At 47.7% G+C, this 129,647-nt stretch overlaps 8 protein-coding genes, 2 long non-coding RNA genes and 1 other non-coding gene across 17 annotated transcripts; 6 read left to right on the top strand and 5 right to left on the bottom strand.

The window, feature by feature from the left end:
* Positions 1-409: 409 nt before the first annotated feature.
* Positions 410-10,975, bottom strand: Rarg (retinoic acid receptor gamma). 2 transcript variants are annotated; one of them, XM_027949959.3, is made up of 8 exons: positions 10,549-10,975; positions 5,916-6,064; positions 5,591-5,732; positions 4,766-4,926; positions 4,394-4,570; positions 3,604-3,808; positions 2,983-3,141; positions 410-1,696 (listed from the first exon to the last, which is right to left on the bottom strand). In XM_027949959.3, the coding sequence occupies exons 1-8, from the start codon at positions 10,697-10,699 to the stop codon at positions 1,497-1,499; spliced, it is 1,344 nt and encodes a 447-aa protein (XP_027805760.1). In that variant the 5' UTR covers positions 10,700-10,975; the 3' UTR covers positions 410-1,496. The 2 variants fall into 2 exon arrangements, with proteins under 2 accessions (XP_027805760.1, XP_027805761.1); XM_027949960.2 differs by having other exon boundaries at positions 10,545-10,971.
* A 6,133-nt stretch (positions 10,976-17,108) lies between these two features.
* LOC139705200 (uncharacterized) lies at positions 17,109-23,080 on the bottom strand. The gene is made up of 3 exons (XR_011707079.1): positions 23,017-23,080; positions 22,260-22,326; positions 17,109-17,428 (listed from the first exon to the last, which is right to left on the bottom strand). It is a non-coding gene; the product is annotated as an uncharacterized lncRNA (long non-coding RNA).
* An 8,800-nt stretch (positions 23,081-31,880) lies between these two features.
* On the top strand, positions 31,881-32,405 carry LOC139705199 (keratin-associated protein 9-7). Its single transcript, XM_071609824.1, has one exon. The coding sequence runs from the start codon at positions 31,881-31,883 to the stop codon at positions 32,403-32,405; it is 525 nt and encodes a 174-aa protein (XP_071465925.1).
* Positions 32,406-42,459: 10,054 nt separating this feature from the next.
* LOC117794873 (uncharacterized) lies at positions 42,460-43,131 on the bottom strand. The gene is made up of 2 exons (XR_004618745.2): positions 43,038-43,131; positions 42,460-42,895 (listed from the first exon to the last, which is right to left on the bottom strand). It is a non-coding gene; the product is annotated as an uncharacterized lncRNA (long non-coding RNA).
* Positions 43,132-43,196: 65 nt separating this feature from the next.
* Mfsd5 (major facilitator superfamily domain containing 5) lies at positions 43,197-45,427 on the top strand. Of its 2 annotated transcripts, none has more exons than XM_027949929.2 (2): positions 43,197-43,291; positions 43,852-45,427. In XM_027949929.2, exon 2 carries the CDS (start codon positions 43,870-43,872, stop codon positions 45,220-45,222), a length of 1,353 nt encoding a protein of 450 aa, XP_027805730.1. In that variant the 5' UTR covers positions 43,197-43,291; positions 43,852-43,869; the 3' UTR covers positions 45,223-45,427. The 2 variants fall into 2 exon arrangements, with proteins under 2 accessions (XP_027805730.1, XP_027805731.1); XM_027949930.3 differs by lacking the exon at positions 43,197-43,291 and adding an exon at positions 43,359-43,502.
* Positions 45,428-53,377: 7,950 nt separating this feature from the next.
* On the top strand, positions 53,378-74,793 carry Espl1 (extra spindle pole bodies like 1, separase). The gene is made up of 31 exons (XM_027949692.2): positions 53,378-53,452; positions 54,052-54,143; positions 54,326-55,384; positions 55,653-55,757; positions 55,922-56,042; positions 57,874-58,010; positions 59,390-59,583; positions 60,866-61,105; positions 61,325-61,469; positions 61,568-61,706; positions 61,940-62,079; positions 62,651-62,785; positions 64,881-65,000; positions 66,163-66,334; positions 66,715-66,843; positions 66,969-67,125; positions 67,649-67,758; positions 68,087-69,078; positions 69,407-69,779; positions 69,976-70,137; positions 70,699-70,912; positions 71,011-71,201; positions 71,710-71,837; positions 71,946-72,068; positions 72,516-72,671; positions 72,784-72,954; positions 73,066-73,170; positions 73,322-73,437; positions 73,613-73,696; positions 74,031-74,195; positions 74,470-74,793. Exons 2-31 carry the CDS (start codon positions 54,063-54,065, stop codon positions 74,669-74,671), a joined length of 6,366 nt encoding a protein of 2,121 aa, XP_027805493.1. The 5' UTR covers positions 53,378-53,452; positions 54,052-54,062; the 3' UTR covers positions 74,672-74,793.
* A 3,175-nt stretch (positions 74,794-77,968) lies between these two features.
* Pfdn5 (prefoldin subunit 5) lies at positions 77,969-81,737 on the top strand. Its single transcript, XM_027949854.2, has 6 exons — positions 77,969-78,077; positions 78,277-78,379; positions 78,644-78,675; positions 80,014-80,088; positions 80,205-80,310; positions 81,533-81,737. The coding sequence occupies exons 1-6, from the start codon at positions 78,006-78,008 to the stop codon at positions 81,607-81,609; spliced, it is 465 nt and encodes a 154-aa protein (XP_027805655.1). The 5' UTR covers positions 77,969-78,005; the 3' UTR covers positions 81,610-81,737.
* A 91-nt stretch (positions 81,738-81,828) lies between these two features.
* Myg1 (MYG1 exonuclease) lies at positions 81,829-87,312 on the top strand. Of its 3 annotated transcripts, XM_027949851.2 has the most exons (7): positions 81,829-82,192; positions 82,360-82,472; positions 84,274-84,433; positions 86,045-86,197; positions 86,535-86,657; positions 86,764-86,945; positions 87,096-87,312. In XM_027949851.2, the coding sequence occupies exons 1-7, from the start codon at positions 81,980-81,982 to the stop codon at positions 87,292-87,294; spliced, it is 1,143 nt and encodes a 380-aa protein (XP_027805652.1). In that variant the 5' UTR covers positions 81,829-81,979; the 3' UTR covers positions 87,295-87,312. The 3 variants fall into 3 exon arrangements, with proteins under 3 accessions (XP_027805652.1, XP_027805654.1, XP_027805653.1); XM_027949853.2 differs by lacking the exon at positions 86,045-86,197; XM_027949852.2 differs by lacking the exon at positions 86,535-86,657.
* Positions 87,313-87,593: 281 nt separating this feature from the next.
* Positions 87,594-101,508, bottom strand: Aaas (aladin WD repeat nucleoporin). 3 transcript variants are annotated; one of them, XM_027949861.3, is made up of 17 exons: positions 101,278-101,508; positions 100,555-100,682; positions 97,344-97,409; positions 96,247-96,302; positions 95,847-95,938; positions 95,465-95,511; positions 95,123-95,221; positions 94,575-94,718; positions 89,904-90,024; positions 89,366-89,490; positions 89,168-89,228; positions 88,926-89,016; positions 88,638-88,731; positions 88,484-88,551; positions 88,171-88,252; positions 87,969-88,053; positions 87,594-87,837 (listed from the first exon to the last, which is right to left on the bottom strand). In XM_027949861.3, exons 1-17 carry the CDS (start codon positions 101,398-101,400, stop codon positions 87,616-87,618), a joined length of 1,704 nt encoding a protein of 567 aa, XP_027805662.1. In that variant the 5' UTR covers positions 101,401-101,508; the 3' UTR covers positions 87,594-87,615. The 3 variants fall into 3 exon arrangements, with proteins under 3 accessions (XP_027805662.1, XP_027805664.1, XP_027805663.1); XM_027949863.2 differs by having other exon boundaries at positions 101,348-101,449; XM_027949862.2 differs by lacking the exon at positions 97,344-97,409 and having other exon boundaries at positions 101,278-101,507.
* Positions 98,418-98,491, top strand: Trnav-cac (transfer RNA valine (anticodon CAC)). Its single transcript has one exon. It is a non-coding gene; the product is annotated as a tRNA-Val (tRNA).
* A 7,280-nt stretch (positions 101,509-108,788) lies between the features above and the next one.
* On the bottom strand, positions 108,789-116,255 carry Sp7 (Sp7 transcription factor). Its single transcript, XM_027950080.2, has 2 exons — positions 116,235-116,255; positions 108,789-110,054 (listed from the first exon to the last, which is right to left on the bottom strand). The coding sequence occupies exons 1-2, from the start codon at positions 116,253-116,255 to the stop codon at positions 108,789-108,791; spliced, it is 1,287 nt and encodes a 428-aa protein (XP_027805881.1).
* Positions 116,256-129,647: the final 13,392 nt, after the last annotated feature.

Raw genomic sequence — 129,647 nt, 5'->3', positions numbered from 1 at the left:
GAGGAAAAGTTGGCTCAGGAGGGGTGGAGGGAGTGATAAGGTGTCAGCCTGCCACAGAGGGTGGGAGAGCTCACTGACGGGCTGGTGTCAAACAGAAACACTGCAGCTTCAAGGTGGGGTTATGGTTCTCTTCTGAGGCCAGAGACAACCATGCAAATGAACCAGAGAAGGGCAAATAGGCACTTTTAAATATATAAAGTGAGGCCCATAGAGATAAGTAAGAGCATAAGTGGGGGTTTTGGGAGGCCTGTGCCTCAGGGTGGACCCTGTAAAAGCCCTCCCCCGCCTCACCAGTCCTATCCAGCATACTTCATCCTATTTCTTTTGCATCCCTAAGATAGTCGCAAAGTCCAGCAGATTAGGAGTTCTCTCTCACCACCCTGCTATACCTCCAGGGAGCAACATCCCATGAGTTTCCATCACTTTATTTTGCAAAAATAGAAAACTCAGCAATATGCGATACAGCGGGGTAGAGGGGAGATGTAAACAGAGGGGAGGGGACAGCACCCTGACCCCCCCGGAGTAAAAGGAGAGCCAGCGGGAATCTTATTTGGCAGCTAAATACAAACTGGGGATTGGAGGAAGAAGGGAGGGGTCACAGAGGCCCTGGGCTCCCCCTCCCAAGACCCCTGGAGGAAGGGGTCATACCAGGGTGTAAACAAAAGCTAATAAATAAATAGAGGCTTCCTCTGGGTCAGGGTGGGATCAGCTAAGCAGCATCTCCTCTCCCTGGGCCAAGCTGCTCTGGGGGTCAAGGGTGGAAGGCACTAGGAGAGGGATCCCTGGCTCCTCTGTAGTGTAGGAGGGCCCCTGCCCGATGGCTGAGATGGGGGCAGGAGGAGCCCAAGGCACATGATGGGGCTGGAGGAGGGGCTTATAACGGAGGACATGGGGTAAACATTGCACCCCAGCAAAGAGGTGCAGAATAGACCTGCATCTGTCCCTTTCACCCTCGGGTCCTGACTCAGAAATGCAGGGCCCAGCCTGCCCCCATCCTGACCTGGCAAAAGGATGGGGCATCAGCGTGCACCAGCAGGTGCATCACGCAGCATTAGGCACCAAGGGTAGGGGCGAGAAGGATGGGCTCAGCCCCTCCCCCCATTGCCCTTCTTTTGGTCTCTAGTGTTCCTTTTTTGCTCCCAGAACCCAAGCACCTGGCAGAGGAAGGGGCTATGGTATGGCAGGGTCTTCCTCCTGCCCTGGAGAGCCTAGGACACTGGCATCTGAGGGGCAGTGCTGAGATTTTAGAGTCCAGACCCAGGCTCACCCCCTCCGTCCTCTCTCCTGGTTGGGAGCAGGGCAGCCCCCCAGGATTGGAGAGGGAGCCAGTTAGAGCGGAAAAGGGATGAACACAGAGGCACCCCTGGAAACTTTGGCAAAACAAGGAGCTCATTGGAAGGGTGGGGAGATGGCAGAGCAGGTCCTCCCCCAGTCACTGGTGGCGTCTGGGAGATGGTCAGTCTGCTGCCTGGAGCCCAACCCCACAGGGGGGGAGGTCAGGGGCCCTGGTCAGGCTGGGGACTTTGGTCTCCTTTGCCCTGGCCCCTGGGAGTCTCATCCTCGCTGGAAGCCTTGGGCTGGGGACCAGGCTGCGAAGAATCGTCCTCAAACATTTCGGGGTTCTCCAGCATCTCTCGGATCAGTGGGGGCATCGGGCCTGGAATCTCCATCTTCAGGGTAATGGCCCTTTCTGCTCCTACAGGGAGAAACAAAGAGGCTCAGAGAGGTAGAAGTACATGGTGCTTGGGACTGCCTCCTTAAACTTTCTCAACTAGCCCATGACTCTCCTTTGGGCATGCGCAGCCCGGTCTGGGAACCCCTACCTGGTCTTCTCTGCCATACCTACTGCCCATTTGTCTCATTCTTTCAGGATGTCTTCTTTTTTTCTTCCTTCTTTTTTTCTTTCTCTCTCTCTCTCTCTCTCTCTCTCTCTCTCTCTCTCTCTCTCTCTCTCTCTCTCTCTCTCTCTCTCTCTTTGGCAGTACTGGGGATTGAACCCAAGGGCACACATCCCCAACCCTTTTTACTTTGGGACAGTTTCTGAGCCTGGCTTGGAATTTGTGATCCTCCTGTCTTAGCCTTTTGAGTTGCTGAGATTACAGGTTATGTAATGACCTTGACCCACTATAGAACTATATTTTTCTTTACTTTTTTTGTACTGGGAGCTAATTTTTTTTTTTTTTTTGGTATGGGGATTGAACTCATTGAACTCAACCACTGAGCCACATCCCCATCCCTATTTTGTATTTTATTTAGAGACAGGGTCTCACTGAATTGCTTGGTGCCTCACTGTTTCTGAGGCTGGCTTTGAACTCTCAATCCTCCTGCCTCAGTCTCCCGAGCCTCTGGGATTACATCCGGCTGTACTGGGAGCTATTGAACTGTATTTTTCTTTTCTTTCTTTTTTTCCCCTTGTTTTGTACTGGGGATAATCCCAGGGATACTTTACCATTGAACTACATTCCAATATATATTTTTTAAAATTTATTTCAAGTCAGGATCTTGCTAAATTGCTGAGGTTGACCTCAAACTTGTGATCCTCCTGCCTCAGCATCTGAAGTCAATGGGATTACAGGTGTGTGCCACTGTGCCCAGTTCAGTAGTGAATTTTTAGTTCACATTTTTAAACACATTGGGAACCAAATCATTTAGTCCTCACAGTTAGTTTATATAGTAAGCATAATCCAGTTTACAAACATCAAAACAAGGTACAAAAAGTAAAGGAGATGCTAGGGGTATAGCTCAGTGGTAAAACATTTGCCTAACATGCAAGAGACTGTGGGTCGATCCCCAGCACTGCAAAAACAATTTTTTTAAATTGCCTAAAGTCTTCTCACTAGGATGTATGTGGCCAAACTAAGACTCCAATGTAGGTCACCTGATTCTCAATCACTCTGTTCCTGTCTCTGCCTGTCCAGCTGTGTGACCTAGAAGACCAGCAGCTCTAGGAACACAGACAGGGAGGGCTCACTCATGACTAACCCTTGGTGCTGATGCCCCGGAGGTCGGTGATTTTCATAAGCATCCTTGGGAACATATAGGGCTGGCTGGGCCTCCGGCGCCGGGCATACAGCCTCAGGGCTTCCAGCAATGGCTCCTGCAGCTTGTCTACTTTTTCAGGTTCCTCCAGGTCCATGCGGTCTATGAAGACAAACACAATGGAGTGAGAGAGAAAGGAAGAGAGGATGAGTATACAGTGACACATTTCTAATCCCCAATCAGTCCTGCCCTGTTGCTTCTAGGTCCCAAACTGTCCCATCAGTCTTTCTCCTGTTGTTCCTGAGCCCTACCAGGATATCTCTCCTGCTCTAAGCCCTATGCCTTCTCCTGTTCAGCAAGGGGCTTTCTCTGGTAAATCCATCCAGCCAGATCACTATCTCAACACCAGTATTTAGGGGCTCCTCAGCTCCCTCTAGCTCTTCTCCCTTTTTATGTCCTATGTTCGAGGCTGCTAGGAAGTTTTACAGGATCTAAGTCTGTGTCTGGGGCCAAGGACAACAATTTCAAAAGAAGAGACCACCAAGACCTCCCACCTGGCCAGAGATCAGGTGTGGAATATGGTGGGAAAGGAGCCTGAGCAGACGCCAGGGGGCGCCTCCGCACCTCCACAGATGAGGCAGATTGCGCTAAGCAGTCCTGTCTCGGTGTCATCCATCTCCAGTGGCAGGAGCTGCCCAGCAAAGGCAAAGACGAGGTCTGTGAGGGGCCCAAAGCCAGCGTTGTGCATTTGGGTCCGGTTCAGGGTCAGCCCATCAGAGAAGGTCATGGTGTCCTGCTCCGGGGTGTACCTTGTGCAGATTCGTAGCATCTGCAGGTGGGGGCAGAAGGAGAGTTAGTGCTGTAGCAAAAGTGGATGGGTGGGGGCGGGGGGTTCATACAGGACAGGGAAAGAGGGAATGAATGGAAAATGAAGAAGTTAGATCCTCAACAAATGCAACCTGAAACAGGCATGGGAAGGAAAGCAGAGAGGAGGAGGATCTGAGGGAGCCCCCCAGAAGGCAGGAGAAGGCAGAGCATCCAGAAATCTAGGAATAGGTCCTAGGGGCAAGGCCTAAGACAAAAAGAGCTTGGGTTGCCAGGTATGGTGACACATGTCTGTAATTCCAGGGAATCAGGATACTGAGGCAGGGGGATCACAAGTTCAAGGCCAACAAGGCAATGTGACAAGATCGTATCTCAAAATAAAAATCTACTACTATAGTTCAGTAGTAGATTGCTTATGTAGCATGTGCAAGGCCCCAAGTCAAGTAAAGGAAAGCGTGAGCTTGGGTAGAGGAGATGTGGGGAGTCCCAAATGGTTTGGGGGGAGATAAAGTAATCTTTTTGAAGCAAGGAATCATTGAAAGTTACATATAAGGGTCAGGCTAAGGCAAGAACCATAGGCCTAAATTACCAGGATGTCCAGGCAGGCAGCCTTGAGCAGAGTGATCTGGTCAGCAATGCTGAGCCCTGTAAAGCCAGGCAACCTCTTGGCAAACTCCACTATCTTAATGATGCACTTGGTGGCCAGCTCACTGAACTTGTCCCACAGCCCCAGATCCAGCTGCACCCGGTGGTCTGCACTGGAGTTCTGCATGGGAAGAGAAGGTTAGGATGCAAAGGCCACCCTGAAAGTTTCCTTCTCTCTGCCAATACCCCAAGCTCTCTCCTCTGCATGCTGTAGCCCTCCTTGTCCCTAGTACCAGACCATGGCCTCCTACACATCCCTTAACCATTCCCAAAAGGCACAGTCCCTGCCCTCATTGGGGCTCTGCTCATTCCTCACCGTGGTGTACTTGCCCAGCTGGCAGAGTGAGGGGAAGGTCTCCTGATGGGCTTTGCTGACCTTGGTGATGAGCTCTTCTAACTGGGGGCTCAGCTCATAGCTGTCAGGAGACCCTTCTTCCTTGACCTCTTTCTTTTTCTTGTTCCGGTCATTCCGCACAGCTTAGGGGTGGAGGCACAAGGAGAGGGTCAGAACCATCAGGGACTCCTTTTAGATGTCCTCCCTCACCCTAACTTAATGTACTCAGTCCCTACCATGAATAGCTATTCCCTGGCACCCTAATTAGTGCCTCAGTTGCCCTATCTCATATGTTAGTTCCTATTCCCAGGCTGGCTCTCCCCAGCCCCACCCAGGGCCTGCAGCCCCTGCTCTCTCTCCAGGCCATTCGGCTCCATCCTGCCCTTCCTGTCACCCTGCAGGAGCTGGGGAGGGGGGGCAGGATATGCAGGCGGCAGGATATCCACTTATAGCCTTGGCAGCACAATGGGGGGGGATGGAAAGGAGGGGCCACCTCAGATCCATCTCAGGTTCAGTCCTGGGAACAGCAGAAAAGAGTGAACCATCAGAGGGAAGCCCACTCCCCTGCCCCAAGAAGCAGGGAGAATGTGAAACCCCAATACCCATTGACTAATTCAAAGGAAGGGTTAAGAAGAGAGGAGAATGGGAAAGGGTAGAACCTCTTGGGTAAATGGAGCTAATCAAATAGGACTGGTCTGAGAGGAGACAACAGAGGTCAGGGAAGTGGGGGTGGCCAGAGGGAAGACAAGAAACCAGAGGGCAGGACAGGACTGCTTCTGTCCAGACCAGTGAGTGATAGGAGCCTACCTTCCTTGGACATGCCCACTTCAAAGCACTTTTGTAGCCTACAGTACTGGCAGCGATTCCTGGTCACCTTGTTGATAATACAGTTTTTGTCACGGTGACATGTATACACCATGTTCTTCTGGATGCTGCGTCGAAAGAAGCCCTGGAGTTGGGGGGAAAGAAGACTGTCAATGAAGCAGGGTGCTGGGAATACCCCAGGCCTGCCCCAATCTATTAACCACCTATATGCAAAATAGCCCCTCTCCCAACACACGCTTACTCACATACAGCACTTGGGTCCCAGGTAACTAGGGATCCCCAATCAGCTCACCCCATATGTACACACCTTGCAGCCTTCACATGAGCTGACCCCATAGTGGTAGCCAGAGGACTTGTCATTGCACACGAAGCAGGGCTTGTAGACCCGAGGAGGTGGTGGGGGTGAGGGCGAGCTGGGCACCATCTCCTCTGAGCTAGTGCTCTGTGTCTCCACCGCTGTGGGGGCAGTGATGTGAGGGGTCAGGGGAGGCCCCCCAGACCTCCAAGCCTCCCTATCACCACCACCCCCATGCCCACTCCTCCTTCTGGCCCACTGGTGATAGCCATCACCAACCCACCCCTGCACAACTCCTCCACAATAATGCCAGCCCTAGCCCTACATGATGCTGTTCAATTCTCCAAATTGTGGGGAGCCATTCTCACACATGACTGGGCAACTCCCGGTTTGGGTCTGAGGCACTCTGGCTAAACTGTGTCGGAGCTTTCCCAACCCGTGTGGGGGTGTGACTTGACCACTGACCCTGGGGCCAATCACTGACCCTGACCTTGGAGTGCAGCCCCCCCTCAACCTTCATTGGATGGAATTCTCCCCTGAATTTCTTGTTCCCCAATAAAAGGCTACTCCCTGGCGTGCTCCCTCTCTCTCCTGCTAGCCCTGAGTAATCCCTGCTGCCCTACCGGGTGGTTCGGGTGATTCGAGGTGGGAGCCAGAGGGGGAGCCATCTCGGACCTGGTCATAGAAAAAGGTAACTGAGTCTGTGTGTTTATTAAGATCTCACTAGCTAACTTTTATGCCAAGAACCTCTTTAATGAAACCAGTGCGCTGGTCGCATGGTGGAACCAAATTCCAGACCAAGGCCGTCCTAGAAGTTAACTTCTTTGGGCCTCTGGTTCCCCCTATAATAATATGGGTGGGGTAGAAGAATTAGGGCCTTGCAACTCTGAATTCTCATGACTTTCTGTCACTCTGGAAGATCCTTTCAGGTAGCTGGCTTCCCACCACCCTCCCTCTGGAGGGGTGGGGGTGATGGCAATTGATGTGGGGGCAGGTAAGACAATAACAGGCCACCTACAGCTGGCACTGGCTGGATGACCTGCTGGGACACTCCGAAATGAGAACAGGACTTCATTTCTCTCAAGTAGTACAGGTGATTCTTGATCTTTCCCCTCAACCTCAGCCCCCCAAATAACTACCAAAGTCCTTTTCTCCAGAAGTCACTGAGACCATGGACCACGAGGGTACAGGTGTCAGGAGAGTAAGTCAGAGGACAGGCCTGATTTCACACCTAAACGAACTGAAGCCATGAGAGGCGACAGAATGGGCTCAGTGCCACAATGCCAGCTGATGGTGCAGGTAAGGCTCTCAGGTGCTCTGACTAGACTTAAGTGTCCATGAGCTGCAGAAGCTGAGGCAGGAGACTGAGGTATTTGCTCAAATTTCTCAGGTCTAGAAGCTGTTGGGGACAGTCTGGTGACAGTGGGTAAACAGAGCTAATGGGGGAGGGAAACTATCTCTGGACCCTCTCTCAAGCTGTCTTCATCCAGAACTGCCTCTGAAAGTACCCCACTGCAGTTCACAAGCTGGAGGATGCACTCTGTGCAGGAGGCTGCTGAGTAAATCCTGTTGAGTATGTGGCCGATTTGATCTGCAGAGGCTCAGGATATCTGTAATATTTTCAGTCTATAGAGCCTATTACCTAAACCTGGAGGGTCCAAATTATTTCAAGCCCCTCCCTAAGGAGTATCACATGAACCCACCTCATGAACACCTTCCTCCTAACAATCTGAGCCCAAATGGTCACAAGTTTGCCCCAGTGCAGCCAGAACAGAAGAATTGTCCTAAGCAGGGGTTCCAGGCCACCTACAACTGCCCCACAGGCAGGAAGCCCTCCCCACCCCCCAAAACATACACACACACACACACACACACACACACAATTAGCATAAGAATCCTGCTGGAGTGAGATTCCCCAAAGAAAAAGGGGAGGGGGAGAAGAGTGTCAGAAGACTATTCAAAACTGGGGGTGGGGGACTCTAGGAGAGACTGGTGCTGAGAGATGTGGGGAGGGATGGAATGCCTTTCGGGACCTCCCCTCACCCCCTACCCCACCCCTACCCCCACCCCCGCCCACCGGGGTGTCCTCCAGGGGTAAGTGTCCTGCCCACAAGCCTGTACGTGGGGTGGTGCTTTCTCCGGTGCTGCCGCCCTCCCTGCCCGCAGAGCGCTGCCTCATTTCCTCTTGCGCAAGGGCCTGGGTGCGGTCAGACTGGCATGGGGCAGCGCCAGCCAATTATAAGACTGGGGGCCCCAGGGACACCACCCCAGGGCAGCTTTTCCCATTTAAGTGGTCCTGTCACCCCTCTAGCTTATCATATCCCCCAACCCTAAAGTTCGGTCCAGTGGCTCTGAGGTCAGTCTGCAAGTGGAGAGCTGGGAAGCAAATGAGGTCTATCCTTTCTCTGCCCAGGGCTGAGACCCCACCAGGGATGCTGCTCTAAGGCTGGGCAGGGGCCCCTGCTGGGGAAGCAGGGGTGGGCTCTTGTGTTTTTCTCCTTTTAAAGCCCAAATTGCTGAAATTGAGGAAATTCCTGGCCAGGCTGAGCGGAGCTTCAAACAAACTCTTTATAACCGGCTGTAAACGCTCCCAGCTGCGAGGCCCAAAGTTGAGTAGCCTAGACTCCCAATCTAGCACACACCTCCTAGGAGACATACACATTCTCACAGGCCAACACCACACAGGGCACAGAAGCAGACATATTAACAAGGGCTCCTTTAATCCCACCCCAATCCTGGCACGGAGGAACTCACAAACCCGCATTCAGGCACTAACTCCAGTCACACCGTGGAGTGGATGACAAGTCACAAGGCTGACACACAACACCCAGCACTTGGCTACACATTTACAAGTGCACAGCTCTACCACCAAACACAGCAGCCTGCCAGCACAGCACCAGGACACCAAAGCCTGGAAGCGCGCACAAAGACACAGTGCTCCCCTCTCTAAACCCTCTCTGAAAGTTGCGTGGAGACAGGCCTAACACTGGCTTTGTAAGCCCACCAGGACCCCAGAGGTCAAAATTATTAGTCCAAATTGAATGCAACAACACCCTGCCTGCGTAGTCCAAGGGGCTTTCAGGGGCCTGAAGGGTCCTCTGCCCAGCCCCCATCCCTCCAAACCCCTCCTGGAAGATTCTTTGCCCCTCAAAACATTCCCCTCAACATATCCCAATTCCCCATCCCATTGGGCAATGAGAAACTTAAGAATTCACAAAGCTTTGGTGCAAAGCAATAGTTCCATGCTTTCTCCACCCTTTAAATGGCACTCTTTAATTCTTGCCCCGCCCCACCCAAAGTACGGTCTCCTGTTTGCCACCTCCCTTTTCCAGTTTCCCAGTTGCTAAATCTGAGCAGCTCTGCCCTGGAACCAAAAGACGAAAGAAAAAAAAAAAAATCTGAACTTGTAAACAGCGCAGCCGTGTGCCAAGGAGCGAGGCGCGTTGGCGGGGGCTCGGTGACCCGGCGTGCGCACTCCCCCTGCGCCAGCCGCCCCGCCCCGCCCGCTGCCCGCCCCTTTCCAGCGTGCCCCCAAGCCCCGGGTCCCCAGCCCAGCGCACCCGGACTGCGAGCGCAGTTCCAGCGCCAGGTAAATTTGGGGGGTGCTCCAGGCTCCCCTCCCGGCCCCTCCCCACGCCCTACCCCCGCCAGGCACTGCGGCCCAGGCTTCAAAGCCGCCTCTCATCTGGACTTCATTTTTACTGCCTCTCAGTCCCCAGCTTTTTATTACCGCTCTGGAAAGGGGTTCCAGGGCCCCAGGCCTGGCATCTTCCATTTCACAGAGGGGGAAGGTGGATATTTAGGGACTCTAATCGTGCGATTCTCCTGCTACTGTCATCTCCAGGCCACCACCCCACCATCACACACCCAAACTTTGCTTTAAACTTTTCGCTTCCTGCTGTGTGTTAGAGTCATTGAAAAAGTTATTTCTCTCATACAACCCAATAAACGTTTTCAAGCTTTTTTCTTTTTAAAAGCTGTGGGGGGTGGGGGGGCAGAGCCCACCTCCTACCCTCTTACGTGCATAACCCCTAGCACTCCACACGCAGAGCACACAGGATGCACTCTGGGACACAACACTTTCCAAAACCGCCCCCGCAGCCACACAGGGGCACACACCCTCCCAGCCTCACGCCACAAACATCCCCACACAGGGCCATGCAGATCTGCCAACACAGTCTGAGAGCGACAGTGCGCTGAGACCCCCCTACTCCCACACCCACATTACCAACGCAAGGCGCACACCAGGGAGTCACACGCTCTGCAAGTAATATTTTTTACACTTCCAACTTCGCACATGGACATTATAAATGCCATCCATGGTTTTAGGTGCCATATCCAACCGGGACCAGAACCTGGAGGCACAAACTACCAACACACCTCGGTCTCTCCCTATCTCCAGGAACTCTGGAGTGCATCAACGACAAGTCCTAGCTAATCACCCACCATATAAACCACACACATTCTAAACACTACTGCACACACGCAAAGGAGACGCTGAAGCCCCCGCATTTAAAGGGACAGTACTTCACATAGAAAGGACCAGAATCTCCACTTGCACCCCAGTTCCAACCTTCACACACGGAAAGGGTAAGCCTCAAATTTTCTTGCACCCCAAACCCAACCCCCGGGCTCGAGTACCTACATTGCAGACTGGCGGGTTGCGGCCAGGCAAAAGGCTCAAGTCCGGCGAAACAGGAGCTGCCGGTGGCTCTGCGCAGCAAGCCGGCCCCGGGCCCAGCCGCTCCATACAGCCGTCGCGGACCCGGGGCAAACGATTCCATGCAGTCGTACATCGCGACCCGGCTTGGAGGGAAGCTGGGTGCTAGAACACCAAGGACCCGCAGCCGATTCCCCCTCCTCCCCCGGCGGCGCCCCGCTCCTGGAGGGGGGGGGAGGGGGAAAGGCTAGCATAGGGCGCTGGGCTGCATGGGGGGTAAGGGGAGGGCGGGGAAGAGGGGGATCCCCAGCAAGGGTAAGGGACTGGGCGGGGCGCTAAGCCCGGGCTGCCGCTTCAGCTGGGTCCCGCTCACTCTGGGCGTCTCGGCAGCTAGTACTGGGGAGACCTTTTGTAAAAGCAAAGCCTGGAAGGGTGGGGGGTGGGGCTTGGAGAGCGAAAGGGGCCGGGCACCAAGATGAGCAGAGCTAGCAGTGGAGCGCTCACACACACACATACTATACTCGCTGCGCTGTGCGCGCCCTTGCTCAGACCTACATCCATCCACTCATGCATTTATCTTGGCAGGCAGCACGCATTTGCAAAAATGCAATAGCTCACATGCATGTCTGCACGCACACAAATTCATAGGTGCACACGTTTGTGCAAACCCATGTGGCTCGGGAGAATGCTTGTAAATATTCTTTCTCCACAGCCTGGAAGCTTTGCACGCATTTGCACTTAGGCGCGTGCCCAGGTCGGGGTTGGGGGAAGGAGTAGAGAAACCAAGCACACGCATTTCCTTTCATAGGATTCTCCCGCTTCCCTCAACCCTTCCTTTTTCACACAAGTTAATACAGGCAGGGGTGTTAAGGATGACTGGGAGAGGAGAACGTGGAGATCCTCCACGCGCTGCAGCTCTCCAGAGGACCTGCACTACCTCCACCCCCCTCATTCCCAGGCCTGGCTCCTCCCTCTCCCTCCGCGCGCGCACTTCAGGGCCGAACCGTACATTCCTGCGGCTCGGCGCGCGCTGCCTCCTCCTTCCTTCCCGTTCACCCCACCCCCGGTCCAAGGGCCGGAGCGCGCTCCCGCCGTGAACTCTCCGGGAACCCCCCTCGGGGCGGGTGGCCGGGCGCGCTCACCTCCTTCTGACCCGGCCCCGCCCCGCCCCGCCCCGCCCAGGCCGTCGCCAGAGCCGCTGCGGAGTCCCCCCCCCTCCGCCCCCTCCAGCACAGCGGAGAGTCCACCCTTCCAAGCCTAAGCTGTCCTCCCTCCGCTGAGTCCTGGGCCGACTCCCTTCAAGTCCCCGAAGCCCCATCCCGCGACTGACACTCCCTGAGTGCCTCCGTCTCTCAATGCCCTCTTTTAGAATCTAACTTCACTTTTAGAGCACAAAACTACCCCCAAATTGTCTATACCGGGCCAACTGCGCCTTAGACGAAACTGTCCCCTAAATGCCAATCCCCCCAAGTTTCTAACGTGCCAGGTGCCCAAAGAGTCAATGCCCCCTACGCTGTTGATCATTATTTTCAGGGTCATTTTTTCCCCCACCATAGACAGTAACTGCCCCCTCCTCCCTTCAGCGCCACACTAAGTGCCCTTCTGAGTTTCAAGGGCCGCCTCACTGTTCCCTTAGTCGCCCCTTCCGGCACTGGGCGCTCCCGCCGGACAGAGAAGGGGACTAGGGGGCGGGGGTTTGGCCACGTCAGAAGTTTGCCCTTGCTGGGCCGGGCCGAATCGGGGACCCTGGCCCCGGGACAGCGCCAGCGGCGGCGACTCCCGGAAACCACCCCCTCCCCCGCGCCCCGCCCGCCGGCCGCCCGGCCGCCCGGCGGGCCGGCCCAGCCGGCTCTGTCAGCGCCGCTCACACGGGGAGCGCCGGGGGAGCGGGAGCGGCACCCGGCCCGACCCCTTCCCCCGCCTGGCGGCTGTGGCTGGGCAAGGGCGAGGCACGTTTTTCCAAGAATCTGTTGTACCGGGTGGTGGGGACGCACTGGGGTGCTGCAGGAGTGGGGCGCCTGTTGGAAGAATAAAGAACAGGAAGGGGTGCCAGAGTAGGCAGGGAAGGCGGGAGCGGGGGAGGGGCCCGGGTGGCTGCCAGGGACTGAGGGGGGCAGGGCTGTGAAGTAGGGCTTGAATTGTGGAGGGGGGGCTGAGATGGCACGGCTGACGAGGGTGGGGGGCGCGGCTTGAAGCAGGAATGGAGAGGGAATGCGGGGCTCTTCCAACCCAGGGTGAGCTTCCCCCCAGGGTGAGCTTCCCCCTTCATGCTTCAAACCCCAAATACCCCATTTCTGAGTCCATCCCCACAGTAAAAAAGAAAAAAGAGGGGATGGGCTTCTGAATCTGAATATTGCCAGCGCAAAAAAAAAAGTGCAAAATGGGGGGTACCCCCAAAACAAGGGGAAAGAGCCCTGCTTAGTCAACTTAAGGCTGTCAGCTGTCCCTCCCGCCCCCCTTTTCCCCTCCGAAATCTGAAAGGTCCCAATTAAGTCAGGCCTGCCTGGTTGGTAATTAGAACCAGAAGTGGCCAGGCCACAGGGAGGGAGGGAGGGAGGGAGGAGGGCACCAGAGGAAGGGGAGGAGGGCTCCAGGAAGCCATGAGTCCTCTACAGCCCCCCTTTTTCCTCACCAAATGCACCCCACTCCTCACCACCCCATCTGTGTGTGCTACCCAGACATTGCAGGGAGAAGGGGCCTTAGATCTAGGCTATTTAGGGTGTCAGGCACATTCTTCTCATCAACCCCAACCCCCCATTCTGGATAGGCAGTATAGCCTTGGGTAGAAGGCAAGATGGGGGGATCTAGTGCCCCCTCTTTCCCCCATGGTTTCCCCAGCCCCTTATTGCAGCAATTAGACCCATTAGCCTTCTAGCATTTCATGGGAACCAGATGTTCTCCGCCAGCCTGGTGGAAGTATGAGGGGGGGCTGCTGCCTGACTCACCCCTTTCCTATGATCCCCACCACCAGGGCACCCCTGCTACTAGCTAGAGACCCACAAAGGCATGGCCCCAGAGGCAAAGACAGTATACCCCTCACACACTTACAAGGCCCTTTGCACTCAGACCCTAGCAAGGTCTCCCGGTCAGTCCTACCACCCTGGCAAGGACAAGTTTGGCCAAGACTGGGGAAGAACCCAGGACAACTAACTCCATATACATCCCTACCCCCGCCCACCCTGCCACCTTCTGGTTGAGGCTTGAGGATCACTGGCTCTGAATTCCTCATGCTAAATTTTCCTTTTCTTCCAAAATCCTCCCTCAAAAAACCAAAGAAGGGGCATTTCAAAGGGAAGCAGGCTCCGCCCAGAAGGGTAAATCCTAACAGTGGAGTCCCACCTGAAGGGCAATGGGAGGGGTCTTTGAAGGAGGAGGGGGCAGCAGAAAAAGGAGGGGATAGGGAGGTGTGAATAAGGGACGAGGCCCAAAGCAAGGATATGAGGAGCGCTGGGCAGGATGGGGGCTGGGACTGGGTAGGGGGCCAGGAGAGGGGGGTGCAGCCTGGGCCCCAGCAGCGGCGGCTTGCCCAGCTCCCCCCGCCAGAGAGGTTTCCTGTTGCAATCAAAGCCCCGTTTGTGTCGGCCTGAAGCTGGAGCCTGAGCCGGAGGAGGAGAGACCAGTAGGGGAGGGGAAGGAGGCAGTCACTGGGGTTTTTCCTGGAGGAGGCCTTGCTGCCGCCTAGTCTCTCGCCACCTTTACCCACCCGCTTGCTCTCCTTGATCCTTCTCCCAGTGCCTGGCTCTCTCTGACCCTAAACTTTACTGCCTGTGTAGCTGCCCTTCATCTTGTTTTGGTCTGGGGGTACTTCTTCAGTTCCTTTTTCAGTAGGACTCCTTTTCTCTCTGTTCCAGTTTGCCCTCAGTTTCCCCACATGTGGTGAAGTCTGGGCTCCCTTCCCCAGGGATAGTGATCCCATGGCTAGGGCAATTGTCACCAGGTTCAAAGGAAAAATATCCAGGTCCCCAGTACCACAGTTATCTCCTCAAGACAGGAAGGAGAGCAATGCTTCCCTTCCCTACTTTCCCTCCTAGCACACTCTGTTCCCTGTAGTCTTGATAAAGCAAATATACTACACACAATGTCCACAAACAGAGAGATACACAGGGACATGGACACCATACATTTCATGCACATGCATGTATGGTACGCATGCGCACACACAGCCTTCTGTTTTCCATGCGCACAGGCCCATGCTTGCCTCTATCTCAGCAGTACATGCTCCCCTCACCTTTCCCCTCCTCCACTGTACAGTTCTAAGTTCTCTTTCACCCACTGAGGCCAGAAGAGAGCCCCAAGAAGGGAAGCAAGACTCAACAAGGATGTACCCGAGGTGCAGGGAGACTCTACAAAAAGATCTGAGAGTCAGCCCTAGGAAGAAGTTTCAGGCTCCTTCCTCATTCTATGTAAGAGAGAGGGTGGTCCAGAGGGTAAAAGAGTGATGAGAGAGGCAGACTCAAGGTAAGGATGGTTTGGGCATCAGATTTAGCACTCTAATCCCTCTCTATTAGATGGCCCTAGCCAAAAGGGACAGCATGTCAGAGAAATGAGAGATGGCACTCTTGCCCTTCAGTTATTCTCCCATGGGAGGTTTCTGAGAGCCCAAATACCATCATCTCCCTTGTACTAGAACTAGAATCTGTGTGTTCCACCCCCACACAAGCTGTCTGGACCCAAGCCTTCCTCTCTTCCCTACCTCACCTGCCACCTCCCTGCCCAGGCCTGTCCCTCCATGCAGGCCGCACCCTCCCCAGCTACCTGCCCTGGTTGTGGCTCCTCCCTCAGACTTCTCCTTTCAGCCCCACTACTTCAGAGAAGCCTTTGGGGTTGGTGCCCCTTCCTTTACCTTGATCTCCCTTTACATCCTGACCTTGGCCTCCATGTGTTCAGGACACAGAGACAAAAGTCAACAGTCAACGTCACTGGGGACTGGCCATTGACTCTCAGCATTCTTCCCACTCTTTCTCCTCTCCCCCTTTACCTCAGTTCCTTTAGTTGCCTCTCCCAAAATGTGGAAAAATCAAGTCCCTAGAGATATAGTTGTATGGTTTTCTACAAGTACATTCACAGGGAGAGAGGGTGGTTTCTTTCCACTTCCCCCAATCCCTAGGACAGATTCATGGGGTGAAAATAAGGTAGGGGAAAGCCCAGTTGAAGTTTCCAAAAAGGAGGCTTTGTGCTCTCTCATTCACCTGCATGCTACTCAATAAGCCCTATTGGACTACAGACATGCCACTGGCAGACCTCACCAAACACCAGACACACCGTCAGCGGCCCTATTAAATACCTCCTCTCTCCTCACACTGACTCTTTGTTGCACATACTGGAATTCTGTACATGAGCAGAGTCTCAGGAAGATGCTGCACACACACAACTACATATGGTTGGGGACACACACATCTTCTCCAAATGAGCACACTCCAGAGGAGCTGTCAGTCTAGTCTAGTGCATACACAATCCTCTCAGTGCCCCCTCCTGAGGGCAGGACCTTTTTCTTCCACTTCAGCCTCTGAGTTTATTAAGCTTATACAGCTATAAAGGCTGTGTCTCTTCTCACCTGCCTCCCTTTCTCTTTCTCCTCCAGTCACCTTCCCCTGTCTCCAACTGAGGTCTTCTCTTCACTAGCTTACATGCTAACTTTTTACCCCTCAGAACTGTAGCCCACCCTCCAGCTCATGGGCACCTTTACCTGTAATGGTCTGGCCAAGAGGAACAATGACCAAGTGGGCAAAGAGGGGTCCCTGAGGAAGCAGGGGAAGCCCAAGCCTTGCCTGCTGTCAGCACTCAAAGGCTTAACCCAAAGAAGGCAAGCCTGGGGGACAAGTAGAGATCTGCACAGCATGCAGGCACTATGCCAGACCTGGAGGGAGGGGAGGAGTCCAGAACCATGTGGCTGGAGGAGAGGATACTTCTGGAACACCCCCTCCATCTCTCTGGATGGCTTATGGTACACCTTTTTTTCATGGCTGATTCTAATCTCTCCAGAACCTAACAGAAGAGTCTCCTGATACCACACATCTTTAGGCATCTGTGACTAGGTTTCTTTCCTCCCTTTGCAGCCTCCAAACAATCTTACCTCTTGATCACAGAGCCAACTGACTGGCCTCCCAGATCCCCTGACTTCCCAGTGTGGTCCCTCATCCTTCCAACTGCATGCAGGCAGCAGCCTCAGACTACACTAGACTGCACCAGGGGCTGTCCACACAAAGGTGCTCCGTCTGCTAGATGACAGACAGGGGCCATGTTTAGACCTCTTGATTTTAGGCCTGCTACTTCACCATCCTGTTTGAACAGAAGAACTCTCATTTGCAAACATTTCCCTTCAGTCCACATCCAAACCCCCTCCTCACCACCACTACTGCTCTTCACTGCTTTCCACTACTGCATTAGACCACACCTCCACCTTCTCACCCAGCTCCCTTTCTCTCTCTCTAGGTCCCCGCCCACCTTCCTAACAGGGATGCCAGTGTTCTACATCTTCCACCCTCCAGATACCCTCTTGTTTCCATTTGCCCTTATCCCCCCAAATCCCTGAGACTCACACAGAGAGGCCATCTCCTTGGGGAGGTCAGGCTGGCCCAGGCCCCGGAAAGTAGGGCTCAGCATCTCGAATGGTGGAGACCCCCTGAGTGCCCCTGGAAAGGCAAAGGGGTAGCCTGCCCCTGGGTAGCCAGATCCAGGCCCCAAGGCACCAGCCACAAAGAGTCGCTCCTTATTGGTAGCCATGGCAGCTGCGATGTGGGAGTCCCCAGGGGTCTGCAGTGGGCGGGGGTGGTCTTCAGCCACAGCCCCCGCCCATGCCCACTGCCCTGGCCTGGGAGGCTCCGTGCCCACCCTGCCTGGCCTGCCCACTGGGTCTCCAAGGATCCTAAAGAGAAAGAAAGATGAGAGAGTGATCACTCTGAGGTCCCAAGCCCCATGGCCCACCCTCAGTGCAGTACCTACACTGCCCTAGCTCAGGGCCCTTTTGTGTGGTCGAGAGGGAAGGGAGGGAATTGTACAGGCTCTGAGAAACTCTTCAGATTAGTTCCAGGGAGGAGTAAACAGGTTGTAAGGTGAATTGACAGTCTGAGGACTTCTGGTGAAGAGGCCTCCTTGACTGAGAAGTGATCATAAAACACACAGCTGGGCTAGACATCTGACTTAACCCTCATACCACACTAATTCCATGAAGTAGGAATTATGATTCCCATTTTAGAGATGAGAAACTGAGGTTAAATAACTGGCTTAAGGTCACATGGCTGTAAGTGGTGGCACAGAGATTTAAACTCTCAGGCCAGAGGTTATAGATCAGAGGTACAGTACTTGCCTAGTATCTATGAGACCCTAGGTTCCATCCCCAGCACCACAAAACAAACAAACAAACAACAACAACAACAAAACCCCACAAACATATCTCTGTTGTAACTTTGGGGCCCTACACCTCACCTCTCTGGAGAAGAGTATGGTGACCCTCCTGCCTCAGCCTCCTGAATTGTTGGGTTTACAGGCTTGTGTTACCTCACCGAAATATCATTTTTTAAAAATGGCTGGGCTTAGCCAGGGTGCAGTAGCACACACCTATAATCCTAGCCATTCAGGAAGCTGAGGAGGAGAATAGCGAGTTCAAAGCTAGCCTCAGAAAAAGTGAGGTGCTAGGCAACTCAGTGAGATCCTGTCTCTAAATAAATACAAAATAGGACTGGGGATGTGGCTCAGTGGTTGAATGTCCCCAAGTTCAATCCTTGGAACCTCCCCCACCAAAAATGACTGAGTTTAGCTGGGCACGGTGGTGCATGCCTATAATCCCAGTGACTTGGGCAGCCTGAGACAAGGGAGATCACAAGTTTGAGGTCAGCCTCAGCAACTCAGTAAGACCCAGTCTTAAAATTTAAAAAATATAAAAAAGTCTGGGGATACAGTTTAGTGGTTAAGCACCCCTGGGTTCAATAAAACAGACTCTGTTTTGTTTTTATTTTTAAATTTTTTTAAATTGTAGATGGACATAATATCTTTGTTTTATTTATTTATTTTTTTTAATGTGGTGCTGAGAATAGAAACCAGTGTCTTACACATACGAAGCAAGCGCTCAACCAGTGAGCCACAACCCCAGCCCCTGAATTTTGTTTTTTAATTATTATTTTTATTTTTTGGTACTGGGGATAGAACCCTTTAGCACTGAGCTACATCTCCAGCCCTTTTCTTATTTTTTAATTTTGAGGCAGGGTCTCTCTAAATTGCTGAGGCTGGCCTCAGACTTGTGATTCTCCTGCCTCAGTCTCCATAGTCACTGGAATTACAGTTGTGAACCACTGTGCCTGGCTAGGAGCCCAGACTCTGGAGCCAGACTACTAAACTGACATCTCTACCACTTGCTAGCTGTGGGGCTTTGGATGAGTTAGTTAATCTCTCTGCCTCAGTTTCCTCATATGCCACTGGGAATAAAAATAGAGGCCAGCCACAATAAGGTTATTGTGAGGATTCAACAATTTAACGTGTAGAATGCTTAGGATAATACACAGCACATTCTAAGTGCTATGTAAATATATCATTTATCTTAGTATTTTCTCTTCCTCCATACCTTTCTTTTAATTATCATTTCCTTCCTTCTCTAGCTTCCTCAATATTCCTTCTTCCTTTCCCCTCCTAAATCTTTCTCTGTCTCTAATCATTGCTCAACCCTTAAGCTTTCTCTTGTACCCTCTCCTTCAAATCATGGATATTGAAGGACCACCACTACGTGACAACTATGATGCCCAAAACCTCCTTGTCCTGGGTATAGCTCAGTGGACAGAGTGCTTGCACAAGGCCCCAGCACTGCCAAGACAAAATAAAAACTCCTTGTCCTCAGTTTACTTTGCTTCTCCATCTCCTTTTTTTTTTTTTTTTTTTTTTGGTAGCAGGGATTGAACTCAGGGAGGGGCACTCAACCACTAAGCCACATCTCCAGCCCTATTTTGTATCTTTTTTTTATTTAGAGACAGGGACACACTAAATTGCTTAGCGCATGGCTTTTGCTGAAGCTGGCTTTGAACTCGGGATCTTCCTGCTTCAGCCTGTGAGCCAGTGAGCCACTGGGATTACAGGTGGGTACCACCTAGCCCGGCTCCACTTCCTTTTCATTCTTATCTCTGGGCTGCCTATTTCTGAAAGCTCTCTCTGCACCCTCTCCCTCAAACATAGCTTTTCCCCTAAATTTTTTTGTTTTTGTTTATTTGTTTTGAAGTACTGAAGATTGTACCCTGGGCTTTGCTAATGCCAAGCAAGTTCTTTGCCACTGAGTTACATCCCCAACACTTTTTTCTCTCTCTCTCTCTTTTTTTTTTTTGGTACTGGGGATTGAACTGGGGGCACATAACCACTGAGCCACATCCCCAGTCTCTTTTTGTATTTTATTTAGAGACAGGGTCTCACTGAGTTGCTTAAGGCCTTGCTAAACTGCTGAGGCTGACTTTGAACTCACATTCCCGATCCTCCTGCCTCAGCCTTCCAAGCTGTTGTTGGGATTACAGGCGTTTTAGCTACTCTGGCCCAGCTCAAGAAGATTTTTAACCTGAACCCAGGAAATAGGAAGAAAAGCAGGGAGAGGGAGAAATGGGAATCTCAGGATTGGCAGGTGGTTCCTCTCCTGATGCTCTGGAAGGGGAAAGGCTGGCTTTCCCAGGAGCCCTAGAACCACCTACTTCTCAAGGGAGTTGAAGGGCTGGGGAGGGAGAGTCACCCCAGCCTAGGCAACTCTACCAGCCAGAACTATAATAGAATAACAGGAAGAAAGAAAGAGAAGGACCAAGAGAATGAAACACACAGAGCCCACAGGGTGGCAGGCACAGAGGTAGGCAAGAGGCTTTTCTGCATCTATTTCCATCAGTATTTGCTTCTAGTACCAATACCTCTCAGTTCTAGTTTATACCTCTGCTCTTTTTCTTTCTTTCCTTCTCTGTCTACCTTGGCCTTCAAGCCCTAAGTAAATTGTGATGGAGGTTACAGGAACTCAGTCTCCAACACCATTATCCTATCCAGTTTAAGTGGACCCTGTGCCTCACCAGGCACGACCCATACCCCCAGGACCCTTCAACTCTTTAGCCAGTGTTTCACCAGGCCCTAAAAGTCTGAGCTCTGAGCCCCATAGGCTCCCCCTCCTTTTCCTTCCCAATTCCATAAGGTCCTCATCCCTGGTTAAGCCCAGGTGGAGCCAGGAGTCCTGGGCCCCTGAGGCCCCTGGGCCATAGCTCAACAGGCTGGGCCGCATTCCAGGTGGATTAACCCCTCCAATGCCAAGGGTAAGAGGCTAGCAGAGCACCCACCCACCCCCCTCTGCCAGCTGCCCCAGCCTCTGCTTAGACTAGGGATGGGGCTCTCTGCTTCAACTCCCATTATCTTTGTCACTCACCTAGAGATTGGAAACAGACCTTAAAAGTAGGATAGAGGACTTCAGCAGGGGGTCCCACAGAGGGATGCTCAGACTCCTAGTTCTCACCAAGGAAGGAGGCTATAAAAGAGCAAAGGACAAGCCGACTCTCCCTGGACTTCCTCCTATACTACCTCAGAGAATGCCCTGGGAATCCACTGAATAGAAGAAGGGGACAGAGAATCCTCCCCTCTTTGAGCATCAGTCTATCTACCTAGGCTGGGAAGGGAAGGGAAGGTCTTCAATTAGGGTAGAGGAAGACAGCAAGGAATTAAAGACAGTGCAAAGTAAAAGGAAATCCTAAACAAGGGCCCTAGATGCTTGGTTCTTTGGGGGACCTGTGGAAAGGAGAGAACACTTCTCTTCTCCAGATGCCACCTCAGATAGAGGGAGGGGCAACTGACTAGGAGAAAGGGGCTCTTACAATGCTGCCTCTTAGAGCTGAGGTGGAGTTGAGGGGAGGGCATGGATGAAGGGGGCTGCCGGATGGAAGGGGGCGTCTCCTTGTTGCCCTGCCCGCTCCAGAGCCTGGAACAAAGCTGCTCTTGTCGGCTGCTCTCCACCCGCTGCCCCCCTCCCCTCTGTATAAACACGACCACCTTTTTCCATGACCCCATCTCCAGGCTGGGCAAAGAACCCAGGCATCCTTTGCTTTAGCTGGGGCCTTCTGTCTACTCACCAGGAGGCAGCAGTGGGCCTAGTTTCCTTGGCCCTATGCCACTCTTGGGGGAGTCCAGACCCTTGAGTCTCCACCTCTCATCCCCAGGTGCCCTCCCTCCACCCCTCTGGCCCCAGGGAGGGGCAGTGCCTAGGAGGCAGGCAGGCAATGCCAGTGGAATGTGTGTGGGCATCGGAGGGCACGGGCAGGGTGGGGCAGGGGGGGAACTGGAGGTGCCAGTTAGGTGGCTTTCTGAGCCAGGGGTGGGGGTGTGCCGGGTTTGGGGGGAGTGCCCTGTACTGCCTACCAGGCTCTAAGCCACTGTGTGTGTGTGTGTGTGTGTGTGTGTGTCTGACTGTCTATTTGGGATACCCAAGTTCCAGGCACCCTGCACACACTTTCCACCCCACCTTCTCCCCTGTCTTCTCTCTACTTCCCTCAAGGATATGGGACACTGGCTGTGGTCCTCAACCCCAACCCAACATTTAAGGAGTGATCTTAAGGGCTGCTACCTCAGATTTCAGGACTGGATCCCAGCTGCCCAGGACATAAGTCCTAAAATGGGACAAATATTTCAGCTTCTTGCCATATAGACCCCTCCTCAGGCTTCCCTGCCCGGTCCCAACCATCATCACCAAGCGTGTATATTCTTACCCTCTGGCCACCTGTAGAGATTCCCTCCTACATATTGGGTCAGGTTGAGGGGACTGGGCTGTAAGTGCTGAAGACAGAAAGGCAGCGTCAATGGGACTCCAAGACTAGGACTCCTGGCTCCCTGTTCCAGTATTCCTGCTCTTCTTTTGTTCCATTTGGGCTCCCCTTACTACAGAGGATCCCCCACTTTGTTACAGGGAATCCTGCACTGGCAGTTCAAGGAAATTTCACAGGCCCCTCTCCTCCCTCCAACTCCTAGACCCAGGCAGCCAAGACCACTTGCTAAGCCAACCTTTCTTTGCCCTTCTGATGTCCAAGCTGTGCCATTCTACTGGGGAAGGAGGAACTCACCAGCTTGAACCATCAAATCCACCCCTTAGAGCCCTGAGGGCCTCTGTCTCTTCCCACTGGAGGGAATCCCAGTCTTCTCTCACATTCCAAGCACAAGAGAAGGGCAGATGCCCCTCTGCCTGCAGACTCTTCCCCAAACTCTCTCCCCGCACTACTCACCCAATTCAAGGGCAGATAACCCATCCCATCCCCAGCCTCTCTAAAATCTTCCCATTCCTTTCTCACATCACAGCTGACCCCAGTCGGGGCAGAAAGGCCCCTCAAGTCCTACAGACAGCTTGGCCATCCCGGGCAAGGAAAGGACCAGCGTGGCTGCGCAGCGCCGCCGCCCCCAGCCCACCTCAGCGGAGGACCCGGGCGTCCGCGGGCGGGCGGGCGGGCGAGCCGGCTTCCCCGCCTGACTCACCTGGAGGGGGAGGGCGGGGAAGGGAGGCCGCGGAGCCCCGAGGTCCCGGCGTCGGGCGGTCTCCGGGAAGGAGCGTCGCGGTGTCAGGGGCTCGCAGTAATGGGGGGCGCCAGGGGGGGGCACGGCTCTAGGCTGGGACTGTCCCGGGGCCTCTCGGAGCCCGCCCGCCCACGTGACCGCCCCAAAATATCCGACACATTTTCTCCCAAACCGCACACTGACTCTGCAGGCGGGGACACGGAAAATATTTTCTTTCTTTTTCTCCCTCCCTGCCCCCCCACCTCCCTCCCTGCCCGGCTCCCTCCTCCTCCTCCCGCCCTCGCTCCTCCCTCCCCTGCCGCCTGCCCCTGCCCGGCTCCCTCCTCGGTGCCCTGGGGCTGGGGGGCGGGGGTTGGGTGAGGGGGCTGGGCGGGGCGGCCCTGGACGCCTGGGTCTGTGCCCCTCCCATTTGCTGGGCTTCCCTGGCTCCATCCCCAGGGAGGCCGGGCAAGGCTGGCAGAGGAGGTCGGTGTCCTCAACCCCGTGATGCCAGCCCTTTCTCTCTGGCGCTTTTCCCCCTTCTGCCATTTGGGGGGACTAGATGAGTTGTCTTTGGCCAGGCTGTGTTCTGAAAGGTCAGTGTCTAGTACCTCCCAGGATAAGCAATGGGGACTGTGTCCACGTCCTCCTAAGTGTGGAGTGAGTGATGGGGCAGAAGTATGCTGGAGCTGAAGCTGATATCCTTACCCTTTGCTTATCCTCCAACTGCAGGTCTCCCCCTTGCCTCCGCAGTCCTTTGCCCCAGGAGAGAACTGGTTTAACTAGTGAGGGTTGTAGGGGTACTGAGACATGGTTTCATAGACCTCCTCCTTCTCACCCTGCCTGAAATAAACTTCAGAAGTTGGAGCACTTGGGTCCCTTGCTGCCGATATTGTCCCCACCTTTAGGATTTGGTTTGGAGCAGTGGGAGAAAGGCAGGATGATCTGTAGCTGGGAGTGGGAGGAGCCTTGGGTTGGGTGTGAGGGAGAAAGCCCAGGCTGAGGGCGTGTCTGCCTCAGCCCTCTAAGCCTGCCTGGCTGCCTGGTAGATGCGCCACGAATATTGTTGACTCTGGGTCTCTGGAAGCCCAGAGTCAGTGTCTGTGTCTGATGGGACACACGTGAGACTTCAACTGACCATCACAGACAAACTCTTCACCTAGAGTGGGAACCCAGCAGTTTCATTCTATTATGCTGAGCACAGAACCAGAGAATAGAAGGGATCTGAAGTCCAAAGGTCTGTGCACAGACCCTAAAGGCTCCCACAGGGACTGAGGTTGGGAGAGAGGAAGAGGAGAAAGGAAACTTTATAGGGGCTAGTCTAGGTTCTAGCCCAAAGGAATCTTCCCCTTGAAATATGATATGTCAAGAACTTTGTAATGTTTTGAACAACTAATAATAATAATAATAATAAAATGTTCTTCTCTTAAAAAAAAAAAAAAGGAACCTTCCCCAGCAACACTCCCAGGGTGGCCAACACCTGGGGCATGGGCTCCTGGGTCACGTCACATTTTCCATACAGGAATTACTCTGCTCTGTCCTCACTTCTTCCTTGGGGACCAAGTATCCTCCCTCCTGGGAAAGGCCACTTTTGGTAGCCAGAGTTAGGTGAAGGAGAGAGGAAAAGAAGAAGCATGCTATGTCTATCTCAGGAGACCAGAGATGTCATTGGGGGTGAAGACAAGCCCTCCCTTTCACTCCAGAGCTGGGGAGAGCTGGGAATAGGTACTCCAGGGTCCCGTCCCCAGGTGGCCTGGCTGCTGTTGACTTTGCTGGTTACCCTGGGAGCAGCTCTTAGCAATGTGGGAACGGCGGCTGTCAGGGAGTTGGACCCTGGTGTCCAGGCTGGGATGGGATGGCACCCTGCCTGTGTCGAAGGGATCCTGCCAAAAGACTGTAAAGTTAACCCCTCCTGCCTTGTCCTGATGGTGCCTGGGGGAAGGAGGGCTGGCCCAGTTGTGGTTTGGGAATGTGGCCCTAATCCCCCCACCCCCATCCCTGCCCAGTACATCTGAACTTGGTTTGCAGTGAATGAGTCTCCTGTCCTCATGAACCAGGGGAAGGCACCACTCCCTCCGTGGCGGGCATTCTGACACAGACCCAGGCACCACCCCCATGACAGTCTCCACTGGGTATCACCTCTCTCCACTTTTCTTTTCCCCTTCTTTAGAGGAGTTTAGAGACTGGTCCTAGATACCAAGAACTAGAGCTGAGACTATGTGACTGGGGTAAAAGATGGGGACAGAGAAGCTAAAACACAAAACTCTTGGTGTAGATTCCAAGGGGAGAGTGAGTTGTAGAATTCCATTTGTCTCTGGCTTCTCCTTTGTCTTGGTTTGTCAATTTGTCTGCCTCTGTCTTTGTCTCCGATGAGCGTTTGTCCATCCATCCGTCTTGGTAACTGTAGCTCCTCCCTTCTGGTGATCTCCTTGTCCCCAGCCAACGACAGCATTCAGGGGGCGATGCCCAGGAAGACCCGCCCTATACCGGCCCCTTCCCTCGGGATTGCAACGCTCCGCCCCGCCCCGACAGTTCTGCCGCCCCTCCTCAAGACCCACCAGTGGGGTCCGTGTGCTGTGGCAGTTTGAAAGTCAATCAAATAGCCACAACAGGTCGGGGAGCAGGGAAGAGGGGTTCAAATTTTTCTCCCCTCCCTCCACCCCCGTCTTGCAGAAGAACCAGCTTTCTGTCCAGGGACTCCAGGAGGAGGTTTGGGAAGAGGAAGCTTCCCACTCTGGAAACTGGTGGAGGGGGCTGTCCGCATTTCTCTTTCCCCGGGGTTATGCCTGTTTCTAGGCTTTGATGTTTGTGGCTGCTCCACTCTGTCACCCTGGCAACTTGGAGAAATGATATCTTGGGTACCCTAGGACCAGGCTTCCTTTGCTTCCTGCATCACAGACTAAAGAGCAAAAGGAGAGACTGTAAGGAGAGGGAATCTGCCCCACTGCCCTGACTTTGCCCTATTGCCCCACCCTGCTTTTCACCCTTGCCCCTTTCCCATCAACATCAGGACACTGACTAGGTCATTTTCCCATGCCCAATCTGGTCCTACAAGATGTCCCATGCCATGCTTAGAGGCGACTGGCAGATGTCTGGGGGGTGGGGGGAGCGACGTTGCAACCTCCAAGGACATCATTAAGGCACAGAAGTGCTGCAGGGGCTTGGAGACTAAGGCACTCAGGGAGAGTGAGATGAAAACATGTTTTGTACAACACGTGGCCTCTCCATGTCCCTCCTCCCTCCCCTCCTCTCCCAGTCTCCCAGTCTGTGCCAAGGCTTGTGCCAGCCCTGCCCCCAGTGCTTGCTTAATTTCACCCCTCATACCAAGCCTATTCTGCTGCTTGCCAGCATACTGACTCCTACTGAGCAAGTTTGTGTGTGGAAGGTCCTTAGCAGCCCCAGCATAGCCCAGATCCCCATATAGAATAAGGCCTTGGTTTTTGAAACATGATTTTAGGACCCCTACACAACTCTAGGAATTTCTTCCCTGAACATGCACCATTTGTTAATTTAGCAAATTTGTATTAAACATCCACTATGTGCCAAGCATCTTGCTAGGCCCTTTCAGACTCGGTCTGATGGAGGAGTAAGATGTTAACCAAAAAGTCCACAAAATTGCAACTAGAATAATAGGTATGGAAAGGCATAAGGTGCTAGGAAAATGAAGCAAAGGAGCATCTGCCCACAGCCAGGAGATCTGGACAGCCTTCTTGGAAACAGTGAGAAGACAGTGGAGAAAGGGATGATGAAAGAGTATGTGCAAAGGCCCTGGAATTGAGGTCCTGGCTATCAGTCAGCCTGCTATCCCAGAAAGAAGGAGGGATCTCTATTCCTGCACTCTACCTGGATCCAATATTCCACAAGGGAGGAATGGTAAACACCCCCTCATGGCTAAAGCAGGATATGGGTCATCTGAAATGATTCCCCTCATGGCTTCATCTCCTGCTCCAAAGAGGGAAACCGAGACAGAGAGTGAAGAGGAATTACAGGGTTAGGCCTGAGATTATAGTACAGAACTCAAATCTTCATGCTGGGAAATCCTCCAGGGTGAAGATTCCTGCATTTGCTCAGCTAGAGCCTCCTCAGGCAGAAAGCCTTCTCCTCATTGCCTGCCCTACCCTGCACCTTCCTCCTCCCACCGATCCAGCCCCAACCTGTTCCACTCCCTGGAGCAAGCATGTCTGCCTCCACTGTTGCCTGGAGTTTGTGGGAAGCAAGTGCTCCAGGTGTCTGCCAGCTAGCGTGTGGGTGGATGTAGCTGTATGTTTTGCACAGAACCTCTGTGCAGGGGTTCTGGGGGGAGGGGAGTCTTTCTCCTCTGTTTACTGGGAGCTTCCAGTTCCTCCTGCCCAGGTACCAGAGTTGCAGATCCTTCTTTTCTTCTCTTTCTTTTCCTTGTTTGCTTTTTCCTGTACCAAGGATTGAACCCAGTGTTGCTTAACCAGTGAGCCACATCCCTAGCCTCCCCCTTTTGGGGGGGGGGTAACTAGGGATTGAACTCAGGGGCACTTAAACATTGAGCCACATCCCCAGCCCTATTTTGTATTTTATTTAAGAGACAGGGTCTCAACTTTGAACCCGAGATCCTCCTGCCTCAGCCTCATGAGCTGCTGGGATTGCAGGGGTATGCCACACACCCAGCTCCTTCTCTCTCACTTCGCATGATACTCCAGGGCTTCAGTATGCTGGCAAGCACTTTGCCACTGAGCTACATCCCCAGGTACCATCCCCAGCCCTAGCCCCCACAGTTGGGTTTCTATTTCTTTTATTTTGGTACTTGGGATTGAACCCAGGGGCATGCTATCTTTTACTACTGAGCTACATCCCCAATCCTTTTTGACACAAGGTCTTGCTAAGTTGCTAAGAGTCTCCATAAAGGATCTTGCTGAGGCCTAGAAATGAATGATCCTCCTACCTCAGCCTACCAATTGGCTGGGATTACAGGTGTATACCCCATATCTGGCTTTAGTTCTTCCTGAAGAAAAGGAATTGAATGCCTTTGGAGGAAGGAAAAGGCCTCTTTGTGGCTCTGCGTCCTTTGGAGCAGGCAAAGAGGTCATGGGACCAATGGGGTTAAGTTCCAGCACTGCTGTGACCCACTTTTCTCCCTGTGCCCACATCCCCTGGGGCCAGGGTGTTGGGTGGGGCCAACTTGGCAACCCCGCATACACACACCTGGGACTTCCCCTGGATGGAAACTCCCAGGACCCAGGCGTCCTGCCTGCCCTGCCAACTCCCACCAGTTCACCTTCACTCAGATCTCCCTGCTGCCAAATTACATCTCTGTGCCAGCACTAAGGGGCGCCAAGGATGTCTAGCTCATTTGGGGCTGCCTTTGATGTCTGGCTGTCCCCATATGATGTACTCATTTAAAGAAATGATGTAGGGCTGAGAGGAGAAGTTTGGGGAAAGCTCTCCTTTGTTGAGTACCAGGCATTGTGGTAGGCATGTACAGTGTCTCATTTAATCTGCAGGGCAAGGCAGCCCAGAGAGCTCTAGTTATCATCCTCATTTCACAGAGGAGGGAGATGAGAACTGGAGAGGTCAAGTGACTGGTTTATTATCACACAGCTAGGAAGTGGTAGAGCTAAGATGGGAACTCAGGTTTTGGAGGTCCTGGCTCTCTTCACTATAGCAGTCTTTTGACCCTTTTCCTATTACCACCTATCTCTCCATAAGATGACAGAATTAGGAAATTCAATTCCGTACAATTTAGCAAACATTTATTGAGCATCCAGTATATGCCAGGCAGACAGATGATAAAAATAAAGAGAAGGTCGGGCTGGGGCTGTTGCTCAGCGGTAGAGCGCTCACCAAGCATGTGTGAGACCCTGGGTTCGATCCTCAGCACCACATAAAAATAAATAAATAATATAAAGGTATTCTGTCCAACTATGACTAAAAAATAATTTAAAAAAATAAAGAGAAGGTCACTGTTCTCAAGGTCTGGTGGAAAAGATGGGTATAATGGATTAAGAAGTATCTTAACTTCAGCATAATTTGAGCAAGTTATCATGGAGCACCCAAAGAAAGGCTACTTTTATTTCTTTTTTTCTGTACAAAGTATATAAGTATATTGTGAACAGGGTATAAAATAAGCTGAGGGGCTGGGGATGTGGCTCAAGCGGTAGCGCGCTTGCCTGGCATGCATGCGGCCCGGGTTCGATCCTCCGCACCACATACAAACAAAGATGTTGTGTCCGCCAAAAACTAAAAAATAAATATTAAAAAATTTTTAAAAATAAAATAAAATAAGCTGAAAAAAATTGAACAGTATTTAACTGCCATCCTGGACAAGAAATGGAGAATTTCCTGCACTCTGGAAGTTCCCCACTTGTCCCATCCACAATTTCCTCCCTTCCCTAAAAACGTAGCCACCATCCAAACTTTTATAATAATAATAAACAAGGAACTTATTTTACTTTTTTTTTAAAGTGTGTGTCTGTGTGTGTGTGTATGCTAGGGATGGAACCCAGTGTCTCATGCATGCCAGGCCAGGTATTCTACCACTAAGCCAAATCCCAAGCCCTCAACTTCTTGTTTGTGAGATATATACAAGTTGTTTCACCAAGCTAGCTTTTATTGTTGCATAGTATTTATTGCATGAATAATATACCCAATTCACTTTTTTATTCTACTGTTGAGCTATCATAAATAATATGGCTATAAACATTCCTATTCTTTTTTTTCTTTTGTTACTGGGGATTGAACTCAGGGGCACTTGACCCTGAGTTCTACATCAGGGTCTATATCTACATCTCTCGACTCTGAGAGCAACATCCCCAGACCTATTTTGTATTTTATTTAGAGACAGGGTCTCACTGAGTTGCTTAGCAACCTCACTTTTGCTGAGGCTGGCTTTGAACTCGCGATCCTCCTGCCTCAGTCTCCCAAGCATCTGGGATTACAGGCATACACTACTGAGCCTGGCCTATTCCTTAAAAAAAAAAAAAAATATATATATATATATATATATAAAGTTGTAGATGGACAGCATGCCTTTATTTTATTTGTTTTGTTTTTGTTTGTGGTGCTAAGGATCGAACCCAGGGTCTCACACATGCTAGGCAAGTGCTCTGCTACTGAGCCACAGCCACAGCCCCTAAACATTATTATTCTTGAACACATTTCCCATGTTACATACAAGAGTTTTTCTATGATATAGGACTAAGAGTCAAACTATACACAGGTTCAATTTTATCAGATACCAAACTGTTTTCCAAAATTATTGTGCCAATTAGATAGGAAACAGAACATTCTAACCCAGGGTAGGTGTAGGACTAAAGAGACCCACCCACTCTGTTGCCTAAAACTGTCAGTGATTTTCCCTTTTCACTTGGAATAAGATCTAAGTCCCTACCTTGGCTCACAAAGCCCTGTATGATGGGAACTCTGCCTTACACTCTGCCCTGTGCTATTATGAATCTTCTCTTTGCTTGTGGAACTCTCTGGAATGTTCTTCCACTAGACATTTCCATGGTTTGCTCCCATGGAAAAGACTACTTCTTTTAGTCTTTCCCTGACCACTGATTTTGAGACTGTAACTTCTAGCATTCTTCATCTTTTTTCTTTTTCTTTCTTTCTTTGGTGCTGGGTATCAAATCCAGAGTCTTCCTTACCCTCTTTTCAATTTTTTTTGTTTTGTTTTTTCCATAACCCAATCATCTTGGTTCCCTTTGTTCCACTCAGCCTCAGGCAGCTTTCTGTCCTCTGCCAGGGCTTGACAGAGTGTAGATCCTCTCATTCCTTAAGGGGAGGACTGTTTGTTTCTGTGGTAATAGGAATTGAAGCCAGGGGTGTTATTCCACTAAACTACATGCACATATCCTTTGCATTTTTTATTTTGAGACAAGGTTTTTCTAAGTTGCCCAGGTTGGCCTTGAATTTACAATCCGTTTTATCTTTCCAAGTCACTGGGATTAAAAGCATGAACCATGGGCCTTGCCTTACCTGACTGTTTGGGGGTTGTCTAGCTGCCCCTCTGATTGCTTCACCTCTGAGTCACTGTTTATTATCACATCACCCTGTGATAATGAGAATAGCCATTCTCATGCTCTGAAATAAGCTAATTTGTTCACCTGTTTGGTTTTTGTCCTTACTCTGCCCCACCTTCCCTTCTTTTGGGAGCTCCATAAGAGAGGAAACTCAGCTGTCTTGTTCACTACCAAGGCTAGTGCTTGACCCATAATAGACTTGCAAATAATAGTTTTCCAGATCAGCTGTCAGTTTTCCAAAGACAGCCAGGTACCCCTACGCCCACACCTGGGACTTGCTCTCTCTGGAAACTCCCAGGACCCAGGCATTCTAACACTTCTACCTGCTCCCAACAGCACCCCTGACTCAAGTCTCTTAGAGTGCTTCTACTGATGCCACTGCCTCCCTGAGCCCCCTCTGGGAGTTGTTTGGGGCCAGTAGCTCTGGCCACCAGAGTTGGAGAAACTAGGCAGGTGTTAAGGCCTAGAGTGTAAGAAATTCTTGTGATTAAATAGAGGGGAAGACTTCAGAGATTATAGGGCCTGGCCAGGTGAAGAAGAGAGAAAGGACATTCCAAGCTGAAGGAACAGCGTGAACAACGGACTGGGGGCATGAAAGTGCATGTCCTATTTGAAGAACATGTTCTGGTCTGGTGTAGTTAGAGGATTGTCAATGGCAGGGAGGGTGGCAGGAGAGCTTTGCTGGGCAGATCTGGAAGGGGAGGGCTGGCTGGGGAGGGCTGAACTCCCTGCAGGATCTGCAAGGCTCAGCGTGTCTTAGATTTAATCCTACCCCCACCCCGAGTTCATCCCTCCTACTCCCCGCTACCCTCCCTTCTACCCAGGCCCCAGCCTTCCTGCTCCTACAGCTAGATGGACTTCTCTGTGGGCCTACGCTTGGGGCCTAGGAAAAAGAAGGTTGCCTACCAAGAGCCCCCTACACCCTCTGGGCACGGTCCACCAACTACCTTTCCCTGCCTGCCCTGTCACCCCTCTGCGTGTACCTGCTCCTGCCCTGCCTGTCCCCCTCCCACCTACTCCTGCGTTGCCTGTCCCTCCTATGCAGCTACCTGCCCATCCTGTCCCAGCCTCCCTGGGCCACCCTGCACCTGCTCCTGCCCTCCTTGCCCTGCCTGTCCTCCCTTGACTTGTCCCCATACCTCCTGTGTCCCCTGCTCCGGTCCACCCCTGACCTGCTGCCACCCCTCCTCTTGCCCCATTTACCCTTGTTCCAAGGGCCAAGGTGCCTGTTGGAGTTCCTGGAGTTCCCACCTGGCCTGTAGTGATAGCTATGGCTGTTGCCAAGGGGCAGCTTGTGGGCTTCCAGCCTCCACTGGTTGCTGTAACTTCTGCCTAAGGAGACGGCGTGCTTCTCAGGGGCGCTGTCTGATTGTCTAGATGAACTGCTGCTCTCCGAGAGACTATGGGTCTCCTGAAACACTTCTGAAGCTGCTTCCTCAGGCAGGAGCTCTAAGCAGAGTGGGGAGAGGGATCAGCTGGACCCCTGCCCAGGCAAGGAAAGGCAGCAGGTTACCCAGAACCCCTCTTCCCCAGGCCTGGGGGACAGGGAGCGTCTGCTTTGAAGATAGTTTCTGGGCGTGCTAGTGCTGGTTCCAGAACCTCCTCTTCTGCAACTTCTGGAATGGAAAGTGAAGCACCCTTACAGCCCCTGAAGGTGAGCAAATCCGCTATTTCTTCCCCTCCACTCAGCCTCTAGTGGAAACCTTTGTTTCTTCTACAATTCATATGGTTAAGATCAAACTTTTGTCTTGAAGCCACTCTGGCCCCTTGGCCTCTATCCATACCCCTAGTTGCCCCAAGAATTTCTGGACCTCTTGACCTCTCATTTTGAATCAGGAAGAGAAGGTCAGTAGCTGTTAGCCCAGAATCGATGGCTAAGCAGAGGGTTCCTGGATCTCCCTCCTTAAATAGCTTTGCCATCCTTCCTGGTCCTCACTTTTAGCCGGAAACCCTCTGCCTGGATAGCTTGTCTTGAAATCTCTCAGAACTCTCAGCCTATGACCTCAATCTTGTAGCAGTAATCCCATCTATGACAACTATCTCATCTATCATGGGGATGAATGAAGCTGGGGACCCTTGACTCAGGGTCAAGTAAGTCCTGTGTCCCTGGGGTTGGGGCTGGGAGACAGGAGAAGTCACCAAGAGAAGTCAGACTAGTCATCTAGAAGTCAGACTCGGGTACTTATCGGGCCTGCTCCTAGGCCTGAAATCCTAAGCCCCTCCATGTTTCTCACATTCTCTGGCTTCTACTTGCCTTCTTTTTCTTCACCTCCTTTTGTAGGACCTTTGTTGTTGTTGTTTTATCTTGTTCTTTTCTCCTACCTCCCACCCTGTACCAGTTGGATTTCCCCAACTACTCAGGGGCTCTCGACCACTGAGCCACATCCCCAGCCTTATTTTGTATTTTATTTAGAGACAGGGTCTCACTGAGTTGCTTAGCACCTCACTTTTTCTGAGGCTGACTTTGAACTCACCATCTTTCTGCCTCAGCCTCCTGAGCCGCTAGGATTATAGCAGCTTTTTTTATTGGTGCAGTATACTTGTACAAATGATGGAATTTGTTGTTTCACATTCATATATACACAACATACACACAATACAGCAATATAATTTGGCCAATTATGTTCTTTTCTTTCTGCTTATTTTTTTCTCTATATTTCTACTGCATTCTCTCCCCCCACTGTTTACATTGGGACATTTTGCCTTCACCAAGCTTTTGTCACTGTATCGGTCTTTGCTACTCTCTATTTCTCCTGATTTAAAGACATATCTGGGGCTGGGGGTGTAGCTTAGTGGTACAGTGCTGGCTTAGCATGTATGAGGCACTGGGTTTGATCTTCAGCACTACATAAAAATAAATAAAAATAAAGGTATTGTTTCTATGCAACTAAAATATTTATTTAATTAATTTGTTTATTTTTTTGTGGTGCTGGGGATTGAATCCAGGGCCTTATGCATGTAAGGCAAGCACTCTACCACCTGAGATATTATCCCCATCCCTAAAAAATTTATTTAAAAAAATTTTTTTTTAAAAGACATATCTTTTTCTTTCCTCCTTCCCTGCCTCAGTCCCTGCCTTCATGGCTACTTTCTTCTTTGGTCTTTCTCTTCACCTCCTATCTCTCTGCTCTTCTATTTATTCTGCTTCTGGGTGCCATCTCATTTGTGATCTCTTCTGTTTCTATTTCCCTTTCTGTATCTGTCTCTCTTCCTGTCTTCTGTGTCTAGCTGTTTTATCATTTCCTATCTCTCTTTCTGCCTCTCCTCTCCTTCTCCCTCTCTCCCCCTCTCTCTATCCTTGTATCTCTCCTCCTGGGTCCTTCGGCTGTCTGCACAACAAAACAAACCAGATCTGTGCCATATCTATCTCATTTCTACCCAGGGGCCAGGACATTGAGCTCTCCAGTGTCTGTCTGTACTACGCAGACCATGCACGGGAGGGAGTGAGGGGCAGACAGTTACCAGAGTAGCACCTCCCTTCCCCAAGTACTACCTAGGCCACCCTTTCCTGCTCAGTTTTAAGCCCAAACATTATTATCATTTTGTAATTTTTCATTTTGTACCATGGATTGAACCCAGGGGTGCTTAACCACTTAGCCATATCCTCAGCCCTCTTTTAAATTTTGAGACAGGGTCTCACCAAATTGCTGAAGCTGGCCTCTTACAATCCTCCTTCCTCAGGCTACCCAAGTCACTGGGATTATAGGCATGCACCATCGTGCCCAGATAAGCCCAACCATTTTTTAAAATGATATTTCAGCAAGGTGGCACAAGTCTGTAATCCCAGCAATTCAGGAGACTAAGGCAGGAGGATAACAAACTGGAGACCAGCCTTGGCAACTTAGTGAGACCCTGTCTCAAAATAAAAATAAAAAGCTTGGCCAGGAATGGTGGCACACACCTATAATCCCAGTGGCTCAGGAGGCTGAGGCAGGAGGATTTTCAAAGCCAGCCTCAGCAACAGCGAGGAGCTAAGCAACTCAGGGAGACCCTGTCTCTCAATAAAATACAAAATAGGGCTGGGGATGTGGCTCAGTGGTCGAGTGCCCCTGAGTTCAATCCTCAGTACCCCTCTCAAAAAACAAAAAACAAACAAACAAAAGAAAAAAAACCCTGGTGCTGTAGTTCAGTGGTATAGCACCCCCAGGTGCAATCCCCAGTATGGCAAAAAGAAAAAAGATATTTCAGGAATGGAGATACAGTTTAGTGGCAGAACACTTGCCTAGTATGATCAAGATCCTGGATTCTATCTCAACACCATAAATAAATAAATAAACAAATAAATAAATAAATAATAGAAACAATGTCTCTCCAAGCTTCTTATTCTGTAAGTTGGCAACTAAAAATAAAAAGTGGGGACTGGGATCGTGGCTCAGTGGCAGAGCACTTGCCTCGCATGTGTGAGGCACTGGGTTCAATACGTAGCACCACATTAAAAAAAAAATGTAAATAAATCAAATAAAGGTATTGTCTACAGATTAAAAAAATAAAAAATAAAAGTGGCCTGTGGATGAGCTTAGCTCAAAACTATAGGGGAAAAAAAAAAAAAAACATTGAATTAAGCATTTAGGATTTATGCTGCCTGTTCTATATAAACTATGTTTCAGGACAGCCAAATAGCTCTTACTGATGGAGACAACCTCTTATTTAAAGAAGACTTCCAGCTAATATGGAAGGATTATGGGAGAAAAAAATCACCATTTTGCAATTCCCAATGAATTAAAGCAAGAATCATGTATGGGTAAATCAAAGATGATGATTGATGAAGACTTTTGCAGTGGAAGAACCAAGCTGCCACCATCTGAGCCCACTGATGAGTCTTAGCATCACTAAAAAGCAACATAAACAGATGCCAGGTACCTCCTGATGTGATACAGTTTGAAGCACTCAGCATCAAGGAAGGGGTCTTCCTAAACAAGGAGACAACCAAGACACTGAAGATGAATCTAATCAAATCTCCAGAGCTAACTTCCATTTCATGGGAAATTCAGGAGACGGAGGCTCATGTGAAATATCACTGAAGAAGTAAGCAGATGCATCCCAAACGTGGGACATTCTAAAGGAAATCTGACCCAGTTTCCTCAAGTAGTCAATGGCTTAAGGGGGGAGAGTTAGAAGGGTTTTAAAAAGACAACTATAGGGCTGAGGGTGTAGCTTGTAGTAGTAGAGGCTTTGCCTAGTGTGTGTGTGATGTTCTGGGTTAATCCCCAGCAACACACACACGCACACACACACACATAAGACCAACTACTTACACAGAACATGTGGACTTCTTTCAGTTCGTGATTTGTAGAACCAATTATAAAAAGATACTTTCAGACAGTTGGGAACATTTAATTGTGGACTGGGTATTTATGATGCCAAAGAATCAGTGCTAATTTTGCTAGTTGTAAAAATGGCCCTGGAAAAAAAAAAAAAGGCCCTGAAGTTATATAAGAGAAGGTCCTTATTTCCTAGAGACACATGCTGACATGTACAATAAAGCAAATTCTTTAATTTTAAATATTTCAGAAGAGAATTAAGAACAGAAAGAAAAGAGTAGAGGGCACAAACAGTGACAAAATTCATAATTGTTGAATTAGTATATGTGGGTTCATAGAACAATGCTATCTTTGTGTATGTTTCAAACATTTTCATAATAAAATTTTTAAATGAAGTTCCTCTGGTAAGCCTGGTTTTTAATAACTCCCAGAGTGTCCTTCCCAACTATCCTGAGATCCAGGACTTCCCCCATGGTTCCTCACACACAGATGCCAGCCCTCCCTTCCCATTATCGGAAGCATGTCCTAGAGATGGATTGTGTTCACTTTTACCCCTCCAGTCTTCCACAGGCAATTTCTTGTTAGGACTTTTCCCACCTAAGCTTCACAGCTCTGAGGGGCCAAGACAACCGTAAATATTCCATAAATATTTTGATTAGGCACTACAATAAAAAAAGATAATCCAAAATAATATAATCTTGCTTTTGGTCTCTATTAGATGCTTCTGAGAAAAATACAATATGATAATGGTAGAAAACTGGTCTCTGCCCTGTGAAACAGAAAGCAAAAATAAAAGGTCATACTATTATATCCATTATCTTTATCCAGGACAACCTCCATATCCAAAGAAAAGAACACCAAGAAATTAGAAACTTGTTGTCATGAGTTCAAGGAGCTGATGCTCAGCAATAAGATGGAGGGCAGTCAGTGCCCAATGCCCTCACTAACTGAGTGACCTTGGAGAAGTCATGAGTTTTTTAATAATAGTATTTCTGAATGAAAGCCTGGGAACAATAACCTCTTTTTACTCTCCAGTAGTTTGACACCTAGTGGTGAAGACACTTTTCAACTTGTAAGATATAACTCAGCTGTTTTATCCTAAGAAAGTATTTCTCTGGATATAATCTCTGACCCTGTACACTATACTCTCCAAGCATTAATATTAACAACATTTACTAATCATTGTGCAGGCAGCTAGACTCATTTAATTTTCTCAGAAACCTTGTGAGCATGGAATTAGAAAGATCTGGGTCCCAGATCCTATTTTACCTCTTACTATGGGACTCTGGAGATGTGAACTACCTTCCCCAACTCTGGGAGATAATAATCATATCCACCTTAAAGGTTGTTGGGACAATTAAGTAAAATATTTCATCTATAGCAGTTGTCCCAGAACTTTTTTTTTTTTTTTTTTTCCATTTCAGTGCTGGGATGGAACCCAGGGCTGTAAGCATGCTACGCAAGTGCTCTACCCCGACCCACATCCCCAGTCCAACCAGGACTTTTTTTTTTTTTATTGGGTATGGAACTCAGGGGCACTCAACCACTGAGCCACATCCCCAGCCCTATTTTGTGTTTTATTTAGAGACAGGGTCTCCCTGAGTTGCTCAGTACCACACTAAATTGCTGAAGCTGGCTTTGAATTAACAATCCTCCTGCCTCAGCCTCCGGAGCTGCTGGGATTACGGGTATACGCCATGGCACCCAGCACCCTTCTTAAAACAGAGTTTAGGTACATAGTAACTGTTTGATAAATGTTAACAGTCAACATGTGCCAATACTTTGTACAATACTTTCATGGATTAATTTATTTATTCATGTATTCATAGAAAATTTTGGAATATTTATTACATAGCAATGACTGTTTTAAGTACTGGAAACAGGTAAACAGATAAAGGACAAGGGTTATAGCTCAGTTGGAAGAGTGCTTGCCTTGCATGCACAAGGCCCTGCGTTCAATCCCCAGCACCATAAATAAATAAATAAATAAAATTAAAAAAAAACCAATCAGATAAAAATCTGTAGGGAGAAGAGATAAAAGTAAAACATATAGTATTCTAGAGGGTGTTAAGTACGGAGAAAAAGTATCAAAGGAGAACAGAGTTGGAAGAAGAGCAGATAGATATACTGTGGTAGAAGTGGTCATGCTGCTGTTTTAAACAGCATGGCCAAAGATGGCTCTGATAAGTCGACATTTGAACAGGAAACTGGAAAAGGTGAGGGAGAGAATTATGTTGGTATTTTGGGAAAAAAAAAAAAAAAAACTTGCAGTTAACAGTGTGCAAAGGCCTGGGTGGTAGCCTATGTAGACAGTGTAGAAGGCAGAGTGGTAGAGGATAAGGTCAGAGAAGTAGCAGAAGGCCAGAGGACAGAGGGCTTTTAAGTCATTATAAAGACTTTTAGAGGAGGAAAAGGGGAAATACTAGGGGCAAAAAAGATTTTGCTTTTACCCTTAGTGAGAAGGGGAGCCAATGGAGGGTCCTGAGGACATATTTCAGAATGGAGGGAGGTTAAATAACTTTTCCAAGGTAGAATAGCTCCTAAGAGGGGGAAGCTGGAACTTCAGCTTCAAGGCTACACCTGCCTGTCCCTCTCAGGGGATTGAACCCAGGGGTACTGTACCACTGAGCTACATCCTCAGCCCTTTTTATTATTTATTTTAAATCCATATTTTATTTTATTAGCAGCACTGGGGATTGAACCCTGGGGCACTTTATGAGCTATATCCCCGGCCCCTTTTATTTATTTATTTTGAGATAGTGTATCCCTAAATTGCTGAGGCTGGCCTTGAATTTATGATCTCCTGCCCCAGTTTCTTTTTCTTCTTCTTCCTCTTCCTTCCTCCTCCTCCCTCCTCCCCCCTCTCCTCCTCCTCCCTCTCCTCCTCCTCCTCTTCTTCTTCTTCTTCTTTTGGTACCAGGGATTGAACACAGGGGCACTCAACCTCTGAGCCACATCCCCAGCCCTTTTGATTTTTTATATTGAGACAGGCTCTCTCTGAGTTGCATAAGGCCTAGCTAAATTGCTGAGGCTGTTTTTGAACTTGTGATCCTACTGCCTCAGCTTCCCAAGCTACTGGGGTTACTGGTGTGTGCCATGGTACCCGACCTGCCTCACTCAGCCTCTTGAGTAGCTGGGATTACAGGTGTGTACCACTGTACCAAGCTTGAAAGTAATTTTAAGTTAATTGTGCAAATGGCCTAAACTTTACTTCAAAAGTGACTTTATTAAAATTCAACTGAACAAAATATTAGGTATAGGTACCTAACTGATATGTAATATAAGGTATGCATTCATGAAGGTATTTTCTAGAAATAGGTTATCATTTTATTTTGAGGAATGCACTGTATTTCAAATGATTAATGTTCAAGTCAAGTAGAGTGGTACATGACTATAATCCCAGCAACTAAAGAGGCTGAGCCTGAGCAACTTAGTAAGATCCTATCTCAAAATAAAAGATAAAAAGTATTGGGGATGTAGCTTAGTGGTAAAGCACCCTTAGATTCAATTCCCAGTACAAAAAAAAAGAAAAAGAAAACAAAAAAAAAAAAAAAAGGAAAAGAAAGAGAAATTGTTTTCCAGGAACTGAAAAGTATGAAAAATAACGAATGGCAAAAAAATAATGAAGATAAAATCTTTAAAATTATCCTCTGGGCGGGGATATATCTCAGTTGGTAGAGTGCTTGCCTTGAATGCACAAAGACCTGGATTCAATCCCCAGCACCACAAAAAAACAAACAAACAAACAAAAAAACTCTAAAAATATGCTTCAAAAATCATGTGTGAAATTTGGTATCTTTGAAGAATCTTCGATAGTGGATAAAGTGATTATCACCTATTATAGACACAATTTGCTGAGACAAATTATAAGATGTAAAACTAAGATTCGGGGCTGAGGCTGTAGCTTAATGGCAGAGCACTTGCATGTGTGAGGCACTGGGTTCGATCCTTAGCACCACATAAAAATGAAACAAATAGGGCAAGGGTTGTGGCTCAGCAGTAGAGCACTTGCCTAGCACATGTGAGGCCCTGGGTTCAATTCTCAGCACCACATAAAAATAAATAAGTAAAATAAAGATATTGTGTCCAACTACAACTAAAAAATAAATACTTAAAAAAAATGAAACAAAAGCATGCTGTCCATCTACAACTAGAAAAACATTTAAAAAAAAAAACATAAGATTTGGTTATAAATTCTGGGCACTGTGTGGAGTTTTGGGATATTGCATCAATTTTGATTTATATTGTAGAAAAAGTGCTGGAGGCTGGGTGCAGTAGCACACACCTGTAATCCCAGAGACAAAGACAGGGGTTGGGAGGTGGAGGTGGCGGGGTGCTGAGGCAGGAGGATCATGAATTCAAAGCCAGCCTCAGCAATTTAATGAGGCACTAAGCAACTCAGTGAGACCTTGTCTCTAAATAAAATACAAAATAGGGCTGGGGATGTGGCTTAGTCGAGTGCTCCTGAATTTAATCACCGGTACTCCCCCTCCAAAAAAATACTGGATTCCAATCTACAGGTACCTTAAGGGAAAACAGACTAACAAGTATCTTCTGAAATCTACAACATCAATGGAAAAAACAAGCAAGAAGGTCCTATGATTATTATAGAGTCAATATAAATAATGAAATTTTCATTGTAAAATGGTTAGATAATAAATGTGCCATTGTTGGAATGAACTATCATACAGTGGAACCACTTGGCAAAGTTCAGACATGGAAGAAAGAAAGAGCACAGCCAATGTACCTCAACCAAAGGTAATGGGTACCTTTAACAATTTCAATGATGATACAGATAAACACTATTGGTTGGTTTCCAAATATTCTACTTCTATTAGAGGTAAAAAATGGTATTGGCCTCCAGACACTCAATAATTGATGTGCATTGTAAATGCACGAATTATTCACAAATTTGGGAAAAAAGACAAGAAAGATCTCATAAATCTGCTGGATTTCAAGAGACATCTAAGCAAGGTGCAATGGCCACTGCCTGTAATTCCAGCAGCTTTGGAGGCTGAAGTAGGAGGATAAAAAGAGGCCAGCCTGGGCAATTTAGCAAGACCCTGTCTCAAAACCAAAAAATGTAAAGGACCGGAAAAATAGCTCAATGGTAGAGTGTCCCTGGTTCAATATCACTACTGGGGTGCAGGGAAGACATCTGCTTAGCATTCCAAAAACAATGCAATGAGAAACCACCAGGAAGAAGATCCAGACCTACTACTGTCCAAGATATCAGATTTGACATGATAAGTTAAATTATTCTCAAACAAGAACAAGAATGTCAAAACAAGCCATGTCATGGAAAACAGAAAACATATTGTCAAAAATGTAATGTAGGGTTGGGGATGTAGCTCAGTTGGTAGAGTGCTTGCCTCACATGCACAAGGCCCTGGGTTCAATCCCCAGCACACACACACACACACACACACAAAGTAATATAAGTATTTTGTTCTTTTCCACCAAAACAATTTTTTGTTTTGGTAGTGGGTACCAGGGATTGAACCCAGGGACATGCTTAATTAACCACTAAGCCACATCCCCAGCCCTTTTTATTTTTTGAGACAGGGTCTTGCTAAGTTGCTGAGGCTGGCTTTGAACTTGCCATCCTCCTGCTTCAGCCTTTGGAGTGGGCTGGGATCATAGGCATGTACCACTGGAAAGGGTCTTCCCACCAAAACTGAAAAGGTCATGAAAATAACTTTTTTGTGGGGCTGGGGTTGTGGCTCAGTAGCAGAGCACTTGCCTGGCATGTGTGAGGCACTGAGTTTGATCCTCAGCACCACATATAAATAAAAAAATAAAAAATAAAGGTACATCAACAACTAAAAAATATTTAAAGACAAAAAAAGAACTTTGTATATTGTATGCTGTATAAAAGGATATGGTATTTGCCCGATGTCTTATTTATAGGTTGGCTTATATATGTGAAAGATACCTCTAAACAGGGCATTATAGTATTTTCTTTTTTTTACACTGGGAATTGAACCCATAGTCACTCTACTACCAAGCTACTCCCCGACCCCCCTTTTTATTTTTTGATACAGGGTCTTGCTAAATTGCCAAGGTTGGCCTTGAACTTGCAATCCTTCTCTCTCAGCTGTCCCAGGAGCTGGAATATCAGGCATGCGCCAGCTGTATTTTCATTCTTAATAAGTTATATAAACTCTAGATTATCATTTCCAACCTAATTTAATGCATCGTTGTCAATTTCGTTGAAATATTATTCACAGAATTGAAATTTGAGGACTTAATGGGTTAAAGCTATGCTGTCACTGAACTTTAGCCTTCTTTATTTGGGCACGGATCTGACTTCATACAGAGAAACTGGGACGCTATGAAGTTATGTAGCTTGCCTAAGGCCACACAGCTGGTAAGTGACAGTTTACCAGCTGGATTGGAACCTTGGTCTGTCGGAGGATCCAGTCCAAGTTCCCAGCCCTACACCGCCTCCCTCAGGTGTCTGGACTGCAACTGATTTCTTGTCTGGAGGTTATTATGCTGCGAAAAGAGGCAAAACCAGAAGCCGTCTTGGCTTAGGGCAGCCAAATTCATTAAGAGGAGGCAGCTCCTGGATCTGAGGCACTGCAGGCATCTTTCCCAGGCACTCTGCGCAGAGAAAGAGAGAAAGTGAGTTTTAAAGTCGAGGTGGCCCCACAAGTCGGAGAGAGTGTCACGAGAAGGCAGCGGGTCAGGCTGGATCAGGAGCAGCAACTGCCACCCCCGCGGACCATTCCCCTCCCCATCCTACCTCACACCGACCTCGGGAGCGCGGCGCCCGGGCGCAAGCAGGAGGAGTGATGGGGCGGGGCTTTCGCGCCGCGCCCCCGTCACGTGACGAAATCATCATGGCGGCGGCCGGAGGCCTGCCAGGCTCCCGGAAGCAGGCTGTGAGGGGCGGGCGCGCTGCTGGAACCCGAGGGAAGCCAGAGCCAGAGCGGGGAGGGCGGCCCGGCGGCCTGGAGCCGGACGTGTCCGGAGTGTCCCCGCAGACCGGGACAGCAGGTGAGACCCAGGCCGAGCAAGGCGCGAGCAGGTGTGGTGGCTCTGGGCGGGGGCTAGGGGGCGCAGGGATGTGCTGGTGTCCTGGAGGAGGGGAAATCTAGGTGCACGCGCGTGACCATGAAGCAATACAAGAGGCTCGCGCGGGCGAGAGATGCATGGGAATATGTCGAGATACTGAGGGCAAAAATGGGCTTCTCAGCAAGAATGGAAGGTAACAGAGGAACTGCAGAAGCTGTTGTGGAAGAGGGTAGCAGCCCCTTTAGAATTTGCAGGACCTGGATTACTGTAGGGACTCCCTCTTTGCCATGCCTGGCAAGGGTGGGGCGAATGCTCAGGCCTCGCCCTCCTCTTACCTCTCCCTGCCCCACAGTGTCCTAGGAGACAGCTCTGGCGGGCCACTCCTCCCACCCACCCAACTGGTCCCTCCAGTCTGAGCTCTTGGGGGTAGGGTGGAGTTGGCAGGGGGGTTGGGTGGAGCTACCCTCTGCTTAGACACCCAGCCCCTTGACAGTGCTACCCGGATGTGACTCTCATCCTCCCCGCCCCCTTTTTCTCCCCAGGTCGTCCGGGGGCCCACCATGCTGGTGACTGCCTACCTGGCTTTTGTAGGCCTCCTGGCCTCTTGCCTGGGTTTGGAGCTGTCAAGATGCCGGGCTAAACCTCCTGGAAGGGCCTGCAGCAATCCCTCCTTCCTTCAGTTTCAACTGGACTTTTATCAGGTCTACTTCCTTGCCCTGGCAGCTGATTGGCTCCAGGCCCCCTACCTCTATAAACTCTACCAGCATTACCACTTCCTGGAGGGTCAAATTGCCATCCTCTATGTTTGTGGCCTTGCCTCAACAGTCCTCTTTGGCCTAGTGGCCTCCTCCCTTGTGGATTGGCTGGGTCGTAAGAAGTCTTGTGTCCTCTTCTCCCTCACTTACTCTCTATGCTGCTTAACCAAACTTTCTCAGGACTACTTTGTGCTGCTGGTGGGCCGAGCACTTGGTGGGTTGTCCACTGCCCTCCTCTTCTCAGCATTCGAGGCCTGGTACATCCATGAACACGTGGAGCGGCATGATTTCCCTGCCGAGTGGATCCCAGCTACCTTTGCCCGAGCTGCCTTCTGGAACCATGCACTGGCTGTAGTGGCAGGTGTGGCAGCTGAAGCTGTGGCTAGCTGGATGGGGTTGGGGCCTGTAGCACCTTTTGTGGCCGCCATCCCTCTGCTGGCTCTGGCTGGTGTCTTGGCCCTTCGCAACTGGGGAGAGAACTATGACCGGCAGCGTGCCTTCTCAAGGACTTGTGCTGGAGGCCTGCGCTGCCTCCTGTCGGACCGTCGTGTGCTGCTTTTGGGCACCATACAAGCCCTGTTTGAAAGTGTCATCTTTATCTTTGTCTTCCTCTGGACACCTGTTCTGGACCCACATGGGGCCCCACTGGGCATTGTCTTCTCCAGCTTCATGGCAGCTAGCCTGCTGGGTTCTTCCCTGTACCGCATCGCTACCTCCAAGAGGTACCACCTTCAACCCATGCACCTACTCTCCCTTGCTGTCCTCATCGTTGTCTTCTCTCTCTTCATGTTGACTTTCTCCACCAGCCCAGGCCAGGAGAGTCCAGTGGAGTCCTTCATTGCCTTCCTACTTATTGAGTTGGCCTGTGGTCTGTACTTTCCCAGTATGAGCTTCCTGCGGAGAAAGGTGATCCCTGAGACAGAGCAGGCTGGGGTACTCAACTGGTTCCGGGTGCCCCTACACTTACTGGCCTGTCTAGGGCTCCTTGTCCTCCATGACAGTGATCGAAAGACAGGCACTCGGAACATGTTCAGCATCTGCTCTGCTGTCATGGTGATGGCTCTGCTGGCAGTGGTGGGACTCTTCACCGTGGTAAGGCATGATGCTGAGCTTCGGGTACCCTCACCCACAGGGGAGCCCTATGCCCCTGAGCTCTAACCCTGTTCTAGTACAATGGGTCTGGGATGGACTCTGAATCCCACCTCTCCAGGGTTGTACAGATCTCACTGTGACTGTCCTGCAGCCGCTCCTGCCAGTGCTTTGTGTTGGGAAGAACATGGGGGTGATGGACTGGAAAGGTGCCAAAAGTTGACTCTGTTACTCCCTTTCCCCTTTCCATTTAAAAATAAACACTTTTAATGGATTATTGATTTGATTTACTCATCCTCACCTGTACCCATCTCAAATGTTTCTTTCTGGTGAGTGGGCAGCTGGAGGTTTTGAGATAAAGGTGGAATTGCCAGCAAAAGGTTTGTATTTCTAAATTCTTCAAGCTTACACCTCAAATTGAGAGCTGCTAAGATTGCTTTTCAGCAGAACTGGGCAGAAAGGACCTGAGGCTCCTATGTCTTGCACACCTCTCTTGTACAGGCACTATCCCCAGTTGCCAAATAGAACCTTTCTCTGAATCTTGGATGAGACAATCTCTGAAGCACATGGGGTAAATGCATAGTATTCCAGGCCACTGACAAGTCCAGGAGCTTGGTCTGCTGCTGTGACCACCCTTTAGTGCAAACCCAAAGCCATTCCTGCAGGAGTAAGCTTGCAGCTCCGCAGGTTCATGCTGCCAGCCTCTGCCTCTGGCTATAAATGTACCATTTGTTTGGCATCATCTGAGCCCATCAGGTTCTGTATCCCCACATGAAAACTAAGTAAAGGACTGAGGGACAAGGACATCTTGTCTGTACCTGACTTTTCCCCACCCAGCGTGACTGAGGGTGAGGAAGCATCAGGGCAGGAACAGTACCAGTGGGAACACCAGTTCTGTGGGTCCCTCCCTGCCTCACCTTTGATTGTATCTGCCCTTCCCCCTCCCACCCAAACCTGGGCTTCTCAGGATAAGCAGAGCTAGCTTTAAAAAGGGTAGGGATGGAGGGAGACTGGCTCAAGGGTATATCCTGGAATGTGTTTGAGATGGGCATGGGGGACCCACTTGTTCTAGAAAGGGGTTGAGGACCTTTGGGTGTCAGACTGCTTCCCAGACAGGAAGATTTGAGATGTTCCAAATCTTGCAGGTCTCAACCTGTGTGGAGAGATAGCATCGGCTGGTGCTTGAGGAATGTGGGGTGGAAGTGCTCCTGTAGGGTGAGGCTGGGGGAGAAATGGACAATGGACGGTGGTCTCAGGTCCAGAAAAATCACATGTTCCCCCATTCAAGCTACAGAGTTGAGGTTAAGAACAAAATACAGGTATCTTTCCCTCCCCCCATCATCTTGAGACTAAAGACAGTCTTACAATAACTCCATTTCCTCTTTCTGCCCTGTTGAGCTAGACCTTGATATATTTTAGTCAGTTATTTGTAGACTTTCCATCTCTGAAATCATACTATGATCTCGAAGGCACATGGAAACTCTCACTCATCTTTGAGATATATATGCTTTGTCCATGGCTGTGCTTAGTAGATGTCTGGAGAGGAGAGAGGCTAGCTTCTGCCTGATTTTTCAAGAGCTACCCATGTGGGAAGTCTATTAGACTAGAATATCTAGGGTCTAGTTAATGATTTGTTGTTTTAGATGATAATAATTATTTACTGTTGGAACTATGAGGGGGCCCCACATTCCTAAGTGATAAGGAAATAGGGGGAATAGGTGAGACAGACTAATGAGATTCCTTTAGCTTTGTCCCTACTAAGCTTGCTTCAAAGGGGCTGGTGGCAGAGTGTGAAGGGGTCTTTCATGTCAGACTTCTGTGTGCTAAGAGCTGAAAGACAGTGTAGGGATTGTCCATTCAGGCTTAAGCATATTTTTTTAAATGTTTTTTAGTTGTCCATGGACCTTTATTTTATTTATTTACTTATTTATATGTGATGCTGAGAATTTAACCCAGTGCCTCACGTACACTAGGCAAGCACTCTCCCACTGAGCTACAACTTCAGTCCTTAAGCATATTTTTTATTAAGCACCTACTATATGTCATGCATTGTATTGCTAGGTGCTGGTGCTTCCCCACAGCCCCAAGAGGAAAATCCACTTAAGTAAAGGAAGTGACTTGCCTAAGGGCATGTAGTAAATGAGTGGCAAAAGAGACTAAACCTTGCCTGTGGCAACTAGCCCAGTGCCCCATCTATAACACATGTTGCCTTTGTCCTGTGGGCCTTCACCTAACTGCCTTTAGCTTCTAGCCCTGCTCTCCCATCCCAAGCTCTGTCCCTGGAGATGAGCAAAAGAGTGGTCCTTGGCCAACTGATTCACTGTCCATATGGTACGCATGAGGGATTGGTTCACTAGGTATGCACCGCCCACAAATGCTGCACATGATGTTCTTCCTGAGGCAGCATAGGGAAGTGGTTAAGAGCTTGGTAAGATGCTGCTCAGTGGTGGAGCACTTGCCTAGTGTGCTTGAGGCCCTGGGTTCTATCTCCAGCACCAATGGTGGCGGGCAATGTATGGATCTGGACCAAACTGCCTGGTTTAAATCCAGCTCTACTCCTCTATGCCTCAGTTTTCTTATCTGTAAAGTGAGGAGGACAGTATAGTTTCTACCCTATAGGACTCTGGTGAAATTTAAATGTATTACTGTATTTAAGTGCTTAGAACAGTATTTGACCAGGCATGGTAGCATGTACCTATAATCCAAGTTGCTCTGATAGCAGAGGTGGGAGGGGAAATTGAGCCCATGGGTTTAAGTGCAGCCTGGGCAATTTACTGAGACCCTGTCTCAAAAAACAAACAAACAAACAGAACTTGGCCCACAGTATCAAGTACTACACAAGTAGTTTTACTTTCTTTTTATCTTAGTGCTAGCATTGAACCCAGAGCCTCATGCATGCGAAGCATGTGTTGTAACCCAGCTATATTCCTAGCCCCAATGTTTGCCTTTACATTTTATTCATTCATTTATTCATTTCTGGTACTGGGGATTGAATCCAGGGATGCTTAACCACTGAGCCACAGCCCAGCCATTTTTTTTTTGGGGGGGGGGGTTACCAGGGATCGAACTCAGGGCACTCGACCCCTGAGCTACATCCCCAGCCCTATTTTGTATTTTATTTAGAGACAGGGTCTCACTGAGTTGCTTAGCGCCTCGCTTTTGCTGAGGCTGGCCTTGAACTCGTGATCCTCCTGCCTCAGTCTCCCCAGCCTCTGGGTTATAGCTATGCGCCACCTCACCTGGCCCCCAACCTTTTTAATTTATTTCTTTTTTTAAATTAATTTGTTCTAATTAGTTATACATGATAGCAGAATATATTTCAATTCATTGTACACAAATGGAGCACAACTTTTCATTTCTCTGGTTGTACAAGATGTAGTGTCACACCATATGTGCACTCACACATGTACATAGGGTAATAATGTCCATCTCATTCCACCGTCTTTCCTGCCTTGTCTTCATTTTGAGACAGGGACTCACCAAGTTGCTGAGGCTGGCCTCAAACTTGAGATCCTCCTGCCTTAGCCTTCTGAGTCACTGGGATCACAGGCATGAACCACCATGCCCTGCTATATTTTGTTTTCTAACTTTTCTAATTCAGTTGAGTATATCTGGATTGCGTGTGAGAGAGTGGATGGGGCTTTAATGGGGTATAGATCTTTCTAACACATACCAGTGGTTGGGGGATTCCCAACATGTTTATCTTTGGTCCTCGCCCAAATTAAAGTATCAGGCTATCTGAGAAACTTTCTACTTTGGATGTATGTGAGCAGCTGAATTGGGTGTCAGTATGTTCCACTTGAACTCATTTCCTCTTCCTCAAGAGGGAAGGTCAGTTTGGGGTCAAACCATCTTTCATTTTGAGGCTCATGATTTTCTGAATTCCCATCCAACTAGACTCATTATTTGATCTGTAGCTTTTAATTAGTCCTGAGGAAGGAAGAGAAACATCCCAAGAAACCAGGAGCCAATGAATGGGAAGCAGGGGGTCAGTCTTTTCTGGAAATTCAGTCCCTGGTCTGGGAGGGGAGGAGTAATTTCCATCTAGTAATGAGCTGGATCTAGGATCCATTCCCAAATTCTCTCCTTGTACCCTCAGTCCTATTATCCTCCCTATCTCTTTTATCCTTCCTTCCTTTTTCTTCTAGTACTCAAGATTGAAATTGAACCCAGGGCCCAGGGACAATTTAACCACTGAGTTATATCCCCAGACCCTTTTATTCTTTTTTTTTTTTTTTTGTAGTTCTGGGGATTGAACCCAGGGCCTTGTGCATGAGAGGCAAGCACTTTGTCAACTGAGCTACATCCCCAGCCCTATCATTTTTTTTTTTAACTTTATTTATTTGTTTATTTTATGTGGTGCTGGGGATCAAACCCAGTGCCTCACATGTACTAGGCAAGTGCTCTATCATTGAGCCACAACCCCTTTCCCTTTTCATTCTTTTATTTCTTTTTTGTACAGTGCTAAGGATTGATCCAGGGATTTGCACAGGCTAGTAGGCAAGTTCTGTATCACTGAACTGCACACTCAGCATGTTTTTTTGTTTTTTTTTTTTTTTTAATTTTCTACCATCACCTCCCAACAGAATCAGAGAACAGAAATACAAAACAAATAAAGGTTTCATGCTTAGGATCAGTTCTAATGTTATAAAAAACACTTCACTTTTGGTTTAAAATTTTTTTAACAATAAAATTATATTATTTTTAAAAAATAATTTAATCTGGTGGACTAGACCTTAGACATTTAACAGTGGTGGTCTCTGATGAGTGGGATTAATGGAGCCTATCATTTTTTTTACATTCCAACCCCAGCCCTCAGGCAACATTTTATTCATTTATCTCTCTCTCTTCTCTTCTCTTCTCTCTCTCTCTCTCTCTTTGCAACACAATATTCTCATCAGTGACAGACCACATATATGACAATGGTCCCCTGAGACTATATCACCTAGAAACATTGTATCATTGTACCCATACTATCTTGTTTAAATTCTGTGATGTTCACACACACAATGATGAGATCAGCTACCAATACGTCTGCACTAATACTAAAGAACAATTCCCATTGTTAAGCAACACATAACAACATATTTGAATATGCTTATATTTATGCTATATTCATATATCTATATAGATATATACATTTAAAACATTTTTTTAGTTGTTGATGAACCTTTATTTTATTTGTTTTGTTTATATGTGGTACTGAGAATTTAACCTAGTGCTTCACACATATGTGGCAGATGCTCCACCACTGAGCCACAACCCCAGCCCTAGATATATACATTTTTATATATTAACTTACTTATATTAAATATATATTTCTGTGTTGCTTCTTTTTTTTTTTTTTTTTTTTGATACCGGGGTTCTGGAGATTGAATCCAGGAGTGCCTTACTACTGAGCTATATCCCTAGTCATTTTTATTTCATTTTTTAAAATTTTGAGACAGCATCTTGCTAAGTTGCCCAAATAGCTGAGATTATAGGTATGCACTACCACGCACAGCTCTGTGCTCTCTCTATAAATTTGGGAGTCAGATGAGGGATTAAATTATGTGACTCCAGTTCATATCAGGCAACAGTTTTTAAAAAAATATTTATTTTGGGGGTATATGGACACACACAATGCATTTTTTAGTTTTTGTTATGTGGTGCTGAGGATCAAACCCGGGTCCCACCCGTGCTAGGCGAGCGCTCTACCGCTGAGCCACAATCCCAGCCCCGCAACATTTTTTTTTAAAAATAATTATTTTTGGGGGCTGGGGATGTGGCTCAAGTGGTAGCGCGCTTGCCTGGCATGCGTGCGGCCCGGGTTCCATCCTCAGCACCACGTACAAACAAAGATGTTGTGTCCGCCGATAATTAAAAAATGAATATTAAGGGGCTGGGGATGTGGCTCAAGTGGTAGCGCGCTCGCCTGGCATGCGTGCGGCCCGGGTTCGATCCTCAGCACCACATACAAACAAAGATGTTGTGTCCACCGAAAAATAAATAAATAAATATTTAAAAAAAAAAAAGAATATTAAAATTCTCTCTCTCTTTAAAAAAATTATTTTTTAGTTGTAGTTGGACACAATACTTTATTTTATTTATTTATGTTTTTTTATGGTGCTGAGGGTGGAACCCAAGGCCTCATGAGCCAAAATCCCAGCCCTCAGGCAACATTTTATTCAGTTATCCATCTCTCTCTTGCTCACGGTCTCTCTCTCTCTCTCTCTTTTGTCCTGGGGATGGATCCCAAGACCTCACACATCCTGGACAAGCATTCCCACTAAGCTCACTTCCAGCCTGTTCTCTAGATAACTTCCTACTTGTCATAAGTGGAAGAGGAATAAAAAAGCATAAATTTGGGGCTATGGATATAGCTCAATTGGTGGAGTGCTTGCTTTGCATGTACAGGCCCTGGGGTCAATCCCCAGCACCACCAAAAAAAAAAAAGGAAGAAAAAAGCATAAATTCTCTGCCCTTGAGTTTATTTTGAGACAAGGTCTTATTATGTTGCTCAAGTGGTCTTGAACTTTTGGTTTCAAGCAATCATCTTGCCTCTGACTACAGAGTAGCAGGGACTAGTTGGCTGGCAGCCCACATCTGTAGTCCCAGGGCTTGAGGGGTTAAGGCAGGAGGATTGCAAGTTCAAAGCCAGCCTCAGCAACTTAATAAGGCCCTAGGTAACTTAGCAAGACCTATCTCAAAAAGAAAAAAATAATAAAAAAGTGCTGAGGATGTGATTGAGCACCCCTGGGTTCAATCCCTGGTACCAAAAAACAAAAACCAACACAAAACAAACAGCAGCCAAGACTAAAGGTGCACACCATCCTGCCCATAACTTGAATTCAAAATCAAATAGGTATAATAAGCACATCAGAAAAAGAGACCTAGAACACTCAATAAAGAATATGTAGAGCTGGGCATGGTGGCACATGCCTGTAGAACAGTTCAGGAGGCTGAGGCAGGAAGATCTGAGTTCAAAGCCAGTGAGGTGCTTAGCAACTCAGTGAGACCCTGTCTCTAAATAAAATACAAAATAGGGCAGGGGCGTGGCTCAGTGGTTAAAAATTATGTAAATGAGAATGATGTATTGAGAAAAATACTGTATTCATTGGTGAAAAAATTTATAAACAACAAAACGAAATTTATGAACACTTCCTTTCTTCTGGGTCCCTTGCACTACAGGATATATACCTGAAATGTTTGTAATGCACATTTAGCACCCGCATAAATAGTACATTCCAATACTGAGTTATTGTTCTTTTAAAAAGTTTTCCTTGCCAGATTCTCAGTTCCATAATGATAGAGAAGGATGATTTATCCAGCAGAGTACATCAAGGAAAAACTAACTGGAAGGCTTGGAGGAAGTAGGAAAGAGAAGCAGCTCCTGCTCAATCTGTATATTTGGGGAATGGTTAGTACTATTAAAGACTATGAAAGAGCTAAAAGCAGTGGTGCATGCCAGCTTCTCGGAAGGCTGAGGCAGGAGGATGGCAAGTTACAGTCTGCAAAATTTAATGAGACCCTGTCTTGAAATAAAAAGGGCAGCGCCGGGGGTTGGGTTGTGGGAGGTGTGGGGAGTGGTGACATAGGTTAGTGATGGAATACCACTGGGTACAATTCCAAATACAAGGAAAAACAAAACAACTGGGATGAAAAATTCCGGTGAATGAACTGTCCTAGTTCTTCACCTCAATCACAACCTCTTCCCAACCCTACCCTTTATCCTATATCAAAGAGCACTAGATCCCATATTCCTCATTCAATCAACAGAAGTAATAAGGCTGGAAGGCAGCGAGAATGGGCACTAGCGCTGGAGGTCGTTATAGTACTCATTTCTTTGACCCCCTAATACCGTATTTATAAAGGATTCCGTAGAAGGTTACACCCCCTTGTTTTCCTAGTAACCAAAAGGCGTGAATTTCCAAACAAGTTTTTTGTTGTAATCTAATCTAATTCCCTTCTCTTAAAATTCAAACACCTGCCGCAGCTCAGAACTAAAGCGAGAAGGTGGCGAAGATCTGGCCTTCCCGATAGCGAAGAAGAGGGCAATAACTGAGGAACTCAGCCCTGACTGGGAGAAAAGGGGTGACACGCGCCCCCAAGAGGCCTTCCTTCTCAAAGATGCAGTCCACCACGCCGGCTGGAGTCACGTGACGGGCAGCGGGGCGGGTAAACTACAACTCCCAGAACGCCGCGCGGCCCGTCGGCGTTAGGCGCTCTTGTTGATTGGCTGCTGGAAATATTTGAAAGGAGGGGCTGGCGCGGAAAGCGAAGATTATTTTAGAGATCCTTGTGGAGCACTGATCTGGAAGTGAGTCCTAGAAGGAGAGTTACTTTGGGTGCGGTAAGGCTTGGAGGGGCTCGTGAACGTGTGTTCGCGCCGAGTTGTATGGGTTTCTCAGCGCTGACTTTGGGGAGAGGCGCCGGCAGCTCTTCGAAAGTTTGGGACGTCCTGATGGGCGCCATAGAATTTGGTGGAGGCCTAAGGCGTCGAATGGCGGAGTAGTGAGTACGCGTATCGGCCTGAAGAAAGGGAGAGAGGAAGCCTGGCGTCCTGTCATCGCTTTTTCCGGAAAGGATTTTTTTTTTTTTTCTTTTACTACTGGGGATTGAGCCCAGGGCCTCGTGCATACTAGGCAAGCACCCTACCTCTGAGCTACATCCCCAGCTCTTTTTATTTTATTTTGAGACAGGGTGTCACTAAATTGTGCAGGCTGGCCTTGAACTTGCAAATCTCCTGCCTCAGCTTCCCGAGTAGCTGGGATTACAGGGGTGTGCCACCAAGCCCAGTTTTCCGGCTAGGATTTCTTATGGAACCTTTGCCTAATATCTGCCACTGCCTTCAAGTCCTCTTTGTTAGCTCCATTCCAAATCTTTTCTGCCATTTCTAATCTGTTTTCTTTTCCGTAGCTTTCTGCACCATGAGGAACTTAAAAGGAGTCAACTTTGGGACTCTGCTAAGCAACCAGAAGAAGGCTGAAGAGTTGCTGCCTGACTTGAAGGTGGGGGTGTTGTTGTCTAGCTCAGGACACACCTGGCTTCCCAAGCTCAGCTGTTTTGTGTTTTGCCTTATTTTGAAGAGATGGATAAGTAGAGGAACTTCTCTGGAGCAAACTCATTCTTAGTTCTTTTCCCTACTTATTTCTCATCTTTCCTAGCCTCATGCATCTTTCTTTTTTCCTAGGAGTTCCTGTCCAAGCCACCAGCTGGTCTTCCTAGCAACCGATCTGATGCTGAGAAGAGACAGATTTGTGATGCCATCCTGAGGGCTTGCAACCAGCAGCTGACTGCCAAGCTAGCTTGCTCTGGGCACCTGGAGAGCCTACTGGAGCTGGCAAAGCTGGCCTGTGATGGCTACTTGATGTCCACCCCCCAGCGTCCTCCCCTCTACTTGGAACGCATTCTCTTCATCTTACTGCGGAATGTTGCTTCTCAGAGAAGCCCAGAGGCTATGCTTCACCTTGCCCAGCCCCTCCATGCTTGCTTGGTGCAGTGCTCTCAACAAGCTGCACCCCAGGATTATGAGGCCGTAACTCGGGGCAGCTTTTCTCTGCTTTGGAAAGGAGCAGAATCACTGTTAGAGCGGCGAGCTGCATTCTCGGCTCGTCTGAAGGCCTTGAGCTTCTTAGTACTCTTGGAAGATGAAAGTACTCCCTGTGAGGTTCCTCACTTTTCCTCTCCAACAGCTTGTCGAGTAGTTGCTGCCCATCAGCTATTTGATGCTAGTGGGCATGGTCTAGATGAAGCAGATGCAGATTTTTTAGATGACATGCTCTCCAGACATGTGATTGGAGTCTTGGTCAATCAAGAAAGTGGCTCTCATTGCCCTCTTTCGCCCCAGAGGGCCCTCTGCCTTTTGGAGCTCACCTTGGAACAGTGCCGTCGCCTCTGCTGGAGCCACCACCATGAAAAGGCCACTGGTGCAGTGGAGAAGGCACATGAATACCTAAGGAATACCAATCTAGCCCCCAGCCTCCAGCTATGCCAGTTGGGTGTTGAACTGCTGCAAATTGGGGAGGAAGAATCTCAGGCAGTGGCCCCGCTTCTGATAAAGGCATCAGCTGTCCTGAACAACAGTATGGGGATGCCATCATCTCCTCTCCGGGCATTGTATGACACCTGCCAGTTCTTCCTTTCAGGCCTGGAGCGAAGCATCAAGAAGCGCTATGGACTGGATGCTATTCTGAGCCTCTTTGATTTTCTTGGAGGGTATTGCTCTCTTATCCGGCAACTGCGGGATGGGGTGAGTTAAGGACCTGGAGATAGGGCGGGATGTGGATCTGTGAATTTAATACAAGTCTAGAATCTGGCAAGATCTGGTTCCTCTTTGTTAAACTGCTCTCTGGATTATGCCTGGCATGCAGCCTAATCTATCCTAAGAGGTTTATGGCCCCTCCCAATGTCCTTCCTCCTCCCTGAGCTGTGTCAACTCTCTAGAACTCTGGGGAGTCTTCAGCTTGAAACTTACTTCATCTCTGCTCCTAAAACCCACCTTCCCCTTCTTTCCTTAGGTCCATGGGGACTGTACCAAGCAGCAGCAGTCTTTGCTTCAGATGCACTTTCAGGGTATTCACCTCTACACTGTGATGGTTTATGACTTTGCTCAAGGCTGTCAGGTACCATCTGGGAATGAAGGAATCTGAACAGGGGCTTATGGTCTTGGGTTGCTCTTCGGGAGAGCTCTGGGGTGGTGTTTTGGCTTTGAGTGTGGAGTGGGGTGAAAGTCACCTTGGACCTGGCATGACTCCTCTCACCCTCAAGCCCCTTCTTGTCACTTTAGGTAGCTGATTTGGCTGATCTGGCCCATCTAGTGGAGAGTTGCAAATCTACTGTTGTCTGGATGCTGGAGGCCTTAGAAGGTCTGTCAGGCCGAGAGCTGACTGACTACCTGGGGATGACTGGTTAGTGCCCTGGGCCCAGATACAGGGTTCTTGGGAGGGTCATCACTCCTTAGGCAGATGAATAGTACTTGATGGATCGTTCTGGCCACTGAGGGGGCTCTTTGTCGCTTAAGGAGGCAGTAAAAGAGGTGTTTATAAGGATCAGTTGCTTTTTATACTAGTGAGCAGGCTAAAGAACAGGCATTATTTTTTTTTTTTTCCCTCCCCTCATTGACTTCGAAATTTGATTTGGTGTTTATTTTGGGAAAAATGTGCTGAGGCTGAGACAGGAGGATTGCAAATTCAAAGCCAGCCTCTGCAACTTAGTAAGACCCTGTCTTAAAATTAAAAATAAAAATGACTGGGAATATTGCTCAGTGGTTAATCACTCCTGGGTTCCATCCCTGGTACCAAAAAAAAAAAAGAAAAGTCTGTATGTGCCATGCAACTTTATGACCTTTGTATTTAAATTTTAAAGAACATTTCTAACTGTTGGTAGTGACTCACACCTGGAAACCCAGCAACTCTGGAGGCTAAGGCAGGAGATTGCAAGTTCAAGGCCAGCCTCAGCAATTTGGCAAAACTCCCATTTCAAAATTAAAAATAAAAAGAGCTGGGGGTGTATCTCAGTGGTAGAGTGCCACTGGGTTTAATTCCCCTGTAGCAACAAACAAAAAATAAATAAATAAAAAGAATTGAGGATCTAGTCCAGTAGTAAAGTGCTCCTAGGTTTAATTCCCAGTAACAAAAATAATAATAATTGAATTATCAATATGTTAGAATGTAATAAAAAATATAGGAGGAGGGATAACTGGGTGCAATGGTACATGCCTGTATCCCAGCTACTTGGGAAGCTGAAGCAGGAGGATTGTGAGTTCAAGACCAGCTCAGCAATATAACAAGGCTCTAAGTAACTTAGGGAGATCCTGTCTGAAAATTTAAAATAAATAAATAAATAAATAAATAAATAAGGGCTGGGGATATAGCTCAGTGGTAAAGTACCCCTGAGTTCAATCCATAGTACCTGCTCCCCTCACCCCCATAAAAATATCCCATCTACTTGGGACAATGAAATAGAAGGCTCACAAGCTTAAGCCTACCTTGGGCAACTTAATGAGATCCTTTCTCAAAATATTTTTTAAAAGGGGCTAGAGATGTAGCTTAGTGGAAAAACACTTGTCTAGCATGCATGAGACTCTGAACTCAATCCCCAGTACTTCATTAAAAAAAAAAAAAGCGTGGTGTGGGGGAAGTAAAGCAGGATTAGAAAGGGATTTAGGAGTTCATGGGTGAGGGGGCAAGTTACCATCTGAAGTCAGAGATTCTGGGCAGGTCTCATACAAAGAGCCATGTGAGCAAAGACTTGGAAGAAGGAAGGGAGCTAGCCATGTTGAAAGCTGGGAAAGAACATCTCTGCCAAAGGAAGCAGAGCCAAGTCCCTGAGGCAGAAGGGGTGTATTTGAAGAATATCAAGGAAGTTTGTGTGGCTTTGGTGGAGTGAGAGAAGGAGAAGGTGAGAGACAGACCAGAATGTTTCCCCTTAAATGCTGATCTTGGAGCATGGAGTGAGACTGGCATGGGAGAAGAGATTGGTCTTCTGTGGAAATGAGGACTCAGCCCTAGTAAAACAAGAATGAAAGGGCTGGTGGTATGGGTTCACTTAATTGGAATGGAGGGCAGAGGGTGACTTGGAGTAGGTTGGGGGGCTGCCCCTCTCTCATTCCCTAGTGATAGGGATGCCTGTCTGATCTGGAAGCTGCAGTGCTGACACCAGGTTGAACTTCTCTTTACCTCTCCAGCAAGACAGGGCAGTGGGAATCATTCCTGTGGTTAACTTTCTTTTCCCCTGCAGCCTCCTACACCAGTAACTTGGCCTATAGTTTCTATAGTCACAAGCTGTATGCTGAGGCCTGTGTTGTCTCTGAACCATTCTGTCAGCAGCTGGGCTTGGCAAAGCCAGGCACGTATCCTGAGGTGCCTCCTGAGAAGGTAAGAGGGAATAAGAAGGGCAGGAAGGGAGGTTATGTAGTAGGGGCTTGAGTAATGTCAAAGGGTGGGATGGGACCCTGCCTTGAAGTAGGGGGATTAGGAGCTACATGTTTGTAGCATGGGGCAGTACTTCCCAAATCTCACTTGTTCCGTTACTTCATTTTTTTCTTTAGATTAATTGACTTTTTATATTTAGTCTTGTCTTAAGCTGGTGGTTCATAACCTGGCTGCATTAAATCACCTCAGTGAATTTTTTTTTTTTTCTTTTTGGTGATACTGAGGAGTGAACCCAAGAGTGTTCTACTGCTGAGCTACATCCCCGGCCCTTTTTATTTTTTAAGACATGATCTTGCTAAGTTGCCAAGGTTGTCCTCAAACTTGTGATCTTGTGTCTCAACCTCCCAAGTCTCTAGGATTATGGGTGTGCACCAGTGTGCTCAACTCTGAGTGAACTTTAAAAATTTCTCATTCCTGCTGGGCAAGATGGTGTGTGCCTGTAATCCCAGTGACTCAGAGGCTGAGGCAAGAGGATCATAAGTTTGAGGCCAGCCTTGGCAACTTAGGCCCAGTCTCAAAAAATAGGGGAGGGGCTGAAGATGTAACTCAGTGGTAGAGTACCCCTGGGTTCAATTTTCAATCTTAAAAAAAAAAATAAATAAATCCTGCCCCAAGTTAATTGCATCAGAATTTCTAGTACTGGACCTCAGGCATCTACATATTTTAAAAGCTTTCCCCAAGATGGTCCTTTGCACCAATGTCTTAAACAAGAATACCTGTGAAATGGTAGGTTGGCTGGATAGGCAAGTGTGGTAAAGGACTTTGGGTTTCATGTCAAGTGAGGCAATGAGTGTCTAAAGGATTTAAGTGGAGGCCCTACATTAGATTCTCATTTAAATTGCTCTGGCATCCCTGTGGCAAAACTGGGTAATCAGGCTGCTATTGCACCCTAGGCAGGAAAGGGTGGCTTGAGCTGAACCAGCTGTGCAAGGGATGAAAAGAAGCAGATGGGTATAAAAAGTTAAGGTTTAACCTGGTAAGTGACTGGCTGGGAAGGAGAAAAGAGAAGGAAGAGCTAGGATGGTATTGCATTTCTGACTCAGCACAAGGCAGTTCCAGTTGCTGAGGGAGGATTACAGGAGGAAAAGCAGGTCTTCAAGGATGTGGGTGATGACTATAGGGAAGGTTGGGATGGAAACCTATCAGTCTGAGATCACCCAGGTGTTTAATTTTCAGATATCTTCTGATGAAGGTGGGAGTGGAGCAGGAGGACCACCTGACAATCCCCCATCACGGGGTGCATGTGCTTATAAACATATCCTCCCACTGCACACATTCACCTGTTCCTCCCTCCAGCTTGGTCTATCCCTGTCTCCTGTCAGTTGCATAGGTGCTTCCTGCTGCACGTAGAGAGTTTGAAGAAAATGGGCAGACAGGCCCAGGGCTGCAAGATGGTGACCTTATGGCTGGCAGCTTTGCAGTCCTACAGCCTAGAACACATGACTGAGCCAGTCACTTTCTGGGTTCGAGTCAAGATGGATGCTGCCAGGGCTGGAGACAAGGAGCTACAACTGAAGTGAGTTGCTCCATGGATCGGGTGGCTTTTTGTTCTCATGGTTGTGTCCCTTAATCTTTATATCTGAGAAAGGCAGTGATTCCTTTATTAGTTATGCATTGAGTGCCTACTGTGTGTCAGCCATTATCCTACGTACTTGGGGTATGGTAGTATATTTGTGGAGTTTATATTCTCCTTGCAGAAATATAAAAAGCAAGTATATTTCATAGTTTCATGAAGACAAACTGATTTGCTAAAAGAGGGAGCAACTTTTTTTTGTTTTCTACTGGGGGATTGAACCCAGGTGTGCTTAACCACTGGGCCACATCGCCAGCCCTTTATTCTTTTATTTTGAGGCAGGGTCTTGCTAAGTCACTGAGGCTGGCCTTGAACTTGCAATCTTTCTGCCTCAGCCTCCCAAATCTCTGGGATTAGAGGCATACTCTTCCATGCCTGGCAAGGGAACAACTGTAGATGAGCCTTTTGGAAGAAGTGATAAATGAGACCTGAGGATGTGGAGGAATCTACTATTTAAAGATTTCAGGCTGGGGTTGTGGCTCAGCAGTAGAGCACTCACCTAGCGCGTGAGAGGCCCTGGGTTCAATCCTCAGCACCACATAAAAATAAATGAATAAATAAATAAAAACAGAGGTATTGTGTACAACTAAAAGAAATAAATATTAAAAAAAAAAAAAAAAAATCTCAGGCCGGGTTCATTAGTAGCATAGGTCTGTAATCCTAGTACCTCAGAAGACTGAGGCAGGGACTGAAGCCTCAGCAACTTAGCAAGGTCCTTAGCAATTTAGCAAGACCCTTTCTCAAAATAAAAATAATAAATAAAAAGAGCTGGGGATGTGGCTCAGTGGTTAAGCACCCCTGGGTTCAATCACTGGTAACAAAAAAAAGAAGAAGAAAGAAAAGAAATCTCGGGGAAGAGAATTCCTTTTAGAGAAAGTAGTAAATACAAAGGCTCCAAGATGAGAACAAGCTTGGGAACAGCTTGAGAAAGCCAGCATGTTGGAAGAATGTGGCATGGGGTATAGGGTAGGAACCATATGGAATGAGGTGGTCAAGGTGGGCAAAGGCAGAAACACATAGGGCTTTATAGGTCATGGGTATTGGATGTGATTCTTAGTGCAGCCCACTGCAGTATATTAAAAAAAGGAAAAATGCTATCCATTTAGAGTTTTAAAGTCACAAATAAGCTTAGAGAAGTCTAAGCCAAAACTGGGACTCTTTGCTATTGGTGCAGAGTTTTCATGCTTTCCAGAATCTTCTCTAGTGCTAAACCTCCCTTTCTCAGGACTCTGCGAGACAGCCTAAATGGCTGGGACCCAGAGACCCTGGCCCTCCTGCTGAAGGAAGAGCTGCAGGCCTATAAGGCAGTACGGGCTGATACTGGACAGGAACGCTTCAATGTCATCTGTGACCTGCTGGAGCTGAGTCCTGAGGAGACACCGGCTGGGGCATGGGCACGAGCCACTCACCTGGTGGAACTGGCTCAGGTGCTGTGTTACCATGACTTTGCCCAGCAGACTGACTGGTGAGAAGGAATAACTGGTGAAGCCACTCTTGCTCCTTGTCTTGGTCCTCTTATTCTCTTTAGGGTCCATTTTCCTCTCTGTTGCTTAGTGTCCACTCATTTTGTGGGCATGGAAGCTCATTCAAATGATTCTAGCTATTGCTGTTGCAGAACAGGCCCTTTCCAGGGTGCTGTGGTCAGTACTTATTGTGGGCTCAGCCTAAGTACATCTTCTTACAGCTCTGCCCTAGATGCTATCCAGGAAGCCCTGCAGCTCCTAGAGTCTGTGAAGCCCAAGGTGCATGCCAAAGATCAACTTCTGGATGATAAAGCACAGGCCTTGCTGTGGCTCTACATCTGTACCTTGGAGGCCAAAATGCGGGAAGTAAGTGAGGTTGAACAGAACTGTGTGTGGGAATCATTTGCCCTGGGCTCCCAGTAAGCTGGTACCAGCTCTGTTTTTACCTTGATCTACCCATCCAGGGTATTGAGAGGGATCGAAGAGCCCAGGCTCCCAGTAATCTGGAAGAATTTGAAGTCAATGACCTGAACTATGAAGATAAACTCCAGGAAAATCGTTTCCTGTACAGTAACATTGCCTTCAACCTGGCTGCAGATGCAGGTGAGGGCAGTAAACACAGTGTGGCATGGACATCTCCTTTGTGGTTTCTTTAAAGCAGAATAAGGACTCCCTAGTATGGGAAATGCTGGCATTGTTGTGGGGAGGTGGGTGGTAAGGTAGGGAGGCAGAGGTTTAAGGGTAGAGAGAAATAAGGGCAGAGGATGTTATGAAGAAAGCCATATTCTCTGAGATGGCCCATGCACTGAAGGTGGTCACTTTCTTCCAAATTATAGCTCAGTCCAAATGCCTGGACCAAGCCCTGGCCTTGTGGAAGGAGTTGCTTACACAGGGGCAGGCCCCAGCTGTGCGATGTCTCCAGCAGACAGCAGCTTCACTGCAGATCTTAGTGGCCCTCTATCAGCTAGTGGCAAAGGTAATGAATGGGACAGGGCATTGATGGAAGCATTTGAAACAAGGGTAAGTCAGAAACTGAGCTTCTTGGGCCTATGAACCTGCTAAGAATCACTGCACATAAAAGAGCTTTGTTAACTATGAGCTTTCAGCCATTTTTAGCACAGGGAAGGGTAACTCAGCCCTAAATTTGAGTCTGGGCTCTACCACATATCTGTTATGTGTGTTAACTTAGACAAGCAACTTAACCTATGTGAGTCTTAGTTTCCTGTGCTGTAACATTGGGATTAGAAGTTGCTATGAAGATTAAATGAGTCAATGCATGTAAACTTCTTGGTACGGGTGCCTGGCACATAATAAGCACTCAGTAAGTCCTGGCTATTGCTGGTGATTGGAATGTAGGCTTTAAATCAAAAGAAGTAGGGTGGTTTGCAGGATCCCCCAAAATGACTGATGGTTCTCTATGTGTAGCCACATTCTATCCAGGCCCCAAAGTCAGATTGCTGCCCAAGGTCCCAGTGGGTCAGGGAATGGAGGGTAGAAATGGAAGCTTGCATGGCAGCAGAGTCAACTTGCTATTTCTGGTTGCCCAGCCTCTGCAGGCTCTGGAGGCTCTCCTGCTTCTTCGGATTGTTTCTGAGAGACTAGAGGACCATGCAAAGGCAGCTGGCTCCTCCTGCCACCTCGCCCAGCTCCTTCTGAGCCTCGGCTGTCCCAGCTATGCCCAGGTGAGTACCAGTCATTCCAAGTCTAGAGGCTATAGGTGACACATGGCTTTATAAGCCCATCTTTTCCCTGAGAAGATAGGATACTGAAGGAGCAGCTTCTCCCCCTTGTACCCCATTGTTGGACTGCTGTAGACTGTGGAGTGTTGAGAGGTGACTATGGGGAGAAGCAGTTTTTTTACTTCTTAGTAAAAGGACTGATTGATCATAGGTCTTAACTATGGCTCCAGGAAGCTGCCCATCCTGCATTTCCCAAATTGTTTCCTTTGCCCTAGTTGGTGCTTCATCCATCCTGGTTAGCTGTCACAATGTCTCCTAGTTGGTCTTTCTTGTCTTCAATTTCTCCCTTTATTTATTTTTTTTTTTTTTGTGGTGCTAGGGATGGAACCCAGGGCCTTGCACATGCTAGGCAAGAGCTCTGCCATTGAGCTACATCCCTAGCCATTTCTCCTTTTGCAACTTGATCTTCTACCACTAGTAGGAATTGGTCTGATCTTATGTCTTTCTTGCTGAAAAGATTTTCATGGCTTTTCTGTTACCTAAAGAATACTATCCAGACCCTACTGCACATCTTTTTTTTGGGAAAGGAGTACTGGGGATTGAACTCATTGCTCTGCCACCATGTTACTCCCAGCCCTTATTTTTTTTGAGATAGAATCTCACTAAATTGTTGAGGTTGTTACTAAGTTGGCCTTGAACTTGTTATCCTCCTATCTCAGCCTTCTGAATAACTGTGATTACAGGTACCATACCCAGCTCTATTGTAGTTTTTTCTGTTCTAGTTCATGCTTTTTCTTCTACCTCCTCCCATGAATCTTTTGCCAATACTTACTGGTTACTTTATGTTTATTGTTTGTCCCTCTATCTTCAGTTATGTTGATTTCTCCACCTGAAATGCACCTCTTTCCTCAACCTTCCTTTTTTGATTCAGTGAACTTCAACTTTTTTTTTTTTTAAATAATGTTGTAGATCAGTTGTCACCTTTTTTTTTTTTTTTTTAATTTTTGGCGGACACAACATCTTTGTTTGTATGTGATGCTGCAGATCGAACCTGGGCCGCACGCATGCCTGGCGAGCGCGCTACCACTTGAGCCTCATCCCCAGCCCAGTTGTCACCTTCTTCATAAAGCTTTTTTTTAAGTACTAGGAATTGAACCCGGGGTGCTTTATCACTAAACTATATCTCCCACCTTTCTTGTATTTTATATTGAAACAGGATTTCCCAAAGTTGCTGAGGCTGGTCACAAACTTATAATCCTCTTGCCTCAGCCCCCCACTAGTAACTAAGATTACAGATAAAGCATTTTATACATCTATTTCTTAAAGGACAAAATCAACCATTTTCCTGGGTCTTCCTGCCATTGAATAGCACTCATGGCATTTTTTCAAGATTATATACATATGCCTGTTTCTCCACTCCTTTCGACCTATTGGATGGCGAGAAAAGTTATTAGAAGGTTCTGTACATTTTTTCCATCTAATAGGAGGAAACATAAACTTGTATTTATTTGCTTCTTTCCTTTAGAAAGAATTTTCTTTCTTTCTTTTTTTTTTTTTTTAAAGAGAGAGGGAGAGAGAGAGAGAGAGAGAATTTTTAATATTTATTTTTTTAGTTATTGGCGGACACAACATCTTTGTCTGTATGTGGTGCTGAGGATTGAACCCGGGCTGCACGCATGCCAGGCAAGCACGCTACCACTTGAGCCACATCCCCAGCCCTAGAAAGAATTTTCTAGCATGGTAATCAACTGTTAGATGAAAATTTCAATGAGCAAACAATTTTTAAGAAGACTGTAACAGGGTTGTGATTGTGGCTCAGTGGCAGAGCACTCACCTACCATGTGCGGGGCCCTGGGTTCAATCCTCAGCATCACATAAAAATGAATAAATAAAATAAAGGTATTGTATCCAACTACAACTAAAAAACAAATTTTAAAAAAAAGAAAACTATAACATTTGAAATAATGTAATATTCAATTGGCTTTGTAAACATTTTCTTGTGAATGCTTCACTTCACTTTAATTTGAAGAACCTAGCTTCTTCAAAGAACCTAGTTTCCTCACTAGCATGTTCACATACCCTCTGACTGCTTCTTCAGGTGTACCTGGAAGAGGTGGAATCAAACCTGAAGCATCTCGATCAGACCACTGACACATACATGCTCCTTTCCCTCACCTGTGATCTACTTCAAAGTCACCTCTACTGGACTCACCAGAAGGTATATTTTCTTTTTTCTAGTGGTGGGGATCAAAACCAGGGCCTTGCACATGCTAGGCAAGCAGTCCACCCCTAAACAACACCCCCAGCCCCATTTCTCACTTTCTTAAAAGCCCCAGAGGGCCTGAGTATTACAAAGATTTTAGGATTTTCAGGATATTTGGGTTCTGAGATTTCCCTGGAGCTAGGCAATATGCTGCTGACCTGAAGAAGCAGTAGAAGTTTCCTAGCCTTGCCCTTGTTAGTCTCTTCTAGTTAAAATATTATCTTTTTCATTGGTTTGCAGTTTTTAGAGTGACGAGGGGGACTAGAAACTGGGAAAAGAGTGGTCCTCGGAAGGTACCAAAGCCCTATACTAGAAAGCCAATGGAATCCAAAACACCTGAGTTTTCTCCCAAACTAGCTGTGTGTTTGTCAAGTCTTGTACCCTCTCAGGCTTTAGTTGTTTTTGTTGTTGTTTCTGGCGTGTGTGTGTGGAGGGGGGTACCTGGGATTGAACTCAGGGACACTCTACCACTGATCCACATTCCCAGCCCTGTTTTGTATTTTTATTTAGAGACAGGGTCTCATCGAATTGCTTAGCACCTTGCTGTTGTTGAGGCCTAGTTTTTCTTTCTTTCTTTTTTTTTTTTTGTGATGCTTGGGATTGAACCCAGGACCTTGTGCATGCAAGGCAAGCACTCTACCAACTGAGCTATATCCCCAGCCTCTATTTTTCTTTTTTTCCATTTTTAAATTGAGAGGATTGGCTTGGCATGGTGGCACAGTCATATAATCCCAGCAACTTGGGAGGCTAAGACAGAAGGATTGCAAGTTCAAGGCCAGCTTTAGCAACTTAGCGAGACCCTCTCTCAGAATAAAAAATGAAAAGGACTATGGGCTGGGGCTGGGGCTCAGTGGTAGCACACTTGCCTGGCAAGTGTGAGGCACTGGGTTCAATTCTCAGCACCACATATAAATAAATAAAATAAAGGTCTATCAACAACTAAAAAAGAAAGAAAAGGACTAGGGATGTAACTTAGTGGTAGAGTGTCCCAGGTTCAGTCTCTAGTACCAAAGGGGGTGGGAGGGAAGCAAGGAATTGGGCCACATGACCTGCAAAGGGATCCCAAGCTCCAAAATCCATATCTGACTGCTCTCCTTTGGCCCTTTGTCTCACTCAGGTGGATGAGGGTGTCTCTCTATTGCTGTCTGTCCTTCGGAATCCTGCCCTCCAGAAGTCATCCAAGGCTTGGTACTTGCTGCGCGTCCAAGCCCTGCAACTGCTGGCTCTCTACCTTAGCCTCTCATCGAACAGCCTCTCAGATGTCCTGCGGGAGCAGCTCTGGGCACAAGGTGAAATAGTAGAGCAGATGGCCCTTCTTGGATAGGCATAGTTTGTTGTCAGCTTTTTTCAGCCCTTGTTCCCTCTGCTGTCCAACCATATGCAGCAGCCTACCTTGGATCTACACAGAATAGACCTGGAATAGCAAATGAGTTTTGCTTCACCTGGTACCTCTTATTTATAATAAGTAAGGACTATTTGGAATACTAAACTAGAGAGAATTCTGTGATCCCATGGGATCTTAGAGGGAAAGAATTCTATGATTAACTAGCTCTGTCTTCCTTGGGTGAAGAAGGAAAAGAGCAGTAGCATGCTTTGCTATCTTACTGGATGAATGTGGCAGAGTGCTGGACACAATACTTTCCTCCGTTTTCCACCCTACCCACCACAGGCTGGCAGACACCTGAGACAGCACTCATAGACTCACATAAGCTCCTTCGAAGCATCATCATCCTGCTTCTGGGTAGTGATGTACTCTCTATTCAAAAAACACCCGTGGAGACATCATTTCTGGACTATGGTGAGTGAGGAAGAGAGCAGGGCCCTGTGGAAATAGATGGGCCAGACAGTGGGGCTGGCAGTTTTGTCTCCTTAGGATCCAAATTGTGGCTGAGTATTAAGGTCTTGACTCTTCCTTTACTACAGGTGAAAATCTGGTACAAAAATGGCAGGTTCTTACAGAGGTGCTGAGCTGCTCAGAGAAACTGGTCTGTCGCCTGGGCCACCTAGAGAGTGTGAGCGAAGCCAAGGCCTTTTGTTTGGAGGCTCTGAAACTTACAACAAAGCTGCAGCTGCCTCGCCAGTGAGTGGGGGGCCTAAGAAGATGCAAATTCTGCCCCTTAGTGCCATGCATTCCTGACCATGAATTCCCAAACTACTCTAAACATTACATGATACATTTAGAGGGGTTAATGAAAGAAGGCATTCCATGGCTAAGTGGGAAATGCTGAGTTAATCATGGCTGGATGTTTTATTCCCTACAGGACTCTGCATCTCCTTTAGGATGCTAATATGCCTTGTAAATCTCCAAAGGAAGTCTAATATGTTGCCTTTCCCTAAGTTTAGTTGCCTATGGTTTTTTTTTTTTTTTTTTTTTTTTTTTTTAAGGAATACAGTTGAGAAATCCTGTCCTAATGCACAAGGATGAGTTGGGATGAGATAGAAATATAGAGGGGTTTTCCCCAGGGAGTATAGAAGTCAGCTTTAGGGAGTGTAGAAGGCCTCCTAGAGGCAGGGAAAGACAATGATGGCTCTGCTTTGAAAAGGAGCAAGATTCCAGGAAACTAAGGCTTCCAGTCATGGGTTCTATCTCCTCTCCCAACAAGGTGTGCCCTGTTTCTGGTGCTGAAGGGTGAGCTGGAGCTGGCCCGCAGTGATATCGACCTCTGTCAGTCTGACCTGCAGCAGGTTCTGTTCCTGCTTGAGTCTTGCACAGGTGAGCAGTTGTGTGGCCTGCCTGTAGATGGTGGGTAGCACACAAGCTGTAACATGTCACCATGTAAAAAGGTTTAGTTCTCCCCAACATCTTTTTTTTTGTTTTGTACTGGGAATTGAACCCAGGGGTGCTTTACCACTGAGCTAAGTCCCCAGCCCTTTTTTAAACAGGGTCTTGTTAAGTTGTTGAAGGTCTCATTAAAGTGCTGAGGCTGGCTTTGAACCTGTGATCCTCCTGCCACAGCCTCCTGAGTCACTGGGATTACAAGCATGTGCTATTGCACCTGGCTTTTTTCCCTAGTTTTGTAATTCTTCTGTTCTCTCCCTAGAGTTTGGTGGGGTGGCCCAGCATCCAGACTTTGTGAAGAAGGTCCACCTGCAGAAGGGGAAACAACAGGCCCAGGTCCCACATCCCCCACAGCTCCCGGAGGAGGAACCCTTCCTCAAAGGCCCTGCTCTGGAGCTTGTGGCCACTGTGACTAAGGAGCCTGGCCCCAATGTACCTTCTACAAATTCCTCCCCAGTCCTGAAAACCAAGCCCCAGCCCAGCCCTGGCTTCCTGTCCCACTCACCCACCTGTGATTGTTCACTGTGTGCCAGCCCTGTCCTCTCTGTGGTCTGTCTGCGCTGGGTGTTGGTCACAGCGGGGCTGAAACTGGCCATGGGCCATGAGGCCCAGGGTCTGGATCTGCTGCAGTTTGTGCTAAAAGGTTGCCCTGCAGCTGCCAAGCGTCTCAGTCAAGCTCTCCAAGTTTTCCTGAGTCACAAAGTTCCCCCTACTTCCATCCCAAGCCTCTTGGATGAGATCTTGGCTCAGGCATACACACAGCTGGCATTAGAGGGCTTGAGCCAGCCATCAAACAAGAGCCTGAGGAAGGTCGTAGAGTTGGGGCTGAAGTTCATGACAACGCGAATACACCACCTGGAGCCTTGGAAAGCCAACCTGCTCTTGATTCAGGCCCTTTTGAACCTGGGTAGCCTCAGCTGCTGCACTACTCAACTTTTTGCAAGCTCTTGGGGATGGCAGCCACCATTAATAAAAAGTCCTCCAGGCCCAGAGCCCTCAAAGACTCGGAGCCAAAAGTGTTCAGGACGAGGGCGCCAGAAGATATCCTGTGCTCCCCTTTCCCTCCATAATACCTCTCAGAAAGGTCTGGAAGGTGGAGGACCACCCTGTACACCTAAGCCTGCAGGCCACGTCAGGCCAGCTGGCCCTCGTGTTCCTGTTCCCTTCACTGTGTTTGAAGAAGTCTGCCCTACAAAGAAGCCTGAGGTTCCCCAGGCACCCAGGGTACATCACAGGGTCCAGACGCGCCTCAAGGTGAAGTGGGACTGTGATTAGGTGGTTTTGGGGGGAGCAGTCCTGGAAGAGAGGGTTTTGCAAAGCAGTGTTCCTATAGAATAGCTCCCCAGGGCCCTTCCATTTTTCATTATGCTTCCTTCCCTTTCTCATCCTTCCTCCTCATCTTCCGTCCGCCCAGTTCCACCTTGAACCCTAGAAGTCATTGCCTGAATTAGGAGAGGCAGGTGTAATATGGGAAGTCTTCCAAAGGCCTGGGTGATGGTGCCTGCTGGCATTCCACAGTGCCACCTGCTGTTAAAAGATGTTATTGAAAGCCCCTTGGCCTTTCTCCCTTTCTCTGATCCAGGTAAACTTCAGTGATGACAGTGACTTGGAAGACCCTGTTTCAACTGAAGCAAGGCTTGTGGAGGAACCTAAAAGACGGGGCACTGCTTCCCGGGGCCGAGGCCGGGCTAGGAAGGGCCCAAGCTTGAAGACAGATGCAGTGGTTGCCTCAAATAGTGTTCCTGGAAACCCTGGTCTGAACAGTAGGAGTCGGAGGGCCAAGAAGACGGCATCAAGACATTGTGAAGAACAGGATCCCCAGATGGCCCTTTATGACCAGGCCAGGCAAGGTACTGAGGTCATGAGGGCCATCCCTGAGGAGGAGCTGGATGACAATAGGATGGAAATGAGCTTTGAGACTCTTAGAGGCTCAGATGGGGAAGACTCAGCCCCAGGTAAGATGGCAAGGCATGAGAGGTAGAGGGTGTGTGGGATTTTTGTTTTTGTTTTGGGCAGGGGGAGATGTCCCTGGGGCCAAAGCAGTCTAGGAAGAAAAATTATTTTGTTAGCTCTCGGGCTAGACTGTAGCTCCAGGGAACAAAGAGAATGACAGGAGAAGGACTCCATAAAAAAGGCATGCTCTCTTCCCAGGTGGGAAGGCACCAGCTCCTGGCTCTGATGCAGCCGTAGGAGAATGTGAGGTGTTGAGACGAGATTCTAACAAGGAGGAGTTGCCCATGCCAGGCCCAGAGAAAGGGAACAACAGGGACTTCGGTCCTTGGCTCCAGCTCCCCTCAGAACCTGTAGCCATTGGTGAGTATACCAACCATTGAAGTTTGGTTACTTGGAGAGAGCTGAGCTTCTTGGTCCCTTGTTCCTTATGTCTTTCTATTCTGTCTCGTTTTGGCTTTGGATCCCCCCTGCACCCAGTTGAATCTCACCATTCTGTGTAGTAACTTGGTTGAATCTCACCATTCTGTGTAGTAACTTAACCTCTCTGAACATCTATTTCCTTCCCCGTCCAATGGGTCATAGGGAGGACTGAATGAGTTGATGCCTGATAATTGCATAGTACCCCACTTGGAACATCACCTTTCATGAATGATAGCTGCTTTTTTTTTTTTTTTTTTTCCAGTTGTAGATGAATGCAACATCTTTAATAAATAAATTATTTATTTATTCTTTTGCAGTGCTAAGGATTAAACCCAGTGCCTCACTCATACTAGGCAAGCACTCCACCACTGAGTCCCAGCCCCAGCCCGATAGCTGCTTTTTTCCATGTGGGCGATTATGTAGGGACTCCTTCTTGGAAGTTTTCTTTCTCTTTCTGAAATAGAGAATTCATCTTTAACAAGAGTATCAACCTTCCTCTAGGTCTTTCAACCTTGGATTCCATATGTGACTCACTGAGTGTTGCTTTCCGTGGGATCAGTCACTGCCCTCCTAGTGGACTCTATGCCCACCTCTGCCGCTTCCTAGCCTTGTGCCTGGGCCACCGGGATCCTTATGCTACCGCTTTCCTTGTTGCGGAGTCTGTCTCCATCACCTGTCGCCACCAGATGCTCACCCACCTTCATAGACAGCTCAGGTGAGTGCTCACCATCACTGAGGCTCATGCTGGGCAAACTGCAGAGAGGGCTGAGACTTTGAAGGAGAGGAGCTCACTCCAACTTGTGTTGTCTGCAGCAAGGCTCAGAAGCACCGTGGATCACTCGAACTGGCAGACCAGCTGCAGGGGCTGAGCCTCCAGGAAAAACCTGGAGATGTCCCCCTGGCCTGCATCCAGCGTCTCTTTTCCTTCAGGACTTCAGAATCTCACCACTTCCCCAAGCCTGAGAAGGAGAGTTTCCAGGAGCTCCTGGGTCTGATCCCCAGTGGTACGGTGGTAGGGGAGCTGTTCTGTCCTCTTCCGTATCCTCTTACTGAGTTGGGTGGAGGAGTTTAAAGCATTGGTCAGTTTATATAAATTTGCATTCCTTATGTCATACCTTTCATCTGTTAGCCATTTGTTTCTGTCATCAAACAAACATCCCCTGAATCAGGAAGTCTTGTTTTTAACCTCAACTTTGGTTTACCAGAAAATTCTTGTCTTTTTTCAGATCTGAGTTCAGTTGTCTGGGGTCTTCCTATACTTACATAAAACACCCAGACAGGTGATTTGAGTGCTTTACTCTGTGTAGGGACTTTGTTGTAGGGGACACAAAGAAGTACAAGTTCCCTGTCCCTAGGGAAATGTTAGGGCAGGAAAAAGTACCTGAACATCTAGTAATCAGGAAAGACTTCTTGGAATTGTCTTGAGAGATGGATAGGAGTATTGCATGCAGAAGATAGGGACAGGAATTCTCATAACTATTGACATGATCTTGAGTGTGTCCTGTGTGTCAGGGGTGACTGTCTGTGTGTTGGCTCTGGCTACCCTCCAGCCTGGAAACGTCGGTAACACCCTTCTGTTGACCCGACTGGAAAAGGACAATCCCCCAGTCACTGTGCAGATCCCCACTGCCCAGAGCAAGGTAGGGTTCTCTGTGGCCTCTGATCAAGCCGTTCATATCTTGTGGTTGGGGGATAGAGAAATGGTGATCCCTAGGTGAGCCAAGATCTTGCAACCCCATCACCCACAGTTCCCACTGAGTTTGGCCCTGAGAGAGTTTGATGCCATCCAGAAGGACCAGAAAGAGAATAGCAGCTGTACTGACAAGCGAGCATGGTGGACAGGGCGGCTTGCACTGGACCGCAGGATGGAGGTGTGTACTGGGAGGACGGCACTCAGGCCTGCCTCAGAAATGACCCAGGGGTTGCCAGTACTTTCCCTGGCAGAGGTCCTGGGTCAATGCTGAGCTACTTCAAGTTCTTTCTGAAAGTGTAGGCCTCAATAAAAATTATCACTTGGGGAGGGTTTTAAATAATAAGAACTCCAGAGTTGAAGGGGATATGACAATTGAGTGTTTAAAGATACACAGAAACAAAAAAAAGCTTCCTGGCTTTAGCTTTCATTGCCCACCTGTTCATATCTGTCACATTGTTGTAGTGATCTATAATGATCTAGATTTTTAACCTTTTATGACTGGTAGGAAGGTAAGTAAGACAAATAAACATATTAGAAAACCCCTTTCCTCATGTCCAGAATGTCGATGCCTATGGGGAAAGAAATCCAACTTCTTCTCTAACTGAAGTCTCTATCGCACTCCTAGGATCTCATCACTTCTCTAGAGAAGCACGTGTTGGGTTGCTGGAGGGGGCTGCTGCTGCCATCCAGTGAGGAGCCTGGCCCTGCCCAGGAGGCCTCCCGCCTACAAGAGTTGCTGCAGGAATGTGGATGGAAATATCCTGACCCCAATCTGCTGAAAGTGAGTTCAGGAAGCAGAGAGGGAAGCCATTGTACTTGGTTCTTTCACCCCAGCCCCAGTGAGTGAAGACGGATGGCAGCTAAGGCACCCATTAACTGCTGCTCCCCTACAGGTTGTTCTCAGTGGTGCCAGTATTCTCACTGCCCAGGACATTCAGGCCCTCGCCTTCGGGCTGTGCCCCACTCAGCCAGAGCGAGCCCAGAAGCTCCTGAGTGAAGTAGTAGGGCGTTTACAGGGCCAGATGGCACCAAGCAATAGGCACCTTGTCTTGGTGCTAGACAAGGTAAGGAGTAGGACAGAGGGGTGGTGTCTAGTGGGTAATGGTTATCAGCTAACCCCAGGCTCCTGCTTATACCTGGCTCAGGACAGTAACCTCGGAGTGCTTTTTATCCAGGACCTGCAGAAGCTGCCATGGGAAAGCATGCCCAGCCTCCGTGTACTGCCTGTAACCCGGCTGCCTTCCTTCCGCTTCCTGCTCAGCTACTCCATCATCAAAGAGGTGGGGTTTGGAGGGTAGGGGTCTGGGGACGATTGGCAGAAAGAGCAAAGAGTCTTAGTAATGGATCAAACAGGAAGAAGGGCTTACAGTTTACTGGAGGTCAGGTCTTCTGCTGAAACCAGGGTCCTAATCACCAGTATCTTTTCCTTAGGGTGGGGCTTCGGCAGTGCTGAGCCAAGGGGTGGATCCTCGAAGTACCTTCTATGTCCTGAACCCTCACAATAACCTGTCAAGCACAGAGGAGCAATTTCGAGCCAATTTTAGCAGGTCAGGGGGGTGAAGGCAAAGGGCGTATGGGGAATGGTAGAGATTAAATACAGGGACAAAGTGCCTTTTCTCCAGAATCGGTGGTTGCGGCCCACCTTCTGTCTACTGTTTCTCTGTTTGCCACATGACCCCTGCTGTATAGTTCCCTATTCTTACTCCTACTTTTTCCTTTCAGGGAAGCTGGCTGGAGAGGGGTGGTCGGGGAAGTGCCAAGCCCTGAACAAGTGCAAGCAGCCCTGACAGAGCATGACTTATATATGTGAGTGCTTAGGACATGGAGGTGGAGAGGGGCAGTCCCAAGGATAGTATCACCATGGGTTGCTTTGTTCCTTTCTTTTTTTTTTTTTTTTTTTTTTAAAGAGAAAGTGAGAGACAGAGAGAGATTTATTTTTTTAGTTTTTTTTTTTTTTTTGGTGGACACAACATCTTTGTTTGTACGTGGTGCTGAGGATTGAACCCGGGCCACACACATGCCAGGCAAACGTGCTACCGCTTGAGCCACATCCCCAGCCCTGCTTTGTTCCTTTAGAGCCTCTGGAACCATAGGCAAAAGCCTGTAGGTCAATACTTACCTCACTTCCTTTCTGCCGTAGCTATGCAGGGCATGGAGCTGGTGCCCGCTTCCTTGATGGGCAGGCCGTCCTGCGGCTGAACTGCCGGGCAGTGGCTCTGCTATTTGGCTGCAGCAGTGCAGCCTTGGCTGTTCATGGAAACCTGGAGGGAGCTGGCATTGTGCTCAAGTACATCATGTCTGGCTGGTGAGGCTCCAGGGGTGAAACCTGTCCCAAGGCATTAAGACTCCTGCCCCCCACCCAGGTTCTTTCCCACTGAATCCCTCTGCTTTTATGCCCCACCTGCCTACCAACCTATTTCCCTGGCATGTCTTAGCCCTCTTCTATCCTTCTAGAATGATGGGCCAAGGAGCTCTTCATTGGCACAATCTCTTTCTCTGCACCCATCACCATCAATCATACTTCCAAGTATATTCTGTTATAGAACCTTTACTTTGTATTATTTCTTCTCTTTTCCCAGCCCATTATATCTAGGTAATCTCTGGGATGTGACTGACCGAGACATTGACCGCTACACAGAGGCTCTGTTACAGGGCTGGCTTAGAGCAGGCCCAGGAGCCCCACTTCTCTACTACATCAACCAGGCCCGCCAGGCTCCCCGACTCAAGTATCTTATTGGGGCTGCACCTGTAACCTATGGCTTACCTGTCTTTCTGCGGTAACACCTTGGTAGAAGCCATGTGATTGTTTTACCAATCTTAAATTTAACGCTTAGTGATTTTCCCCAGGATTTTATATAAAATATTTCCTTTTAATTTAATAAAGATATATCATTTAAACCCCATTTTGTGTAGTGTGTCTGAGAACCATCTAAAGACAAGACAGCTTCTTCCCTTCCGCTGTGTGGTAGGTACCATAACTAGACAAATAGCTTGCAGGAGTTCAAGGGTTTTGTTTTTTGTGGTACTGAGCATTAAACCCAGTGCCTTGGGCATGATGGGCAAGCACTCTACCGCTGAGCTACATTCCCTACCCTTTTTAAATTTTTATTTTGGGACAGGGTTTTGCTAAATTGCCTGAGCTTGGCTTGAATTTGTGATCCTCTGGCCTCGGCTTTCTAAGCAGCTGGGATAATGGGTGTGCAATGCAGCAGACTTAAGAGTTCAAGTTGAGAGCTTTGGGGAAGAAAAAAAAAAAAAAACAAAGCCACAGGACAAAGCTGGGCCTGGCTGTGCCTCAGCTGGAGGAGAGAGCAATGAAAATATTGCAAGTGCATTTTGGAAGGACAGTGATGGGCCCATTGAGAGGCTCAATGTTTCAGTTGCTCTGCCTTCCTCCTACATGATGTTAGGGGTGGTTCCTCTCTTTTCCCTATAGCTGCTACACTTATCAGTACCAGTACTTTAGTAACAGATTCTGTGGGGTTCTACTACTTATGTGGCTTTTGTCTCCCATCTAAACTATTAAATTCCTGGAAAATACATTTTACATTTTATACTCTCATGTGTCCCTCCTAGCAAGCATATAGTAACACATTTTTTAAAACACACATATGTGTCTATGTGTGTGTGTGTGTATATATACACACATATATAGTTTTCTCTTTTTAGTTGTCAATGGAGCTTTATTTTTTAGTTGTAGATGGACATAACACCATTTATTTTATTATTTTTTATTCTAATTTGTTATATATATGACAGCAGAATGCATTATAATTCATATTATACATATAGAGCACAATTTTTGTTAACCTCTGGCTGTATACAAATTAGAGTCACACTATTCATGTCTTCATACATGTACTTAGGGTAATGATGTCCATTTCATTCCACCATCTTTCCTACCCCCATGCCCCCTCCCACTCCCTCCCTCCCCTTTGCTCTATCTACAGTTTGTCTAATTGTCCTGTGCTTCCCGCCCCCCTCCCGCCACAACCTCATTATGAATCAGCATCCTTATATCAGAGAAAACATTTGGCATTTGTTTTTTTGGGATTGTCTAACTTCATTTCGCATTATATTCTCCAACTCCATCCATTTACCTACAAATACCAAGATTTTATTCTCTTTTAATGCTGAATAGTATTCCATTGTGTATATATACCGCATTTTCTTTATCCAGTTATCAACTGAAGGGCATCTAGGTTGGTTCCACAGTTTAGCTATTGTGAATTGTGCTGCAATAAACGTTGATGTGGCAGCACCTCTTCGTATGCTGTTTTTAAGTCTTTTGGGTATAGACCAAGGAGTGGGATAGCTGGGTCAAATGGTGGTTCCATTCCCAGCTTTCCAAGGAATCTCCATACTCCTTTCCATATTGGCTGCACTAATTTGCAGTCCCACCAGCAATGTATGAGTGTGCCTTTTTCCCCACATCCTTATCAACACTTATTGTTGTTTGTATTCTTTTTTAAAAATATTTTTTAGTTGTATACGTACACAGTAGCTTTATTTATTTGTCTTTATTTTATTTTTTTTTTTTATGTGGTGCCAGAGATCGAACCCAGTGCTTCACACAAGCTACCCCAGCCCCTGTTGGTATTCTTAATAGCTGCCATTCTGACTGAGATGAGAGAGTAGTTGTGATTTGCATTTTAATTACTAAAGATGTTGAACATTTTTTCATATGTTTGTTGACTGATTGTATATCCACTTCTGAGAAGTGTCTGTTCAGTTCCTTGACCCATTTATTGATTGGATTATTTGGGGTTTTTTGGTGTTAAGATTTTTTAGTTCTTTAGATACCCTAGAGATGGGTGCTGTGTCTGATGTGCTTGTGGTAAAAATTTGCTTCCCCAGATGTAGGCTCTCTGTTCACCTCACAGATTGTTTCTTTTGCTGAGAAGATTTTAGTTTGAATCCATCCCATTTATTAATTATTGATTTTAATTCTTGCACTATAGGAGTCTTATTAAAGAAGCAGGGGCCTATTCTGATATGATGGAGATTGAGGCCTACTTTTTCTTCTGTTAGATGCAGGATCTCTGATTCTATTCCTAGGTCCTTGATCCACTTTGAGTTCAGTTTTGTGGGAGTTTTTTGGGAGAGATAAGGGTTTAATTTCATTTTGTTGCACATGGATTTCCAGTTTTCCCAGCATTATTTGTTGAAGAAACTATTCTCTAAAGTATACTTTTGGTGCCTTTGTCTAATATAACTGTAGTTATGTGGGTTTGTCTCTGTGTCCTTTATTGCGTACCATTGGTTATTTATTTTTTATGTGGTGCTGAGGATTGAACCCAGTGCCTCATATATGCCAGGCAAGCATCACTGAGCCACAACTCCAGTCCCATATTTTATTTACTTATATGTGGTGCTAAGAATCCAACCCAGTGCCTCACACATGCTAGGCAAGTGCTCTACCACTGAGTTATAACCCCAGCCCTAGTAACACATTTTATTAATAAATCTGAAAGAACTTCAAAAGTGAAAGGCTTCCTCCCGCCCAGCAGTCACCAGGCTGGGTGAATAGCACCCTCATGTGGGAATAGCACACACTACTTTGCAATATTGTGGTTTTAAGCAGTACTAGAATTGAGAGCCCAGCTCTACACCGAGCTAGATCTACAGCCTTTTTTTGTGTGTGTGTGCTGGGGATTGTACCCAGGGCCTTGTGCTCGCGAGACAAGCACTCTACCAACTAAGCTATACCCCCAGCCCCACTTTTTTAAAATTTTTGAGACAGGATCTTGCTCAATTGCTGAGGCTGGCCTCTCATTTTCATCTTCCTCCTGCCTCATCCTCTGGGGTCACTGGAATTAAAGGCCTACACCACCACGTTCAGCTGTGCCCTGAGTTCTTTTTAAGATTTTAAGTTCCTTGATGACAGAAGTATTGTCCGCTACAACTTTACTGCGCTAGGTTTAGGATATTTTGTAGAAAGAATAGGCCCACTTCCACCCTAATGAGGTTCCCTCCCTCCCTCCCTCACCGGACCGAGAGTCATAGAGATGTCTGGCGCAGAGAGGCCTCCTAGCGCAGCCATAGAGAGGCTCAGAGGAAGGCTAGAGCGCTGTTCGCCCAGCCGGCTTCCTCGTCCGTAGTCCTCCTTTCCAACATGGCGCAGTCAATTAACATCACGGAGCTGAATCTGCCACAGCTAGAAATGCTCAAGAACCAGCTGGACCAGGTGGGGACGGGCCCCAGACACACCTTTCTCCCGCTTCACATCCCCGCTGCCCGCGAACTCCCTGGCCCCCAACTCCTTCCCAGTTTTAGGAGGCTTCCTTTTCCAGGCGAAAGCCCTATCAGGTCCCAGGACCCGCCCCCTCTCTGGCTGCCCCTCTTCCCCCACCCTCCACACTGACCCTCTTTCCCGTCCTGTATAGGAAGTGGAGTTCTTGTCCACGTCCATTGCCCAGCTCAAGGTGGTACAGACTAAATATGTGGAAGCCAAGGACTGTCTGAACGTGCTGAACAAGAGCAACGAGGGTATGGGGTAGGCGGGAGAGGGCAACTGGGCATGTGGCGAGTCCGCTCCTCTAGACCCACTTCCTAATCCAATTTTTCTTAGAGAAAAAAAAAAAAAAATCCATTACTCCGTCACGAGCCCTTTGCATGTTGTCTGCGGAGAGTTGAAATTACAGAACATTTTTCTCTTGTGGCCCCTTTTTCTGTTCTTTTACACGAACTGTGGGCGCTGTGCCCTGTTGGAGCTGCCAACCTTCCCCCAGGTGTTTGTGTTTGCTTTCACAGGGAAAGAATTACTTGTTCCACTGACGAGTTCTGTATCCTTTCCATAGGAAATGCTACCATATCTTCTCTCTCTCTCTCTCTCTCTCATGGGGGTTAGGGGTAGTTTAGATTATAGTTACTCCATGATTTTGAAAATACTCTTACTATACACACTTCGAAGCTCTTCTGTCTAACCTTATTTCAATATCCAGGTAATGTCAGTACCAAAGAGTATGAAGAGTTTGAGTGATGGGGCTGGGGTTGTAGTTCAGTGGTAGAGCGCTTGCCTCGCATGCATGAGGCACTGGGTTTGATCCTCAGTACCACATAAAAAATAAAGATATTGTATCCATCTACAACTAAAAAAAGTATAAAAAAAAGAGTTGAAGTGATAGTTCCCTTTCTTGTATGACAATATTAATCTAATACTTATGCTAATAACTTAGAAGATATAGCAATAGAAGAGTGGGAAAATATAGAAACAGGTTGGCTCTGTTTTTTAATCATCAATTTCAGCTTAATTGTCCTGCATTCCTAAAATACTTTAAGAAACCTGGATTGTGGGGGCTAGGGATATAGCTCAGTTGATAGCATGCTTGCCTTGCATGCACAAGGCCCTGGGTTTGATCCCCAGCACCAAAAGAAAGAAAAAGAAATCTGGATTGTGGCCATCTGTTTTATCATGAGCGAGCAAGTTATGGCAATAGAGCACCTACAATCTGTAGTCTGAGAACTGACAGGTTAAAAGAGAAGTACAGGCCCAGCCCAGTGGCACACATCTGTAATTCCAGTTGCTCTGGAAGCTACAGCAGTAGGATCATAAGTTCATAGGTCATCCTGGGCAACTTAGGGAGACCCTGTATCAAATAAATTTAAAGTGTTGGGGTTGTAGCTCAGTAATAGAGCGTTTGCCTCTATTACTGTGAAAGACCCTGGGTTAGATCTCTAGTACTGAAAAATAAGACAAGAAACCATACAGAAATCGCAGTATAGTGGGGAGTGGTTAAATAGTAGAGATTAAATTCATCAGGAGTTAGCTACTTCATGGCTGAGAGTGTTGAGGGGAAATGAAGCTAGCCTTTGACTTGTACTAGAGCTGTAGGAAAACACTGTATTTGGTATTTGTGGAGGGGTTAATGGGAAGAATTACAAGAAGTGCCTGCAGAGCAAAAGATGGGATCAGCACAAGAGTGTCCCAGCATATATAATTTTCTGCATACAGAACCAACCTGTCTCTCCCTCTGTGAAGTTACAAGTATAGTTCTGAGGCTTCCAGCAATCTTCATGCTTGATAGCTTTTTAGAAAAGGAAGGTCTTAGATCTGTCAGACTGCTTAACAAGGAATCATGGCTCATGCGGAGCTAGTCTTTCCCTTAATCCTGGCTTCTCAGATGTATGTCCCTGGGAAGCTACACGATGTAGAACATGTGCTCATCGATGTGGGAACTGGCTACTATGTGGAGAAGGTGAGTAGGAGGAAGCATGTGGATGTCCCTTTAAATAAAGAAGGGGAGTTTAAGGGAAAATCTAGAGTATAGAATAGGGTCTCCTTTTACCCCTTCATTCACCTCTGATCTTGCAGACAGCTGAGGATGCCAAGGATTTCTTCAAAAGGAAGATAGACTTCCTCACCAAGCAGATGGAGAAAATCCAGCCAGCTCTGCAGGAGAAGCATGCCATGAAACAAGGTGAGTGCTGCCTATAGCACCTCTTGATCTTTTCTTCCTGCATAGTAAAAGTACATAGAGAGCTGGGCATGGTGGCACATGCCTATAATCCCAGCTACTCTGGACGCTGAGACAGGAGGATCACAAGTTTGAGGCCAGCCAGGTCAACTTAGTGAGATCCTGTCTCAAAAAATAAAAAAGGGCTGGGAATATGACTGAGTGGTTAAACACCCCTGGGTTCAATCCCCAGTACAAAAAAAAAAAGAATAGCCTGGGCCCACTCCAGATCAACTACTAAATCAATCTGAAAGTTGGGGGAGGCATAGTTTTCCCAGGGGTCAGTGTATTTTTAAAAGCTACTGGGTGGGGCTGGGGTGGGGCTCAGGTAGAGCGCTGGCCTAGGATCTGTGAGGCACTGGGTTCAATCCTCAGCACCACATAAATATAAAGATATTGTGTCCATCTATAACTAAAAAATAAATATAAAAAAAGTCTCATCTGAAAATATTTTTAAAAGAAAATTAAAAAATAAAAAGCTACTAGGTGACTATGTTAGGGAGGATTGAGGACCACTATTGTAAAGGCAAAAAAAAAAAATATATATATATATATATATATATTTCGCAGTGGTGGGGTCTAATCCAGGGCCCTACCCATACTAGGCATGTGCTCTACCACTGAGCTATGCTCCCAGCCCTCAAAAGACTTCCATATTACAATTTTCTGGATGTGTCAGACTGATACAGTACTGTATTTTGTCTCAACGTTTAGCATATTGACTGACACATGGTAGACTCTAAATTCGTGTTAGTGTGTGTCCCCTACAGTAGATTGCTTATTAAAAGTTTTAAACAGGGGCTAGGGTTGTGGCTCAGCGGTAGAGCTCTCACCTAGCATTTTCGAGGCCCTGGGTTCGATCCTCAGCACCACATATAAATAAATAAAGTTATTGTGTCCAACTACAACTAAAACAAATATTTTTTTAAAAAAGTTTTAAACAAACTGATTTGGGAGTCTGAGGCAGGAGGATGGCAAGTTTGAGGCTAGCCTCAGCAATTTAGTAAGGCCCTAAGCAAGGTGATGAGACGTTGTCTCAAAATAAAAAGGGCTGGGGATGTAGCTCAGTGATAAAGTGCCTCTGGGTCAGTTTTCCAGTACAAAACAACTGTAGTTGGTAGTTCACCTGTTTCTTTTCCTTTAGCATCCTGACAAGGATGTGACTCTTCCTTTTTTCCCCCCGTAGCTGTCATGGAAATGATGAGCCAGAAGATTCAGCAGCTCACAGCTCTAGGGGCAGCTCAGGCTACAGCCAAGGCCTGAGAGTATGTTGCAGAAATGGAGCAGAGGGACCCTGCTTCAGGGGATTGGGACTTTGTGGGAGTGACCTCCTGGTGTCCGGGGAGGGGAAGGATCTTGTGTTTAATGCTAATAAATGTGCCAGCTGGGTAGAGTGTTGGTCTGTTCTTGCATTAAGCAAGGGCCTGGTGATGAGATGGGAGAGGGTGATCGAGAGGGTGACCCCCTTCCTAGAGTCTGATAAACAAAGGTAATGAGAGCTGCAGAGAAACTGCTGAGTGCTCCGCCAGAGGGCCGGTTGCCATAGGAACAGTACGCAAGCGGAAGTGGAGCTGCGTGGGCGCTTCCCCTTCCGGGTCGGCCCTTCCGACTCCCGCCGGAGTAGGGGAGCCACATGAGACGCACGTTCTTGCACTGTTTCTTAACGCTGTTGCTGCGGAGATCAACCCTCCAAACCCGGCGCTGTATGCTAAGCCCAGAGTCCGGCCCGCCCCCAAAAAGGTCCCGCGGCAATATGGTACCACCACGAATCGGGACACACAACGGCACCTTCCACTGCGACGAGGCGCTGGCATGCGCGTTACTTCGCCTGCTGCCTGAATACCGGGTACGGTCTGCGAAAACTGACCCTGGGACTGCTTGCGGACCCGACGGGGTCCCTCTGGTGGCTCAAACAGTCCGAGCACTGCCCTAGGCCTGATGGAAAACCTGCATTAATCCTCTACCCGCACGACCGCGTCCTGATAGCCTCTTTGCCTGCTGTGTCCCCTGTAGGATGCAGAAATTGTGCGGACTCGGGACCCCGAGAAACTGGCTTCGTGTGACATCGTGGTGGATGTGGGTGGAGAGTACGATCCTCAGAGACATCGATATGACCATCATCAGAGGTGAGTCCTTAGATACCACTTGGTTTTGGGGTTTTTGTTATTGGTTTTGGCGGTGCTGGGAGTAGAACCCTGGACTTGCTCAGCAAGTGAGCGCTTTACTACTGAGCTACACCCTCAGTCCTAACTTACTTAACTTACCCCTGTGCTCCATTTCAACCTTTCACTGCTCAGGTCCATGTTAGGGAACAGTTCGACTGGAATCGAACTTGCAAGGCTTTTTGGAACTATACAGCCTTCCATCCCTCCTGTTCTCTGCCTGCCTTGTACCCATCTCCCTGGCCTTGGACCTCCCTTGGCTCCTAATAACTCCCTCCAGCTCCTCCTAACTCGACTTGTTTGGCTTATTTAGGCTTCTATTCACCATTGCTGTCATCAGCCCAGCCAATACCCCATCTGGGATTAATGTGTCCTGTGCCCTTGGTGCCCCACCTCTGACTACTGGGCTTACTTGATTTTGGCAGTTAATTACAGTTCAAATATGTGTAGTGTTTATTTCGTTTATACTCTTCCACTGGGAATTCCTCTTGTTCAAGGGTAATCCATTATCTACAGTACCATTCCCATCCTTTTCCCTCACCTCAAACCCCTGTTCACATCTCTGTGGGCTCTTCCAGTGAGCATTTCTTCAGTTTTCAACCTGGAAACATCCTCAACCCCTTTTATCAGTAGAGGAAATATTGTTTCCTTCTATTGGGAGGTTATTTCTCTGTCCTATTCCAATCTGTAACTTTCTCTTTTGGAACTTCACATCACAATTCTGCCACCAACCTTTCTATTTTTCCTTCATTAAAGCCAAAACTCTGCTCAAGCATCTTCCATCTTGAAAACAAACAAAGGAAGAAAAACAAAACACTATCAGTGATACTGTAATATAAAAGTAGTTATTGCTGAGGGATTATAAAGATGTTTGGGGGTTGCTGAGGATGGAACCTAGGACCTTGAGCATGCTAAGGTAGTGTTCTACCTCTAAAATTTTTAAAAGACTTTAAAACCATCTGAATCAAACATGTACAGAATTTTTTTTTCTTTATTCCCTAAACAATACAGTATAACAACTATTTACATAGCATTTACATTGTATTGGTATTATAGGTAACGTAGAGGTGATTTAAGGTACACAGGACAAAATGTTTATTTAAATAAGGTACTGATGATCTGAGGTTTGGTTCAGGGGTAGAAAGCTCACCTAGCATGCGTGAGGCACTGGGTTCGATCCTCAGCACCACATAAAGTAAAATAAAGACATTGTGTTCACCTATAATTAAAAAAAATATATTAAAAATAAATAAATAAGGGCTGGGATTGTGGCTCAGTGGTAGAGCGCCCGCTTAGCATGGGCGGGACCCGGGTTCGGTCCTCAGCACCATATGAAAATAAAGGCATTGTGTTGTGTCCATCTACACCTAAAAAATAAATATATTTTAAATAAATAAATAAGATATTTGAGCATCAGTGGAATTTGTTATCCATAGGGTGTCCTGGAGCCAGTCTTGCACAGATTCTCAAGGACAGTTGTACTTGTTTGGTTGCTTGTATTTGTCTTCTTGCAGCAAATAAAACACAAAACCCGAGATATGGTAAACATTAAGTTTTAGTCATTGTTCAGTGAATGCATGAATGGAGACTCTAAGCCGAGGTCTATGTTAATCTCTGAGGAATAGCCAAGCCCCTCCCGGCTGGGTTTTCTCCTCCCAACTTCTGCAGTGGCCCCCACCCTCCCATGTCTGCACAGGTGAGCACTCACACAGTATTCACTGGGGCTGGCTTCTTCACCTCAGCCCTACCTCCCTGTGCTCCTCAGGTCTTTCACAGATACCATGAGCTCCCTATGCCCTGGGAAGCCATGGAAGACCAAGCTGAGCAGTGCTGGACTCATCTATCTACACTTCGGGCACAAATTGCTGGCCCAGTTGCTGGGCACTAGTGAAGAAGACAGCATGGTGGACACCCTCTATGACAAGGTGGGGATCTGAGGACAGAAATGTCCCCAATATGCATCTCTACCAGGCCTTCTAGGCATGTTACCATGCAGCATTCAGGGCTGGGCCTCAGGGTTCCTGGACTATTTACCACTACCCCATATCCCACCCATCCCCATCCATCTCATTTCACAAAGGGATGATCTCTCTCCATCTGCATCCTGGGGTGTCTGTGAGAAGTGGATGACATACCACGTGGAAAGGGCTTTGGTGTTTTTATTCTATGGTGATTTTGTTTTTCAGTCTGATCTCACTATGATGCCCAGGCCAGCCTTGAATTCCTGGGCTCAAACCACCTTCCTGAGTAACTAGGACTAAAGGTGTATGCCACCATACCTATTATCGCAAAGCAGCATTTCCCAGTCCTAGTACACGTAAAAATAATTACTCAGAACTTGAGTACATAGAGGAAGCTGCGTATATTTGGAAGCATCAAGCTCAGAGGTTCTCCCTGCCCTGAAGTTTGAGGAGTTCATGTCTCGTCGCCACTCTAATTCACTTGTAACACGGGAGTTGGGAAGGGACTAATTTTGAAAATATCTTCAAGTTCCACCAGGTTCCCTACAAGCAGCTTTCTGCTCTTGGGGAAGGAATAGGACTCACAGCCCTGGGTTCATCAGATCAAACATATTTTATTTTAGTGTCAGAGATTGAACCCAGGGGTGCTTAATGACTGAATCATATCCCTAGCCTTTTTTATTTTTATTTGGAGACAGGGTTTCACTAAATTGCTAAGGTTGTCTTTAAACTTGGCAATCCTCCTCTCTCTGCTTCCTGAGTTGCTGGGATTACAGGCATGTGCTATGCCCAGCAGATAGCAGCTTTTTAGACTGCCAGGGTCAATTTTAATTTCCATTCCTGAGAGGTTACTAAGCAGCTTACTAATTTAAATGTTTTTTTGTTTCTTTCTTTTTGTAATGGCATTTGAACCCAGAGGTGTAGCTTTACCACTGAAATACATTCCCAGCCCCTTTTATTTTTTGAGATAGGGTCTTGCTACATTGCTTAAGGCCTAAGTTATGAGGCTGGCCTCAAACTTATGATCCTACTGCCTCCCCCAGTTGCTTGGATTACAGTCATGCACTGTGCTAGGCCAAACCTGTGTTGGGGATCCAAGCATCAAATTAGGGTCCTGTCTAGTCTAGGTCTCATTCTTCCCTACTCAATTTATGTGCTTACAGACCTTCTTGTAACTCATTTACTGCCATTGAATAGACTCTATAGCCCACTTAGAGCTCTACCCTCCACCAGTGATAGGAATCTACTCCCATAGTCCCCTTTAGGAACTGAGATCCTTCTTATTCAAAAGCCAGCAGTGCCCTCCCCACACATGCTGGCCATGGCTTGGGCTTGGTACAGTGAGCAAGCCCTGGGTTAGAGGTCAGGTAATTTGAAACCCCATCCCAGCATTATTAGCTCTCTGATCTTTGGGCAAACCCGGTTCCCCCCCTCTTCATCCAGTGAGTGGTAAGATCCTTAAAGGGGTATTGTGAGGATTAAGTGAAATAGTATGTATGGACATACTTTGAAACCTATGTGACTTTGCACAAATGGTAGGTATCCTCAAGAGCATTTCCCATGCTGCTGCCATAGATGTATGAGAACTTCGTGGAGGAGGTGGACGCAGTGGACAATGGGATCTCCCAGTGGGAGGAGGGGGAGCCTCGATATGCACTGACCACTACTCTGAGTGCCCGGGTTTCTCGACTTAATCCCACCTGGAACCATCCTAACCAAGACACAGAGGTAAAGAGGGCCCCTGGGAAAGAGACCCTGAGATGTAAAAACCTCAGAGGAAGTTGGAACATTTGCTCCTCTTTTTTTCTTTTGCACCAGGGATTGAACTCAGGCACTAAATCACTGAGCCACATCCCAGCCCTGTTTTGTATTTTATTTAGAGATAGGGTCTCACTGAGTTGCTTAGCACCTCACTTTTGCTGAAGCTGGCAATCCTCCTGCCCCAGCCTCCCAAACCTCTGGGATTACAGCATGCACCACCACACCCAGCTACATTTGCTTCTCTTAAACTCTAGCAAAGTAAAGTTTGGGCCAGCACCATGGTTCCAATTCCTACCATTCCCAGGCAGGGTTCAGGCGTGCAATGGATCTGGTTCGAGAAGAGTTTTTGCAGAGACTTGACTTCTACCAACATAGCTGGCTACCAGCTCGGGCCTTGGTGGAAGAAGCCCTGGCCCGGCGATTCCAGGTACAAGTCTAGGAGAAGGCATTGGGGATCAGTGGTGGCTGGCAGGCTGATGGTCATCTGAAACTCCCATTTTTATCTAAATATTCTAGCGTTACTTCTCTTTCAGGTGGACCCAAGTGGGAAGATAGTAGAACTGGCAAAAGGTGGATGCCCCTGGAAGGAACATCTCTATCACCTGGAATCTGGGCTGTCCCCCCCTGTGGCCATCATGTTTGTTATCTTCACTGACCAGGCTGGACAGTGGCGAGTTCAGTGTGTGCCCAAGGAGCCCCACTCATTCCAAAACCGGTGAGGCACCAGGGAATGACCCTGCACACCTTCAGGCCTGTTTTAACCCTATCAGGGAATGCTGCCAACCTTGGCCTCTGATCTTCTCCCCTTTCCCAGTTTCTCAGGTCTGTTTGCTCCCACAAACTCCCTTTTTCTCTTCATTTGTAGGCTTCCTCTACCAGAGCCGTGGCGGGGTCTTCGGGATGAGGCCCTGGACCAGGTCAGTGGGATTCCTGGCTGCATCTTTGTCCATGCCAGTGGTTTCATTGGTGGGCACCACACTCGAGAGGGTGCCTTGAGCATGGCCCGTGCCACTCTGGCCCAGCACTTAACACCTAGGCCTGCCTCAGATCCCCCAGTCCAATAAAACAACTTCTCTTATGGATCCAGTCCTTTATTCATTATTACCCTACATTATCCTGGGAACTTGCTCAAACCTGGCAAAAGCAAAACATCTAATATGTGCAACTCCTTATGCTACAAGTTTTCCTCAACACTAACTTCTTGGTTTTGATTTTCCAGTCATTTTTTAAAAGAATCTAGTTCCTAGGGTTAATAACTGAAGAATTCAAAAGTAGCAGATAAAAAGCAACAAAGCAGGAACTTATTCCCAAATCCTTGCCCCCTGCCCCACTGCAATTCCCCTAGAAAAGACAGTCCGATAACTGAATGGAAAACAAACCTTTAATTAGAGGTGGGGATGAGGAGAGTGGGGCTGAAGAGTTGGTGGCCCTGGGAGAGGGTCCCAAGGGGCAGAGCTTGGGGATGTCTCAGTAAATAGTGGCAGATCATGAATAGAGCCTCCACCAGCTGGGGGCTCTTGGCTCCGGCCAAGCACTGGACTAAAACGTGGAAACTGGGCATTTACAAAGTACAAAGGGATGTGGGCGATCCGGCCTGTGGACCAGCACTGCAGAATAAGGAAAAAAAATATTAAATCCTGGGTCCCAAGGCAGCCTCATGGCAGAGCCACACAGCAGCCAAGGGCCCTCAGCTTCTCTACCCCAGTCCCCAAAAATCCCAGCAGCCTGGCCTACTCACCACACTTAGCAGGGCCCCTTTATTGAAGGAAGGATGGAAAGTGATGAGCTGGGCCTGGGCTCCTGGCTCACCCTGGATAATGCCACTAGGGGAAGCATAGAAATAGGTGAGAGGCAACAGGAGGTTGTGCCTGTAGTGGCTTGTGGGTTTAGTGTGTGAGAGTGGCCAGGAACCCAGACCTAAATGCCTGCCCAGCACTTACCAAGGAAGCAGCTCAAACACAGGGCTGTTTCGAGTGCGAAAAAGGAGGATGACTGGTTTCCCATCCTGTACCCGTGGGTTTCCTAGAAGAAATAGGTCCAGTGCTGGGGGTGTTGTTCAATGGCAGGGCACTTGCCTAGCATGCATGAAGCCCTGGATTTGTTCCCCAGGACCACAAAAAAAGAAATGGATCCACTGACAGAGGGAACTCGAGTAGCAGTGGAGTTCCAGAGCAGGGGCAGAAAACTAGAGGCTTGGACACACTTGATTAATAGGGAAAACTGACCTAAGCAAAGCCCTTCCCTCTGTCTCACCTTTCATAAGCACAGCAAGACGCTCCCCGCTGGGGTCCCAGACCATGGAGTGGGCCTCTCCCCCGAGCCTACAGGCCAGGACAAGAAGTGTTAAGTGTGGCCCTTACCACCTTCCTTTTTCACACTCCCTCCTTTCCTCCCACACTCAGCTCACCTCTCCTCACCATCTGGTGTCTGTATTGTTGTTTCAGACAGATCTGCCACAATCGTTGCTGACTTTGCACCTCCAACGCGCCCTTTCCCCTCACCTGTAGATAATGGGAAAGGTTCTGAGAAGTACAGAAAACACCCTTCCCATTGATCCCCAGTCAGCTCATCAATATTTCTGAAGTCTCCTAAGCTTCTGTACTTCCCTTTACCCATCACGTTACCATCCTACAGGTTGCTGCCTCCCTCCGATTGTCCCAGACATTCTGCATTCTGAAGTGTTGCCCTAACTCACCACAATGTTCTGGGAATAACAAGGAGTAAATCAGTGGTTCCCCCAATACAGTGAACAGCAGTCGTTTTCCATCTGGGCTCCAGCAGCCAGTCTGGGGTCAGGAGGCAAAAGGCAGGGGAAGGGAAGTCTATAGGGTGATGCAGAAAGGAAAGTAGTATAGGAGGTAGGGAGCCAGGCTTGGGGAATTTAGAATCTACTGGACATACCACCTCCCCAGCTTCTGTGAATCACAGCCTCCTTACCTGACAGCGCCCTGATAGAGTGGGCCATCTCTCACAAGTCCACATCTGGGCCTCCCAGACTCTGAACCAGAGAGATAAATTATAGCTTAGGGCCTCCAGGCTCCTACACCTGGACCCCCTCCCTCTGGCAGTCCCAGGGTCAGGTTCCAGGTACCAAGTGCCTTTCTCTAGGTCCTTACCCTTACCCTTCCCTCATACCGAAAGACAGCTGAAGGAGTGGTGGCCAGGACTTTGCTGCCATCTGGGGACCACAATAAGTTAGTAACTCCGCCTCCTCGAAACCATGGAAGTGGGACACAGATCTCTGTTGAGATGTCCCATACCTAGGTGAGGACGCAGGAGAGTGAGACAAAGGAAACTCAAGCACCCCATCAGCTTACAGTGGGCTACCCTCTTTAATGTACACAAAAGAGAATGTTAAACATGAGGACATGGATTTATGTTTACAATGAAAGCAGACACTTAAATCTGTGAGGGTGCCAATGGTAAAACTGCTTCCATGATAAGTTAAAGATTGGACAAGGATCCCACTCCCTCCCACATGATATTTTCCAACACCAGGAAAAAACTTCTTGCCTCAAGTCAAGAGTAGAAGCTGAGATGGCATGAGGGGTACAAGGTTGGGGATGTGGCTCGGTGGTATAGCATTTTTCTAGCATATGTAAGACCCTGGGTTCCATCCTCAGCATGGCAAAAAAAAAAAGCAGGGGTTAGGGAGAGGATAGGACCAACTCACCAGGATTACAGCATCCACAGGTGAGGCTGAGAGCAGCCGCCCCCCACTGGGGGCCCAGGCCAAGCTGGTGACAGGTGTGTGTCCAGGATGAGACAATACCTGGGCACAGCCAGAAGAAGGTCTGACAAAATAGAAGATATGGGATCAGTAGATAGAAGAAAGCCCTGTGATTGCGTTTCTTTGCTTCTCCTAACACCTCCCAATCTCAATAGTACCTCCCAGCTCAAATCTAGGTTGGGGAAAAGGGGTAACAATCATGGAAATTAAAGGGGAAAAAAAGGCAAAGGAAGGAAATCATTGCCATTAATGGGTGATGTGTAATGTCAAGGCCAGAATGAAAAGAAGTAAGCTTTCACTCCTCACCCCAGGAGACAACTTCTGACCAGTAAAGGCAGACAGAACAACACTGAGTGTCATGCTCCCCCTAAAAGACAGCCCTGTCCCCCAGGCCATCCAGCCCAGTGTTAGGATCATTGATGACATTATCTAAAGGTTCCCAACACTTCTCAGAGTTACCTCACATTCCCCAAAGCTCCAAAACTGCTTTTCTGCCTATCTTTGTTAGGATGTCTCCTATATCTGTGCCACACAATGATTTTTGCTGGGAAATAAGTGATGGCACCTGCTGTCCCTTTTCTTTCTTTCTTTCTTTTTTTTTTTTTTTTTTTTTTTTTTGTACTAGGAATTAAACTCAAGGGCTCTCTACCAATCACATACCCAGCTCTTTTTATTTTTCATGAGACAGGGTCTCACTAAGTTGCTGAGGCTGGCTTCAAACTCAATTCTCTTGCCTTAGCCTCCCTAGTTGCTCGGATTACAGGTATTCATCACCATGCCTGATTTTCTGCCCGGTCATTCATCTCTATTTTCAGAGCCATGTACTTGGCCTGACAGGGACAGGCTACTACCTAATTAATACCACAATACCACACTTTCCCCTTTCCACCAAACTACAATCACCTTTAATCCCAATGAGGCCATAGGCCACTGATGTACAACTATTTTCAACTTTAAAATTAATGTCACAGCTGGATGTGGTGGTACATACCTATGATCCCAGTAGTTTGGGAGGTGGTTACAGGGGGATCACAAGTTAAAGGCCAGCCTCAGCAATTTAGTCTGGCCCTAAGCCAGTTAGCAAGAACATATCTCAAAATAAAAAATAAAAAGGGCAGGGATTGTGGTTCAGTAGTAAAGCCCCTATAGGTTCAATCCCTAGTACCAAAGAAATAAAATAAAGCATAGCAGCTGGGCACAGAGGCACACATGGCTGTAATCCCAGGGACTCAGGAGGCAGAGGCAGGAGGATCACAAGTTCAAGGCCAGCCTCAGCAACTTAGCAAAACCCTGTCTTGAAAATTAATTTAAAAAGGGGAGAGGGGGAGCCTAGGGACTTCGCACAGTGAAAAAAGCACTTAAGTTCAATCCCCAGTATAAAGAAAAAAACATTTCAGAGCTATCTTTTCTAATCAGTTTATAGAGCTCTATTCTCATTCTTTTTAGGGCTCTGCTTTATACATCAAATATAATTTGTTTAGATGTGCTTCTACAAATGGACATTTCATTGTATAAAATATTATATAAAATATTTTCTATATTCAGCCTACTGCAGTTGTGCAAGCCTGTAACTCCAGCTACTCTGGAGACTGAGACAGGAGGATTCCAAGACAGGAGGATTCAAGGCCAGCCTCAGCAACTTAGTGAGACTCTGTCTCAGAATAAAAAATAAAAAAGGAAGGAGTAACTCAGTGATAAGAGCATCCTAGATTCCATCCCCAGTATCACAATTTTTTTCTTTATCCACATCTCTTGTATTGTCATTTGTGTAGAACAGAGTTTTAACTATAATTCAGGAATAAAAAGCTTACAACTTTAAAAAAATAATTATAAATATTTTATTTAGAGAACTTAGGTTGCTTAGCACCTCACTTTTGCTGAGGCTGGCTTTGAACTTGCAATTCTCCTGCCTCAACCTCCTGAACCACTGGGATTACAGACATGCGCTACTGCACTCGGCTTCTTTTCTTTCTTGAGACTGAGTCTTGCTAAATTGTTCAGGTTAGGGTTGGGATGTAGCTCAGCGGTAGCACACCTTTACCTAGCAAACATGAGGCCCTGAGTTCAATCCCCATTATTACTGGGGAAAAAAATTGCCAAGATTATACCTGAACTCAAAATCCTCCTGCCTCAGTCTTCTGAATGTGTGATTACTTATACATGCCATGTAATCATTTGAGACAGGGTTAAACTTCTTAATTAACTGATTGATCAACTGGTACTGGGGACTGAAACCAGGGGCAATCTACCACTGAGTCACACCCAACCCTTTTTAAAAAATATTACTTTGAGATAGTAAGTAGCCCAGCCTGGGCAACTCCTCCTGCCTCGGCCTATCAAGTTGCTGGGATTACTGGTGTGTGCCACCAGGTCCAGGTCATTTTTTTTTAATGGCTTTTTTTTTTTTTTTAATGGACACAGTATCTTTTTATGTCTTTATTTTTATATGGTGCTGAGGATCAAACCCAGTGCCTCACACATGTGAGGCAAGGGTTCTACCACTGAGCTACAGCCCCAGCCCCATCATTTTTTGCAATGAAAAACCAACTTTATCATACATTAAAGTTCCATATATCCTAAAATCTGTTCCTGAATATTATTCTGTTACATCAATCTATTTTTCTTTTTTATTTTTGGTAGCACTGGGGATTCAATCCAGGGTTCCATGCATGCTAGGCAAGTGTTCTACTACTTAGCTATACTCCCAGGCCCTGTTTTTCTATTTCTTTCTTTAATACCTGGTAAAGCAAGTCATCCTTCACTATTCTAACTTTTGAAAGTAATTGTTTCACATTTATTCCTTAAGAACTCTAATTATCATTTGCCAATTCTGATTGGAAGTATACTAAATTTGCCAGGCACAGGGGAACACATGTAATCCTAATAACTATGGAGGGAAGTTGAGGCAGGAGGGTCTCAAGTTTGAAGCCAGTCTCAAAAAATAAGGACTGTGGATGTAGCTCAATAGTATAACACTTGCCAATAATGTGCAAGGCACTTGACTCATTTCCCATCACTGTAAAAAATAAATAAACAAATAATAAAATTTTAGGGCTGGGGATGTAGCTCAGCAGCAGAGTGCTTGCCTCACACGTGTAAGGCACTGGATTCAATCTTCAACACCACATAAAAATAAAACAAAATAAAGGCATGCTGTCCATCTACAACTACAAAAAAAATTAAAAAAAAAAAAAAGACAAAATTTTTTAAAATAAAAAGAACTGGGGATGTAGCTTAGTGGTAAAGCATCCCTGGGTTTAATTCCCAGTATGTGCCACCCCCCCCCCAAAAAAAAACCCTCTCTTGTATTACCTATTGTCAGGTAGGGGGCTGGGATACAGCTCACTGGTAGAACACTTGCCTAACATGTACAAGGCCCTGGGTTCAATCCCCAGCATTGAAGGGGGAAAAATCCAATCTATTGCAGGTAGATGATAGGGTTACATTAGTTTCAGAAAAATTAGTTAGGGCGGGGCTAGGTTGTGGCTCAGTGGTAGAGCACTTGCCTCGAATATGTAAGACACTGGGTTCGACTCTCAGCACCACATATAAATAAAAAATAAAAGTCCATCAATAACTAAAATGAATAAGATAAATAAAATTTTTAAAAAATATTAGGATGGATCCTGCAACTTTCTTAGAAAGAGGGTATTAACAGAAAAACTGATGGAATCCAAATAATGTCTGGATTTTGGTTAATAACAATGTACATATATCAGTTTCCTGGGTTTTTTTTTATTCCCACATTTTTTTACTGGTGCATTATAGCTGTACACACTAATGGGATTTGTTGTGACAGTCATACATACACACAAGTTTCTTAGTTTTATTTGTCATCAATGAAACTAAGACCAGTGGTACACTGGTGGTACACCTTTGGTACATGTCCATTATCCCAGCAACTCTAGAGGCTGAGGCAGGAGGATCCCAAGTTCCAGGCCAGCCTCAGCAATTTAGCCAGACTCTTAGAAACTTGATGTTGCCTCAAAATAAAAAAGATTTTTAAAGGGACAAGTGTGTAGCTCAATGGTAAAGTATTGCAGTATCTGTCTCACATACACATGCAATCAAGTTTTCCAAAATTTTCTTTGATGTGGAATAGTCCAAATAACAGAGATTATCTATTCTTGGGACAATTTCATATGACTTTCATAAAACCATCTCAGTATAGCATCTTTTTTAGTGGCAGAGTTTATCCTTTTCTTCTACAATCCACTTTCGTAACATTTTACTAGAAATCAAACATTTATACTTTTCCAATTTGTTGGTCTTTTTTTTTAGTTGTAGTTGGACACATACCTTTATTTTATTTATTTTTATGTGGTACTGAGGATCAAACCCAGGGCCTCGCACATGCTAGGCAAGTGCTCTACTGCTGAGCCACAACCCCAGCCCCCAATTTGTTGGTCTTAATAGGTACAAAATATTTTCATAAACAGAATCTAGAGAAAGGGATGGAACTTTCTAGCACACCGCCTTGACCTTAAATGCTTCTTTATCATACCCCAGAGAAGTACTGTGAGGACAAAGAACTTCTTCCAAAACTCTCACCACCCACCACCCGTGGGATGGCCAAATTAAGACAGGTTGCCAAAGCAGGCTGCCAGGACTCACCGGGTAGACAAGGAAGTGGGGTCTAGAGTCCATATGAGAATACAGCTCTGGCAGGCCACAGCCAAGACAGAGGCACTGAGCGGCTTCCAGGCCAGAGCTGCCACATTTCGCTGTAGCCGATGCTTCAGGGAAGGAATTATAGTGCTGGAATGTAAAAGTAGGGAACTGAATCAAAGCAGGGACATTAACACTCAGGAGACCTGAGTGTAGTTAAGGAGGGAGAATCACAGAGAAGAAAGCTAATCCATCCAGGGCCCAGGAGAATCAGGGATATTGTGGGTAAGATAAAAGCTAGATCTAGAAAAAGGACACATCGGGCTAGGGATATAGCTCAGTTGGTAGAGTGGCTTGCCTCACATGCACAAGGCCCTGGGTTCAATCCCTAGCACGAAAAAAAAAAAAGGCACATCTAGTTATGAAACATCCCTGAACCCAGTTCTGGAAGGAACCCTGTGGACCAGGCTCAAGAACTATACACTCCCCTGGGATCAAGGCTGGAAGGAAGGGAGAATGACAAGTCAGAGCTGGCCTCATACACCTACACACACCTGTTGGCATTATACACACGAATGGTGTCATCCTGCAGGGCCACTGCAAACTTGTTGGTGTGAGGATGCCATGCAAAGACCCTCAAGCAGCAGCTGGACCTGGGCAGAAGTGAGTTCGGTTGACATTTGTTCTTCCCACACCCCAACCCAACATTCCCTTCCATATGAAAAGATGTTTGTTATTTACTTTTTCTTTTACTCCTTTTGTGGGTAGGAAGAATGAAAATGTGGTGAACAGTCAGGAAAGGAATGGAAGAAGTCTCCATCTTGACTTCCCTATCCCCAAAAGAAGTTCCAAGGTTCACAACTCCTCCAACAAGGCCCCAGAGCTTGTGTACTCACCAATTTGTGACTTGGGCAAATTCAGCAATCAGATCTTCACTCCTGAGCTATAAGAACAAAGCAGAGGGCTGGGTTGTAGCTCAGTGGTATAGCACTTGCCTAGTACATACGAGGCACTGGGTTCAATTCTGAGCACCACATATAAATAAATAAATTGAAAGTCCATCCAAAAAAAAAAAAGTATGTGTGTGTGTGTGTTAAAAAAAAAAAAAAAAGAAAGCAGAGAGAGTACACACTGGGACAAAAGGAGTCATCCCTCCCACAGGGTAACTGGACCACTTCTGCCCTCTGAAATCACCCCACCCAACTCTGATCTCAAAGAATAGGAAAGGGGTGATGAGGGAACAATGCCCAGGGAGGGCCAAAAGGAAGTCAAACTTACGGACAGGTGAGGGAACAGGGACCCATGGAGGGAGGAGGCCCATCGACAGAGTGCCAGGGCCCAGCTGGATGCCGTCTTCACCCATTCAAAAACTGTGGGGTTAAGGAAACAACTCTGATATACCATTCACAGGGCACTTACTAAGCAGTACTCTCTCAGGTGAGAACAAGCAAGAACAAGCACTTCCCAGGTCCCTCTGCCCAGTAAGGACTCTGGACACCTCCCTCTTTACACCTATTCTGGGTTATAAGGGTAGTAGAAGGGGAGAAAGATGACAGGAAAAAATGGGGCTAACAGGAAAAAGGCCGGGCAAATGGGTACTGCGGTGAATTCAAGAAGAATATGAGGAGATAGGCTGATAGGAGATACCAACCACAAAACTAGAGGAACAAACACTTACCCTCTTCCTCTGAGTTTGCAATTTCATTCAGCACCCCAAAAAGGCCCACATCACGCCTGATAAGGAAAGAAAACCATGACTCAAGATTATTCTGATCCCAAGTCCCCCTATATGCATTTCATTCTTTCACTAAACATGTATTAAAAGTAAGGGCAGGGGCTGGGGTTGGGGCTCAGTGGTAAAGCACTTGCCTCACACATGAGAGACCCTGGGTTCGATCCTCAGCACCACATAAAAATAAATAAACAAAATAAAGATATTGTGTCAATGTATAACTAAAAAAATATTAAAAAAAAAAAATAAGGGCAGGGATGGAGATATAGCTCAGTTGGTAGAGTGCTTGCCTTGCATGCACAAGACCCTGGGTTCAATCCCCAGCACCACAAAAAAAAAAAAAAGTAAGGGCACTCATGCTTAATGAGTGCCAACTAGGTACCAGGCACTTTATGTTTTGTCCTTTCATTTACCTATCACAAAAGTCTTCTAAATAGTATTTTGCCCATTTACAGATGAGGCAACTAAGGCTCAAAGGTCTTTGGGGCTTTCTGAGCCAGTCAAGAAGTCTGAACTTGTGCTAAGACAGTGAAAGGGAAACCCTGGAAGGGTTTGAAGCAAGAGAATAAAGCATTAGCATTTCAGAAGGATCAGTGTGGAAAGACATTAGAAGGAACCAAAATGGAGAAAAAGGAATCAGTTATGAAGTTACTTCAGGACTTCTCCAAAATAAAGATGAAGTGACCTGAACCAGTAGGAATGCAGAAAAGGAGATAGATCTGACAGATTTAGGGAGTAGAATACACAAAATTTGAGAAATAATTAGACATAGTAAGGGCAATACCAAGCAGCAACTACAACAGTTAATATGTTCATAATGTGCTAGGTTTGGGTTAGGTGCCTTGAGTGATCTCCTTTGGCCATTACCAAAACCCTACACAGGGCTGGGGTTGTAGCTCAGTGATAGAGCGCTCGCCAAGCATGTGCAATGCGCTGGGTTCAATCCTTAGCACCACGTGAAAAAAAATAAATAAAATAAAGGTATTGTGTCCAACTACAACTAAAATATATATATATATATAAAATAAAAATAAAAAACTTACATGGGCTGGGGTTGTAGCTCAGTAGTAGAGTACTTGCCTGGCATGTATGGGATACTGGAGTCGATCCTTGGGGCCACATAAAAATAAATAAATAAAGCAAAGGTATTGTGTTCATCTACAACTAAAATATATTTTTAAAAAGCCTACAAAATAGGCATTGTAAACAGAAATTTTAGACAAGCAATCTGATTATGAAGAGACTAATATGAACAAGGTAGCAGAGACAATAACACAAGCTTGTAATCCCAACCACTTTAGAGACTGAAGCAAGAAGATCACAAGTTCAAGGCCAGCCTCAACAACTTAGGAGAACTTCTCTCAAAATAAAACGGGATGGGGGCTGGGATTGTGGCTCAGTGGTAAAGTACTTGCCTAGCACGTGTGAGACACTGGGTTCAATTCTCAGCATCACATAAAAATAAATAAAAATAAAGGTTCATCACCCATGTATATATGGTTGTATATACTAAATTTTAAAAAAATAAAAAGGGCTGGGGATGAAGTTCAGTGGTAGAGAGCCCTGGGTTCAACACCACTATAAGTGATGGGGGAGACATCTGATCAAGTGCAGGAAGCCATCAGTGAATTACATGAGGGTCTTCTATCAGTATGGTGGCCAGGGAGATTTAGGTTTGGCATCGCAAACTCTTTAACTGTCTGTGGCTCTCCCAGGGCAACAGATTGCCCAATGCACGTGACCTTTATCTCTGCTCTATTAGGAAAATCCCTCATAGTAGCTCCAAAGATGGGGAACTGGACAGCCCAACTTTAACCTTTTTTGGTGAAGAACATTCTATGGAAGGGCTTTGATATTTCCCAATATAAATAAAGCAGGCGCAGGCTCCATTTTGCCAGAGTATAGAAGCTCAATCCGTCTGATCAGCTTGCTCGACCTGCCCCAACTTTTGAAACAATTTTCTGCAACCTGTGGTTTTTTCATTGGTTCTATTTTTCTTAGCTTTTATTTCTCAGCCAGTCCATTCCACCAAGGGGAACCCCATTTCCACCGCCTGCGCAGGACACGGGCAGGAATCAAGGTGACATAAATGGGGAATAAAAGAATAAGGAAGGGGCTGGGGATGTAGCTCAGTTGGTAGAGTGTTTGCCTCACATGCACAAGGCCCTGGGTTCAATCCCCAGCACCTTAAAATAAATAAATAATTTAAAAAACTGTCTATTTGCCTCAGAGCCTACCTTAAAACCTTCTGCTCCTGAATAATACAGCCATTCCTTGAAAGAAAAACCCCAGGGAAGAAGCCTGATTGAAGAGGGAAATGGAGATACTGAATTTAAACAGGCTTAACATGCAACATCTGTGGAGTATCTAATCGGGAATATGTGACAAACAAGTGAACACCCAGCTCTGCTGCATCAACTGGAAGTCCAGCCCCAGGAACATCAACATTTAAGGGACATCAGGAAGGGAAGCCAACAAAAAGAATGAGAGGACTGGGGCTGTAGCTCAGTGGCAGAGCGCTTGCCTAGCATGTGCGAGGTACTGGGTTCCATCCTCAGCACCACATAAAAATAAACAAATAAGGGGCTGGGATTGTGGCTCAACGGTAGAGTGCTCCCCTAGCACGGGTGGGACCCGGGTTCGATCCTCAGCACCACATAAAAATAAACAAATAAAATAAAGATATTCTGCCCATCTACAATTACAAAATAAAATAAAAAGAATGAGAAGCAACAACCAGAGGTAGGAGCCAAAAAAGAGCCGGGGAGCAAATGGCTCAATGAATTGATGTTCAACTTCACTTACACATGCAAATTAAACTGTACTGCAATATCAAACATCACAGTTTAGTAACACACAGGTAGGGAACTCATGTGCTGTTCATAGAACCATATATGTATACAATTTTAATAAAGGACTATTCGGGAACAGCTCACAAAATAAATGAATGAATATACCCTGGAACCCAGCAACTTAACTTCTAGGAATTTCTTCCTATAGATGACAATGGTAATAATGATGATGACTGAAGGGATTAATGTGTGCTAGGCCTTGTTCTATAAGTAATTTATATGTGTTAACTCATCTAATCACCACTACAACCTTGTAAGATAAGTTCCAGCCCATAAATGAGGAAAATGAAGGACAAAGTAATTAAGAAACTTGCCCAAGTCACACAGTTAAAAAATAGCACAGTCAGAAACTGAACCCAGGTAATGTGGCTCCACTCCTAAATATGAATGACATATGTATGAGATTAATCCATATAAGCTGACACTAACCTTGCTGAGATTCAGATAAAAGCTCAAAAGCGACAATGGCATGAGTTGGAAGAAAAGAGCAGGTTCACAAACCAGAAAGCAAAACAAGTCAACAGAGATGAAATGGAACCACTGTTGCACAACCTTGTGTTCCACAATAAGAACCAGAAATTTGACATAATTTGATAATCAAGCCAGGCACAGTGACACATGCCTGTAGTCCCAATGACTCCAGAAGCTGAAGCAGAGGATCACAAGTGTGAGGTCAGCCTCAGCAACTTACCAAGACACTGTCTCAAAATTAAAAATAAAAAAAGGGCTGGGGATGTGGCTCATGCGGTAGCATGCTCGCCTGGCATGCGTGCGGCCAGAGTTCAATCCTCAGCACCACATACAAACAAAAATGTTGTGTCTCCCAAGAACTAAATAATATTAAAATTCTCTCTCTCTCAAAAAAAAAAAAAAAAAAAAGGGCTGGGGGCACTGGGGCTGTAGCTCAATGGTAGAGATGGTAGAGCACTTGCCTTGCCTAGCATATGTGAGGCACTAGATTCAATCCTCAGCACCACATAAAAATAAATAAATAAAATAAAGTGTTCATCTACAACTAAAAATATTTTTAAAGAGGGGGCTGGGGATGTAGCTCAATGATAAAGTACCCCTGGGTTCAATCCCCAGCACCAAAAAAAAAAAAAAAAAGATTTTATATTATAGACCGCTTTCATGGAGAGAGAGCCTGAATAAAACAGCCTTTTGGGGCTGGGATTGTGGCTCAGTGGCAGAGCACTTGCTTCGAACATGTGAGGCACCTGGTTCGATCCTCAGCACCACATAAAAAAAAGTAAATAAATAAACAAAATAAAGATATTGTGTCCATGTATAATTAAAACAAAAAAAACAGCCTTTTGAAGAGGAGCTCAAGGCAGAGGAGTGGTGACCTCAGATTCTCCAGGATCTGTAGCCCATGGTCCAGGAAACCTTTGCCATGCCTCACCAAATGTTGATACACCGCTTCCACACTTGTTCCCGGTGATGGATGAAAGCAGTTCTTGTGCTTTGGTCCAGCCTCCCAGGGGTCTTTAGCAGATCCTTGTTCGGTTGTAGAATAGGAAGATCGATCCACTATAGCCCAGAAATGAGGGGTTTGACAGTGAGTCAGACTCTTCCCCAGATCTTTGCAGAACTCCCTGTCATCTCCAACCCATGGTTGAGCTAAGAAAAACAGGCTCCAGAGGCCTGTTTTCCTATTTGCACAAAATAAATACTTGTGAGAGAGAAACAAATCTTGGCTCTCTTATCTGTAAAACTAGAATACTTTTTCACAGGGTTCATTTTAGAAAACACCTGACTCAACCTCCTCTTAGCAAACACTCGATAAACATCAGTTTCCCTTGCTTTTCCTTCCAAAGAACTCCCCTGGAAAAAAGTTCCGGAGTAAGCTTTCCCAGTTCTCCTAGACACTGTCCCCTATTTTTTTAATAGTTCTCCGGCATCCTCACACGTCCCAGATCCATCCTCATTTTCCGCATCCTTCTAACGCCACCCACAGCTCCTTGGCATCTCTTACAAGCCAAATTCAGCTCTAAAATATACTGCCACCCTACAACTCTCCCGTGCACCCTGGCTGTTTCCTGACCCCACCGACGCCACAAGCCCTCGGGTCCCCATTTCTCCCTGCTCCGCCCCCACGCCTCTGGTCCCTCTACGCCTAGACTACCTGGCCCCGGAAGTCGGGAGGCGGGCTCTCGTAATCATTGCCCGTTACCAGCTCGTTATTGTGCTCATACTGGGTGACTTGACCCGTAGGCGGTGGCGGGGGAAACAAGCCCAGGGAGCACATCTTGCTAGTCAGGAGGACGTCAGAAGTCGGCTAGCTCCAGGTAAGTAACTGCACAGACCGCGCCCCTCCGACTCAGTTCCCGGGTTAGATTCGTATGCGGACGGGTAGTCGCACAGGACAAACGACGACGCGAAGTTCAACGGAAATGAAGGGAAGAGTAACAAGAAGGCCCCGTTGGCGGTCTTGGGCCAGACTTCCGGAGTTTCTCGCGCGCCTCCTAGCGGCCGGACGGTAGCAGCGCGCAAATGTTCGTAGGGCCAACCTTTAAGAGCCCAGTGATTTTATTTTTTTTGTTTCCTATGAGACTACTATATTTTTTTCCAACTCTGAATTCCCCAGCAATCTCCCACCCACTCAGCGCTGAGAAAGCCCAAAGTAAGCCATGTATATGGAAGTACCTAATTAAACCCTCCCAAGCCTGTGGATCGCCCAAACACAAATACAGACCATGTCGCAGGCAACTGGCTGGAGAAATCAGGAAAAGCCTCCAGAAAGAAGAAAAGTCAGAGGGAAGACCTCTGGAGGCAGGCACAGTGCTGTGCTCACCAGAACTCCTGGAAAGAGTGGTGGGGACACCTGGAAAACTAAAATTTCCTGAGCACATTACCGGAAGCACTTTTACAATTCTTACAACCTCAAGAGGTGCGCTTTTATACCATCACGAGGAAAGTGAGGTACAGAGAGATTTAACCTAGATTTACCCAAATCAGGTACTAGGATTTAAGAATGAAAGTGAAGCTGGGCACAGTGGTGCACGCCTGTAATCCCAGCGACTCGGGAGGTTGAGGCAGGAGGATTGCAAGTTCAAAACCAGCCTCAGCAATTTAGTGAGGCCCTAAGCAATTTAGTGAGACCCTGTCTCAAAATAAAAATAAGTAAATAGACCTGGGGATGTGGCTCAGTGGCTAAGCACCCCTGGGTTCAACACCCAGTACCAAAAACAAACAAACAAAGTGAACCAGTTGGTTGTGGTGGTGCAGGCCTGTAATCACTGTAACTTCGGAGACAGAGGCAGGAGATCAAATTCAAGGGCAACCTCTGCAATTTAGGGAGACCTTGTCTCAAAACAGAAAACAAAAAGGCTGAGGATGTAGCTCATTGGTAGAGCACCCCTAGGTTCAATCCCCAGTACAAAAAAAAAAAAAAAAGATGAAATCAAGGGATAGGGGTATAGATAAGTAGTACAGGGCTTGCCTAGCATGTGCCAGACCCAGGGTTCCAACCCCAGCACTGAAAAAAAGTAAAATGAGATTAACCTTACTCTAATTCCAAGAGCTGGAAATAGAACTGGACTCTAAAGCAGAATGGGAGCTCTTCATCTTGCTGCCCAGAGACTGGAAAAGTCATTGAATTTTTTGAGCCTCAGTTTCCACATTCCTAATTATCTCACAATGGAAATAAAGCTATTTAAAGTTGTAAAGTGCTAGGCAGATGTCAGGTTATTAGACATAACTCTGTCATCAGTGGCTGGGGTGCTATAGCTCAGTTGGTAGAGTACTTGCCTTGCATGCACAAGGACCTGGATTCAATCCCCAGCACAAAAAAAAAAAAAAAAAAACAAACCACTACCAGTAGTGGGAATGGAACCCAGAGCCTAATACTGGCTAAGTGCAAACCCTATCACTTAGCTACACCCCCAACCCCTAATAAATATTAAGAAATTCAGTGATATAGCCATATATGGTGGCATATGCCTATAATGCCAGCTATTCAGGAGGCTGAGGCAGGAGGATTTCAAGTTTGAGGCCAGCTTGGGCAATCTTTTAGTGAGATCCTGTCTCAAAATAGTAAAGTAAAAGGGCCGGGGATGTAGCAAAATCCATAATAATATTTTTCTTTAATATTTATTTTTTAGTAGTAGTTGGACACAACACCTTTGTTTTATTTATTTATTTTTTTATGTGGTGCTGAGGATCGAACCCAGGGCCTTGCATGCGCTAGGCGAGCGCTCTGCCTCTGAGCCACAACCCCAGCCCCCACAATAATATTTCTTAAAAATAAAATTAAAGTGCCACGGATGTAGTTCGCTGGTAAATACTCCTGGGTTTAATCCCCAATATTAGGGGGGAAAAGAAAAGAAATTCAAATTGTTTTGACGCATAGTCCCCACACTCAAAAGCTGACAGTCTCATTTAAGAATCTAGGAGACATTCTAGTTCTTGAATTCTTGGATTCTGTGTCTTCCCTCCTTTCTACCTGAAAAATTCTCTCCAAGAGAGTTATTTCCAGGTCAAAAAACAAAGCATTCCAAGCCGGGCGTGGTGGTGCACACCTGTGATCCCAGCAGCTCTGAAAGCTGAGACAGGAGGAAGATGAGTTCAAAGCCAGCCTCAGCAATGGCAAGATGCTAAGCAACTCAGTGAGACCTTGTCTCTAAATAAAATATAAAATAGGTCTGGGGATGTGGCTCAGTGGTCCCAGAAAAGACAAAGGGTTCCAGAAGTTTACTGAAAAGGCACCTCACCTGTGACAAGGCAGGTGACTCACCTATACTCTAGTACTTCTCAAATTTTTTGTTTTGTTTTGCTTTGCTTTTTTTGTTTTGTTTTGTTTTGTTTTTGTTTTTCTGGTACTGGATTAAACCCAGCGGCACTGTACCACTGACCTATATCCTCAGCCCATTTAATTTTTTTTTTTTAATTTTTTTAGGCAGGGTCTTGCTAAATTGCACAGACTGGCCTTGAATTTTCAATCCTGCTTCAGTTTCCTGGTAACTAAGATTACAGACATGCACCACTAAGTATAGTACATGGCTGGTACTTCTCAAATGTTAAGGGACATAGGAATCACCTGGGGATCCTTTAAAATAGTGGATTCTAGGGTGGGATTCAGAGGCTGTAGTTCACAGAACCCCAAAGTGATACTGTACAGAACTCATTTTAAGTGACCAGGCTCTAAACCTTTCCAGTAGCCAGGTTAATGAACCCACAGGCACTCAACCAGTGAACAACATCCTCAGCCCCTCTTAAAATTTTATTCTGAGATGCTGTAATCCTAGGGATTGGGAGGCCAAAGTAGGAGGATAACAAATTTGAGGCTATTGGGTTGGGGATATAGCTCAGTTGGTAAAGTGCTTGCCTATCATGCACATGGCCCTGGGTTCAATCCTCAGCACCACACATATACACACACACACACACACACACACAAGGGACTATTGTGGGCAATTTAGGAAGAACCCTGTTTTAAAATTAAGAAAAAAAAAATTGGAGAGGATACTGGGAACTACCACAGAGCCCTGTTTTTTATTTTGACAGAGTCTTGCTAAATTGTCCAGGTTGGCCTTGAATTTGGGATCCTCCTGCCTGAGCCTCCAAGTAGTTTGGATAATAGGAATGTACTACCAGACACACCTAGGTTGGTTCACTGTTGCCTGGGAAGTCACATAAATTTTAAAGTGCAACTGGGTAGGTGTAATCCCACAGAGGCCTGTAATCCGGGCAGCTCAGGAAGCAGAGGTAGAAGGATCCCCAGTTCAAAGCCAGCCACAGCAATTTAGCAAGGCCCTAAGCAACTCAGTGAGACCCTGTCTCTAGATAAAACATAAAAATTAGGCTGGGGGCGCTGGGGATGTGGCTCAAGCGGTAGCGTGCTCGCCTGGCATGCATGCGGCCCGGGTTCCATCCTCAGCACCACATACAAACAAAGATGTTGTGTCTGCCGAAAACTAAAAAATAAATATTAAAAAAATTCTCTCTCTCTCTCTCTTTAAAAAAAAAAAAAAATTAGGCTGGGGATGTGGCTGGTGGTCAAGTGTCCCAGGGTTCAACCCATGAAATAAACAAACAAAACGCATCAGCAACAAACTGGGGATATATACCCTTGGAGAACCTGGTTGGAAAATCTCTCCCTGAAACCAAGCAGGTTTGAAGGAAGAGGGAGTCAACGATGCTGACAGATTACTGGAGAGCGCTGAGGACCTGCAGGCAAAGTTTTTGTTTGAATCTGGATCATAACGCCATTCATCCCCAAAAACCCCCAAGAAATTACTCCCGCCTGCAATTTCCACCACCCTTTGATAAAGACTGGATTTTCACCAACAGGTTATGTCATAATTATCAGTTAGGTGTCTACCTTTTTTAAAAAATATTTTTTTAGGTGTCAATAACATTTATTTTATTTACTTATATGTGATGCTGTGAACTGAACCCAGAGCCTCACAAGTGCTAGGCAAGTGCTCTACCACTGAACCACAAACTCAGCCCAGGTGCTTACCTCTTATCCTGTAATGTGAAGTGGGGGAAAGGAGCAATGATATTCTGTCCCCTGACACTGCCCTGGCCTGACCCAAGTACCGTGCCCTCCCCCAAAATGCTTCTTTAACATTTGTTGGACGTTTTTCACAATTTGTGGGTTCTGGGGAGGCCAAAGTTCAGGTCTAATGTCTTCCCTTACTAACTTCACCAGGGGGCGCGACTGCCCGGCGACACAGCGACTGTGATCCGCCGTCCCAGGTCTCTAAGGGCTTAGCGGGCGGTCTCCACGGCCTCTCCCAACGACCTGGGCGAGAAACCGAGGCAGCGCGGAAGCCGCTGCCCGAGACTTCTAAATGGGGGGCCCCACTTTGGGAGGCATCGCCGGAGCCTGGGTCGCCTGGAGCTTGGCTCGCCAAAGCAGGGCGCCCGGAGCCGGGGCCGGTAACCAGGCGCACATGGCCCGCCCGGCCCTGTTTGTCCTGGCAGTGCGCCGCCGCTATTTGAAGCGGTTTTTATCTCCCAGAAACCAGCAAAACCCCAAGCGGAGTCTAGGGAAGATGAAAGGAGCCGAGGGGCCGGGGAGGGGAGGACCGCGAGGCTGCGGCGGGCAGGAGCTGGCACCCGACAGGCGGAGACCGGGAGGCGAGAGGGCCAGACCCTGGGGGGTCCCGAGGAGCCTTCCTTCCCCTGGGTGGGGGTGGGAGCTTGGGTCCGCTCCGGACCTCTCTCTCAGACCAGCTCTGAGGCGCCCCCCCGCCACTCATCTCCAGCCTCCTCTCCCAGACCTCTCTTCCGCCACAGCCCCCAGCCCACTAAAGAAATCCTCGGGAACTCGGATTTCTTCAAAGCGACTTTGAAGCTGCGCGCCCCGCCAGAGGGCAGGAGATTTCGCACCTGGGCGGGGGCAGGAGCGGCGGCAGGGTGGGGAGGGGGCTCGTAACCCGAGCCCGCCCTGCTCCCGGCCTAGGACCGCCGACTCCCTCCCACCGGCTCCTGCGCCGCTCGGGACCGGGCAGGGTGGTCAGTCCGTCGTAGGGCGCGGGCGGGAGACAGGCCCAGGCCTCGAGGAGCGCCCAGTGGGGACGCTCTGGGGGGCGGGGGCCGCACAAAGCCCTATTGTGGCTTGGGGATGGCCGCCACAGAGTGGCTTTTGTTCCTCCGCTAACTCCGTGGCGGGCACGACTGATTGCAGGCTCGGGGCAGGGGGCGGGTTACGTGCCAGGCGGGGTCCGCCCGCCGGGAGCCGCAGCTTGGCGAGGCTGGGGCCGCGCGCTAGCCCGCTTTGCGACTGGGGTGCCCAGACCGGGTCACTGCTCTGGCCAAAGTCGGAGGTGTAGTGTGAGAATACTACTAGAATAGGGCCCTGGAAGATAACACCTCTACCTTCCCCACTCTGCGGACAGTACTGGACCGTTAAAAACAACCCCGCTTGGAGTGCGTGGCCGACAGAGTGTGTTACCTCGAGCATAAAATGCAAACGAGCATAACTGAATATCGCACATAGAGTCCCTGGCTTTGCTAAGGAAAAGCTGTGGCCCACCTTTCACCCTTCTCTTCCCTTTTTCTCACCAGGACACGATTTCAAATTGAAATTTTATTAAATTAAAAAAAAAAAAAAGGACTCCACAAGGGGATGATTCTTTGCCTTCCACAATGTTACCCTCTCCCCAAGTTCCAGCAGCTTTACCCTTTAACCTGGGGACTTGTGGGAGCAGGGCACAGAAAAGGAGGATCCAGAGTCTCAGAAAAGGTATTCAAAGGCACTAAGCGGCTTTAAAAGTCACTGGAGGTGGAGTTGGAAGTCCCAGGTTGGGGCTTGCAAATGCACCCCCAAATCAGTTTGGGGACATCTTTCCTCCTAAGCTCTATAAATTCTTTCTCATGGTTTCTAGGCACCAGGCCTAGCACAGTGCCTTGCACAGGATAGGCACTCAATAAATACTTGATTTATTTTAATCTGATCCCAGAGAAAGACTTCCCGCTCCATTGTTCAGGAGGAGCATCTCCAAATCAATGTCCTCCTGTTAGGTGGGCTTCCCCAAAGAGCATGTTTTAGATGGCAGCTGTAAGCTCTCCCTAACCATGACAACAGGGAATTAGCCTGATGAGATCATGGTGTCTGAGAGAAGGGGCAGTGGAAGAACCTGCTCTGGGGTCAAGGGAGCTGGGATACATTCCAGTCCTTCTCCCCTCCATAGGACTTGAGGTTTCACAGCTTCTGACTGGGGCTGGGGATACTAGGGATCTCCTAATCAAGAGATACTCACATCAACTCTTTTAACAGAGATCTAGCTAACCAACCCAATTTGTTAAAAACTCCATTGAAAGAGAAACCCCACTGAGACCCTGATGATAGAAATTCTATTAACAAGACCTCCACTACCATTTGTCTATACAGCAATACATTTGGCTAGAATTTCCTTAGCAGAAATGGATCCCCTTCCCTCCCCAGCTCATTCTACTGGACCCGTCATCATAACTTAGATAAATAGAATTATTATTACTAGTATTCATTACTCGGGGTGCATGGAGTTAAATATATAGGCCTGAGGGCAGCCTCCCTGACCCAGGGGTTACCCCATCTTTGGGATCAGATCCCCACTGGTTTGCCCCCCTCTTGGCACCCTGCTCCCAGCCAGGTCAATAACCCCAAGCCTCCTATAACTGGGATCTATAAGGAAGAAGCCACCAGGGGGCAATAAATTATCATCATCATCAACATCATCATCTTGTTTGTGAAAAGGAAAAAAGCTCTGCAGAATGGAAAGCCGTGGAGTAAGTTGGGAACACAAGCCTGGAAGCTGAGTGATAGCAGTAAATAAGCTTGTGAAGCAGAAAGGAATTAGTAAGAGGGAGAAATAGTGTTGGGAAACTAAATGGAAAGAAAGTGAGTTGGCATGACAAAAGCCAAGGAGAGAAAAACTGTGAACAAGGGGTGAAGGAAAACCTAGGAACCAAGAGCTCAGGAATCGGGCACAAAGTGAGGGCCTGAGATGAGAGTTTGGCCGAAAGCCAGGCTCATGGCAAAAGGAGGAGGTGAGCTGAGCAGGCGTGCAAGGAGATAACCAGGTCCAGAATGGCCAAGGTAGAGCCTCAAAAGACAACATGCATGGAAAAGAGTGAGGGACAATAGTCCACAGAGCCAAGAAAGGCTGGCAAGGCGGCCCTGGCACTGGAGACCCTCCACCCAGCTCAGATCTCCAGCAGGTTGCTCTGCTCCGGGCTGCCTCCAGGGGCTTTCTCTGGGGGTGCTGGTGAGGCCGAAGGTCGGGGTGTCTGATTGGTCTCCTCTTCTCCCACGCCACGGCCCTCCCCTAGCTCCTTGGGGCCACTAGCAGGGGGTCCCGGGCCTGGCTCGCCATGGGTGCGCTGGTGTTTGCTCAGGTGGTCACTTCTGGTAAAGCGCTTAGAGCAGAGCAGGCAGGTGAACTTCTTCTCCCTGGTGTGAGTACGAACGTGGCGCTCCAGCTCATCGGAACGGGTGAACCTCTTGCCACAGAAAAGCCAGTTGCAGACAAAAGGCCTCTCTCCTGTGTGCCAGCGTAAGTGCGCCTTCAGGTGTGAGGCCTTGCCATACACTTTGCCACAGCCAGGGATGTGGCAGCTGTGAATGGGCTTCTTCCGCAGCCCAGCTGCTGCTGCCCCTAGCCGCTCTAGCTCCTGGCAGTTGGGGCAGTCACAGGAGGAGCGCCCTGCCCCACTGCCCCCATATCCACCGCTGGCCCCAGTGCCTGCACCCCGAGGTGGTTTGGCTCCACCACTCCCTTCCAGCTGCCCACTATTGCCAACAGCCTTGGGCTTATAGACATCTTGGGGCAGAACGTGCTGGGGCCCTGGTTGCAGGAGGTGGGGTGCTGGGTAGGGGGCTGGATTAAGGGGGTTAAAGTCAGATGGGTAGGTAGGTAGCTGGGGGTTCAGTGGAGGCTGAGCAGGGCCTGTGGGCAGCGTCCCTTGCAGCCCATCACCCTGGCCCTGCCCACCACCTAGCCAGTTGCCCCCAGGGTGCATGTCCCACCAAGGAGCAGGAGTGTTGCCTGGGCCTGGAGAGATGCCTGCATGGATGCCCGCCTTGTACCAAGAGCCGTATGGGTGTGCCATGTCCAGAGAGGTGTAGACACTGGGCAGGCAGTCAGAAGAGCTGTGTCCCTTGGGCATTAGTAGCCCAGGGTCCTGGGTGCCTGTGGGCCCAGGGAATGAATGAGAAAAAGGTGGGTAGTCATTGGCATAGCCAGAGGTGGGTGCTGGAGGACTGCCTGCAGGTGAGAGGAGCCCGTTGGTGCTTGAAAAGGGGGCTGGGTAGGCATCCCCCATGGTTTTGGGAGCTGAAAGATCAGAGTATGGCTTCTTTGTGCCTGCTTTGCCCAGTGTTGTTGAGTCCCGCAGAGGGCTGGAGCCACCAAATTTGCTGCATGCAGCTGTCAACATGGCCAAGGGACTGGAGCCATAGTGAGCATCCTCCTGTGGAAAGAAGGAAGCACTGCTTAGGGGAAGAGGAGAAGGCAGAAGAAAGGGCAAAACTCTAGGACTGAGACCTAGAGACATGAAGAATGGAGCAGAGGGGTCAGGGAAGAGTTGGAAAGGATAGGGGATTAGAGGGAAGAGTGGTGCGCTAGTGAGGCTTTGCATCCAGGCAGAACTAAATTAGAGTCATGAGGGCTGGGGTTGTGGCTCAGTAGTAGAGCGCTTGCCTAGCATGGGTGAGTCACTGGGTTCGATCCTCAGCACCACATAAAATAAAGGTATTGTGTCCACTTGGGGGGGCTGGGGATGTGGCTCAAGCGGTAGTGTGCTTTCCTGGCATGCGCGGGGAGCTGAGTTCGATCCTCAGCACCAAATAAAAATAAAATAAAGATGTTGTGTCCATCGAAAACTAAAAAATAAATATTAAAAAATTCTCTCTCGGGCTGAGGATGTGGCTCAAGTGGTAGCATGCTCGCCTGGCATGCGCGGGGCGCTGGGTTCGATCCTCAGCACCATATACAAATAAAAAATAAGGATGTTGTGTCCACTGAAAACTGAAAAATAAATATATTTTTAAAATTCTCTCTCAAAAAAAAAAATGGGGGCTGGGGATGTGGCTCAGTGGTTGAGTGCCCCGGAGATCAGTCCCTGATGCTGCCCCCACCAAAAAAAAAAAAAAGAAAGGAAAATGGAGGCCCAAGACTTCAGCCAAAGAGGCAGGAAGCAGAGACCATGTGGAGTTGTTAGGGATATGTAAAGGCCTTCGAGGAACAGGAGACTCTAAATGACTGAGAAGAGCTGGGATAGAAGCAGCAGTTAATACTGGGCATGGTGGCACATGCCTGTAATCCCAGCCACTTGTGAGGCTGAGGCAGGAGGATAGTAAGTTCAAGGCCAACCTCAGCAACTTATGAGAATCTGTCTCAAAATAAAAAATAAAAAGAGCTGAGAATGTAGTTCATTGGCAAAGTATCCCTGTATTCAATCACCAATACCAAAAAGAAGAGGAAGAGGAGGAGGAAGAGGCAACAGCTTAGTGAGGTGAAAATTATGATCTCAATGCTGGGAAGCAGGTTTATAACAGAAAGAAATTACAGTCAGGGACTCAGAAAAAAAGATGTAACTCAAAGAGCAGCATGGAGCCAAGCACAGTGTCCAACACCTGTAGTGCCAGCTACTTGTAAGGCTGAGACAGGAGTATCCCTTGAGCCCATGAGTTCAAGACCTGCTTGATTTAGGACAACATAACAAGACCTTGTCTCAAAAAAAAAAAATTTTTTTAAAGGTAGAAAAAGAAGTATTAGGAAATCATATCTGCCCCCCATTCTAGATTTTGCTGGCTTCACCCTTTATTCCACTTGCTGCCTCTGCTTCATCTCCTCACTTAGGCAGTGACCTGGTCTCCCTGAGGTCCCAAGTCCGCATGTCCCTAGTAAGGAATCTCTTGGCAGGCACTCTGGGACTGGGAGACAAGAGGAAGCAACAGCAGAGACACTGGGACATTGAGAGGCAATAGGGCTGCCGCCAAGCCAGGACTGTGGCTGAGGCAAGAATGTCTTTCATACAAGCAGTGGGCACCTCCTGCTTCATGGTACCAGCTGGTGGGTGGAAGAGCCCAAAGTCTTCAGACCCCTCCAAGGCAGGGAATTGGAGTAGCTAAGATACTGACTCACAGCCATATCCCTCCATGCCTCAATATTCCCCAACATGTAGCCTATGTCACTAGTTTCTCTTCACCTTTCCAGTGTAGTGAGTGAAGGAAGACATGCATGTTGTACTTGAGAGGATCTTTTGGAAATGCAGAGGTATCTCCTTAATGCCCATCAGGCTACTGCTATCAAGTCATACCACACTTAAGACCACCTCCCTCAGGAGCTCATGGTAACCCTCCCTAGGTCAGACTTAGGACCTCCCAGGAGGAGATGCCCTCCAGTATCCCTGGCTAACATACACATGTTTCTATTACTAAGAATTTGACAAAAAAAAAAAAAAGCATTCAAAAGCTGATCCTGTAGAGTTCCCTGCTTGAGTTTCTCAAAAGCCAATTGCCTGGTGTCTTTCTAGTAGAGTTAAGAACCCCAAAGGGACTGCATATATAGCTCAGTGGTAGAATGCTTGCCTAGCACACACAGGGGTCCTGGGTTCAATCCCAAGTACTGTTTAAAAAAAAGAGAGAGAGAGGGCTGGGATTGTGGCTCGTGGTAGAGTGATCACCTAGCATGTGTGAGGCCCTGAGTTCGATCCTCAGCACCACATAAAAATAAATAAAATAACGATATTTAAAAAAAAGAAAGGAAAAAAAAAAGAATCCAGGGGTTTTAGAGCTGCCTAGCAGCTCCAAGCATGTGGTAAGTGTGTGTGATACCGAAACTAGAGATAGGTCTGGGATCTCAGGGTTGCAATGAGTGGAGTGGACACTCACTACTGCTGTATTATTCCCCAAGTACAAACCAGCTGTTCCCCCTGTCTAACCAATTGGCTCCTTGGGATCCCAAATTTGAGCCACTAGTAGGTTTGTTTACTAGTCAGAGGCTTCCCTGGAGCCTCTGATACCCCAGAAGGTTAGTTAAGGCAGGATCTGACTCCTGCCCCACTGGCAGGACAGGTGGGAACATGGAGTTAGAAGGACACCTAGACACCAGGGTGCAAAGGACCCCTACAAAGAATAAGGAAGTGCCATAAAAGCCTCAGAGGACAGGGACAAGAGGTGAGAACTGGAATTAAGAGGCAGAAATGGGCAGGACCTGAAAAAGCAGAAAGGTGAAAAGACAAAAAGGAGGGAGAGAGAGGAAAGCAGAATAAACAAAGAAGGAGAGGTGGTGGAAATGAGCCTTGGCTAGAAAAGCTAAGGAAAACAGAGGCAAAGACAGAGGGGGAGAAGAGAGGCTGGGAGTGGGGGGCGAGGCAGCGTACTTCCTACCTAAGAGAAAACCACCGTGGTGCTGGGCCCCAGAAAACCCCCAGACCAAGCCACTCCTCCCTCCTTCTCCCCCTTGACCGCCCCCTCCCCCTCTGCCCAGCCCGGCTCCGATGGTTTCCCTGTGGTCGGTTTATTTTTAAAAACGCCGACGCCGTCCCCCGCCCGGCCCTCACACTGTGGCCACAGGGGCCTCAGCCAAGCCCAGGGACCCCACCCAGTTGTGGGGAGGGAAGGAGGGGTGAAAGGAGGCAGCCGGCCTCAAGCCAATAGGAGACCCCAGCCCTGGGTTGCTGAGGCCCTGGGGCCCCTGCAGTCAGGGAAGGAGAGGCAGGGCACCAGAGCCACCAGACTCTCCTGGGGGACCAAAAGCAGTGCATGCGGCTGAGTTTCACCATAGTCTCAATTTCCTTTTCTGGCTGATTGCTCTCTCCTGAAAACTAGAGGAGAGGGTCCCGCTTTAGGGGTCTGAATATGTGCCCCATACCCCATCAAATGTCTTGCCTTCCAGGACCCAAGATTCCCACCCTACATTTATTTGTCTCCTGCCCACAGCCTTGAACCCAGCATCCCCCCCCCCAAAAAAAAAAGAAGAAGAAGAAAGAAAGAGCGACACCCGCACCCCACCCCACCCCCCAAAAAACACGTTTAAAGTACTGAAGGGGAGTCCTTGGAGAAAGAACAAGATAGAAGCTGTCCCAACTCTCTCACCCAGACATGGAGTGGGGCAAGAGGACCCCCTTCTTCCAAGGAGCTTACAGTGTAATGCCCAGCCCCACCACCCAATGGAAAAGTCTACTATAGGGCTGGGGCTGTAGCTCAGTGGCAGAGCACTTGCCTTGCATGTGTGAGGCACTGGGTTCCATCCTTAGCACCGCATAAAAATGAAACAAATAAAATAAAGGCATTCTGTCCATCTACTACTACAAAAAAAAAAAATTTTTTTTTTTTTTAAAGAAAAGTCTACTATACATCTGACAGCTGGCTGGCCTTAGGTTCTGACCACCCAATGTCCCCATTCCTAGTTTTTAACTTTCTAGTCTTCTTCCAAGTTTCTTAGTTCTCCTGGCTTCCCAATTCTTTTCCTCTTTCTTTCTATCTTTTCCTTTTCCTTTTCTTTCTTTCTTTTCTTTTTTCTTTTTGGAAGAAGGTGACAGTGTATGTAGGGTGCTGATGATCAAACTCAGGGCCTCACATGTTAGGCAAGTGCTCTACCTCCGAGCTCTATCTCTAGTCCATTGCCCAATTTTCCATTCCTACCTCCCCCCTCCCACATATCTCTCTCTCCCAGATTCCCCTGCTTTTTACTGTATCCAGGTGAGCCTCCCATCACACAGCAGCTGCTTCCCTCTCTGCACCCCAGGTTCTTCCCACTGCCAGGCAGAAAGATTCCCAAAGAGATAGGGAAGAATTTGAAGGCCCAGGTAACCAAAGACCAGGTGAAAGAGATGGAGGGACTGGAGAGCCTTTGTGCTGAGGGCATCTTCAACTCACAGGGAGTGATGGGACTTGAAAACCTAACTTCCACAACAGACTCCTCCTATTTCCACATGCACCCCCAATCCTGTCTATCCAGCAAGCCTCTGGGCTGCCCTTCCCCCAGGCACCACTGCCACGCTGGCAACACTGGCATGATGCCTATGCCCACTGACACTACCCCTGCCCTGACTGGACCCAGGATTTTCATGTACATTCTTCCAGCTTCAAGGCTAATGTTGCATTGATGGCTCAATAAAAAGTCTACTGGGGAGATGGTAAGAGGACAGCTGTCCCCATTGCCTGAGGGTAAAGAATAGCACTTGGGGACCCCTCATTGGATACAGAATAGTAAGAAGCATGGTGTCTGCCTCATTGGCATGCATGCCATTCCCTCAAACTCAGCCACAAACTCACTATCTCACAGTCTTACACAGATACCATTCCTCACTTGAACTATCACCACCCAGATGCCCAGTCTCTCTCTCTCTCTCTCTCTCTCTCTCTCTCTCTCACACACACACACACACACACCACACCTGTAGTATCACAATTCAGCTGTGTAAAGTCACACTTGACTGTACTCTAACACTTCCATGCAGCCAATAGACACAAGTGTCAAAGAACTGCTGTTCCATCTCACACACACCTCTTCTTCAGGTTGAATGAGTTGACTTCCTGTTTGGCCCATCACCCTGGGATTTGTTAGGGCACCAGAAACAAAGATTGGAGTTTCTGAATGCCAGAAGAATAGGGGAGATTTAAGGCTACTGAAAAGAATTGACTCTCAAGGAGGGCTCTTTAACCCCAAATTCCTTCAGAGGGACCCAGAAAGCAGGACAGAGATGGTGACAGAGAAACAGAGTCAGAGAGCCAGAAGCTGGGAGAACTCAGGTCCTGAGCAGTTGTGAGTCCTCCAATTCTGTGCTTTAGGTTCCCCAGAAGCCCTGGGAGAGTCAGTGATTTCTCAAGACCCAAACCTCCATGGTACCCTAGTTCCATCCATCCCCAGTGCCAGAGGCAAGGGATACTGGGGTCCCAGCCTAGAGGGGAAGTGGCCCAGTCCGCCCTGGAGCCTCCCACTCCCAAAATAGAGCTGAGTTTGTCTTTGGCTGAAAGCTAAATATTTGTGAGCTGGGCAGGCGGCCTCAGACCCTGTCCCTCCTCCTTGGTTCCCTCTCAGGCCTGGGCTCAGTTCCCCTGGTCAGTCCCCCCCACACACACACCCGCCCTTGCAGGGCTGCCCTCCTCCTCTCCTTTCAGCCTACCTCCTCTCCACACACCGGCTCACAGGCCCAGCCCCTCCCCCACACAGACCAAACAAGATCCTACTTAGGCCAGGAATCCTAGGGCACCAGAGTCCCCAAAGAACTATAGCCAATTGCTACTCCATGCCCACTCAGCCAGTCCTCTCTGCCTTCCCTTTCTCCCATCTGCTGGTATCCGTTTGTATCTGTTTCCACCCCTCTCTTCTTCCTCCTTTTCTCATTGCTTTTCCACTCCTCAGTTAGTGGCTTAGTTGACCTTAGGGGTCCATGCCTTCCCACCCAATGTTCTCTCACCCTCCTCTGACTGTCCTTTGACTCCTGACCCTATACTTCCCTGCCTTTTCTCCTGCCCCCTGCTGGCCCCTCCATGGAGCCCACTCCTCTCTTCTCAACAGAAGGACCCTGGAAGTGACAAGCACCACAGCTACTGTCTATGTGAGTTGAGGGGGTGGGGTGGGCAGGGATTAGGACTTTAGGGTTGTGGCTGGTTTCCTAGGGGGAGGAGGGGGCAGTTACCTCAAGCAGGGAGGACGCCATCCTGAGGCTGGGGAACGGGTCCCAAGGAGCCAGGCAGATGGAGAGAGCCGAGCCGGAGAGAGGGAGAGGGGAGAGGGAGGGAGAATGGGAGAATGGGAGAGAAGAGATCTAAAGTTAGAAGGGACTGGGGGGTGGGGGGTGGGGGGGCTGCTCTCTGTCTGTAGGGATCCACCCTCTAATTACAGCTTTCCCAGCGGAGAAGGCTCCGGATCCAATGAGGAGGGCGAGAGAGGGAGGCAGAGGGTCCAAATTTCCTGCTCCATTTGCTGAGCTCCCCAAAGAAGGGATCTGGGAGGGAGAAGAGAAAAGGGGCATCCAGGGAAGGGGTGGGAAGGAGGAAGGGGTAACAGGAGCATGGACAAGTTGTCAGGGCTTCTTTGGGGGTGCCCTAGGGAAAGGTTAAAGGGATGGTGGACCCAGGTGTCCTATACACCCCCAACAACCCCATAGGCTTCTGTGGGCAGCCCTCCCAGAGCTCTTAGCATCTTGTACCTGGGGGAACCTGAGGCTGGCTGTCCCAAGTCTCTCCTCGCTGGAGGTCTGGCAGGGAGAGTGCAGGCAACGGGTGGCCTGAGGGTGCTGGGAGGGATCCGCTCCTCTCCCAGGCCAGCTCCACTCCTTTTCCCACTGGGCTCTGATCTTACAATCCTACTCTGACTCCAGAGTCCTTGCTGCTGCTCGGTGGCGACGCGGCTTCTGCTGCTGCTGCTGCTACTGCTGCTGCCGAGGCTGCTGCCGCCCGCCGCTGCTGAGGGAAGGAACAGGAGGGAAAAGGAACAAACCCCAAACCACTAATTAGAGATCCAAGGGGGGGGGATGGGGGACTGGGGACGACACTCTCAGAGAGACTGGAACACACTGACATACACACTCATGGACAAACACGGGGATGATGCATGCACACCACATGTATACACGCGGCACTACCCACACAGGTACTGCCACTGTCATGAATGAACACAGAAAAACTCACATACAAATGAACATGGAGACACGCTGGGGGCACATACCCCCCACACACTTGAGCTCACCACAAAGATGCTTACCTCCCCATTCACCCACATCGAACTCAGAAGAGCTGTGTGTGTGTGTGTGTGTGTGTGTGTGTTGTGTGGGCCAGGAGGGAAGGTGTGCCCAGGGGTGGAGGCTTCTGCTGCCCAAACTTTTAGGGTCACTGAAGTAGGTTTAAGAGCCAGACCTGGAAGAAGGGGTGTAGAGTAGGAAAGGGCTGGGCACAGGCTTAAGGATCCCTTAGTCTTCCTCTTTCCAGTGCCTCAGTTTCACTGCTAGGAAGTGATATTTAGGCTCACCTTGCTTTTTATGGCAGAACCTTGGAATCTGGCTCTAAAAAAACTTAAGGCAGGCAGGAATGAGGATTAGGGCAGAGCTCTTTGGGTCAACTCATACATGCCTATGCTTAGCCCCTTTGGGTTACCCGCCTACAAAAAAAAAAAAAAAAAGTGCCCTAGCCTCTCTTATTCCTTAACAGTTACCCAGTTGCCATTCTTGAGTGGGGTAGTTCTTTTCATAAGTGATCATACTTCACAGGTTCCACTGCTCACATTGCCTTGCACCATTCCCTCAGCAACAAAAAGAACTGAAGTGAAAGCTTAATCAGGACTTCCTAACTCTGACTTCCCATCAAAATGGGATAGAAGAAAGCTGGCCATAGTGGTGCACACCTATAATTCCAGTGGCTTTGGAAACTGAGGCAGAGGATCGCAAGTTCAAGGCCTGCCACAGCAATTTGTTGAGGCCCTGTCTCAAAATAAAAAATGAAAAGGACTGGGCATATAGCTCAATGGCAGGGCACTGCTGGGTTTAATCCCCAGTACCAAAACACATACACACACACACACACACACAAACACACACACATACACGCATACACACATGAAAAGTAGAGAAGGAAGGTGAACCATATTGGGAAAGGGGAACCCAAAAGGTCTGTTAACTGACAGATGGGTCCTGGGGTAAGTTTATGGGAGAAAGAAGACTGGGCCACCAAGTGGTAGAACCAGCATCTGTCCCACTGTAGTGTGTGTGTGTGTGGGGGGGGGGCTAGCAAGGGTTGTTAGGCAGGTTTTTTCTCCAACACAACCCTGGGTCCCCTCCCAGCCCTGCCTGTCTTTCCCCACTTTCTTTCCTTTCCTCACTTTCTCTTCCTAACCGTGCTTCTTTTGTACTCCCAGCTCTCCAAGGAAAAAGCTGGGAGGTGAAAGGAGCAGATAGAGGTCCAGGGAGGGTACACAGCAGCTGAAGCAGCAAGCAGGAACCAAGTTCAGGGTAGGACCAGGAGTTCTGGATTCCAACCATAGGACGTATTTCCCCACAAGGAATCCTGTGAGCCCAACTTTGCAGGAAGGGGTTAGGAACCAGGTGGCCTTCAGACAAAGGTAATGAAGCAAAAGGAGAAACACAGAAGGACCAAGAGACATAAGAGCAAGTGATACAGTCCAAGAGAATCAGAAGAGACATCAAAAGGCGTAAGAAAGAGGGAAAAGGAAAATAGAAGACCAGATATGTGGCTTTGGAAAAGCCAGAGAGAGCAGGAAAAAAAAAAAAAAACAACTAAAAGAGGAACAAAGATGGAGAGACAATGGCTTAGAAGAACAGGGGAATAGCCAGAGGCTTGGCCAGGTCTGGAGGAGGTGGAGGGTTAAGTAGCCAGCAGGTGGGGGGGCGGGGAGGGAGTATAAATAGCACATAATTGTGTCCGATGATTACATGGGCCACCCCACCCGTCTGCCCTAGAGGAAGTGCCCGTGGTGGGGTGTCCCTGTGACCTTGCTGTCTCCCCCTGGTTGCCTGGTTGGGGGGGTAGTTTAGCCTGAGCCTCGGTGCTAGTTGGATTTCTGGGGTCCCTAGATCAGAAGTTGGGAGAAGAAAGGCAGGCATTAGAGAAATTGCTGTATTGCCAATAGAAGAGAGTCAAACCAGTTAGATCAGGCAGGAAACTGAGGCAGGGGAGAAATCTGAGACAGCAGGTGTGAGAGGGGATGGTGCTCAAACTAGATTGGAGAAGAAAAAAAAAAAAGACTGAAAGGGAAAAAGAAAAAGGGTAGGGCTGGGGTTGTGGCTCAGTGGTACAGTGCTTGTCTAGCATGTGTGCGGCCCTGGGTTCGAGTCTCAGTACCACATAAACAAATAAATAAAGGAGTTGTGTCCATCTACAACTAAAAGTAGTTTTGTTTTTTTTTAAGGGTAAAAAGATTAAATGAAGGACAGGACTGGGGGAGGAGATTAGGAGAAGGATCAACCTTCTTTACTTCCCTTGTGGACTTTAGTAACCCTTAATCCTTCCTGGGAAGTGGCAGAAGTGTTCAAACCCAAAGAATGCTAGAAAAGAAAAAGAAGGAGCAGGGTCCTGGGAAATGTGAAGCAGAGCCCTTGATGTATCAACCCCAATAGGATAGCCCTGGACTCAGACCATGACCCCCATCAAAGTTCTGCACCAAACTGGCAGAGTGGCTGCCCAAAGCCCTCTGTAGCCCTCAGTCCTGCCTGCCTTAGGTCCTGGCTTCTGACTTCTTCCACACCCATTTTAAACATAGTACTGCAGCCGAGCTGAGGTCCTGGTATTCCTGGGTCTTGTTCCCCACCCTACTTCCCCAGTGCGTAGAGGGTAGGGGCAGCAACTGGAATCCCTTACCAAGGACCCACTTCCACCCTCTCAGGCCTCCCTCAGCCCAGCCTCCCAGGGGGTGGGGCAGCCCAGGCAGAGGCGCCATGTGGCAGGGGCGGGTAGAGGCTGCGGCTCTGGTCCTTCCAGTATAAACCCCCTAGGCATCTGGTTTCTATCCACCACCCCCCACCACCCTAGGGGCCCCTCAGCCTCCGCCCATGGCCACCCAGACACTGAGCTCCCAGCGATGGACGCCCCTGAAGGAAGGGGTGGGATAGTACCTTTCTGATCTCCCAATGCCAGGACTGGGTTGAACCGCAGAGACCACTCCCTTCTCTCCCTCCCCTGGGAGAATCAGGGTGGGCTTTCTAGGCTATAGGAGTTGAATCTGGAACCTACCTCATTCTGTCTAATGATTTTGGATCTTTTTGGAAAGGTCAGTGGGAGTAGAGAGAGAGCAAAACCTTGGGAGAGTGAGAGACCTCTAACTGCTACCCTGGAGGGAAGCTCCCTCCTTCCTCACCCACTGATGTCTGAATGTGTCACTCATCAGGTATGTATTACAGTATGTGTCAATCTCTACTTCAGGGGTTCTGCTTGCTGTTCACTGGTGAGTCTGTCTAGGGTAGACAAACTTATAAAGCATCAAGGGAAAGGATGGATCCCCTTGGATTAGGGCCCTCAGAAGGAGCCTAATCAAAAGAGTGGACAGAGGACAGTGGGTGAGGAAGGAGGGATCTTTCCTCCACAATAGTGACATGACATGCGTTCAGATGCATACATTTGCACACATGCTAGGTAACATGCTAGGTAACTCATTCACATATATGAACTATGCAGACACCCACGTGATATGTACATACCACTCTGATACATACATATGCTATACACATAATATCTACCTCAAGCCTTTTAATCCTTAATTATAAAAAGGCACACACCATTGTATGTACAAGCACATACAAACTCATGGTTACATAATATACTTCATGAATCCACACATACATTTATTACATACAGCTTTATTTTATTTATTTATATGTGGTGCTGAGAATTGAACCCAGGGCCTCACACATGCTAGCCAAGTGTTCTACTGCTGAGCCACAACCCCAGCCCCCCCCCCCATACTCTTATCAATACATACAGCTCTACTCACAGAAAAATGTCACTTGCATACACACTGGCCTATCACCATAACTTTACTGCTTGAGAAATTCCTGAGGACTATTTTTTGGGATATTTTGTTTTGTTTCATTTGTGATTCTGGGGGATCAGATGTGCTTCATCTCAAGCCCTTTTTATTTTGAGATAGGGTCTTGCTAAATTGCTGAGGTTGGACTCCAACTTGTGATCCTCCTGCCTCAGCCTCCTGAGTAGTTGGGATTACAGGCATGTGTCATCATACCCAGTTCCTGTGAACTCCTAATTTAGCAACCCCTCTCCCTACAAGAACCTGGGGATGAGGGTGATGTGAAAACAACTGCCAGTCCTACAAATTGCTGCCTCCACCTCCTACTATTTTAGGTACCTCCTGTGTTCCTTTGGGTATCTTTGATCCTTTACTCCTCCACATCTACCAGAGTTCAGAGACTCAGATGGCCCCAGCGAACTCCTTGGCCCTGGGGAATCCCAGCATGCCCACCCCCACCCAGGCCAGTTCTGCGGCCCTGCTGACTCATCTCTCCCTCTGTGGAGCTCCCCAACCACAGGGGCCTGGAAGAGAAGCTTGGAAAGTTGCACTCATGTCCCGGGCCCTGGGTCTGGCCACTACCCCCCCATGCACCCAGGCCCAGCCCTCATCTCCAGAGATGACTCCAATAATAGAGAACATAGAGGAGATGAGAAAGAAGTCTGAGTGCAGAGAAACAGAAAGACAAGGGAAAACAGAGATGGTGGAGATATAGACAAGGGACCTGAGAGTAGTTGCTGATCTGGTAAGGTTCTCCAAGAGCAATGGTCCTAGTGACCAGAGAAACTTGTTTGGTTCAGGCCATCTACTTGTGGTCTCAAGACATGCAGACTGCATGGTGACACAGGCCTATAATCCCAACAGTGTGAAAGACTGAGACAGGAGAATCACAAATTCCAGGCCAGCACTGGGCGCATGCCTGGAATCCAGTGGCTCCGGAGGCTGAACCAGGAGGATTGCAAATTCAAAGTCAGCCTCAGTAACAACAAGGCACTAAGCAACTCAGTAGGACCCTGTCTCTAAATAAAATACAAAATAGGGCTGGGGATGTGGTTCAGTGGTTCACTCACTGGGATTACATGTATGCACCACTGTCCCCAGCTAACCAGTATTAATTCAATGCTGACATTGTGCATACCTGTAATCCTAGAGTGCACCTGAGTTCAATCCCTGGTACCAAAAAAAGAAAGAAATTTAAGGCCACCCTGGGCAACTTAGAACTTCAGCAACCTAGAGAGACCCTGTCTCAAAATAAAAAAATAAATGGAACTGGGAGAACAGCTCAGTGGTAAAGCATCCTTGAGTTAAATCCCTACTGGGAAAAAAAAAAATGGAGACTACTCAGTGCCCTGACCCAGCATTCTCAGCCTAGGGTTCAGGCAACTTGAACTGTAAAAGACAAAACTGAGGACTCAGGGAAGACAAGGCTGATAAGTGCCATATTTGACAGTTTGGAAAAGGAGCTCCCCACCCCCACAAATATGTATACACATTTGAATGCACAAGCATACTCCATCACTCTCTCTAAATCTTGCCATCCCCTCTTCCAGCACCAAGCTCGCAAGGCAGTCCTGGCTCCTGTCTTCCCTGAACCTCAGTCTTCTTTGTTGACATTTGAGCCCTTAGATGATACAGCAGTTTCAGGAGAGGCAGAATCCGAAAGAGAAGTGCTATGAAAGGAGAAGGAAGGAACAAGACAGCTGGGGACAGAAAGGACAGTGGAGGGAAAGGAAAGACTGAGGTCTAATCCTGGAACAAGGGAGCCTACCCTGACTCAGTGGCTCACATGGGTCAGCATTGAATTAAGACTGGTTAGCTGGGGACAGTGGTGCATACCTGTAATCCCAGCTACTCAGGAGGATAAGACAGGAAGAGCATAAAATGAAGGACAGCCTAGACCACTTAGCAGGACCCTGTATTAAAAAAAAAAAAGAGAGAGAGAGAGCCAGGCACAGTGGCACAGGCCTGTAATCCCAGAAGTTCAGGAGGCAGAGACAGGAGGCTTGCGAGTTCAAAGCCAGACTCAGCAATTTATTAAGGCACTCAACAACTTAGTGAGACCCTGTCTCTAATAAAATACAAAATAGGGTTAGGGATGTGGCTCAGTGGTTGAGTGCCCCTGAAGTCAGTCCCAGTACAAAAAAAGAAAAGAAAGAAAAAAACACTGGGGACTGGGGATGTAGCTCAGTGGTAGAACATTTGCCTAGTATGTGCAAAGCCCTGGGTTCAGTTCTCACCATAAAAAAATAAAATAAGACCCTGGTCATCTCTAGGAAATGTCCCTATATTAAAAAGATATGCTGGAATATGATATTGAAATATATTAGGCTCTTTAAACAAACAGAACATGGGATGTTGGAGTCCCAATAACACCTTCTATCCCTAGGAATGGGACTGAACAAACCAAGGGAATGATCTTTCAAAATCCTAAATATAGCTGGGTGTGTGGTACATGCCTAGAATATTAGTAACTCAAGAGGCTGAGGCAGGAGGATCACAAATTCAAAGCCAGCCTCAGAAACTTAGCAAGGCCCTAAGCAACTCAGCAGGACCCTGTCTCAAAATAAAAAAATAAGGGGCTGGGGTTGTAGCTTGAAGGTGGAACACTTGCCTAGCATGTGTGAGGCACTGAGTTCGATCCTTGGCACCACATTAAATAAATAAATAAAAGTATCGTGTCCATCTACAACTAAAAAAAAAAAGTTTTGTTTTGTTTTGTTTTTAATAAAATAAAAAGGGCTGGGGATGTGACTCGATGGTTAAGTGATCTTGAGGGTTCAATCTCTCTCTCAAAAAAAAAAAAATCCTAAATACAGCCAGGTACAGTTGTACATGCCTGTCATCCCAGCGGAGGCAGAGGCAGAGGCAGGAGGGTTGCAAGTCTGAGGCCAGCCTGGGCAATTTAGCAAGATAATGTCTCAAAAATAAAAAAAGGGATGGGATGTAGTTCAGTAGTAGAGCACCCCTAAGTTCAGTACCTAGTACCCTGCCCCCACAAAAACCCTAAATACATATCTCTCCCTACTCTCTCTGACCTGCTCCAATTCTTGGAAGCAATAGGGCTGGGGATGGGGCTCAGTGGCTGAGTGCCGCTGAGTTCAATACCCCATACCTCCCCCTACCAAAAAAAATTAAAAAAAAAAAAAGAAGATCCTTAATTCAACAAATGCTCAGAAAGCTTCCACTCTGTGTCCAGTACACAAGGCTAGACTGCAGCATGCAACCATGACCAAGCTAGATCCAGCCCTTTGCCTCACTAACTAGTAACTAACATAAAAGAGGAAGGAGTATCTGGATAGAGTAAGGTACTCCATGTTAATAAGAGACAAAGTGAATCTAAGATAGTGTGGGGAGATTCAAGGAAGGCCTCCTGGAAGAAGGGATAGTCAACTACAAAAAGAAACTGAAAGATAAATTAAAGTTAGCCAAGCCAGGGCGTGGTGACACACGCCTGTAATCCCAGTGGCTTGGGAGGCAGAGACAGGAGGATCTTGAGTTCAAAGCCAGCCTCAGCCTTTGTGAGGCAAAAAGCAACTCAGTGAGACCCTGTCTGTAAATAAAATAGGGCTAGGGGGGCTGGGGATGTGGCTCAAGTGGTAGCACGCTCGCCTGGCATGCGTGCGGCCCGGGTTCGATCCTCAGCACCACATACAAACAAAGATGTTGTGTCCGCCGAAAAACTAAAAAAAATAAATATTAAAATTCTAAAAAATAAATAAATAAAAATAAAATAAAATAGGGCTAGGGATGTGGCCCAGTGGTCGAGTGCCCCTGAATTCCATCCCTGGTACATAAATAAATAAATAAATAAATAAATAGAGCCAGGTAAAGACTTATAGACTAAGGGAAGAATATATGCAATATCCCAGAGGTATAAGGGATTAACAACACTTTTGAGGTGCTGATAAATGAGTGTGACTGCAGCACAGAATGGAGGCTGATGGAGGTCTAATCAGCTATGCAAGTGGTCTGAACTTGATTCTATAGGCAACATATGGGAACATGTGTATATTAGAAAGATGAGCCTGGCACTGGGCATGGTGGTACATGCCTGTAATCCCACTGGTTTGGGAGGCTGAGACAGGAGGATTGTGAGTTCAAAGCCAGTATCAACAAAAGTGAGGTGCTAAGCAACTCAGTGAGACCCTGTCTCTAAAAAAAAAAAAAAAAAAGGTGGAGGATGCTGGGGATGTGGTTCAGTGGTTAAGTGCCTCTGAGTTCAATCCCCAGTACCAAAAAAAAAAGGGGGGGGGGGTGGAGATGTGACTCATTGGTTAAGTGCCCTTGGTTTCAATTTTTTCTTTTACCATAGAAAAGAAAAAGAAAGATGACCCTGGCTGCAGAGAGGAGAATGATATAGGGGCTTACATTCAGGCAATTCTAGATAAATTGACATTTAGTAAACTTGGGAGGCTATTTAACCTTTGATGCCTAAGATGATTTCTCTACTGTAGTACTGTAGAAAGGGAAAATGTAACACAGTAACCTCCCAATATTGTTATAAAGATTAGAAATAACATATAGTTTAAAAAAGTATTTTTTTTAGTTGTAGACAAACACAATACCTTTATTTATTTATTTTTATGTGGTGCTGAGGATCGAACCCAGTGCCTCACACATGAGAGACAAGCACTCTACCACTGAGCCACAACCCAAGCCCCCACGAGTAGTTTTGTTTGTTCATTTTTTTTTTAAAGAGAGAGTGAGAGATAGAGAGAGAAAGAGAGAGAATTCTTTTTTTTTTTAATATTTATTTTTTAGTTATTGGCGGACACAACATCTCTGTTTTGTATGTGGTGCTGAGGATCGAACCCGGGCCACACGCATGCCAGGCGAGCGCGCTACCGCTTGAGCCACATCCCCAGCCCATGTTCATTTGTTTTTGGTACTGGGGATTGAACCCTGGGGTTTCTACCCCACATTGATTGATTGATTGATTGATTGATTTTTGAGACAGGCTCTTACAAAGTTGCCTGGCTGGACTCAAATTTGCAATCCTCCTGCCTCAGCCTCCCCAGTAGCTGGTATTAAAGGTGTGTGTGTGTGTGACCATGCCCAGCAGATGCATGTGGAACTCTTAACACAAGATCTGCCACTTAGTAATTTTTCCATAAATGGTGGAACATTAGTATTGTCATGGTTTGGAAGAGGACAAAATTGGAGGCAAGTTGACTAATGTTGCAGCAGTCCAAGTAAGAGCTGAGATGTGCCCTGCAACAGCAGAGAATTGAGGAGAAGTAAATTAAGGAGTGATACTTAGGGGGAAATATAGGCAGAATTTGGGGCCTGAGTAGATATGAAAGGTGGGCCTGCATGTGGATATTTTAGAGGTAACTGCTTCTGAGAATGGTGCTTGATAGCCTCTGGTTCTGGTCAACAGGGTGAAGAGCAAGTGTATTATCTGAGGACCTCGCCCCCAGTCTGCCAGGAAAACCCCGCTGTACTCTGCTCTAATCCCTCCCCAAATGCTTGCCTTTCTCTTTGTCATCCATTCTGGCCTTTCCCATTCCCTCCTTTTCTCCTCCCCAATGAGGACTCGCCAGAAAGTTCTAAGGAGCCTTCCTGGGACAGCCATCCCCACCCTTCCTTTTTCCACTGCCTGGGTTAATAAGTACGTCCCTGGGACTTGAACACCACCGCTACCACCTCCTCCCCACACATCCTCAGTCGGACGCCCCCCTGGATCTCAAAGCACTATTTGACGTGGAGGTTTGCAGCAAGGCACGTGGTTAAAGCAAAAGTCGGATTGGGGGCCTCAGAGCCCAGCAACAACTGTTGCGGAGATAGGTTCCCCGAGATGGACGGGTCCTGAGGTAGAGGGATGCTGGAGGTCTCTTGCTGCTTGGGCTGTGCTCACCCCTGCCAGGGACCCCGCCTCTCTGTCTTGCCTCAATGTCCCCTCCAGGCCAGCAGGCCGAGGGGCGGGCCGGCCGGGGGCGGGGCGGGGGCGGGGCCGGCCGGGCCAGGCGCCCGGGCAGGAGGCAGCTGCATATCTGCGGTCCTGACCACAATTGCTGGGAGTCGCGTCCCGGAGACTGGCGGCGCTGACTCTGCCCGCTGCGGCCGCCGCGCCGATTAGAGCCCGAGAGGGAGCGCCAACCCGGGGGAGGGGGGAGCGGCGGCGGGGGAGCTCCGGTGCCCCTTTCCCTCCGCCCAGCCAGCGCCCCCAGCTGCCCAGCCCGGTCGTTTCTTAGCAGCATGAACCCGGGATGGGAGTCCTGTCTTCCCAGTCCTGGTTTTCTAGAGACTTCCGCCTTTGGGCCCTGCAGTTCCCGAAGTCCCGACGGTGCTGACATTCTCTTGACCTCAGGCTGCCAGCCTCTCGTGTTCCTTTTCTGTCCCATCGTTCCACACAGAGGAATCTGAATCGCAAGACTCCTCGGTTCTCTTATTCCACGTTCCCCAGAAGCACTCCTAGTCAAAAGCAGCTCTAAGAGGAGAAGGGGTCAGAGAGGCGTGATGGCATTCCCGGGCCAGAGCACCCCCTGCTGGCTGGCCCCAAGTCCTTGCCCCTCCCCCTCCAGCTGTGACCTCCAGCTGTGGTGGTTGGGAAGAGCTGGCCTCTTTGATCTAGGAGCATGGCCACCCCCTCCAGGCGCCCCATTAACCTCCATTATCCCAATTAGGCAGCCCTCCCAGTCCTGGATCCAAGCTTCAAAGCCCCCTCAGTGGGGAGAAGGGTCTGAATCCAATGTCGTTCTCCCCCAAGCCACGCCACTTTCAGACAAGACCCAGGTGTCCTGGTCCCTAGCTTGACTATATGATAATAGAGCTAGAAAAGAACACTCAAGGACCACCCAGATCCCAATCTTTAAACTTCACTAAAAAAAAAAAAAACGAACAAGATAGAATGGGGTATAGTGGCCTGCCTGTGATCCCCAACACTGGGGAGGCTGAGGCCTGAGGATCCCTTGAGCCCACAAAAGGAAACAGAGAGAGAGAGAGAGAGAAGAATAGAGGAGGGAACCCTCTTTTTCTGGCTATCAGTTATCCTGCATTAAATGATTTAGTGAGCCGCATCCAGGGTCCTGGCTGACCTGAGCTTCCCATCAATTTTTGCATCTTTACTCTGTGGTGAGGGGAGCCAAGAGCCACCCCCTCCTCCCTTAATCCTATCTCCATACTCCCTTCCCCCCTCCCTCCTGGAACAATTTCCGCTGGGGGAGCCTGAGCAGGGCTCAGCACAGTGGCCGCTTCCTGGAACATTTTCCTGTATCCGAAACCGCGGCTCCCTCCCCAGGGACAGGCTGATCAAGGCCAGATGGGAGCAGGGATGGGATGGGGGAGGAGAAGAGGGAGCCAGGCTCTCATCATCACCCCCTCCCAACACATATGCACACCACAGGGAGCCCCTGCCCTGTCACACAAAGGCTGACACAGGCATACACCACATGCCAGTCAGACAACCATGGGCATTCTTGGGGACACAGGAACAATGAGGGCCAGGTTTTAGGAATCAAAGTCATCATATACATAGATATGATCATACTCTCTCCACCCAACACCTTACCCCTTCAAAGTCTCCTTGGGCCCTGGTCTTCTTTGGAACTGGGGTAGGGCAGAAAGGAGGCCTTAGAGAGGACAGGCATTCCTCTGTTAAGGAGGCCTTAACAGAAGGGACAGAGTACATCTAATGTGCCCTATCACACAACACCAACTGCCCTGTTCCCCTTCTGATTGACAGTCAAGCCTGACTCCCCTCTCCAGGATCCTGGGCAGCAGGGTAGAGGAAAGAATAGGATGCTTCTCCTTGGGTGCTACACTTAGAGCACTTTCTAGTTGCTTCCAGATTTTTAGAGAAGTATATGGTATCCAGTGGATTCACTAATGGCAGCCAAAGAGAGGGACAAAGAGGGCAAGAATGTGAGCTGCAGGGAGTTCTGGGAGCTTGGAGGAAGAATAAGAATACCAAGCTAACTTGGGAGAAAACAGAGAGCCAGGGAACATGGAGACTTGTGGTCTCATTGGTAACAGCTCACCACTCCCCAATCTTTAAACTTCACTAAAAAAAAAAGAAAGAAAGAAAGAAAAGAAAAGAACAAGGTAGAATGAAGTATAGTGACCTGCCTGTGGTCCCCAGCACTGGGGAGGCTGAGGCCTGAGGATCCCTTGAGTCCATGAAAGGAGTTCAAGAACAGTCTGGGAAAGAGAAAAACAGAGACAGTGTCACATCCATTTTGAGATCCTTCCTTGGAGTTGTTTCTTAGAGTGAGAATGAGAATTGTTTTGATTTGCAAAGAGGAAAACTAAAGATGCAAAGAGGTTGGGGCATAGACATTAGGCACTCAGCAAAGCTGTGACATGGAAGAGATGGTTTCCCCAGCATCCTGACATCAGCCACCCAGCCCTTTGTTTCAGATAAAAACTAAAACACAAACACTGATTTTTTTCCCCCTCCAAGAACTGGGCTTGAACCCAGGGCTTCCACATAGTAGCTCTATCATTGAGCTACATTCCTAGGCTCTGTAATTTTTTTTGTTGTTGTTTTTTTTGAGGGGGGTTACTGAGGACTGAACTCAGGGGGCCACTGAGCCACATCCCCAGCCCTATTTTATATTTTATTTAGAGACTGGATCTC

The sequence above is a fragment of the Marmota flaviventris genome, chromosome 3 (assembly GCF_047511675.1).
Source record: "Marmota flaviventris isolate mMarFla1 chromosome 3, mMarFla1.hap1, whole genome shotgun sequence".
Taxonomy (NCBI): domain Eukaryota; kingdom Metazoa; phylum Chordata; class Mammalia; order Rodentia; family Sciuridae; genus Marmota; species Marmota flaviventris.
The sequence above is the reverse complement of the archived record's forward strand: the minus strand, read 5'-3'. Positions and strand labels throughout refer to the sequence as shown.

Excerpts from the sequence above, each read along its gene's own strand:
- Rarg (XM_027949959.3), bottom strand. The coding sequence starts at position 10,699 with ATGTACGACTGCATGGAATCGTTTGCCCCGGGTCCGCGACGGCTGTAT. Across the intron at positions 3,809-4,393 it reads CTGCCTGCCTGGACATCCTG|ATGCTACGAATCTGCACAAG; the intron begins GTAATTTAGGCC and ends CCCCACCTGCAG. Across the intron at positions 1,697-2,982 it reads CCGGGGCATCAGCACCAAGG|GAGCAGAAAGGGCCATTACC; the intron begins GTTAGTCATGAG and ends TTCTCCCTGTAG.
- LOC139705199 (XM_071609824.1), top strand. The coding sequence starts at position 31,881 with ATGGACTTCTCTGTGGGCCTACGCTTGGGGCCTAGGAAAAAGAAGGTT.
- Mfsd5 (XM_027949929.2), top strand. The coding sequence starts at position 43,870 with ATGCTGGTGACTGCCTACCTGGCTTTTGTAGGCCTCCTGGCCTCTTGC.
- Espl1 (XM_027949692.2), top strand. The coding sequence starts at position 54,063 with ATGAGGAACTTAAAAGGAGTCAACTTTGGGACTCTGCTAAGCAACCAG. Across the intron at positions 69,079-69,406 it reads GGGTCCAGACGCGCCTCAAG|GTAAACTTCAGTGATGACAG; the intron begins GTGAAGTGGGAC and ends TCTCTGATCCAG. Across the intron at positions 73,438-73,612 it reads TTTCGAGCCAATTTTAGCAG|GGAAGCTGGCTGGAGAGGGG; the intron begins GTCAGGGGGGTG and ends TTTTCCTTTCAG.
- Pfdn5 (XM_027949854.2), top strand. The coding sequence starts at position 78,006 with ATGGCGCAGTCAATTAACATCACGGAGCTGAATCTGCCACAGCTAGAA. Across the intron at positions 78,676-80,013 it reads TTGTTCCACTGACGAGTTCT|ATGTATGTCCCTGGGAAGCT; the intron begins GTATCCTTTCCA and ends CTGGCTTCTCAG. Across the intron at positions 80,089-80,204 it reads CTGGCTACTATGTGGAGAAG|ACAGCTGAGGATGCCAAGGA; the intron begins GTGAGTAGGAGG and ends CTGATCTTGCAG.
- Myg1 (XM_027949851.2), top strand. The coding sequence starts at position 81,980 with ATGAGACGCACGTTCTTGCACTGTTTCTTAACGCTGTTGCTGCGGAGA. Across the intron at positions 84,434-86,044 it reads TGGACACCCTCTATGACAAG|ATGTATGAGAACTTCGTGGA; the intron begins GTGGGGATCTGA and ends CTGCTGCCATAG. Across the intron at positions 86,946-87,095 it reads CCCCACTCATTCCAAAACCG|GCTTCCTCTACCAGAGCCGT; the intron begins GTGAGGCACCAG and ends CTTCATTTGTAG.
- Aaas (XM_027949861.3), bottom strand. The coding sequence starts at position 101,400 with ATGTGCTCCCTGGGCTTGTTTCCCCCGCCACCGCCTACGGGTCAAGTC. Across the intron at positions 94,719-95,122 it reads CGTGTGTATAATGCCAACAG|CACTATAATTCCTTCCCTGA; the intron begins GTGTGTGTAGGT and ends TTTACATTCCAG. Across the intron at positions 89,491-89,903 it reads CTGTGGATGCTGTAATCCTG|GTATGGGACATCTCAACAGA; the intron begins GTGAGTTGGTCC and ends GTCCTCACCTAG.
- Sp7 (XM_027950080.2), bottom strand. The coding sequence starts at position 116,255 with ATGGCGTCCTCCCTGCTTGAG. Across the intron at positions 110,055-116,234 it reads TGGCGTCCTCCCTGCTTGAG|GAGGATGCTCACTATGGCTC; the intron begins GTAACTGCCCCC and ends TTCTTTCCACAG.